General features: G+C 40.6%; 4 protein-coding genes across 7 annotated transcripts in view; all 4 read right to left on the bottom strand.

The window, feature by feature from the left end:
• Nucleotides 1-18,927: 18,927 nt before the first annotated feature.
• LOC109874801 (complement C3) lies at nt 18,928-85,680 on the bottom strand. 2 transcript variants are annotated; one of them, XM_020466801.2, is made up of 40 exons: nt 85,235-85,680; nt 73,595-73,772; nt 71,975-72,137; nt 71,621-71,691; nt 68,038-68,129; nt 66,486-66,571; nt 66,282-66,369; nt 58,526-58,637; nt 57,052-57,175; nt 56,422-56,537; nt 54,141-54,494; nt 53,849-54,046; nt 48,209-48,361; nt 47,998-48,124; nt 47,715-47,789; nt 47,435-47,629; nt 47,174-47,291; nt 46,689-46,777; nt 37,487-37,626; nt 35,055-35,261; nt 34,889-34,949; nt 34,005-34,085; nt 29,698-29,901; nt 29,240-29,318; nt 28,689-28,845; nt 28,379-28,471; nt 27,853-28,015; nt 26,435-26,592; nt 26,112-26,285; nt 25,946-26,005; nt 25,697-25,781; nt 25,488-25,545; nt 25,050-25,137; nt 24,810-24,899; nt 24,172-24,283; nt 23,286-23,375; nt 22,597-22,677; nt 19,999-20,085; nt 19,742-19,883; nt 18,928-19,637 (listed from the first exon to the last, which is right to left on the bottom strand). In XM_020466801.2, the coding sequence occupies exons 1-40, from the start codon at nt 85,303-85,305 to the stop codon at nt 19,532-19,534; spliced, it is 4,926 nt and encodes a 1,641-aa protein (XP_020322390.1). In that variant the 5' UTR covers nt 85,306-85,680; the 3' UTR covers nt 18,928-19,531. The 2 variants fall into 2 exon arrangements, with proteins under 2 accessions (XP_020322390.1, XP_031666506.1); XM_031810646.1 differs by lacking the exon at nt 29,698-29,901 and having other exon boundaries at nt 19,394-19,637.
• Nucleotides 85,681-89,103: 3,423 nt separating this feature from the next.
• Nucleotides 89,104-93,030, bottom strand: LOC116358638 (complement factor B-like). Its single transcript, XM_031810647.1, has 5 exons — nt 92,867-93,030; nt 92,648-92,757; nt 92,406-92,529; nt 89,402-89,543; nt 89,104-89,319 (listed from the first exon to the last, which is right to left on the bottom strand). Exons 1-5 carry the CDS (start codon nt 92,973-92,975, stop codon nt 89,235-89,237), a joined length of 570 nt encoding a protein of 189 aa, XP_031666507.1. The 5' UTR covers nt 92,976-93,030; the 3' UTR covers nt 89,104-89,234.
• Nucleotides 93,031-99,254: 6,224 nt separating this feature from the next.
• The window catches only part of LOC109875216 (complement factor B), a 43,247-nt gene continuing 11,925 nt past the window's right edge, over nt 99,255-130,576 (bottom strand). The window contains exons 9-18 of one of the 2 annotated variants that reach the window (XM_031810648.1): nt 129,403-129,498; nt 109,823-109,960; nt 109,604-109,713; nt 109,362-109,485; nt 106,354-106,495; nt 106,195-106,271; nt 103,062-103,162; nt 101,391-101,514; nt 101,112-101,161; nt 99,255-100,810 (exon numbers count right to left, since the gene is read on the bottom strand). In XM_031810648.1, the coding sequence (XP_031666508.1) occupies nt 100,628-100,810; nt 101,112-101,161; nt 101,391-101,514; nt 103,062-103,162; nt 106,195-106,271; nt 106,354-106,495; nt 109,362-109,485; nt 109,604-109,713; nt 109,823-109,960; nt 129,403-129,498 (1,145 nt within the window). In that variant the 3' untranslated portion in view covers nt 99,255-100,627. The other variant, XM_031810649.1, reaches the window with a different exon arrangement.
• LOC116358639 (complement factor B-like) lies at nt 116,073-123,437 on the bottom strand. 2 transcript variants are annotated; one of them, XM_031810650.1, is made up of 6 exons: nt 123,171-123,416; nt 123,012-123,088; nt 119,882-119,982; nt 118,211-118,334; nt 117,932-117,981; nt 116,073-117,630 (listed from the first exon to the last, which is right to left on the bottom strand). In XM_031810650.1, exons 1-6 carry the CDS (start codon nt 123,308-123,310, stop codon nt 117,448-117,450), a joined length of 675 nt encoding a protein of 224 aa, XP_031666510.1. In that variant the 5' UTR covers nt 123,311-123,416; the 3' UTR covers nt 116,073-117,447. The 2 variants fall into 2 exon arrangements, with proteins under 2 accessions (XP_031666510.1, XP_031666511.1); XM_031810651.1 differs by lacking the exons at nt 116,073-117,630; nt 117,932-117,981 and adding an exon at nt 118,000-118,107 and having other exon boundaries at nt 123,171-123,437.

The raw sequence follows: 130,576 nt of genomic DNA on the forward strand, positions 1-130,576 counted from the left end.
TTCCATGACAATCCGTCAAGCCACTATGAGGTCTACCTGTGTTGATTCTAAGCTTCCTGGAGCAACCGGAAGTGGTTAAAACCACCCTAAAAGTGTTTTTCCATACCCAACCAGCAGTTTGTGATAAATAGTGCATTCAACCCTGTGTAAATCGGTCAGTTATAACGTAAACACTTACAACTCTGATTCTGTAAAAGCATACCCCAATCAGGATATGTGTTTACTTATAGGTTCCTGTGCCAACCGGAAGTGCCTTAAAATGGTGTCATAGGGGCTGTTTCGAAGGGTTAAAAAGGTCAGATCTTTTCAAAACTTCATATGCGTGATTAGGCAACCCTCATGAACTGTAAATCAGTAATTTCTCCCAACAGATGTAAAAGAAAAGCTCTCTCTCTCTCACACACACAGCAAGGATGGAGTGACAAAGTGTGGTGCTTAAAGACACTCAGAGCCTGCAATGGCATTACCATAGTCTCTAGACTGTGCCACGTTCAATGAGATGTCCCGCTTGACCGTAGCTCGCTCGGTCTAAGCACAGCAACCATGTGAAAAAGTAGGCCCAAAATGAAGCCTGGCCCTAAATGTCATTTGCTTTTAGGTGACAGTGAGAGAACCGTTAGGGTGAGAAGCATAATTTGACCTCAGGTACGTTCCTAAGGTCCTCCCGATCTGTGCAAGCCTAACCTTGACCGTGTAGGATTAACCCTTAACAGTTAAAAGGTGTCTACATCAAACAGTTTTCTCTGACTTCTCTCCCCATAGGAATACATTGCCTGCACCCCTAAATTCAACATGAAGCCTATGTGGGTTATGAATGTCTTATGAACCCGTCTTCGATGACAATTCATCAGGCCACTATGAGGTCTACCTGTGTTGATTCTAAGCTTCCTGGAGCAACCGGAAGTGGTTAAATTCACCCAAAAGGCATTTTGATGTACATAACCTGCAAATGTGAAAATGACTGCATCCAACCCTGTGTAGATCAGTCAGTTCTTAACGTAAACACTTAAAACTCAGGATTCTGTAAAAGCATACCCCAATCAGGATATGTGTTTACTTATAGCTTCCTGTGCCAACCGGAAGTGCCATAATTGGTTTCGAAGGGTTAGAAAAGTTAGATCTTTCCAAAACTTCATATGTGCGATTAGGCAACCCTCATGAACTGTAAATCAGTCATGTCTCCCATAAAATGTCTAAGAAAAACTCAATCACACACACACACACACACAGCTTGGACGGAGGGACACAGTGGGGTGCGTAGAGACAGACAGAGCCTGCAATAGTTAACTTTGTTCGAACTATTAAAGAACCGTCAGACCTAGAGTTCTGAAACTTTAGAAACCTGTTCTAGAGCTCAGGTCGATAGTGCTTGGTGAGTTATGTGGCTCTAGAAGGTTCTCGGACAGAGAAACAGCGTCGTACATTTGCAATAACTTCAATTCATTTTTACATCACGAAAATGACGACATTTAGAAATGTCCCAGAGTCGCAAGACTAGGTGCATTGTAACTGCCTCGGCCCATATAGACGGACCCCAACGTTTCTGTCTGATAACCCATTCAAGGACCCCGTAGCAAAAGTGGATTTTCAGCACCAATTAAGGTCTTGCTCGGGCACCAAATGACCTATCGAGCCGAAACTTGGGATTCGGGGTCGCCTTAGCTAGGCCTACACATAATGTCAGAACTGGACCCACAACTAGAACATAACTACGTATTTTACATTTTTATAATGGTTTGAACAGAAGGCGCTGTGAATTTTGGGCCAGCTCTGAAATACAGTGCCTTGCGAAAGTATTCGGCCCCTTGAACTTTGCGACCTTTTGCCACATTTCAGGCTTCAAACATAAAGATATAAAACTGTATTTTTTTGTGAAGAATCAACAACAAATGGGACACAATCATGAAGTGGAACGACATTTATTGGATATTTCTAACTTTTTTTACAAATAAAACTGAAAAATTGGGCATGCAAAATTATTCAGCCCCTTTACTTTCAGTGCAGCAAACTCTCTCCAGAAGTTCAGTGAGGATCTCTGAATGATCCAATGTTGACCTAAATGACTAATGATGATAAATACAATCCACCTGTGTGTAATCAAGTCTCCGTATAAATGCACCTGCACTGTGATAGTCTCAGAGGTCCGTTAAAAGCGCAGAGAGCATCATGAAGAACAAGGAACACACCAGGCAGGTCTGAGATACTGTTGTGAAGAAGTTTAAAGCCGGATTTGGATACAAAAAGATTTCCCAAGCTTTAAACATCCCAAGGAGCACTGTGCAAGCGATAATATTGAAATGGAAGGAGTATCAGACCACTGCAAATCTACCAAGACCTGGCCGTCCCTCTAAACTTTCAGCTCATACAAGGAGAAGACTGATCAGAGACGCAGCCAAGAGGCCCATGATCACTCTGGATGAACTGCAGAGATCTACAGCTGAGGTGGAAGACTCTGTCCATAGGACAACAATCAGTCGTATATTGCACAAATATGGCCTTTATGGAAGAGTGGCAAGAGGAAAGCCATTTCTTAAAGATATCCAAAAAGTGTTGTTTAAAGTTTGCCACAAGCCACCTGGGAGACACACCAAACATGTGGAAGAAGGTGCTCTGGTCAGATGAAACCAAAATTGAACTTTTTGGCAACAATGCAAAACATTATGTTTGGCGTAAAAGCAACACAGCTCAACACCCTGAACACACCATCCCCACTGTCAAACATGGTGGTGGCAGCATCATGGTTTGGGCCTACTTTTCTTCAGCAGGGACAGGGAAGATGGTTAAAATTGATGGGAAGATGGATAGAGCCAAATACAGGACCATTCTGGAAGAAAACCTGATGGAGTCTGCAAAAGACCTGAGACTGGGACGGAGATTTGTCTTCCAACAAGACAATGATCCAAAACATAAAGCAAAATCTACAATGGAATGGTTCAAAAATAAACATATCCAGGTGTTAGAATGGCCAAGTCAAAGTCCGGACCTGAATCCAATCGAGAATCTGTGGAAAGAACTGAAAACTGCTGTTCACAAATGCTCTCCATCCAACCTCACTGAGCTCGAGCTGTTTTGCAAGGAGGAATGGGAAACAATTTCAGTCTCTCGATGTGCAAAACTGATAGAGACATACCCCAAGCGACTTACAGCTGTAATCGCAGCAAAAGGTGGCGCTACAAAGTATTAACTTAAGGGGGCTGAATAATTTTGCACGCCCAATTTCAGTTTTTGATTTGTTAAAAAAGTTTGAAATATCCATATGACAAAAGTATGTTCATACAGTTCTTACACTTGTGTAATTGACCAAAAAATCGAAAGAATTTCGAAAAACGGTCCAGAAAGCACTTTAAGGGGGTGATAAGTTTTGATTTTTTCCAATTTTTTTAAAATGTACTCTTGGGTCTTGACTTGTTACATTTGCAATATGAAAATCCACGGTGGAGCGCACTCGCCACCTGTTGGATCTTTAAAGTGTTACACTTGGCATTTGCCATATGGCATTTGCAATCAACTTTGAATGAAACGACACCGAATTGAGTGGTATTGGACACCGTATATGGTTGTTACAGTGCCAATATGTTCCCATTAATTTTTGTCCATTTCAGGGGGGAGTTCCCTTACATTATTAATCAGATATTGTAAAACAGGGTAGAGTTCAATTAGTTATAGTTCTATTTAAATGTAGATATTGTTTAGTCATTATTCATAAAATTCCTATCAATCAACCCTAAATGACAAAACAATTCATACTAACATTTCAAACACTATATGGAAACATCAATGTTATACAAGAATAAACCAAAACAATACATGCATTTACACTCGATCATCATCAATGACTGTTCTAGTCTACCTCAGAATCATAACTCTTCTTATCAGGATTTTCCGTTACAATCTTCATCAAAAAAACAGTCTATACATTGAAACAAGAAACCATCTAAATTCCCTAAACATCAAATATGGTCTCCTCATGAGTGAAAGGATCTGGATTCATCTACTAGGTCTGGAGCCATGTATTCATCATTCCACTGGTCAGAGCTTAGGATTGGTCCGTATATCACCATCTGTTGTCATCGAATACTCCAGAGTCCTAGAAATGAGAACTTTCACACACGGAACCAAACCACATCCGCACAAAACTAACACAGGCACACAGGTGAAGGTAGCCCATAACACAGTGATTATGACATTTCTTCATTTCTCAAACACACTATCAAAAAGTCATTAGAGCATTATCTACCCCAGAGTCCTCTGCCAGGGCCTTGGTCACTGATCCGTCTGGAGCTCTGTCATCGGGGATCAAATTACCCCCATACACCCCCCACCATTTTCAGCCAGCAATATATCCAAGACTATTCTATTCTGCCAAGCCATTCATTACATCTCTGGTATAATTGATGAAGCACTGTATTATAAAATCTTGGACATGCAGGTTTGGTTAACAAACAGTTTAACATTTGTTCTGATTATATCTTTAACTTCTATGCCTACTTGTTAGCTACATTTTTAAAAATGTGTTTATTATCCAAACGGCCACATCCTATCCTAGACCACAACTTACCCATCCCCCCTTTGATACCTGGCTCTGCCCAGGTAATAACCTTGCCTACTCTAAACAATGACTTAGGTAAGATTAGTTAATTATCCTTATGTCTGACATTATCATGTAGTAGCACCCCTTTCATTCTCCACATGTCCAATTCTCCCTTGGGCGTCCATTCATATCTATCCTGTACCAATTCTCTGTCAAGTGTCTTATCTACTTTAAGAGGTATCTGAGCTGCTTATATATGTTCTTAAATATATATATATATTTACTGATTTAAACAGTAACCCTTTTCTCTCCTATCTTCCAAATATTAACGAAGCGTCTCACTGTTTGGCTTTATCTAAAATCATTGATTTGAGAAAAAACATGTCTATGGTGGCAATCTCTAAAGTCCTTACATAGGTTGATTAAAGTTATCTCGATTCTATCAATAATCCTAAATCATCCCAGATGTCATATATCCCTGTCAACTTTAATACTATTAAAATAAAAATATTCTAATGGTCAAATAAAGCCAAAACAAATGCTAACCATATCAAATCCTTTCTGTACTAATAAGCTCTCTCCTTCAGGGTCACAGTAATTTATCTAACAATATCATGGGTTAACCTTAAAATCAGTCTCATCAATAATTTAATATGTTGCATAGTGTGGGATACCTTATCTACAGTAATTTACCACCCCTAAGAACTGAAACATTTTTCTTTTCATTAATAATTTTAATGCTTATAAAATCACTATTTTTCTATGTATTTTCCTGCCCTATTGGCTTAAAATATCTCCTGTACAAACCTCAATGTACCATATCTTCCCCTATTTATTATCGATGATAAATATGTTTTTTTTCTGTTGTAATACTAAATCAATAATAGCCCATTCAAAACCTTTACAGCAAATGTTTAAAAACAGAATCCTGAACCACCCTCTTCCTCACTAGAGTTTATTCCACCGTTCGTCATAATTTGTCCTGCCTCAATTCCACTTTCTCCTCTGTTGTTCAAACTATAATTATGTCCAAGAGCTATAAACTCCATTATAATTAATTTACCTTAAAACTAGTATCCCAAATGACCACAAATTCATTATCCAAATGGCCCTCCCCTGAGGGTCAAAGGTCAAAGGTTATACCACCCTTTTATAGTCATGTTCCATACCATATTAGACATATTAAAGAACCCTTTATCTAAAAAAATAACTTGTGTAATTAAAACTCAGAAAATAAAAGTCCTAATATTCCATATGTGAGTGTACCCCTTTAAGATTTCCTCAATGTTTCATGTAACTCATTCAGTCTTTCTCCAAATACTTTATAGGAACACCCTGTCATTGGACTCACACAAATATGATAAACGTGCACTGTCCCTTTAAAATAAAACAAACTCAGCCAGCAATAAACTTTGAAGACCTTTCATTGTTCCCCGTAATGAAAACAGATCATGTTTAGAATACATTAACTTCTTGTTCAAATTCACTGGTGTAACCTAAACAATCAAACCAAAAATCAATAACCGGGAACTTATCACAAACTTTTACGATTCAACTATTCAGACCTCCCTCTCTTTTAGACAAATATAGCCCAGTAAACGCCACCAATCAGTGATGGACACCTAGCGATTTTGTTGCTAGTTTTAGCATCTTTTCAGACTACCCTGACGATATACAGCTACTTTTAAAAATGTATTTGGAACTTTTATCAACTTCTGAAAAGTGACTCAAAGCTATAATGCACGCATTTTCCTTCTAAATGACACAAACAATTTTCTCTGAGTGATGTCAGTAACAGGCGCTCAACCCGTCACCAAGCCACTGCGACTTTCATCGAATTGCAAAACATTGTTGGCTGACTGCAGCAGCAGTAGTAGTACGGGTTCGATAAACCAAACCCCAATTTATCACAAATGTTGGACCTTGAATAGAACTTACAACATCAATCAACATCTCTCAATCAAAATTGTACTGCCAGAAGTACAGAAAAGAGTGTTACCTGAACAACGGTCAAAGCAATTTGAGTAACGTTATTGTGTATCCAACGTAATGGCGCAGTTTTACGTTTTCCACAACAAATCTACCTACCTCTAGCAACTTACCCTGAAAATTAGTAGCCAACACAGCAACTAATGTCGTGGAAAATTGGTCCGCGAAACACACACCTTTCAGAGTTTTCTGGCTCTGATTTTATACACATACAAATACATAAGCCCATCCTACATGCAAATGAAGTTACATCCCAATTCGTGCATCCTGCTTGTTCAGCCCAATAACGCTCATACCTGCTTTCCGTCAGATTATAATGATGACAAGACCCTTGCTTTGTTCCTAGGATCAGGATCAGCAGACTATGTGTCTCCTCAGTTTCTAGCGTGTCCAGCTATACTAAAAATACTCTACATTCCTCTATTTTACAGCCCTATGCTTTGGTTCTGCACTTAGCTCAATATGTTCCTTTGTATGTGTATCTTTATCTCAGAGCAACAGACTATGTGTCTCCTCTGTCATTCCTTCTGCATCTCTACGTCCTAAAAATATGCGAACTATGTCTATTGGTCATCAGTTAGTCATTTGACTGACCCCCTCCTTTGTATATCCCTCTGGCCTTGGTATGTCCAGCTATCCTGGCACCTATGTGTCACCTTCCCTTCATGTAGTCTGTTTTTAGTGCTCAGCTATTCTATACATCTTATGCATTTGTCTATGTGTTATATTTGCTCCCACACTAACTCTTTTATTCCTGCCTCTAGGCAAAAATATATCCCCTATTTTCGATTGAGTTTTGCTTTAATTCTATCCTCAAAGTAAATCAAACTTTCCCTACTCCAAAATGTAAAAGTACCATGTACTTCGCTAAATTTATAAGAACATTTCGATGGGCACAAATCTATCGTAATTGTCTCTTCATTATTATTTAGAATTCATTAGATTTAGGTAACTGTCTCTTCTTTGATCCAGCATTTTTAAATACAACTCCATTCCCAATACGTTATTCAAACAGATAATTTAGGCAACAGACACCGTCTTGCATCGAAATTCATTTCGTTATTCTAAACCTTTTTTTTTTAAGTCTCCCAATTTTAACCTAAACAATCTATTAAAAAAGTTCAATTTATATCTTCTACAAACACTAGCGACCATATCTTTCTAGGCAAAACATACAAATAGTTGAATTACAATCAAAAACTCAGATTTTAGTCAAAGCATTTACTGGGAACCGAACCGGGAACCGAACCCTGGTCTCTCGTGTTGCAGGTGAGTATTCTTCCACTGAACCACCAAAGCTACGTGAAGAACTAAAAACTCTCCGCAAATAAACCCACTTTACATTTATCTGTATTCGTAACTCCGGCACCAAGACAACAAAAATAGCCCTAATTTAAAAGCCCAAGCTTTTCCTCAGTGAGTATTCTCATTAATCTCGCTTTCGTTGTTTCTGACTCGCTCTTTTTCTCCCGATTGTCGTGCCTGACCTTCCCCTTAGTTAAATCACAATCTCGTGATTATGTCCTAACCTGTCACAATGTTTGCAGGGAGTTTTACACTCCCGGGCGAGATGTCCTAAATTATTGCAATTGAAACATTTTCTCTTTTTCTTTTGACTTACCCTATCCACTTTTCTCAACTTTCTCTACCTCTAGTATCCCTCCTTTGGCTCCAGCAGGCTCCACATATGTGGGTGGTGGTTGTGCGCGTGTAGCTCCTCCAGCCGTATTCTCACCACCACTATTTAATCAACAGGATTACCTCTGTATGCTTGGTATACTAGAGAAGGATATAGTTTGTTACTCTCAATCCCGCCCAATTGGCTAACTTTTTCAGCTGCAGGAGCGGAGGGCAGCGTATCTTGGCTCTCTTTGTTTTTTCTTTTCTTATCCCCCTCTACTCTTTTCCTGGCTTCCAAAAGCCAGACCCTAGCTGAATACAACCCCTGTTTATTCTGCTTCTTCACATCATTGCCACATTCCTTATGTATCTGTTTTATTAGCAATTCTAGTTTTTCAACATTCAGCCTCCCATCAAATTCATACTTCTTACTCCATTTTGGACAGAAATCTATGTTTCTCTTATATGTCTGTTCCATAAAACACTGGTCTCCCAGGACCTCCTTTGAGGATTTACTACCCATGTTTGATAAATCCTTGCCATTACTAGTTGTTATGGTATCAATCACTTATCTATGTGTATGTATTTTTTGCCTTCTATGTGTGTGTTCCCACTTTCTACCGCTCTCACAATCTAGGTGTATATATTTCTATGATCTATGCATGTGCTGTTTACCGTTAACTAGTTACAATCTATGTGTATGGATTTATATGTTTCTCTTCCCTGGAAACTTTATCTATAGCGTTGCTATCGATCGGACATTAGATCTCACTTGCACATCTATCAGTTATTACCCAGGGGCCATACATCCCTAGTTAACCTCGGGTTGTTTTATCCAATCTCACTCTGCTACATTAAGTTTCCCTCCTACTTTTTTGGATATTATTTATTTCAGTATTGAATAGGTGCAGTTATTCCGTTCGCATATAATTACCTTGCCTTCTCACCAAGCCTCATTTATATCCTCACCTGATTTCCTACTAAAGGTTAGGACTTTATTTAGGTATGTCTTTTGAATGAATGGCGGTCCTATTTGTACAAAACAACCGTCCTATCTAACAACACTTACTATATCCCACCCTTAATAACCCTCACGGCTAGCAAAGCCCGGATCTATTAAGTTATTTTATTTATGGTAGCGCACCTTACCTCAGATCATTTTGGACCTGCCACACACAAACCCTTGTATATTGGTCATACAGGTAACCCACCACATCTGTTTGGAATAGCGAAGCTCCTATTATGGATACATCCTAAACATTTTTATAACATCAAATCAAAGATAACTTACATCATTGCCCCCAAATTCGAAAATAAAGACTATTTCCCGTCGTCTTGCAGACTGGGAAAAGCAATGTTCATGAGATTCCGTCACCGTCTCTGTCGACCTTAGATATATATATATATATATCTAAGGTCGATCTATATATATATCTATATCTATATATATATATATATATCTAAGGTCGACAGAGACGGTGACGGAATCTCATGAACATTGCTTTTCCCAGTCTGCAAGACGACGGGAAATAGTCTTTATTTTCGAATTTGGGGGCAATGATGTAAGTTATCTTTGATTTGATGTTATAAAAATGTTATTTTTGATGTTTGATGTTATAAAAATATATATATATATATATATATATATATATATATATATATATATATATATATATATATATATATATATATATATATATATATATATATATATATATATATATATATATATATATATATATATATATATATTTTTATAACATCAAACATCAAAAATAACATTTAACAGGCCGGTATATATATATATATATATATATATATATATATATATATATATATATATATATATATATATATATATATATATATATATATATATATATATATATATATATATATATATATATATATATATATATATATATATATATATATATATATATATATATATATATATACCGGCCTGTTCTTTGAACCTGTTCTTTGAACCTCAATTCAGGCGCCAGGTCTTTAAATAATGGGTCCAGACCTGCCGGTTTTCGGCGTACTACCTTCGGACGACAGAGGCAGGTTTGGAATTCCGCTCAATGGACCAATTGTCAATGGAATTTCATAATTCCTATATGTGTTCATTAAGTAAAATCATTCTGTCTGTTTCTAAGAATTGGTAAGATTTTATTTGCATAAAATAGACAGGGACCAGTCTTATTAAAATTAGATAATAGTATTTATTCTCAGAGCGCGCTCAGATTGAACCACGAACAACAGTTTATATCCAAAATATGACCTCATTGGTTATAGAATGAATCTCCTCCTCTCGACCAAAACAAAGCAGGTTCAAAAGTTTATTCCAACCCACTAGCCCACTCCTGACACACACAACACATCAAGATTCACTTCTGAAGTCTCACCATTATCTATCACTATTCAGCAGACAGTTCCAGATAACGAAAACCTAGGGAGTCTCTCGCTGTCTTATTTAATTGCCACAGAGTTATTGCTGAGTGGGTTCAGACATAGGTTAGACACAGTTTCCTAGTTCTGACTAGCACGTGAAGCAGAATAACTTGCCTTGCTGGCCCGCCCTTTCGCCATTCATGCAGTTGAACATTCTGAAAAAAGGTTGTGAACTGCACACAGTATATTGATTGACGCCCACAGTGCAAATGTATTAACTGGTGTATGACACATGACTTCTCCTTTTCTAAATGCTAATTAATTTGTAGCCTACTGACCATGTCATAAATTGTGATCAAGTAAAACAAGGACATATGTTTGTTATAATCATGTGATATTTGTTATGAGAATCTTGTTCTCAATGTTCATAAACTGAACTTCAATTAAAATACTCTGTTACTAAGAATTTGTAAGGTTTTTATTAAAATGAAACAGTCAGAGGCCAGTCTACCATAGTCAGCAGTTTATAATTTCCTGTACATTGGTCTATATACCTCACATTTCGTCATAAATGTCCCTCCTCCTTTCAGAAACAATGACAATATAGTTCACAAGTCTTCTCCTACATGGTCTGCCACCTGTTATACAATCTACTACAAGCCCAAGGTCTCTCCCCTCCCTGGGTGTAGAAAGAATGTCCTGTAAGGAACACAGTAGTACAGCTTGTCTGTCAATAGGTCCTCTTATCATTTGTTTCACACTTGCACCCTGCTTGCATACTAAAAGGGCACAAAAAGTCCTATTTCTAATTCTGACTAGAACTACACACATCAGATTTATGATTCTAATCAATTTCATACAATCATACAGTGACAGGGTAGATTTCTGTGAGATATAGTTTTACGTTAAATGTATACATCATTTAGTCATTATTCATAAAATTCATAACAATCCACCCTATGACTAAATATTATACACACAATCACACATCTGTTTTTATTAGAAATATCTATTGTATCCAAAATCAACCACACAAAGACCAATATATGTATTTACAATGACTGTTCTAGGCCTACATCAGAATCATAACTCTTCTTATCAGGATTTTCATTATAATCTTCACCAAAAAACAGTCTAAACATCAACACAAGAAGAAACCTAAACATTAAAACGGTCTCATGTAACATAGGCTAAGTGAAGGAGCCGGGTCCATCTACTAGATCTGGGGTCATGTATTCATCATTCCACTGGTCAGAGCTTGGAATCGGTCCGTATCTCACCATCTGTTGCGTCATCGATTTCTCCAGAGTCCTGGAAATGAGACCTCTCACGCAACATCCGCACAAAACTTACAGTCACACAGGTGAAGGTTGCCCACAACACAGCGATCATGACATTTTTCCATTTTCCAAACATACTGTCAAACCAATTTGTTAGAGCATTATCTACCCCAGGGTTCTCTGCCAGGGCCTTGGTCACTGATCCGTCTGGAGCTGTGTCATTCGGGATGCAGGTACAGCACATTGTTCCAAATATCACGCAGACCCCTCCCTTCTCAGCTAATAACATATCTAATGCTATTCTATTCTGCCATGCCATCTATTGCATCTCTAGTAAAATTGATGAAGCGCTGTTGATTATAATAGATATCATTGATCCAATCCACATTCTTTTTGAGAGTGGACCACCAGAAAATGCTTGACTCTAATCCTGCTAAGATCTGATTTCTTGCTTTAAACTCGTCTGGCACCCCAGATGGGACCCCAATATTATCAATATATACTCTATCGTCAAAAGACCCAGATGGAGAGCTTCTTTTTTCCCATCTTGCCAACATTATGTCATGGTGTTGGATGAGGGTGCATTCCCCCACACAACCATCAGATGTCAGCCCTTGGCCTCTTTATCTTACTGAAATCCCCAGAGCTCAACCAGCCTGTCAGATCTCTCACAGTCTCATCAGTTGTAACATTCTCTGTCTTATTGCATGTACTCACTTCCCCTACGTCTTTCCCATGAGTGTTATGTAGCGAGCCATACAATAATAATGTCCTCCTGTAACTGTGAAAGGGGGAAGTCTGGATGTAATGGGCACATGGGGATACAGATAATGCAGATCAATGCAACTGCATTTGTCCGGCTTCCCTGCCCTCATGAACAGCTTTACCATACAGGCCATTCCCCTGGGTGCATCAATTCCATCAAATGGAAAGGGAATGGTTGTCAACTGAGGTTTTGCTGTGGGCAGGCATAACATTCTTATTTCGCTACTGATCTGGCTGTATACTGAAACCATTCTAATCATAGGTTAGAATCCCCATAATCCGTTTCCGCCTCAATCACTTCCTTAAGATTTCTCGTCTGCACTATCCGCACCGGCCCTTGGCTCTGGACGACTCTGCTGTCAGTATCTGTTTTGTCAGGGGCACTGCTTGAATTCTGTCTGACCATAGAGCTATCACCTGCCCTAACCTCTTCTTCCCAGAATGGCACTAGGGTATCAACCGAAACCTGATCAAACCCAACATACCATAACCCTAGATCCTCCTTCTTTACGTTCTTAATGGTAATTCGTACCTTTATGCAATACTTCTCTCGCTCCGGATTGCAGTCAAAAACCCTCACCTTCACTATACTCCACCTCCTTCCATACTGGGTAAGCGGATTCCTATACCCCTCTCTCTCTCTCTGGGCTATGACCTGCTTCCATGAACTACATGGGGACCTGCACAGATATCTTCCATAATGGCTCATCGTCCTAGACTGCCAAGGAGTCAGAGACCCCATCTGGTCTAAATAGAACTCCACTGAGACATCCTTCCCAATCTCCACACTCACTTCCTGTTAATCCAGATCAAGTGATCTCTTATGCTTGGTTAATACAAAATCCTCATCGTCCAAACTATGGGTCAAGTTACCACCTTCTGCATTCTCGGGATGGGTCATGGTGTATTTAGGAATATTGCTCCCACAATAAGACAGCTCAGACTAATCAGCACTCCTGTAAAGCCCCTTCCCTTTCCCGGAGAACATATCCTCAGCTAGAGGCCAGCCCATACTTTCACTTCTATGAACGCACACAGGGAGGATAGGACGGGGTTAGGGAATCTTCGTTAGAGAGGTAACCCCCGAACCCCATTGGTTTCGGTTCTTCTCCTAACTCTGTGATTCTTAGACAGTGTCTGTGTGTCTTACCCTCCTGCAATGTGTGATATGCCCCAGGTAGCTCTTTCAGCTATTCTCACCGCGAAGGCTGTCACTAGGAATACTTGGTATGGCCCCTCCCAACAGGGCTGTTTCCCGTCTATTCTCCTCAGGGACTGGATTGAGTGAATCAACTTCTCCTGTAATTCACCTGTAGAGCATAAAATCTTGGACATACAGGTTTGGTTAACAAACAGTCTTCTCATTTGTTCTATCTGATTAGCTAGAATGTCATCCATTATTTAAAGAAATAGATCCTAGTAACCCAACTCTAGAGATAATATATTGACCTAATATTTTAGCTTATCTATTACAACATTTTTTAAAATTAGTTTATTATCCAATAGGCCCCAAGTGTCTTATCCTATCCCCCCTTTGATACATGGCTCCACCCCTGTATCACTATTGCCGCATTTCTAAACAATGACTTAAGCAAGATTAGTAAATTATCCTTATGTCTAACATTATCATGTAGGAGCGCCCCTTTCATTCTCTTTATGTCCAATTCTCCCCGAGGCGTTCCGTCATGGCCATCATGTAACCATTCTCTGTCAAGTGCCTTATCTACTTTAAGAGTTATCTGTGCTGCTCTGTATGGTCTTAGATATATGTAAGTGTTTGTCTATGTAAACAGTAACCTTTCCCTCCTTTCTTATTTCACAGGCACTAGTTAATGCTACTATTTTGGCCTGCTGTGCCAAATAATTTCTGGGCAATATTTCTGTGTTTAACACCATAGTTCCTGAAACCAACTAAGCTTTCATTCCCCTTTTGTCTCCAAACAGTAACTGTTATCTACCCATTCTGTGTCACTCCTATCTTGCTCATTTCCTGGCCCCCGTCTCCACCTTCTCCTCTCTACTTTCAAACCTTCAAGGTCTCAGCAGTGCGGGGAGGGCTCCTCTGTCTGCCCTTCCTCCTATCTGTCTTTCGCTCTTTCTCATAACAGTCAGTATCAAATATGGGTTGTTTCCAAATATTAACTAAGTGTCTCACTGTTTGGCATTATCTGAACTCATGGATTTTAGAAAAATAAACATGTCTATGTTGGCAATCTCTAAAGTAATTACATAGGATCGAGATAACCTTTATCAACCTATCAATAATCCTGAATCACCACAGATGTCATATATCCCTGTCCTGTTGGCCTGGATTAGGTTCTAAATACTTAACATAAATCTGCCATTAATCCAAGGCTATGCCAGTTCTATGTCAAAGATCTATAAACTCATTCATAATTATCAATTACTCAATTTACCTTAAAATCAGTATCACAAATTACCTTAAATTCATTATCCAAATGGCCTTCCCATGAGGCTGATCAGACCACAAGAGAAAGCCATGATAGAGGTCAAAGGTTATACCACCCTTCTACAGTCGTGTTCCATACTATATTAGACAAATTGAAGAAAAACCATCAAACATTTTCTACATGTTGTATCCCAGGTTCCCAGTACATTCCCTTTAGGAAACAAGAAATCTCCTCAAGTCCAAAGGCTAAAATGAAACAAAACATTACATTTCCCGGCCTTTTCAATTTGGTAGAAACATGCCTCTAATCTGAATCGCTCCCTTCAAGATTACAGCCCCAGAAAACATTTCCAAAGAGAGAGACAATGAAGCCTCCTTTTCCCAGAAAAAACACTTTGTCATCATTCTAATTCCATTGTACTCCCTCCAATCATTAGTTTTAAATTTCCTCAATGGTTCATTATGCTTAATTGAACGTGTGCTCCAAGCTTGCTTTGTAACATTAAATCCCATTCAGTCTGTCTGCAAAACAGTCTCCCAAAATGCTAATTAATTAATAGGAATATCCTGCCATTAGACACCCACAACTGTGATTAACATGCACCGTACCTTTAAAATAAAATTAACTCAACATGCAATCCACTTTGCGGACCTGTCATGGTTCCATGTAATGGAAACAGATTGTAATGTTAGTATACCTTAACTTCCTGTTCAATTGCACTGGTGTTACCTAAACAATCAAACCAAAAATCAATAACCGGGAACTATCACAAAACCTTTACGATTCAACTATTCAGACCTCCCTCTCTTACAGCCAAATATAGCCTTGTGAGCGCCACCAACCAGTGATGCCCACCTAGCAATTTTGTTGCTAGTTTTAGCATCTTTTCAGACTACCCTGACAAATTTAGCTACTTTAAAAAATGTATTTGGAACTTTTGAAAAGTGACTCAAAGCTATAATGCACGCATTTTCCTTCTAAATGACACAAACAATTTTCTCTATCACACCCTCAGTCACAACATCATTGCCTAGCTGCAAAAGTGCCTTATGAGTGACGTCAGCAGCAGGCGCTCAGCCCGTGCCCAGGCAGCAGCAATTTCAGCAAATTACAAATCATTGTTGGCTGACTGCAGCAGCAGTAGTACGGGTTCGACAAGCCAAACCCAATAAATATAGTTGGTCGCAAATGTTTGATCTTGAACAGAACTTACAACATCAATCAACATCTCTCAATCAAAATTGTACTGCCAGAAGTACAGCAAAGAGTGGGAGTCTGTACCTGAACAACTGTCAAATCATTTTGAGTAACGCTATTGTGTATTCTACGTAATGACTCAGTTTCACGTTATCACGCAATGATATCACAACGTCATTTAGCAATAAATCAACCTGCCTCCAGCAATTTACCCTGAAAATTAGTAGGCAACACTGCAACCAACTCTCTTATTCCTGCCTCTAGGCAGAAATATACCCCCTACTCAAACTGAGTTCTGCTTTAATTCTATCGTAAGAGTAAAATCGAACTTTCCAACTTTCTCTACTCCAAAATTTAAATTGATAACGTATGTCAGTCAATCCATAAGAATAAAAACATTTCAATGGGCACAACTCTATCGTAATTATCTCTCCGTTATTATTTACAATTCATTAGATTTAGTTAACTATGTCTCTTCTATGATTCAGCATTTTAAATACGACTCCATTCCCAATACGTTATTCCAGCGGACCATTTAGGCAAGACAACGTATTCCATTGAGATCGACTCGCAATTATTTAGAATGGATGAGTCTTTCAATTTAACCTAAACGTTCAGTTTATATCTTTAACAAACCCTAACAACCGTATCTCTCCCGGCAAAACATATCCATATTTGAATTATAATCCGAATGAATTTTAGTCTATCGGTGCCTAGGCTGAGATAGGAACCCGAGTCTCTCGCGTTGTAGGCAAGAGTTCCACCCCTCAACCAACATCACTATTGGAATGACGGAGCCTCCCCGCAAACAACCCTATTATTATAATTGTCTGTTGTCACAAACAACAGCACCGAGACAATTCCCAGAAGAGGCCCTAATTTAAAGGTCCAAGCTTTCCCCAGCGAGGATTCTCCTTACTCTCGCTCTCTCGTTCTCTGTATGTCCCCTTATCTTGTAACATTCTCTCACCCTTTCTCTACGCTTGCCTTCTTTTCCGGGATTCAGACAGCCCGGTATTTAACCCACGACCTGCTGTTTCCCTTGACTATCTACACCTTTCTTTTGACTGTCTCCACCCACTTTTCTCAATAAATTTGCTAAATCCTGTCCTAGTTAGGTTAAATCTTTCCTGACTTTCCCTAGGGCAGCTAGCCCTATCCTTTCCTCCTCTTGCTCTACCCCTCCCTCGGCCCCAGGGGGTTCCCCGTATGGGGCTGGTGGGACGGGAAGCACTGGCTGCTGTCTCAGCACCCACACTGTTTCACCATCAGGATTCTCTCTCCATGCCTGGTGGGATATAATTGATCCTTATGAGGGACGTCCAAAGGAGCTGTGGGAGTTATTGCTCTCTGTTGCTGGCAACTTACATCTTCCTGCTTTTTTACTTCCTTTTTCCTTTCTCTCTCTGCGCTCTTCCTTGCCTCGGCTAACCACATACGAGTGGTGTCGAGCCCTTCTGTCCTTGCTTCTCTACCTTGTCCTCACAATCCCTATATATTTATTTAATAATTGATTCAAGTTTTTCTTTATTTAAATGTCCGTCAAATTCATACTTCTTCCTCCACTTTAAACTGAAATAGACGTTTATTTAATCCTTTCGTTGCATATACCGCTCATCTCCTGTTAATTCCGGAACCTCCTTTGAGGATTTACTACCCATTGTTAGTAAACCTTGCAGTTACTATGCTTATGCTCACAATCTAGGTGTATGTATTTCTTTGTATGTGCTGTTTACCGTTATCCAATTACTATAGTTGTGTATCTTTTTAACCTATGTGTATGTGATGTTTGATGTGTGTTTCTCCTTTCTGGAAACTTTATCTATAGAGTTGACTGTCGATCGGACATTAGGTCTCACCTGTACAACTATCTGTTGTGTCATAGGACTTTTAATGTTAATATCTCGTATCTCACTCTGCTATATTAGGCTTCCCTCTCCTCCTTTTTTGGACTTTATTTTAGTATTGAATAGGTTAAGTTATCCTGTTCGCATAGAATTACCTTCCTTTCTCACCAAGCCTAGTTTATATCCACACCTGTTTTAATATATCTATCACTACTTTTCATAGTCTCAGACTACTTCCCATATACAGATAGACTATTTAGGTATTGGGACTTTATTTAGGTATGTCTTTTGAATTGGGTGTATGGCCAATTAACCACAAGTTCTCCTATTTGTACAAAACGACCGCCCTATCTAACAACACTTATTTAATATCGCTTCCTTCCGTTATTTCTATTTGTGGTAGTGCACGTTACCTCAGGTCTTTTCGGACCTGCCTTCCTTACTATCGATTTTGGTTAAACTACAAAGTAGAAACCTAGTGAATCTGTTTAGAATAATTAAGCACCCATTATTGATTAATTCTAAGCCGTTTAGCACATCAAATCACAGATACATTAAATCACTCCCCCCAAATTCGTAAATAAAGATTTACTGACCTGTCTTATAGACTGGGAAAAAGCAATGTAGGTTGGATCCCGTCACCGTCTCTGCCGACCTGTAATGGAACCCCAATGTCAGGGGATAGGTCTTTAATTTACGGGTCAATGACCCGCCCGTGCGCGGTATTTCGGCGTGGTACCTTTGGACAGCAGGGACAGGTATTGGGTTCCGGCTCTCGAAGGACCAATTGTAATGAGAATTTTGTTCTCAATGTTCATAAACTGAACTTCAATTAACATACTCTGTCTGTTGCTAAGAATTTGTCAGGTTCTTATTAAAATGAAACAGTCTACCATAGTCAGCAGGTTTATTTACGAGAGCTCTGCCTATCATTTCCTGTACATTGGTCTATATACCTCACAGTTCGTCATAAATGTCCCTCCTCCTCTCAGAAACAATGACAATATAGTTCATAAGTCTTCTCCTACTCATACATTGTCTGCCACCTGTTATACAATCTACTATAAGCCCAAGATCTCTCCCCTCCCTGGGTGGGGAAAGAATGTCCTGTAAGGAACACAGTAGTACAACTTGTCTGTCGATAGCTCCTCTTATCATTTGTTTCACACTTGCACCCTGCTTACATACTAAAAAGGACACAAAAAGTCCTAGTTCTAATTCTGACTAGAACTACACACATCAGATTTAGATTTATGATTCTAATAAATGTCATACAAGCATACAGTGACAGCGTAGAATTCTGTTAGTTATTGTTCTACGTTAAATGTATACATCATTTAGTCATTATTCATAAAATTCATAGCATATTTCAGTTTAATTTTCATTTATTTTGCAATATAGGATAAACATCATGTCTCAAAGTTAGTTAATTTAACTGTGTGGGTCATCTACATGCACAGATGTGGGATGAACCAGCAAACTGGACCACTGTGTTCAAGTGCTGCAGCCAGACGTCTCAAGCTTATTCAGGAAAGTCGCCTGTTCTCCCCCAGATTCAAATTCTTCCAGCCATGTGTTTCCCGACAGGACATAAGAATAACTTAAAAACAACAGAAATGGTTTAATCAAACAAATCATTAATTAAAAATGAACTGTGGCATGTAATGTAAGAAACAAATCAAACAGATTAATTATGATCCTAACCTGCCATCATCACCCAGTATTATGTCTTTTGGGTTGCCTATGAATAAATACAATTTATCCTTCTTCAAACCAAGAGACGTCTGGCACATGCGGTGGGCATAGAAATCTCTCTCCGTTTTAACATCCACTTTTAAATCATTCCCTGTAAGACAGCATAAGCAATATCCATTACATGATTCCTCTATCACTCTCTCTTTACTTTTTTATTCTCTCGAGGCAACACAAATAATGATTTTGGGAAAAACGGTAGTATTTACCAAGTTTATAGGCCTTTTGAATCTCCACTTTATATTTGATCAGGGTGTTCTCATCCTCTTGTATATGTTTTACTTGAATGTTGTAAACTGCAGACGGAAAACAGAGTGAAAATAAGTGGGTTTACCAAAATATTTTTTGGTAAACATACATCTGTGGATATCCCTATTCTATTGTAGGTATAGTCATGGCCGCGTGGGAAGTGTTCATGATTCTTTATTAACCAAAACCCTTGAACTAAATAACAAAGTGGAAAATCCCGAAACAATTCTGTAAGGTGCAATAAACTACACAGAAAACAACTACCCACCAAACACAGGTGGGAAAAAGGCTGCCTAAGTATGATTCCCAATCAGAGACAACGATAGACAGCTGCCTCTAACTGGGAACCATACTTGGCCAAAAACAAAGAAATAGAAAACATAGAAATAATGAAACTAGAATGCCCACCCTAGTCACACCCTGGCCTAACCAAAATAGAGAATAAAAGCCTCTCTATGGCCTGGGCATGACACTCCCTGTGCTGCTGATGGATATTTAGGTCCACTCATACAAGACTAGTAAAGACCTAGAGCACTACTTCTGTATAAAATATATATATATATATATATATATATATATATATATATATATATATATATACACAGTGGTGCAAAAACCTATTTAGTCAGCCACCAATTGTGCAAGTTCTCCCACTTAAAAAGATGAGAGAGGCCTGTAATTTTCATCATAGGTACACTTCAACTATGACAGACAAAATGAGGAGAAAAAAAAATCAAGAAAATCACATTGTAGGATTTTTTATGAATTTATTTGCAAATTATGGTGGAAAATAAGTATTTGGTCAAAAACAAAAGTTTATCTCAATACTTTGTTATATACCCTTTGTTGGCAATGACAGAGGTCAAATGTTTTCTGTAAGTTTTCACAAGGTTTTCACACACTGTTGCTGGTATTTTGGCCCATTCCTCCATGCAGATCTCCTCTAGAGCAGTGATGTTTTGGGGCTGTTGCTGGGCAACACAGACTTTCAACTCCCTCCAAAGATTTTCTATGGGGTTGAGATCTGGAGACTGGCTAGGCCACTCCAGGACCTTGAAATGCTTCTTACGAAGCCACTCCTTCATTGCAGTGTGTTTGGGATCATTGTCATGCTGAAAGACCCAGCCACGTTTCATCTTCAATGCCCTTGCTGATGGAAGGAGGCTTTCACTCAAAATCTCACGATACATTGCCCCATTCATTCTTTCCTTTACACGGATCAGTCGTCCTGGTCCCTTTGCAGAAAAACAGCCCCAAAGCATGATGTTTCCACCCCCATGCTTCACAGTAGGTATGGTGTTCTTTGGATGCAACTCAGCATCCTTTGTCCTCCAAACACGATGAGTTGAGTTTTTACCCAACATTTATATTTTGGTTTCATCTGACCATATGACATTCTCCCAATCTTCTTCCACCCTGGGGCAGCAGGGTAGCCTAGTGGTTAGAGCATTGGACTAGTAACTGGAAGGTTGCAAGTTCAAATCCCGAGCTGACAAGGTACAAATCTGTCGTTAAATCTGTGGGTTAACTGCCCCTGAACAACCAGTTAACCCACTGTTCCTAGGCCGTCATTGAAAATAAGAATTTGTTCTTAACTGACTTGCCTAGTTAAATAAAGGTTAAATTTAAAAAAAAAATCTGGATCATTCAAATGCTCTCTAGCAAATTTCAGACGGGCCTGGACATGTACTGGCTTAAGCAGGGGGACACGTCTGGCACTGCAGGATTTGAATCCCTGGTGGCGTAGTGTGTTACTTTGGTCCCAGCTCTCTGCAGGTCATTCACTAGGTCCCCCCGTGTGGTTCTGGGATTTTTGCTCACCGTTCTTGTGATCATTTTGACCCCACGGGGTGAGATCTTGCGTGGAGCCCCAGATCGAGGCAGATTATCAGTGGTCTTGTATGTCTTCCATTTCCTAATAATTGCTCCCACAGTTGATTTCTTCAAACCAAGCTGCTTACCTATTGCAGATTCAGTCTTCCCAGCCTGGTGCAGGTCTACAATTTTGTTTCTGGTGTCCTTTGACAGCTCTTTGGTCTTGGCCATAGTAGAGTTTGGAGTGTGACTGTTTGAGGTTGTGGACAGGTGTCTTTTATACTGATAACAAGTTCAAACAGGTGCCATTAATACAGGTAATGAGTGGAGGACAGAGGAGCCTCTTAAAGAAGAAGTTACAGGTCTGTGAGAGCCAGAAATCTTGCTTGTTTGTAGGTGACCAAATACTTATTTTCCACCATAATTTGCAAATAAATTCATAAAAAATCCTACAATGTGATTTTCTGGATTTTTTTCTCTCATTTTGTTAGTCATAGTTGAAGTGCACCTATGATGAAAATTACAGGCCTCTCATCTTTTTAAGTGGGAAAACTTGCACAATTGGTGGCTGACTAAATACTTTTTTGCCCCACTGTATATATTATTGTTTTTCTTCGTATAAATGATTCTGATTGATCAGGGAGTGCTGCAGCACCCTCAGCATTTCTACTTCCCACGACTATGGTTGTAGTATGTGTCAGAAGGGTTTATTGGAAGTCAGAGAAATGTGAGTGCTGTTTTACCAGGGTTAGTCCCAACGCAGGCTTCCTCTTCACGAACAGAAGCTGTAAACAACTGAGCCTTCTTCACGGATGGACAATATTCTGTCAGATAAAATTAAGGTTGGAAACAATCTTGGGGCGACAAAACAATAGAGTTTCCCAATGCTTATGAGAACAGGCAAGCAGGCAACATAAAAGTCAAGCTTAGGCAGAGATGCTAAACATGAAGTGAAAACATAGTACATGTGCATACTACAAAAGCAAAATAATCACCACCGTGGAATTTATGAAACTATAAAAATAATGAATGGCTGCAAAAATTTGTTAGTAGTAATGATTTGGGCTCCCGAGTGGCGCAGCAGTCTAAGGCACTACATCTCAGTGCTAGAGGCGTCACAACAGACCCTGGTTCAATTCCAGGCTGTATTACAACCGGCCATGATTGGGAGTCCCATAGGGCAGCACACAATTGGCCCAGCATCATCTGGTTTAGGATTTGGCCGGGGTAGGCCGTCATTGTAAATAAGAATTTGTTCTTAACTGACTTGCCTACTTAAATAAAGGTTAAATAAAAAAAATGTAAACAATTATGTTGCTAATTTAATTTTGTACAGTTGTATAGCTAAACAATGGCCTCTCAATAGTTATCTTACAGTAGATCCCTGAAATATCCACCAATATACATTGGTGGTATGAAATAAGCATCTTACTGTCAATGCACGCACATCCATTCTTGCTGCAGATAATGTCCTCGTCTGTGCTACTCTTAAAGGGGCTGTAGAATCTGGTGCAGCTTTTTTCTGAAACACAGAGGAATATCATTCCATCAATATTGTTCGGGTTCCATATCTGTTGCTGGGCTGTACAACACATTTTCCAAAAAGTAGTAGCATTAGTCACGTCAACACAGAAATAAACAAATGGCACATTGGATTCCTAATTTAAAAAATAGGTGGTGCTTGAGGAATTTTCTTACCGAGGAGACAAAGTTAAATAAATGACTAAAATATGGAATAAGTGAAAGCGTTTTATTGACGTTACAATATGTAACTTTTTTGGGCGACCCAACCAAATTTGTTTTTTACACCAGCTTAAACAGTTGAAAAAACAATATTTTTGGTTATGGAAAATATATTTCACAGAGGTTTAGATGGTACAATGATACTTCCATACTTCCATATTTTGTCACATAAACAGAAATTAGGCAAACTATTAGAATTTTAGCAACCAGGGAATGGCAGAGCGATTTCTGCACAGTGCACCTTTAATAATTGTACAGTCAAAATTTTACATCCGACTCAAATGTTGACACGATGTTGTAAATAAAGATTTTTTACATAAATTCCAGGGGATTCAAAAGTCCTCTATCAGTGCGGTGGAAAGTAGCCGCACATGCCAGGTTTTTGACTGGTGGGGCGGGCACACAGTCCACTTAGTGTTTTCATTTTTTTTTAAATGGGAATATAAAGATACATAAGTGGTTGGACACAAGAACTTCAAATAGAAATTGATAGAATTTTTTTAAACAGTTGTGTTGAACTTCCAAATCAATGGTGGGCCGAACCAAGGACAACCCGTACATTGAAAGGATCTTACCTGATTGGTAATAGGAATACACCCTAATTGAAGAAGGCTGTAGAAGGCGCACAGTAAATTCTTGATACAGAGTCACTGGTACGCAGTAATCAGAATTAGGACTAGGAGATAGCTGAAGAGAATGGAAAAAAAGGCATACACTCACTGTACAAAACATTAAGAACACCTTCCTAATATTGTCTCAAGGCTTAAAAATCCTTCTTTAACCTGTCTCCTCCCCTTCATCTACACTGATTGAAGTGGATTTAACAAGTGACCAATAAGGGATCATAGCTTTCACCTGGATTCACCTGGTCAGGCTGTCATGGAAAGAGCAGGTGTTCATAATGTTTTGTACACTCAGTGTATAGGCTATGGTTATGACACAAAGTTTTCGACTGATCAGTTCACAAGGTCAGGAAAAACTTGTCTTACCTTAGGGCCCAGTGCTTTTCCTGGTCAAGTAACCTGTACCTTCCAATTTGCAAGCCACTACATCACATTTTTACATCCATAATTCTCTATGGTGCTTTCTTAGTTGTTATAGTTCTAACGCAGGTTGTTTAAAAATAAGGAATAGTTTGTTTTTTTATCTGACTTAGAATGCCCCTTACTCTCTACCTTTGCCAGTGTTCTCAATAGGTTTCAAAATTACTTACATCGTATATGTGAATAATGAGAGATCCTTTATCAGAAAGCTCCTTGTCCAGTTGGTAGAAGTGAATCAACTTGTCCCTGCGAGACATCAACTACAAACACAGAAAAATATGGAATGTTCTGTAGCTCAGAGTTCCATGATCAATTTGTGAAGGAGTATATCCTTTTATTGTGTATAGTGTAGATACTAAACATGAAAATGATACTTTCTACATACTGTTACTTTGTTTTGATGACTGTACCTCATTAAGACTTTTATAGTCAGGCACAAAACCTGAAGGAAGAGATACATCCAGAATGGCCATCTTGTTGGAGGTCCCTTCAAGAGGCCTACATTTAGAGAGAGAGATACATATTTAATATGTTAATTCAGATCTTCCACACCACTAACACTACTGTAAATACATTTACATATAGTACTTCGATACCCATCAGTCACTTCCAAAACTTCTACCACAATACATACTGTAAGCATATGCACAAGGGAACAACAAGGGAAATTCTGAGATCCTCAAATATGTGTGTTCTCAATCTATATGTTGTATATAGCTGCAGATAAATGTGTAATTATGTAGTTTTCCTCTCTACTGTCTGCTCTCCACTGTCTGCTAACATAACAGGATCATATCATCCACATGTACATGCACGTACAGTATACTGTAACTTCCCTTAGTTCTCACCTAACACATATGGTCAGTTTGTAGACACCGACAACACCGTCTGGAGCCTGTGCTTCATCTGCAACAAACAGAGCAGTTACATCCAAAGTGTACTGGCAAAAAAAATGGTTGTAATTAAAATATGGTGTGATCAAATAACAGTGATAACATAAAGACACTTGGACAAAAGGGGTTGAGTAAAGCTATTATTCAGAAAAACAGGAACATACTAATCTTTTCTATTGAATGGCTCATGTTAAATCCTTTGCAAACTGACTGCTCTTTCACAAGCATGGCGTAGTATGTTGTCAGGACCTGAAAAGAGCACAATGATGACAGTATCAGAATTCTTACAGTATGTCATAGATATCATTTTATCATGAGTATGGGAAGAATATTCAAACACATCGAGTATACTACATTAACTGAAATATTTATTGTGCACAAATATCCAAATACAGCTGGAATGATCCACACACCTTTAATTTTGCTCTCCCTGACCCCTTTGCTTCGAAAGTGAAATCTGCCAGCTGTGGTATCTGCAGTAATCAAGTGCATATAAAATAAAGCCACTAGAATGCAAAAGCCACTACACCATATTTGCCTGTGCTGTTCAAATTGGTTTGCTAGTCCAATGTAACTCACCCTTTCAGATCGTGACATAAACCTGGATCTCTGGTCTAAATTCCATTCGATAGAGCTGCTTTGGTCCGTGCGGGCAGGGCTGTTGACAGACAGGCTTACTCTTATGTCATTACCCGGTGGGGCAGGCTTCTGTTTTTGGAACAGAGAAAGGGCCTGGAAAACCACTATGGTGCACTGGAGAGAGAAACACGAAGCAAGTAGAGGGGATAGAAGGGAGTGGGGTGGGGATGAGGGGGAGGGAGACAAGAGCGTAAACCATTGAAATGACAGACTGTGTTTACTTCCATGATTAGTACCAATTTCTGTCAATATTGTGTTGTTACCTGTGTGTTCCCAAATTGGCCATTTGCTTGACTCTTGGCCACCAGCCAGTCACTCACAGCCTCTGATCTTTTAAGCTCACCCAGTGTTACGAGTGCTGAAAGTGCATACCCTGTTGCCTCCACCCCTTTATCATCATTTCCACCCCAATGAGTGCCCTCTGAGGAAAGATGGAAAGAGACAGGTACAGGGTGAAAGTCTGATAGGTACAGAAAAATTACTAACAGAGAGAGATTTAATATCAAAGAAATAAGAATTTGATGTTTAAGGATCCCCATTATTGGGCTCCTGAGTGGCGTAGTGGTCTAAGGCACTGCATCTCAGTGCTAGAGGTGTCACCACAGACACCCTGGTTCAAATCCAGGCTGTATCACAACCGGCCGTGATTGGGAGTCCCATAGGGAGGTGCACAATTGGCCCAGCGTTGTCCGGGTTTGGCCATCATTGTAAATAAGAATTTGTTCTTAACTGACTTGCCTAGGTAAATAAAGGTTAAATAAAAAATAAATAGCTGACGCCAATGGCGACAGCTAGTCTTACCGGGGTCAGACACATAACAGACAAGACTAAAGGACATTACAGACAAGACTAATAAGACTAACAGACAAGACTAATAAGATTAAAAGGCATTACAGACAAGACTAAAAAGACTAACAGGCATTACTAATAAGACTAACAGGCATTACAGACAAGACAAATAAGACTAACAGGCATTACAGACAAGACTAATAAGACTAACAGGCATTTCAGACAAGACGAATAAGACTAATATTCCTAATATTGAGCTGCACCCTGTTTGACCCTCAGAACAGTTTCAATTCAACGTGGCGTGGACGAAAGCATTCCACAGTGATGCGGGCCCATGTTGACTCCAATGCTTCCCACAGTTGTGTCAAGTTGGCTGAATGTACTTTGGGTGATGGACCATTCTTGATACACACAGGAAACTGTTGAGCCTGAAAAATCCAGCAGCGTTGCAATTCTAGACACTCAAACCGTATGCGTGGCACCCACTACCACACCCTGTTCAGGGGCACTTAAATCTTTTGTCATGGTCATTCACTCTCTGAATGGCTCACACACACAATCCATGTCTTAATTGCCTCAAGGCTTACAAATCCTTCTTTAACCTTCATCTACACTGATTGAAATGGATTTAACAAGTGACATCAATAAGGGATCATAGCATTCACCTGGTCAGTCTATGTTATGGAATTATTATTATTATTTATTTTTTACCTTTATTTAACTAGGCAAGTCTGTTAAGAACAAATTCTTATTTACAATGTCGGCCTACACATGTATTCCTAATGTTTTGTAGACTCAGTGTATTTGAGAGAACACAGTAAAATGGCTTTAAGAGATAACTGGGGGAAACAATGGATGAAAGAAACACTAACATTAGCACTGAAAATATTACCTGTGCTTGTTCGATCTAATTCTTTTAAAATTTTCTCTTTCCATTCAGGTTTTTTAGTCAGTGCCAGGGCATAGGAAGATATGGCTACAGAGTAGGGACTGGATTGAGCAGGAAGTGCATTAAATATGTAATCTGAGGCTTTCTTCATGGCTCCATCTAGGTCCTATGAGAAACACACACACACAGAAGAAGAATGACACCGTAATGAGACTAATCATTAATAGCTAATAATTTGTTAATAGTTTGACCTCTTAAATCTGTAACAATAACCGGAATTCCATATTCATCGCAGAATAGAGGTCCACATTACTGAGCAGCACACTAGTCTTCACTGACGCTACCGTATACCCAACTATTACAGCTTAGCACCAATTGTCCACTGCAGAAAAAAAACGGATCAAATTTTTCATCAGACCATCACACAGACTTACAAATGTAGTGATCAATACTAATTTTCACTAAGTCAAAAGTAGGCTACTCAAACCATCAACAATGCATCCCCTTAAAGTTATTTATCCTAGTTTACCGTGTATATATCCTTACAGATCCCGAGGGTCTCTTGCATGGCTATCAGAACAAAAGCAGTTGTTGCCACATCTCCTTCCGTATGTATCCCACCCTGAGTGGAGATGGAAGAACAGATTTTAGTCAAGGAAATTATTGCTTTGAACATAGTACAATATTAGTGCTAAAACTTGTGCTTACATAACCTGAAACATACAAAAGTCTACAGGACAAATAGTACATTTGAAAGGGATTTACCAAACATGTTTGCTTGACATGATTTTATATTTATAATAGTGGACAAAAAGTATAAATGAGATAAACAACTTTACTGTGAGCTTCCAACTATTGATTGGAGCGTCTTCTTGAAAAATTCCTGCAGAGTTCTGTTTTTTTACAAGGAACTCCAAAGGTTTGCACACTCTAATATCCTCCACGTCCCCAAACATATACACCATTGCAAACACCTTGGCAGTGTAAGCTGTCACCCTGGGGACCAAGACACAGTATTGTCTATTCTGGAGCCTGACGAGTCATATCATACAGTAAGTCTGATGTAAGCAGTCCTGTGTGGCTCAGTTTGTAAGAGCTTACATTTGAGAACTAAATTGTATTGTATTAACATTCTTAAAATAACAGAAAAACTTGAAAATCATGTCGTTTTAAAATGTGATTATCCATAGGGTTGATTTTCATAAGTTTAGGAATCAGAACGCTGATGTGTGGCTCTCTGTTTCACAAGAGAAGGCTGATGTGTTTAACAATTGTAACTAACCACCATAATGCAGGTATAGCAATCTACAATCATACACAACCATTCATGCAACTGCATACACCAATGACAATTGAGGCCCAGTGAGACGAAACTGATAAATTCACTTACCATGTGCTTGGGATTCTAAAATTGTTATATGGAGGATACGTGTCATCAGAGTTTTTGTAACTAAGGTGTCTTTGATAGCCTATGGAAATCAACAACATGAGAGAGTGGGGGCGATATTTGGAGAAAGAGAGGAAGAGAAAAGGACGTTTGATTATATGTGATAGAATTAAAAGTGCCTTAATAATAACAAAATAATAATAGAGAATCATAATGCGTACCAGTATGTAATAAGCTATTCATTTATCTGAATGTTGATAATGCGATCTGTGTACTCAATTGATGTCTGTTCTGCGTTCGATTGGTTATACCTAGGAATTCGTATAGGGGAGCACAGGGATTCCCAGCTCACTCATTACAAGCAAATATCCATGGGATCTATATCCTCCTTTCAGGGGTGTAACATGTACACATGTCCACCAAAGAAAGCAGGTGATGCCTCTATGGTACAGTATATTCACCTAGCTTTACATATTTAAGCGCCTCAGCTCTCTTCTCCACTCCCACCTCCTCCCAGGCATTGGCGTGGTCCAGGTAGTGTGTGGCGATGATGGGGGAAGTCATTGAAACCAGGTTCTGCTCTACACAGCCACCCGGCATCTTAATGAGTTTACTCAGCACTGCGCCACCAATGGAGTTGATTACTGTATCTGCCAGGGAGTCCCCTAATCCAAGACAACATTTTAAACTTGTGTTTTCTTGTTTTAGAAAGGCAAATTCCAAATGCTGTAATCTATTTGACACCGTTCATGCTAGCTACAAAATTGTAGTGATCGGGTTTACCCGATATATGCAGCCTATACCGGATGATGCTTATTAGCCCACATGTACATTATTTTGTCATATATACACTGGGCCTGGTAGAACCAGAATGATCGCTGCGGTCACAATGGCGCCGGAGGGGAGGGCTGCCGTCTTATCGGCTCTCAACCAAGCATGCTATTTTTTTTTTTTCCCCTGTTGTTCTAAACTTGTTTTTTACATAATGTTGCTGCTACCGTCTCTTATAACCAAAAAGAGCTTCTGGACATCCGAACTGCGATTGCTCACCTCAAACTGGACAAAGATTGATTTGATTTGGAAGTTATTCTTCAACAAGTCGGATGAGAGGATATACTACTACAGACACCCGACCAGGTCCAGATCCCTGTGATTCGCTGGAGAAGGAAACAGATTTCATGGAAAAAGATCCGGGTGCCTTGTGAGGATCAGGTGACGAGTGGCTAATCTGCCCTTGCCTTCCATTCTGCTAGCTAATGTTCAATCGCTGGAAAATAAATGGGACGAGCTGAAAGCACGTATATACTCCAAACGGGACATTAAAAACTGTAACATCTTGTGTTTCACCGAGTCGTGGCTGAACAACGACGTTAAGAACATACAACTGGCGGGTTATATACTCCATCGGCAGGACAGAACAGCAGCCTCTGGTAAGACAAGGCGCGGGGGGCCTATGCATATATGTAAACAACAGCTGGTGCACGATATCTAAGGTTTCACTTGCCTGAGGTAGTGTGGTCTACTGCTTATCATATACCTAGAGTTTATCCACATTTTTCGTAGCTGTCTACATACCACCACAGACCGATGCTGGCACTAAAACCACGCTCAATGAGCTGTATACTGCCATAAGCAAACAGGAAAACGCTCCTAGTGGCCGGGGACTTTAATGCAGGGAAACTTAAATCAGTTTGAATTAATTTCTATCAGCATGTTAAATGTGCAACCAGAGGGAGAAAAAAATTCTAGACCACATTTACTCCACACACAAATTACAAGCAAAAAATTAAAGCAGGAAGCACCAGTGACTCGGTCAAAGAAGCAGATGCTAAACTACAGGACTGTTTTGCTAGCACAGACTGGAAAATGTTCCAGGATTCTTCCGATGGCATTGAAGAGTACACCACATCAGTCACTGGCTTTATTAATAAGTGCATTAGGACGTTGTCCCCCCAGTGACTGTACGTACATACCCCAACCAGAAGCCATGGATTACAGGCAACATTCATACTGAGCTAAAGGGAAGAGCTGCTGCTTTCAAGGAGAGGGACTCTAACCCGGAAGCTTATAAGAAATCCTGCATTGCCCTCCGGCGAACCATTAAACAGGCAAAGCGTCAATACAGGAGTAAGATCGAACCGTACTACACCGGCTCCGACGCTTCTCGGATGTGGCAGGGCTTGCAAACTATTACAGACTACAAAGGGAAGCACAACCGAGAGCTGCACAGTGACACAAGCCTACCAGTAGAGCTAAATAACTTCTATGCTCGCTTCGAGGCAAGTAACACTGAAACATGCATGAGAGCCGCAGCTGTTCCGGATGACTGCGTGATCACGCTCTCCGCAGCCGATGTGAGTAAGACTTTCAAACAGGTCAACATTCACAAGGCCCCAGGGCCAGACGGATTACCAGGATGTGTACTCCGAGCATGCGTTGACCAACTGGCAAGTATCTTCACTGACATTTTCAACCTCTCCCTGTCCGAGTCTGTAATACCAACATGTTTCAAGCAGACCACCATAGTCCCTGTGCCCAAGAACACTAAGGTAGCCTGCCGACTCATAGCACTCATGTCTGTAACCATGAAATGCTTTGAAAGGCTGGTAATGGCTCACATCAACACCATTATCCCAGAAACCTTAGACCCACTCCAATTTGCATACCGCACCAACAGATCCACAGATGATGCAATCTCTATTGCACTCCACACTGCCCTTTCACACCTGGACAAATGGAACACCTATGTGAGAATGCTATTCATTGACTATAGCTCAGCGTTCAACACCATAGTGCCCTCAAAGCTCATCACTAAGCCAAGGACCCTGGGACTAAACACTTCCCTCTGCAACTGGATCCTGGACTTCCTGACGGGCCGCCCCCAGGTGGTAAGAGTAGGTAACATCACATCCGCCATGCTGATCCTCAACACGGGGTCCCCTCAGGGGTGCGTGCTCAGCCCCCTCCTGTACTCCCTGTTCACTCATGATTGCACGGCCAGGCATGACTCCAACACCATCATTAAGTTTGCTGATGACAACAGTGGTATGCCTGATCATCGACAACGATGAGACAGCCTATAGGGAGGAGGTCAGAGACCTGAACATGTGGTGCAAGGACAACAACCTCTACCTCAACGTGATCAAGACAAAGGAGATGATTGTGGCCTACAGGAAAAGGAGGACCGAGCACGCCCCCATTCTCATCGACGGGGCTGTAGTGGAGCAGATTGAGAGCTTCAAGTTCCTTGGCACCCACATCGACAAACGAACATGGTCCAAGCACACCAAGACAGTCGTTAAGAGGGCACAACAAAACCTATTCCCCCTCAGGAGACTGAAAAGATTTGGCATGGGTTGCATGGGTGGCATTTTCCAGTTGCACCATCGAGAGCATCCTGACGGGTTGCATCACTGCCTGGTATGGCAAATGCTCGGCCTCCGACCGCAAGGCACTACAGAGGGTAGTGAGCACAGCCCAGTACATCACCGGGGCCAGGCTTGCTTCCTGCCATCCAGGACCTGTAATCCAGGCGGTGTCAGAGGAAGGCCCTAAGAATTGTCAAAGTTTCCAGCCACCTTAATCAGACTGTTCTCTCTGCTACCGCATGGCAAGCGGTACCTGAACAGCTAATCAAATGGCTACCCAGACTATTTTCATAGGCCCCCCTCCCCTCCCGGAACGCTGCTACTACTCTCTGTTATTATCTATGCATAACAAGCTTGCTGTCCCCAGTCCACCTGGCCGTGCTGCTGCTCCAGTTTCAACTGTTCTGCCTGTGATTATTATTATTTGACCATGCTGGTCATTTATGAACATCTTGGCCATGTTCTGTTACAATCTCCACCCCCGCACAGCCAGAAGAGGACTGGCCACCCCACATAGCCTGGTTCTTCTCTAGGTTTCTTCCTAGGTTTTGGCCTTTCTAGGGAGTTTTTCCTAGCCACCGTGCTTCTACACCTGCATTTCTTGCTGTTTGGGGTTTTAGGCTGGGTTTCTGTACAGCACTTTGAGATATCAGCTGATGTACGAAGGGCTATATAAATACATTTGATTTGATAGTCTCTTTAATAACTCTACCTACATGTACATATCATCTCAATTACCTCGACACCTGTGCCCCCGCACATTGACTATGACTCTGTACCCCCTGTAGCCCTGCTATTGTTATTTACTGCTGCTCTTTAATTATTTGTTACTCTTATCTCTTACTTTTTGTTGTTGTTGGAATTTTCTTAAAACTGCATTGTTGGTTAAGGGCTTCTAAGTAAGCATTTCACTGTAAGGTCTACTACACCTGTTGTATTAGGCGCATGTGACAAATAAAATTGGATTGGATTTCACCACTCCATTTCTCTTCACATATCAGTCTGGCCTACTTCTGTTTTGAGCCAACGTCTGTAATGAGGGGCATTATTCAAAACAAACTTGTCTGCAATTGGATCACCATCAACCAATCAGAGGACGGCCGAATTCAAAGCACAGTGTTTGGCCACGTGGCATTTTGTCATAAACCCACCCATTGCTTCTGAGAGGATGGTGATTTGATCAGTCATTTGCTAACTTATTCCAAATAGTCTACCCAAGGCTAGACTGATACATGAAGTGAAACAGAATGGTAAACTCAGCGATGAGGCTGGTTCCACCAGGCTACACACTGACAGCAAAACATCAAAAACCATTGGATTGTTTCATTAATGTTTTCTTTTAAATATATAGTAGTCACAACATACTTATTTTAATAAGCTATCTTTTAGGTTGAGGATACCTTCTATAGTGATGTAAGTACTTGACATTGTGTCTGGAAGCTTGTTCTTCAGGTTAATGTCAACTTTTCCTGTCTGCTTCCCTGTTTCATTTGAGAGGGAACAACACAAAAATAACCAATTATATGTTCACACCTACATAATATCAACCAATGTTGTTGATATCATAGATTTAGGCCTCTGTGTAATCTCAGGAGGACATTCTGGCACATTCTCGACAATGGCCTTAATACATTTGAAAGGAGTGGTTCAGGATTTTATAACTTGTAATCCATAGTTCAGTTTTCTTTAAACGGCCACTTCAAACTTGAGTTAAATTTAGTCACCACAAGCTAACAATCAATGGATGTGATGAAGGCATTTGAGCATGTTTTTTTTCTCAGAACAAATCGCCTGAAATCAACTCAAATCAACTCCATATTTGGTTTGATCTTACTTACAGGTGATATGGCCATTTTAATGTAAAAACATACATTAGCCATACTTCCATTGATTGTTAGTTTGTAGTGGCTGAAGTTAGCTGAATTTTGTAGTGGCTGTTTAAAGTAAGCCGAACCATGGATTACAGTTTCTCTCGCCCATACAATACTTTCAAGGTGAGGAACCATCTAACATCAAGTTGTAAAGTTCTGTTTAAAGTAAACCGAACCATGGATTACAGTTTCTCTCGCCCATACAATACTTTCAAGGTGAGGAACCATCTAACATCAAGTTGTAAAGTTCTGTTTAAAGTAAACCGAACCATGGATTACAGTTTCTCTCGCCCATACAATACTTTCAAGGTGAGGAACCATCTAACATCAAGTTGTAAAGTTCTGAACCACTCCTTTAAGCCATGTTATTTTTTAAGATCTAATGGAGGGTAAACAGCTGTTTTGGTCCAAACCGTTCATAAAATCTGGTTGCAACAACCTTTCCTCTAGTTCGGTCATCTCCACTCCTTCTGGCTATGATATGAGCAGAAACGGGGAGAGAGAGAAACATTTTAAAGAAACATTTTATGTGTCCTCAACTAAACTGTGAGCATCACGAGCAGGTGCAGGCAGCCTCACCACAACAAGAAGTTGTTTCTCTATGCCATCTCTATAATACTCGCTCCGGGCCGTTACAGTGATTTGGTGTTTGCCTGGTTTCATGGGAATGACAGTGACGTACAGGACTTTCTGTGACTTTTTGTCCACATGAATTATTTCCCTGTAGGATCCTCTGTAATTCGTTGCTATGCACAGATCCTCACTGGCCTTTAACAAAACTGTGACCTACAAATAGAGATGAGAAGTTATTTAAGTTGTGTCTAAATCAGGGGAGAATGTCCCCTCTCATTGAAGCCACGAAAGTTCAACGCCGACTGCGGGCTGCAGGCCTTGTTTGCAGTAAATAGGATCCCCCATTATAGTGAATGGAAAAATGACAATCTGTGTAAAAATACAAATTGAAGACAATAACGGTACCAATAATGGCTTCTAATACACCAGATGTTTGTCCTTGAACGGATTGTTTTTAAATCACATACAGAAGTTATAAGGATCATTCAGTTGATAATGGCATTCTGCATTACCCCAGTCGGCCTTCAACTTGAGTTACTCAATGAGAGGAGGCAGCACTGAGATGCCCTGCAACATCACTTCCTGGACTAGGTCAAACTGCGTATGTTATGTCACCATCTTAACCTTAACTGAATTCATTTGGCTTCAATGCGCTATTGAGTCTTCACATAGGAATGAATGGTGTCACGTGATCGATGGCTTTGTCCATTCATATATATACACACTGCTCCAAAAAATAAAAGGAACACTTAAACAACACAATGTAACTCCAAGTCAATCACACTTCTGTGAAATCAAACTGTCCACTCAGGAAGCAACACTGAGTGACAATAAATTTCACATGCTGTTGTGCAAATGGAATAGACAACAGGTGGAAATTATAGGCAATTAGCAAGACACCCCCAATAAAGGAGTGGTTCTGCAGGTGGGTACCACAGACCACTTCTCAGTTCCTATGCTTCCTGGCTGATGTTTTGGTCACTTTTGAATGCTGGCGGTGCTTTCACTCTAGTGGTAGCATGAGACGGAGTCTACAACCCACACAAGTGGCTCAGGTAGTGCAGCTCATCCAGGATGGCACATCAATGCGGGCTGTGGCAAGAAGGTTTGCTGTGTCTGTCAGCGTAGTGTCCAGAGCATGGAGGCGCTACCAGGAGACAGGCCAGTACATCAGGAGACGTGGAGGAGGCCGTAGGAGGGCAACAACCCAGCAGCAAGACCGCTACCTCCGCCTTTGTGCAAGGAGGAGCACTGCCAGAGCCCTACAAAATGACCTCCAGCAGACCACAAATGTGCATGTGTCTGCTCAAACGGTCAGAAACAGACTCCATGAGGGTGGTATGAGGGCCCGACGTCCAGAGGTGGGGGTTGTGCTTACAGCCCAACACCATGCAGGACGTTTTTCATTTGCCAGAGAACACCAAGATTGGCAAATTTGCCACTGGCGCCCTGTGCTCTTCACAGATGAAAGCAGGTTCACACTGAGCACATGTGACAGACGTGACAGTCTGGAGACGCCGTGGAGAACGTTCTGCTGCCTGCAACATCCTCCAGCATGACCGGTTTGGCGGTGGGTCAGTCATGGTGTGGGGTGGCATTTCTTTGGGGGCCCGCATAGCCCTCCAACAGGCAGTTAACCCACTGTTCCCAGGCCGTCATTGAAAATAAGAATGTGTTCTTAACTGACTTGCCTGGTTAAATAAAGGTAAAAAATAAATAAAAATGTGCTCGTCAGCGGTAGCCTGACTGCCATTAGGTACCGAGATGAGACCCCCAGACCCCTTGTGAGACCATATGCTGGTGCGGTTGGCCCTGGGTTCCTCGTAATGCAAGTCAATGCTAGACCTCATGTGGCTGGAGTGTGTCAGCAGTTCCTGCAAGAAAAAGGCATTGATGCTATGGACTGGCCCGCCCGTTCCCCAGACCTGAATCCATTTGAGCACATCTGGGACATCATGTCTCGCTCCATCCACCAACGCCACATTGCACCACAGACTATCCAGGAGTTGGCCAGGTCTGGGAGGAGATCCCTCAGGAGACCATCTGCCACCTCATCAGGAGCATGCCCAGACGTTGTAGGGAGGTCATACAGGCACGGGGAGGCCACACACACTACTGAGCCTCATTTTGACTTGTTTTAAGGACATTACATCAAAGTTGGATCAGCCTGTAGTGTGGTTTTCCACTTTAATTTTGAGTGCTACTCCAAATCCAGACCTCCATGGGTTGATAAATTTGATTTCCATTGATTTTTCTGTGATTTTGTTGTCAGCACATTCAACTATTTAAAGAAAAAAGTATTTAATAAGAATATTTCATTCATTCAGATCTAGGATGTGTTATTTTAGTGTTCCCTTAATTTTTTGAGCAGTGTATATATAGTCATCGGCCTAAAGTGACTGCCTTACTGATCAAGCGACTTCAAACAAGACATCTACCTTTTGAGACACTTCATCGTAGTTGTGTATAACTACTTTGATCTGCACTTGTTCTCTGTTTACAACAGAGTATGGTAGGCGCAGGTCCACATAGAAGTTCTTTACAACAGTCATTTCTACAGGTTCTGCTACACATACACCTGCAAACAGAAAAATATTGTTTTAACGACTGTGTTTCAGACTGATCATGTCATGATAAATAACAAGTTGTTAATTGTCATCTGGGGTTGTACAACCTGAGGTACAACCTGTGATATTTTCTGCTGCTCGATGGTCTTTTCAATGAATCCTTTGATTCTTGAAAAATATAACATAAGTCTCCCATGAGCTTATGCAGTATAACTGTCTTACTTCATAATAACTCAAACTCAAACCTATTGGGCAAACATTTACCTATGTTTTTGGTGGTGCAATTAACATCTGAATAAACCATAATTAAAATAGGCCCAAATGCAACCTTAAGGGACAGTTAGCTTTTTTAACCAAATCTCTATTTCTGATGTAAATGGCATGTTATAGAAGTGCCCAGACAACCCACCAGCGAGTAATACTGGCGATACTTTCCGTGAGCGAGCATGCACGTGCTATCTATAAGCACACTCATGCTCGCACAAGGAAAAGTATCGCTCTTTCCAACAAAATGGAATATAACATTGCAGATAAAGTTCAGAAGGACACAATTTCATGTTTACAACACCTACATACCTGCATCACTATACTGAGTGCATTGACGTTTCTAAAAGGATGAAATGTTGTGTTTTTGGAGCCTTTGATCATGTTTTATCTGTGCACTGGCACAGCAGAACAAGCCTGAGGAAGTCTATCGCTGGTGGGCTAAGTTTCTCAAAACCAAGTGAAATTGCACTTGGACACTTATATAACATGCCATTTACATTTTAAAAATGTGAGATTAGGTAAAAAAAAAAAAAAGCTAACTTGTCCTTTAAACCAGCATTGTATGGTTTCAAAATAAAACAAGTGAAACATTGTCATAGTGCAAAATAATTGTGCAAAGTGCAACAAATACTTTTAACCTCATTGTAATCTCACAGTGTGACATAATTTTAAACTTTTGTTCGACAATGTGGATTATAATTTATATACAGTGGTGTTTATTTAACTACGGTGTTGTAAATTGAGTAACACATAAATATTCAGCATGGTTGCTCTGAGTAGATGTTTTTTGTGTCCCTCCAATTCCTATGATATGTTATGTTTGGTATACTTACTTAAGACAGAAACAAAAGGAGGGAAGTTTGTCGGGGAGGATACGTGGTCATATAACCCAAAGACACAATGACACAATGTTTTGCTTCTGAAGCGTAGATGAGAATTTAACTACGACTTGCAGGCAGTGGGTTCAGAACAACAATGACAAAAAATGTAGACAAACAATTTAACATTTTTGTGGAAATTATACCACCACCGAAAAGTGCATTTTGGAGACTGGAATGGCAAAGAGACATGTGCTCTGCCAGTGGTGTAAAGTAGTTAAGTAAAAGTATTTTTAAGTACTACTTAAGTAGTTTTTTTGTGGTATTGTACTTTTTACTCCATACATTTTCCCTTACACCCAAAATAACTTGTTACATTTTGACAGGAAAATGGTCCAATTCACACACTTATCAAGAGAACATCCCTGGTCATCCCTACTGCCTCTGATCTGGCGGATTCACTAAACATAAATGCCTTGTTTATAAATTATGTCTGAGTGTTGGAGCGTGCCGCAGGCTATCTGTCAAAAAATGTTAAAAAGCAATTTGTGCCATCTGGTTTGCTTAATACAGTGGGAAGAACAAGTATTTGATACACTTCCGATTTTGCAGGTTTTCCTACTTACAAAGCATGTAGAGGTCTGTCATTTTTATCATAGGTACACAACTGTGAGAGACGGAATCTAAAAGAAAAATCCAGAAAATCACATTGTATGATTTTTAAGTAATTCATTTGAATTTTATTGCATGATATAAGTATTTGATACATCAGAAAAGCAGAACTTAATATTTGGTACAGAAACCTGTGTTTGTCGCTGGGCAATACAGACTTTCAGCTCCCTCCAAAGATGTTCTATTGGGTTCAGGTCTGGAGACTGGCTAGGCCACTCCAGGACCTTGAGATGCTTCCTACGGAGCCACTCCTTAGTTGCCCTGGCTGTGTGTTTCGGGTCGTTGTCATGTTGGAAGACCCAGCCACGAACCATCTTCAATGCTCTTACTGAGGGAAGGAGGTTGTTGGCCAAGATCTCGCTATACATGGTCCCATCCATCCTCCCCTCAATATGGTGCAATCGTCCTGTCACCTTTTTAGAAAAGCTTCCCCAAAGAATGATGTTTCCACTTCCATGCTTCACGGTTGGGATGGTGTTCTTGGGGTTGTACTCATCCTTCTTCCTCCAAACACGGCGAGTGGAATTTAGACCAAAAATCTCTATTTTTGTCTCATCAGACCACATGACCTTCTCCCATTCCTCCTCTGGGTCATCCAGATGGTCATTGGCAAACTTCAGACGGGCCTGGACATGCGCTGGCTTGAGCAGGGGGACCTTGCGTGCGCTGCAGGATTTTAATACATGACGGCGTAGTGTGTTACTAATGGTTTTCTTTGAGACTGTGGTCCCAGCTCTCTTCAGGTCATTGACCAGGTCCTGCCGTGTAGTTCTGGGCTGATCCCTCACCTTCCTCATGATCATTGATGCCCCACGAGGTGAGATCTTGCATGGAGCCCCAGACCGAGGGTGATTGACCGTTATCTTGAACTTCTTCCATTTTCTAATAATTGCGCCAACAGTTGTTGCCTTCTCACCAAGCTGCTTTCCTATTGTCCTGTAGCCCATCACAGCCTTGTGCAGGTCTACAATTTGATCCCTGATGTCCTTACACAGCTCCCTGGTCTTGGCCATTGTGGAGAGGTTGGAGTCTATTTGATTAAGTGTATGGACAGGTGTCTTTTATACAGGTAACGAGTTCAAACAGGTGCAGTTAATACAGGTAATGAGTGGAGAACAGGAGGGCTTCTTAAAGCAAAACTAACAGGTCTGTGAGAGACGGAATTCTTACTGGTTGGTAGGTGATCAAATACTTATGTCATGCAATAAAATGCAAATTAATTACTTAAAAATCATACAATGTGATTTTCTGGATTTTTGTTTTTGATTCCGTCTCTCACAGTTGAAGTGTACCTATGATAAAAATGAGGAAAACCTGCAAAATCGGCAGTGTATCAAATACTTGTTCTCCCCACTGTAAATGGAATTTGTAATGGTTTATACTTTTACTTAAGTACATTTAGGCAGTTCCATTTACTTTTGATACTTAAGTACATTTAAAACCAAATACTTTTAGTCTTTTACTCAAGTGGTATTTTACTGGTTGGCTTTCACTTTTACTTGAGTTATTTTCTATTAAGGTATCTTTACTTTTACTAAAGTATGACAATTGAGTACTTTTTCCATGCATGTGCCTGCACATAATATTGAGTTTGCAAAAGGCTTTCGTAGCAAGTTAACATTTAATTGAGAAGGTTTTTGGGAAAGCCTTTTCATCTACCAGAAGATGGTTAGGCCTATCATTAGCATCGTTATATTTTTCCTGTTTCTTAGTTGTTTGAAACCTGGACATTTTACTTCATATTATGAGGCATGTCTTCCATTGCTTCAAAGTAGCCTATAGCCAAAATCCCACCATAGAAACATGGAGGAAATTATTTTATAAAGACTTCCTCATATGCGTTCTCCTGTTCTATTGGTTTTCTTTCAACCTTCTTTCATTGTCTAGCAGACAAAGGCATTATCCTAGTCATTTTAGCAACCCATGATAGTTGTTGCATCTTCAGATCTTCTCTCTTTCTAAATTTCAAACTGATATTTCCATTGCTGCTCCTAAAATGTGAATAAATAATAGTTTATCAACATTTTAAGCTCAACATTCTGATCTGTTCCATCAGCCTATTAATTGATACAGTGTTTACATACACTACTTTGATACGCATTGTGGGGATTAAGAAGAGAGTATATATGCTATCACTACTGCAAAATAAGTAGGTATATGGCGTATGCGTATACCCTCTACTACACCACTGTGGTTGCTTCAAGTTGTGTATTTACAGTCTTTTATGTATTGCATTGTCATAAACTCCAATTTCAATGTTAGTCCGTTAGGCCTATAGCCTAATTCGTTAAATAGCCTGACCCATATTTGCTAAATATGTTGAACATGTTTGCATTCAGTATTGTTCTAATTGTATTGCTTCAATAAGGAAATATACAGTGCATTTGGAAAGTATTCAGACCACTTAACTTTTTCCACATTTTGTTACGTTACAGCCTTATTCTAAAATGGATTAAATAAAAATAAATCCTCATCAATCTACACCCCATAATGACCAAGCAAAAACAGTTTTTTTCTGGCAAATGTATTAAAAACAAAAAAAGAAATACCTCATTTAGATGTTTCTACAACTTGATTGGAGTCCACCTGTGGTAAATTCAATTGATTGTACATGATTTGGAAAGGCACACACCTGTCTATACAAGGTCCCACAGTTGACACTGCAAGTCAGAGCAAAACCAAGCCATGAGGTCGAAGGAATGGTCCAATGAGCTCCGAGACAGGATTGTGTCGAGGCACAAATCTGGGGAAGGATACCAAAACATTTCTGAGAATTCAAGGTCCCCAAGAACACAGTGGCCGTCATCATTCTTAAATGGAAGAAGTTTGGAACCACCAAGACTCTTCCTAGAGCTAGCCGCCTGGACAAACTGATCAATCGGGGGAGAAGGGTCTTGGTCAGTTAGGTGACGAAGAACCTGATGGTCACTCTGACAGAGCTCTAGAGTTCCTCTGTGGAGATGGGAGAACCTTCCAGAAGGACAACCATCTCTGCAGGACTCCAACAAATCAGGCCTTTATGGTAGAGTGACCAGACGGAAGCCACTCCTCAGTAAACGCCACATGACAGCCTGCTTGGAGTTTGCCAAAAGACACCTAAAGACTCTCAGACCATGAGAAACAAGATTCTCTGGTCTGATGAAACCAAGAATGAACTCTTTGGCCTGAATGCCAAGCGTCACGTCTGCAAGAATCCTGGCACCATCCGTACAATGAAGCATGGTGGTGGCGGCATCATGCTGTGGGGATGTTTTTCAGTGGCAGGGACTGGGAGACTAGTCAGGGTCGAGGGAAAGATGAATGGAGCAAAGTACAGAGGGATCCTTGATGAAAACCTGCTCCATAGTGCTCAGGACCTCAGACTGGGGCGAAGGTTCACCTTCTGTTACGGATACTTTATTTTATTTTATTTTATTTTACCTTTATTTAACCAGGTAGGCAAGTTGAGAACAAGTTCTCATTTACAATTGCGACCACAGGTATCCTGTGTGTGTATGTATCCTGTGTTCTTTTCTCTCCTTCTCCCCTCACAGGTGAAAATCATCACTCCCCAATCAGTCACCAATCAAGCATCAATCAGAAGACACACCTCCTCCTGTTTCCTACCATATCACCGTTCCTTTCCCTTTGTTTAAAAACCCTGTCAATTGTTTGCTGTGGAGCTCAATCTCTCTGTAAATGCCATGTCTGTAGATCTCTCTGTTTCACTCTCTTTATGTATTGAGCTATCTTTTGTTTGAGCACCTCCATATCACTTTGTCATCACCTGTGAGTATTGTTTTTGGTTATGGTGTTTGTTTGTTTGCTGGTGGGAAAAGGGGGAACCAGGACAAGTCGCCCATGGGCATACACTACCCGTAGGTAAACTTTGTTAAATACACTAGTTAGAACTGGGCGGACCACCCACTGTATTTTTGGTTAGTTAGTTAGCTGTTAAATTAGGCTAGTCTAGCTTAGGGGTGTTTTTGAATACTTATTGTTTCTTTCCTTGGGTCCAGTTCAGCCCCTTTTTCTGCTCCCCCCATTACCGTGTGTTTATTAATAAACCCTGAGTTTGACGGTAGATGATTTCAGTTGTCGTGGTTTGTTCGTTCACACTTTTACTTTGTCACTATTATAAATTGCATGAGTTATGTTACGGGTCTCATTACCATCCCCCCCTAGACTGTCGGGCCAAAAGGGATTCGTAACACCTTCCAACAGGACAATGACCCTGAGCACAGAGCCAAGACAACGCAGGAGTGGCTTCGGGTCAAGTCTCTGAATGTCCTTGAGTGGCCCATCCAGAGCCCGGACTTGAACCCAATCCACCCCGATTTGTTACTTTTTATTTAAATTTTTGACTTATCTATTTTTGACTTCCTTTTCTTAAAACTGTATTGTTGGTTAAGAGCTTGTAAGTAAGCATTTCACTGTAAGGTCTACACCTGTTATTTTCAGTGCATGTGACAAATAACATTTGATTTGATCTGCAGAGAGGAATGGGAGAAACTCCCCAAATACAGGTGTGCCAAGCTTGTAGCGTCATACGCAAGAAGAGTCGAGGCTGTAATCGCTGCCAACGGTGCTTCAACAAAGTACTGAGTAAAGGGTCTGAATACCTTTGTAAATGTTATGTTTCAGTATTTTATTCATAATAAATTAGCAAAAAAAATCTAAAACTGTTTTTGCTTTGTCATTATGGGGTATTGTTTGTAGATTGAGGGGGGAAAATGTCTATAAATACAATAAGGCTGTAACCTAACAAAATGTGGAATGCCACACAGCCTACTGATGAGTAAGCAGCATGATGACAACGTGATCAGCAGAGTGATCTTCTTTGTGAAAAGGGGGAGACGACCATCCCGGAGATGGCGTGCCCATGAGGGTGTTGAGGTCGTGTGTCTTCTCAGAAATTGGGACAAGTCGACCATGAAGATGGGTGTACTGTATCGTGTTTCGAAGAATGGTTACAAAGAGGAGAAAGTAACTGTATGTGGTTCCAGCCTCCATGAACGCTGTTGAAGGGTGTCCATGATGAAGCTGGCCACCAGGGCCAACAGAGAACAGTCTACCTGACAAGACAGAGGTTCTTCTGGCATGGCCTGGATAGGGAGGTTAAAGCATATGTGAAGTGTTGCAGGAGATGCGTCGTGATCGAGACTCCTGATCCGGAAGCAAGATCTCCTCTTGAGAGCATAATAACAACTGAGCCTCTTGAACTAGTGTGCATAGACTTTTGGTCTGCAGAAGATTCTTCAAACAAGTCCCTGGATGTGCTCGTTGTTACTGATCACTTTACCAAATTGGCTCATGCCTTCTTGTGTCCGAACCAGTCTGCTAAGTCTGTAGCTCATCAATTGAGGAACAACTATTTCTGTGTCTACGGGATGCCTCGCCGTATACACTCAGATCAGGGACCCAACTTTGAGAGTGCTTTAATAGACGAACTGTTGAGTGTTGCAGGTGTTCAGAAGTCTCACACCATGCCGTACCATCTGATGGGGAATGGGTCCTGTGAAAGGATGAATAGGACGTTGGGAAACATGATCTGGGCCCTGCCGACGAAAGCAAAGCACAGATGGACTCAGGCGCTGAAGTCCCTCACGTTTGCGTACAATTGTACAATCCATGAGACCACAGGCTTTGCACCTTTCCTGCTAATGTTTGGGAGGAAGCCAAGACTGCCTGTTGACATAGTCTTTGGCTCTGTCATAGAGAACCCAGAAGTTGTCGACTATGACCAGTTTGTTCAGTCCTTGAGGAGAGATCTGAAAGAAGCCATGAATACAGCACAGGCAAAGCAGTTGAAGAGGCTAAGCAGTTGAAGCGAAGCAGTTGAAGAAGCAGTTGAAGAGGCATGCTGACCTCTATGACAGAAGAGTCAGAGGAGCTCCAGTGGAGATTTGTGATCGAGTGTTGCTGGCTAACAAGGGGGAGCGCGGAAAGCGGAACCTCGCTGACCGTTGGGAGGATACTGTCTACCTTGTCACTGGATTGAATGCTGATAGGCACACTTTTAAGATTCAGAACAGCTCCACTGGACAGGAGAAGACGGTACATCGCAACCTGATAATGCCAGTCAACTTTCTTCCTCTTCACCATGCTGCCGTTGATGATGGAACAGACATGTCTGGATTAACAGAGTCTGAGGACATGAATGACGGCCTTGTGGTCTCAGCTGCCATGGACACTGCAGTGGATGATGATGCTGAGTACAGAATAAAAGTGTGGGTGTCAGAGTTGCCTTCTGAAGGAACAGGTGACACAAGCCTGGAGGGTGATGTGCAATCCTTGGATGCTTAGGATATTCCACCTTTGCATTCTGTGGAAGATATACTGCAGCTGGAAGTTCTGCCTCGATCAGAGAGTCTTCAAGAATCTGACCATGACCGTAACAGTGTCGTGAGTGAGCTAATTGACCAGTCTGCTTACAATATCCGTACTGACCTACCAAACTCAGACCATTCCTTATCTGATCAGTTACGCACTGACTGTGTTGACAGACCCACTATTGCAACAATACATAACACTGCTACTCCTTATGCAGTTGAAGGTACTCTGGGTCATATTAGGTCAAGGGCAGGAAGACTATTTAAACCAGTGTCAAGACTGATTGAGATTATGAATCAACAGAAAGTTAGCTCTTGAAGGTTAATATGTGAATAGAGGGTCAATGGTATTGACATCTTTTATTTGTTTTTACATCATTGTGACCATGATTAGAGGTTGCAGGATGGTAATGTGATGGATATGATAGTCTCTTATGATATGATGGTTTATTTTATTACTTGGATGTTTTAAAGTCGCCGAGTGTACTTAACATGTAACAGGCATGTTTACCTATGAGGGCTAAGGGGATTGATCAACCACTTTTCACTCTAATTCTCATGGAGAATAGTAATAATCGAAAATAATAATTGCTGGGTTCTTAATAACTTAGTCCACGTTTGTGTAGTCATGGTGGTTCATATTTCATTTATTTTATGCTGTGACTAAATAACAATTTTAAATCAAAACCTTGAGAGATGATAATTTACTTTATTGTTAGAAATAGGCATACCATTGATTTTTAGGCTAATGAAAGATAAATAAGATAAGTTAAAATGCATGTAAAAATCTAGTGTATTTTCATACATATGTTTTTTACCAAGTACAAAAATGGATATAACCAGATTGACCCTTTAAAGGCAGATATATTGTGGATTTGTTTTGGACATCATCTCGGTTGTCATTCATCAATAATGGATGACTCCCATTGAAAAAACATTGTCTCCATCTGAAATGTTTACCGTACTATCATGCTAGAAATTGAGATGGTACTTGGAGCCACTCACCTTTGGTTTCAGAGGTACTGATACCGAGGATCATCCACTGTGTGATGGAGTCTTGAAGAACCATGTTAGTCTTTTCATGTGTGACAATACTGAATAAGGGAGCGAGAGAGAATGATATACATTTCTATCTGCTGGATGCATTTAACATGTGAGGGATTGCTTTAGCAGAACCAGTGGGAAATTATTATTATATTATCAAAAGTATCTAAACTACTACTTCCTCCACATCATTAGAATACAATGCATCATGCTGTAGTCTAATAGAAAACAGAACATTTGCTTGCAATTGCATTGAACTGGGGCTTCGCTTACATTTGAAAGCCCTTTGAATATCTTATCTTTGGTTGGTCAGATCTTGAGTATGTGAGATACCTACCTGGTTCCCAAATTCTGAAACCCATACCTGATTAAATCCATCAATTTTACATAATCAGTAACACATGAGGAACAATCATGTGTTACTGTCTGTTAAATGTTATCTTTACCCAGCATGCGTTTCTTTATCACTCAGCAGTATGGTGGTCCACATCCAGCTGACATCAAATTTAGAGCGGATAATAATGTCCTCCTCCTCATCGTCATCAAATAAATCTTTATTATCGTCTGAAAAATTCAACAAGATTGAAGAAGAGAAAGAGAGTGAGAGAACTCGATAGACATTTATATTTACACAATCTATCGATTTGCCTATGAAATGTATGTCAGACAAAGACAGACTGAAAAAAAGAAAGAAAAAATGCTTTTACTGCGAGCGAGGATCAGTTCTGGGGTGGTGAAGCGTATCTTATCTTTCTGGATTCCTTGACAGCAGTGTAGAAAGGCCTCCACACACTTCGGCCCTTCTGTGATGTAGTGCGAGCGCTTCTCACATGAGTAGTCCAAGGGAAAGTCCATCATGCCATCATGACAGCACCTCTTCACATTCTCTTCATACTGTCTCGCTTGGGAAGTAGATAACATAACGCAGCTATATCGGTTAATTCACCCTCATTCTATTTATGATCTGTTACATCAGCCCTTACTCACCTAGCTCATATTTGGCTTCCTGTAAAGACTCTGCCCGTCGCCTCCTTTTAGGTACCTCTGTGTCACAACTGAATCCTAAGAGATGATTGAAAAGCAACTGAAGCTGATAAAAGGGTCTAATCTTAACTAACATAATTGAAGAAACCAAGAGAACATCAACTACAGTATTTGTCCAGTAGCTTAGTAATTCAAATGCTGCAGTGATCAGTGCATCTCAACAAGCGTATGCTTATCTGGAATGTAGTAATAGTATATAAAATAATATTATGCAGATTGCTCCTACGTTGTCTAGGTGCTGTTTTTTCTTGATTGGATACAAACAGGAGGCCAGCATCTGAGAAAATTGCCATGTTGTTTCGCCCCCCTCCCCTTGTGCACCCTTTGTCACTCCTCTCTACTTCATCCCAGATCTGAAATAAAGTGAGATAGAAGGGGCGTGTCAAAATGGTTCAAGCAGCAGAATATAAAAATGTAACAAGATTTCAGTGTGTCACCTTGGCCTGCGTGAGATTGCCCTTTTTACTCAGCATGTAAGCAGCCTTGTCAACCACCACCAGCCCAACCTTGGCACCTGGGTCTCCCTCCACGTTCAGAGAGAACTCTTCTCTTGGGCGGAGGTTATTAGATTTCTTTATGGATAGTTTTAGCTAAAAATCAGAACATGGACAGATGCAAAGAACATTAATGAGAACAAAAAAATGTGATGTGACATATTGAATGTACAGTACACTCCAAAAGTATTGGGACAGTGACAATTTTGTTGTTGTTTTGGCTCTGTACTCCAGCACTTTGGATGTGAAATGGTTAATGGCTATGAGGTTAAAGTGCAGATTGTCGGCTATAAATTGAGGTTATTTTTTATAAATTTCGGTTAACTATTTGGAAATTACAGCACTTTTTGTACATAGTCCCCCCATAGAAATGAATGGAAAACAATGTATTGTGTCATTTTGGAGTATAATTATTTACATATAATGTAAATAAGAATATAATATAAATATTTCAAATCACTTCTACATTAATGTGAATGCTACAATGATTATGGATAGTCCTGAATGTTTCATGAATAATGATGAGTGAGAAAGCTAGACGCACAAATATCCTACCCCCAAGACATGCTAACCTCTCACCATTACAATAACAGGTGAGGTTAGCTTTTTGAGGGTGTCATGATGTTGGCCTGGGGGGTTGGTTTATGACAGTCATAAATACCTCTCCCCCCTTTTCCCTCTCTCTACCCTACTAAGGTTACATTTGCAAAACCCTTGTTTAACATAGAGATTCTGGGAACGTCAGAATGTGGGGGGAAATGAACTACAGTGGGGCAAAAAAGTATTTAGTCAGCCACCAATTGTGCAAGTTCTCCCACTTACAAAGATGAGAGAAGCCTGTAATTTTCATCATAGGTACACTTCAACTATGACAAAATGATTTTAAAAAATCCAGAAAATCACATTTTAATGAATTTATTTGCAAATGATGAAAATAAGTATTTGGTCACCTACAAACAAGCAAGATTTCTGGGTCTCACAGACCTGTAACTTCTTCTTTAAGAGGCTCCTCTGTCCTCCACTCGTTACCTGTATTAATGGCACCTGTTTGAACTTGTTATCAGTATAAAAGACACTCCACTATGGCCAAGACCAAAGAGCTGTCAAAGGACACCAGAAACAAAATTGTAGACCTGCACCAAGCTGGGAAGACTGAATCTGCAATAGGTAAGCAGCTTGGTTTGAATTAATTATTAGGAAATGGAAGACATACAAGAACACTGATAATCTCCCTCGATCTGGGGCTCCACGCAAGATCTCACTCCGTGGGGTCAAAACGATCACAAGAACAGTGAGCAAAAATCCCAGAACCACACGGGGGGACCTAGTAAATGACCTGCAGAGAGCTGGGACCAAAGTAACAAAGGCTACTATCAGTAACACACTACGCAGCCAGGAACTCAAATCCTGCAGTGCCAGACGTGTCCCCCTGCTTAAGCCAGTACATGTCCAGGCCCGTCTGAAGTGTGCTAGAGAGCATTTGGATGATCCAGAAGAAGATTGAGAGAATGTCATATGGTCAGATGAAACCAAAATATAACTTTTTGGTAAAAACTCAACTAGTCGTGTTTGGAGGACAAAGAATGCTGAGTTGCATCCAAAGAATACCATACCTACTGTGAAGCATGTGGGTGGAATCATCATGCTTTGGGGCTGTTTTTCTGCAAAGGGACCAGGACGACTTATCCATGTAAAGGAAAGAATGAATGGGGCCATGTATCGTGAAATTTTGAGTGAAAACCTCCTTCCATCAGCAAGGGCATTGAAGATGAACATGGCTGGGTCTTTCAGCATGACAATGATCCCAAACACACCGCCTGGGCAATGGAGTGGCTTCGTAAGAAGCATTTCAAGGTCCTGGAGTGGCCTAGCCAATCTCCAGATATCAACCCCATAGAAAATCTTTGGAGGGAGTTGAAAGTCCGTGTTGCCCAGCAACAGCCCCAAAACATCATTGCTCTAGAGGAGATCTGCATGGAGGAATGGGCCAAAATACCAGCAACAGTGTGTGAAAACCTTGTGAAGACTTACACTGGCTTACTGGGGCTCTCTCATGCCGTCCCTGGAAGGGGTGCGTCACCTGAGTGGGTTGATTCACTGATGTGGTCATCCTGTCTGGGTTGGCGCCCCCCCCTTGGGTTGTGCCATGGCAGATATCTTTTGTGGGCTATACTCAGCCTAAGTTGGTGGTTGAAGATATGCCTCTAGTGGTGTGGGGGCTGTGCTTTGGCAAAGTGGGTGGGGTTATATCCTTCCTGTTTGGCCCTGTCCGGGGGTGTCCTCGAATGGGGCCACAGTGTCTCCTGACCCCTCCTGTCTCAGCCTCCAGTATTTATGCTGCAGTAGTTTCTGTGTCGGGGGGCTAGGGTCAGTTTGTTATATCTGGAGTACTTCTCCTGTCCTATTCGGTGTCCTGTGTGAATTCTCTAATTCTCTCCTTCTCTCTTTCTTTCTCGCTCTCGGAGGACCTGAGCCCTAGGACCATGCCCCAGGACTACCTGACATGATGACGCCTTGCTGTCCCCAGTCCATCTGACCGTGCTGCTGCTCCAGTTTCAATTGTTCTGCCTTATTATTATACGACCATGCTGGTCATTTATGAACATTTGAACATCTTGGCCATGTTCTGTCATAATCTCCACCTGGCACAGCCAGAAGAGGACTGGCCACCCCACATAGCCTGGTTCCTCTCTAGGTTTCTTCCTAGGTTTTGGCCTTTCTATGGAGTTTTTCCTAGCCACCGTGCTTCTACACCTGCATTGCTTGCTGTTTGGGATTTTAGGCTGGGTTTCTGTACAGCACTTTGAGATATCAGCTGATGTACGAAGGGCTATATAAATCAATTTGATTTGTTTTGATTTGATTTGATTTACAGAAAACGTTTGACCTCTGTCATTGCCAACAAAGGGTATATAACAAAGTATTGAGATAACAAAAGTTTATTGACCAAATACTTATTTTCCACCATAATTTGCAAATAAATTCATAAAAAATCCTACAATGTGATTTTCTGGATTTTTTTTCTTCTCATTTTGTCTGTCATAGTTGAAGTGTACCTATGATGAAAATGACAGGCCTCTCTCATCTTTTTAAGTGGGAGAACTTGCACAATTGGTGGCTGACTAAATACTTTTTTGCCCCACTGTATATTCTGGTAATCCGAACAATTGAACATATGGGGTGGTACTTAATGAATATGATGTCAGTTCGGTTGTCATCTGAGTCATTCTCATCAATGGTAAGATGACAAACTCTACAGTGGAAAGTCTACACATCAGAGTTATCGGATTCACATGGAATTGTTGTTCAATTTAAATGTTTGAATATGAAATTATTTGTGATGGGATGAAATGTGATTTTAGCTTCTAAAATGTGACATTTGGTTTTTCATAAGATAGGGCTGCTCAATCAGTGGCCCTCCCCTGTGAAGGGACAAGGGCTATAAAACTTTTCAAACAAACCCTCCTCTCCCTTCCTATATAAGCCCTTGACGACAACATAACTTCCTGTTCCGAGGATATGAGGGCTACGGTCCTATGTCAGAATGGTTCAGATAATAACTACAGAACGAAGCCAACATCAGCATGAGCTTTGGTTGCGAATGGTTTGAACTTTTGAACTCTTATTCACTACAGAAGTGATACCTCCTAGCTGTTGAGTTAGCGACCACAGCTGCAAACGCAGGTTAGGAAGGAACAGACAGAGTATCCCGTCTATCACACACAACGTTACTACAACGTATTCAATTGACAACCAGAGACATTCTTCAAAGGATAGAGGACTGGGTTTGGCAACACGGTCTTCCATCTACCACCAACCTACTGAAAGGGACCAGAGTAAATATTTATTGCATTTTCCTTTTCCAAATGGGCGGTAATTTAGAATGCATAAGATACTGTATTTACGATAGCACAGCTTCACCTTTGTTCCTGTTTTCCCGCTCTTTCACTCAACCCAGCCCCTTTTCCTTTGTGTAACCAGCTGTCATATCTGTTCTGCCCGCCAGGGCCGTTTTCCTTCATGACATAATTTGTAATCAAGTTATGATTAATTGTGTGTATGTGAATTCTGTGTGATTAGTTAGGTATTTAGTAAATAAATAATTAAACCCAATTTTGTATTGCTGATTAAAATTGTTAGCCAGGGTTCTTGCAGATAAAATAATTTACAACTTTCAGATTATGAGACTGAAGTAAGATAAAGATTCATGTTGACTGCTATTGATGTAAAATATTACTAGTTCTTTAAGAGTTTATTATTTTGTGGTGCCCGACTCTAGTTAATTACATTTACATGATTAGCTCAATCAGGTGATATTAATTACGGATAAATTATTTTATAGAATAGCATGTCATATCACTTAATCCGGCATAGCCAAAGACACGACAGGGGGTACGATATTTATTCCTCTTTCTCAATCCTCATTATTCATGATTCCTACAGGATTATCCGTAATCATGGTAGCATCCACATTAATGTAGACGTGTTTAGAAACCTATTCTATTCTTATTTACAATAAAAGTGACTCCAAAATGAAACAATTCATTATCTACCATGAATTTCTATAGGGCACAAAATAATCTGAAACACAACCAAAACATACAGGAAATGCATCCAACACATTTGTAGAGTCAGTCTTGATGTAGTCATTGCTTGCTATGAATATGGAACCAAATACTTAACTTTTTACTACTTTAATACACATGTATATATACACATATATAAATATACAGTTGAAGTCGGACGTTTACATACACTTAGGTTGGAGTCATTAAAACCAGTTTTTCAACCACTCCACAAATTTCTTGTTAGCAAACTACGTTCATCTCTAAGAGACAGAATGCATCTCCTTCCTGAGAGGTATGACGGCTGCGTGGTCCCATGGTGTTTATACTTGCATACTATTGTTTGTACAGATAAACATGGTACCTTCAGGTGTTTGGAAATTGCTCCCAAGGATGAACCAGACTTGTGGAGGTTTACAATTATTTCTGAGGTCTTGGCTGATTTCTTTTGATTTTCCCATGATGTCAAGCAAAGAGGCACTGAGTTTGAAGGTAGGCCTTGAAATACATCCACAGGTACACCTCCAATTGACTAAAATGATGTCAATTAGCCTATCAGAAGCTTCTAATGCCATGACATAATTTTCTGGAATTGTCCAAACTGTTTAAAGGCATAGTCAACTTAGTATATGTAAACTTCTGACCCACTGGAATTGCGATACAGTGAATTTTAAATTAAATAATCTGTCTGTAAACAATTGTTGGAATAATTACTAGTGTCATGCACAAAGTATAGTTTGCTAACAATACATTTGTGGAGTGGTTGAAAAACGAGTTTTAATGACTCCAACCTAAGTGTACGTAAACCTCCGACTAAAATGGAGGGGACTATCTACCAAAAGGTCTGTAATTTCTAAACAGTTAATCTGAAATGGATGGAAATACCCTCAAATTAAAGCTGACAGTTTAACCTCAGTCATTATATCATATCAATTCCAAAACAACAAAAATATGTCACTGTCCCAATACTTTTGGAGCTCACTGTATATTGTTAAAAAAGTTATAGTTTAGAGTTTACCTTTCCCATGCACTGGTCCTCCACGTCCACCCACAGTGAGTCAGCCACCACGTCAAAACCTTGCAATGGCACAATGTAGAAAGCCACCAGGCGGAAGGAAGGGAGCATGTCTGGAGTTACTTTCAAGGTTTCTTTGAGGAGAGCTTTGTCCTTTGAATTCCACTTCCCCATTTCAATGATCCGCCCTTTGCTGACCACCTAATATAACATTTAAACCGGACTGTAATAAAAATCTAAAATATAGAATTGCAAAACGATAAAGAAAAACATAGTTAATTTACAGTTGTTTTACCATGTATGAAATGAAATCATGTTGAAAAACCTGGGCCCCATTTTCTCCAAGGAAGTTGACGGCAACGTAGAGGGACTCATCCTTCTTCACAACAGATTTGTCCACAGAAAGGTGGATGTACTCTTTGACTGTCTTTGTCTCGTATGCTAAAAGTGTGATATCTTTTCGTGCCTGGTGACTAGAATCACGTAAACCAGAGACAGCGGTTGTCACTTGGACATTTTTTGTTTTGTCTGTGCGAACAGTGTTAATGGTGATGACAGCTATTCCATGGCTGTCTGTGAAGTATTTCAGTCCCTCACGCTCTATTTCAATGTCCTTTACAGGAGAGCCAGAAGTGTCAGTCAGGTACACCTGGAGAGAGAGAAAGAGAGAGGATGTGTTTAACAGGGGTTGAGAGGGCATGAGTGTGAGAAAGGTTGCATGACCGTTTGTGTTAATGTGTTTGAGTTACCCTTATGTAAATGAAGTTAATAAAAAAAAATGTATACTGTACTTTAATGTATCATTTTGCTTAAATAAAAATACAGAATACATAACAAATAAGTGTCCTTTCTCTTATTTAGCGATTATCTTGAAAATGCATGTTTTTCCGAATTCCACACACTGTCTAATTTGTAGAATAATTTGGTATACTTCAATAATATACTGAAAGTATACAGTATGTGTTTAAATATAGAAAAACTTTGCTCCAAGTTAACTTTTTCAGAGTGAAGTTTTAGCAACATTAAAGTGCATGAAAACACAATTTTATTGCGAAAGTAATATATTCCTTGATATTTGAAAGATAAATAAACATAGGTAACACATTACTTGACACCCAGTGTAAGTTGTGACACGATCATAACTATGTCATAATATGGTCATAACTGTCACGAATATTACCGAAGGTGACTCCCCTTCTTGTTCGGGTGGCGCTCGGCGGTCGTCGCCGGTCTACTAGCTGCCACCGATCCTTTGTTCTGTGTTCGTTTGGTTTTGTCTAATTGGTTTCACCTGTTCCTTGTTTGGTTGTTAGGGTGGGGTTATATAAATTCGTTCAGCCCGCTTCTGTTTGTGCGGGCTTGTTCGTCTGTATGTGTTAGAGTGGTTAGTGTTTTCATTTGGGTTTCTCGCTGTCCTTTTATTTTTCACGATAGCGTACTTTTGTTCTGTAGTTATACCTGGTTTGGTATACTATTTTTGTTCCTGTGATTAAAGCGTGTTTTTCCTGCATCCTTTGCTCTCTGCGCCTGACTCCACACCTATTCATTCATTGAGCGTTACAATAACACTGTTATGACCCATATATTTACACATGTTGTGACATAGATTGCGTTATTTTATGGCTGGTTATGACACTTACATAAGTCTCAAAACCCATAGTTATTCAAATTTGTTTTTTCCCCTGACAATAAGTTCCCTTTTGTTTGAAAGTTTGTCTTTTTAAATCTTTAGTTTTTGTTGTAATGAATTCATTAGTCACGCTTTTTTCATTGTATTTTAAATAACTTCATGACCCTGTTATGAAGCATTATGACCATCATGTGTCACTTTTACTTGGACTAAGAAAATACACTTTATCTTAATGTCAAGAATCATTATGACCATCATAACCATATAACCCAGATAGGCCTATCACGTACATGCCCTATATCAGTCATCAGTCAGAAAGAGGGTTTGTTGTCCTGCTCCTGAAATCTGCTCCTGCATTCATCCCAGTCATCAGCAGCAGAGCATTGGGGTAGGTGCATGTCTAACATCAATGTTTGCACAATTACAATTATAATTTAACATGGTAAATTTCTAAAAAGTATATATAACAAACATACATACTGTTGATACGTAGGCTATGGTGTAACAGAATGTTTTGACTTGTGTGGTAGGTTTTGTGAGTTTTGACATTCTTATATAGGTGTCATAACCAGCTACAAAATAACTACAGTTGTAGGTTTTGTGGGTTTTTACACTCTTATGTAGGTGTCATAACCAGCCATATAATAATGCAATATATGTCACAACAGGTCTAAATATGTAATGACAGTGTTATGACCATATTATAACAGGTAATTACACAGGTAGGCTGTTATGACATATTATAACATGGTTATGACAGTGTCATAACGTGTTATGACGCTGGGTGTCAAGTAAAGTGTTTGCTAGACATATAATAAGTAAATGTGTTGTTTCTATTTTACATGTTTTAGAGTTAACATACAATATACATTTAAGGACTTGGTAAGGGTATAATTCTGCTTCTTTCTAAAGACAAATGTTTACCCTTGTGACGTATGCAACTTACATGAAGATTAAATGGTAGGCCTGGCTTGAAGAATTTGGAGGATTTGGTAAAATAAATTGAGTAAGGAGATTTAACCACTTTGATGCCTGTGAGTTCTGCTGTTACAATGTCACTGCCTAGGAAAGAGACGGACCAGGAGAAAACAAGGTGTTATATGGGATGTAACAAATATAATCTGTGGATATTAGGGTCAAATACACATTCCAAATGCTCTTATGTATATTTACAGAAAAAAAGATGGGTGTCACTAGTAAAAGTCACTAGTAGAACAGCCCATCACAGGCTGGATTGAAGATGCTCTTTGAATTATGTATCGTCCAAAAACAAAGACACCCAATGCGGCCTTAATAAGTGTTGCCATGTTGTTGTTTTTTATCTATTAAACTGAACATGAAACAGTAATAAAGGGATTATGAACACACAACAATGATTATATAATACTTGAGCTGTGCTTGATTTAGTTTTCCATGGAACCAATCGAGTAGCTCCAAAAATGCACACACAAAGCTAATTCAAGCACACCTCAAATACTTTCAAGAATTTTGAAGTATTTTGCATAAGTATTTGACCTTGGTCTGATGGATATGAATGGATGAATCCATATAGCATTCACAATAGGTATTACCACACCTGAGCTAGTGAAGACAGTAGCTCTTGCATAGAGAGAACATTCAAGGATATCATCAATACTATTAACATCTTTAGAGGCAGCAATGATTTCAGCAACTGTCAGTATGGCTGTGGTTGTCCCTGTCTGAGAGACAAAATCAAAAAGATGGTTAAATGTAGAATATCGACAAATCAGTATTCTAAGGGTACAGTGCCGTGAAGAAGTATTTTCCCCCTTTCTAATTTTCTCTACTTTTGCATATTTTTTATATTAAATTTAATCAGATCTTCAACCAAAACCCAATATTAGATAAAGGGACAATTACAAACTTATTTAATTTATTTAATAAACAAAAAGGTATGTAACACCCAATTCCCCTGTGTGAAAAAGTTAATTGCCCCCCTTACACTCAATTACTGGTTGCGCTACTTTTACCTGCAATGACTGCAACCTAACGCTTCCTGTAGTTGTTGATCAGTCTCATGTGGCTGTGGAGGAATTTTGGCCCACTCTTGCATGCAGAACTGCTGTAACTCAGCGACATTTGTAGGTTTTCAAGCATGAACTGCTCGTTTCAAATCCTGCCACAACATCTAAATTGGGATTAGGTCTGGACTTTGACTAGGCCATTCGAAAACTTTACATTTGTTGCTTTCTAGCTATTTTCATGTAGACTTGATTGTGTGCTTTGGATCATTGTCTTGCTGCATGACCCAGCTGCGCTTCAGCTCACAACCGGATGGCCTGACATTCTCCCAAGGAATTCTCTGATACAGAGCAGAATTCATGGTTCCTTCTATTAAAGCAAGTCGTACAGGTCCTGAGGCAGAAAACCGTCCCCAAACCATGACACTACCACCACCATGCTTGTCCGTTGGTTTGAGGTTCTTACTGTGGAATGCAGTGTTTGGTTTTCACCAAATGTCTACCAACGAGCAGTTCATGCTTGAAAACCCACAAATGTCTCTGAGTTAAAGCATTTCTGCATGAAAGCATTTCTGCATTTCCTCCACAGCGATGTGAGAGACTGATCAACAACTACAGGAAGCGTTAGGTTGGAGTCATTGCAGCTAAAAGTGGCACAACCAGTTATTGAGTGTAAAGGGGCAATTACTTTTTCACACAGGGAAATTGGGTGTTGTATATCTTTGTTAATTAAATAAATAAAATAAGTATACTTTTTTTGTGTTATTGGTAAACTCATGTTCCCTTTACCTAATATTAGGTTTTGGTTGAAGATCTGAAAACATTCAGTATCAAAATATGCAACAATACAGAAAATCAGAAAGGGGGCAATACTTTATCATGGCATTGTAAATCCTGCCCTAAGTCACTGCTTTGAATTTGAGTTTGAATTGCTGAGAGATTGTACAATTACTTGATCAATAATATGCTGCCAAATAATACATAGCATACCTTGTGGAAACATTCCAGTGATCATAATAACTTTGCTGTAAGGGCATCATCAGTATGCACAGTTCAAGAAAAACTTACTTGTAATTTGTGCCTTTGTAGTAAGGTGGATAACTGGATTTTCATGCCATTTTTGCACACATATCCAAACATGACATATGCATGGCCTACAACCTCCGTTCCAGAGAAGTACCTGAGAAACAAGTGTGTAGCAGTGTTATAAATGAAATTGAATCTTCGCTTAATTAAGCTCCGCCGCCCTTAGTTACTGTTGCAACCTCAGACAACATTTCCCCGGGAAACCCAATTCCCCATTCAACCATTGGCGAAATTCCCTCCCCAATGATCTCAAACTGTGTTTCTAATACACAATGAAATTAAACACAGACTACCCCTTGCTAATCAGGAAACTTTTGCTTATGTTGTGGTGGACTGTCATTACAATATATTCACGGGAACCTTGTCAAATTATGTTTGTCGTGTGGCTAGCCACTGAATTGCTCTGAATTCACCTTCAGCGTGCATGCAGTCAAAGCTATAACAACTTAGGAGCTAATTAGTGCTCTCTAATCGTATCCAGATGTTGACAGCAGATGGGAGTTGTATTCATAGCATTGCTAACTTAGCTAACATACATTTTGAGAAAACAAGTTATATTAAGTGCATAGCTAGCTAGTGTTTGAAATGTTTGGAGGTCAATGAGACTGTGAGCTAGCTAGATAACCAGCGGACTTAGCAAGCAATGTAACAAAAGTATAATTTTGGATTCCAAAAATACTCCAACAGACTCTGCATTTCAGGAATCACAGGAGCAAGTACTTCTGGTGCATGTGGGAGCAAAACTCATGCCTATGATTACATTTCCATTATTAGCAGCATCTAGGCTGTCCACTTTGAAGAGCAGAGACAGAATGGCTATATAAGGAATGGAACATATAGGACCAGGACCCAGCTACCATTATAACCTATACAGCTGTCAGATGTGGGCGTTAACAAGCAAGAACTGAGATGAAAAGATAATGGTGGAGAAAGGTCAAGGGAAACTATTTTCATATAGAGGGAGGGGACTCTATACTTTATGCAAAGACAGAATACTATAAAGGCAGGACTCTGTAATATGAGAATGTAATCTTTTCCATGGAAGGGCTCGGCTCTGTTACGTTTGTAATAAAGTCTCAATTGAATTCACAAGTTCCGGTATCTGTGTAAATATTTGGCTCAAGATTTTCCACAACATGTACTGTTCAACTATTTAGTCATTTAAAGATTTAATTTTGAAGGAAACTCCATTCTTGCCATAGCTTTCATGCGATTTAAACATAAGCTTGTCCGAGGTGTCGGACTAGACAAGAGTTGTTATCCATTGGAGCACTGCAATTAGTTTCCCAAAGGTCTGGGGCGGGGCTTAGTGAAGGGTCAATTGAGATTTACTTCTTGAATTAAAATTGAAATAGAGTAAATACTATAGGATGTCAATGTTTTATTTATTATAGAATTTCATTAAAGTCAATACAATTCCAATGCTTTATATAATGTATACTTCAATATTAACAATGTTTATTTCAAGATATTATCAATGGCATATTGTTGTAAAGACTTATTTTGGGTTATGATGGAGAAAGAAATGTGTGCTAAGCTCATGGCAAGTTTATTATTATTTTTTAAATCAATGGGGTAAATATCAAGAATTGAAATGACCGTTGACCAGATTATTTAAATATAAAACGTACAGTGCATTCGTAAAGTATTCAGACCCCTTGACCTTTTCCAAATGTAGTTACGTTAAAGACTTATTCTAAAATAGATTAAATATAAACATTTTCTCAACAATCAACACACAATACTCCATGATGACAAAGATGACAAACAGTTTAAAAATATATGTTGCTAATTTGAGTGGGCAGACTGAAGCCACTTCTCAGTAAAAGGCACGATAGCCCGCATGGAGTTTGCCAAGGCACTTAATATACTCCCAGACCATGAGAAACCAGATTCTCAGGTCTAATTTGTTTATTTGTTTATTTTTTTTTATTTCACCTTTATTTAACCAGGTAGGCTAGTTGAGAACACCTTTATTTAACCAGGTAGGCTAGTTGAGAACACCTTTATTTAACCAGGTAGGCTAGTTGAGAACACCTTTATTTAACCAGGTAGGCTAGTTGAGAACAAGTTCTCATTTGCAACTGCGACCTGGCCAAGATAAAGCATAGCAGTGTGAGCAGACAACAAAGAGTTACACATGGAGTAAACAATTAACAAGTCAATAACACAGTAGAAAACAAAGGGGGAGTCTATATACAATGTGTGCAAAAGGCATGAGGAGGTAGGCAAATAATTACAATTTTGCAGATTAACACTGGAGTGATGAATGATCAGATGGTCATGTACAGGTAGAGATATTGGTGTGCAAAAGAGCAGAAAAGTAAATAAATAAGAACAGTATGGGGATGAGGTAGGTGAAAAGGGTGGGCTATTTACCAATAGACTATGTACAGCTGCAGCGATCGGTTAGCTGCTCAGATAGCTGATGTTTGAAGTTGGTGAGGGAGATAAAAGTCTCCAACTTCAGCGATTTTGCAATTCGTTCCAGTCACAGGCAGCAGAGTACTGGAACGAAAGGCGGCCAAATGAGGTGTTGGCTTTAGGGATGATCAGTGAGATACACCTGCTGGAGCGCGTGCTACGGATGGGTGTTGCCATCGTGACCAGTGAGCTGAGATAAGGCGGAGCTTTACCTAGCATGGACTTGTAGATGACCTGGAGCCAGTGGGTCTGGCGACGAATATGTAGCGAGGGCCAGCCGACTAGAGCATACAAGTCGCAGTGGTGGGTGGTATAAGGTGCTTTAGTGACAAAACGGATGGCACTGTGATAAACTGCATCCAGTTTGCTGAGTAGAGTGTTGGAAGCCATTTTGTAGATAGTCAGTTTTACTAGGGTAAGCTTGGCGGCGTGAGTGAAGGAGGCTTTGTTGCGGAATAGAAAGCCGACTCTTGATTTGATTTTCGATTGGAGATGTTTGATATGAGTCTGGAAGGAGAGTTTGCAGTCTAGCCAGACACCTAGGTACTTATAGACGTCCACATATTCTAGGTCGGAACCATCCAGGGTGGTGATGCTAGTCGGGCATGCGGGTGCAGGCAGCGACCGGTTGAAAAGCATGCATTTGGTTTTACTAGCGTTTAAGAGCAGTTGGAGGCCACGGAAGGAGTGTTGTATGGCATTGAAGCTTGTTTGGAGGTTAGATAGCACAGTGTCCAAAGACGGGCCGAAAGTATATAGAATGGTGTCGTCTGCATAGAGGTGGATCAGGGAATCGCCCGCAGCAAGAGCAACATCATTGATATACACAGAGAAAAGAGTCGTCCCGAGAATTGAACCCTGTGGCACCCCCATAGAGACTGCCAGAGGACCAGACAGCATGCCCTCCGATTTGACGCACTGAACTCTGTCTGCAAAGTAATTGGTGAACCAGGCAAGGCAGTCATCCGAAAAACCGAGGCTCCTGAGTCTGCCGATAAGAATATGGTGATTGACAGAGTCGAAAGCCTTGGCAAGGTCGATGAAGACGGCTGCACAGTACTGTCTTTTATCGATGGCGGTTATGATATCGTTGAGTACCTTGAGTGTGGCTGAGGTGCACCCATGACCGGCTCGGAAACCAGATTGCACAGCGGTGAAGGTACGGTGGGATTCGAGATGGTCAGTGACCTGTTTGTTGACTTGGCTTTCGAAGACCTTAGGCAGGCAGGGCAGGATGGATATAGGTCTGTAACAGTTTGGGTCCAGGGTGTCTCCCCCTTTGAAGAGGGGGATGACTGCGGCAGCTTTCCAATCCTTGGGGATCTCAGACGATATGAAAGAGAGGTTGAACAGGCTGGTAATAGGGGTTGCGACAATGGTGGCAGATAGTTTCAGAAATAGAGGGTCCAGATTGTCAAGCCCAGCTGATTTGTACGGGTCCAGGTTTTGCTGCTCTTTCAGAACATCTGCTATCTGGATTTGGTTAAAGGAGAACCTGGAGAGGCTTGGGCGAGGAGCTGCGGGGGGGGCGGAGCTGTTGGCCGAGGTTGAAGTAGCCAGGCGGAAGGCATGGCCAGCCGTTGAGAAATGCTTATTGAAGTTTTCGATAATCATGGATTTATCAGTGGTGACCGTGTTACCTAGCCTCAGTGCAGTGGGCAGCTGGGAGGAGGTGCTCTTGTTCTCCATGGACTTCACGGTGTCCCAGAACCTTTTGGAGTTGGAGCTACAGGATGCAAACTTCTGCCTGAAGAAGCTGGCCTTAGCTTTCCTGACTGACTGCGTGTATTGGTTCCGGACTTCCCTGAACAGTTGCATATCACGGGGACTATTCGATGCTATTGCAGTCCGCCACAGGATGTTTTTGTGCTGGTCGAGGGCAGTCAGGTCTGGGGTGAACCAAGGGCTGTATCTGTTCTTAGTTCTGCATTTTTTGAACAGAGCATGCTTATCTAAAATGGTGAGGAAGTTACTTTTAAAGAATGACCAGGCATCCTCAACTGACGGGATGAGGTCAATGTCCTTCCAGGATACCCGGGCCAGGTCGATTAGAAAGGCCTGCTCACAGAAGTGTTTTAGGGAGCGTTTGACAGTGATGAGGGGTGGTCGTTTGACTGCGGCTCCGTAGCGGATACAGGCAATGAGGCAGTGATCGCTGAGATCCTGGTTGAAGACAACTTGTTTACAGAGTTAGGGTTGTACCTGGTGGGTTCCTTGATGATTTGTGTGAGATTGAGGGCATCTAGCTTAGATTGTAGGACTGGCGGGGTGTTAAGCATATCCCAGTTTAGGTCACCTAACAGAACAAACTCTGAAGCTAGATGGGGGGCGATCAATTCACAAATGGTGTCCAGGGCACAGCTGGGAGCTGAGGGGGGTCGGTAGCAGGCGGCAACCGTGAGAGACTTATTTCTGGAGAGAGTAATTTTCAAAATTAGTAGTTCGAACTGTTTGGGTATGGACCTGGAAAGTATGACATTACTTTGCAGGCTAACTCCTCCCCCTTTGGCAGTTCTATCTTGACGGAAGATGTTATAGTTGGGTATGGAAATCTCTGAATTTTTGGTGGCCTTCCTGAGCCAGGATTCAGACACAGCAAGGACATCAGGGTTAGCAGAGTGTGCTAAAGCAGTGAGTAAAACAAACTTAGGGAGGAGGCTTCTGATGTTGACATGCATGAAACCAAGGCTTTTTCGATCACAGAAGTCAACAAATGAGGGTGCCTGGGGACATGCAGGGCCTGGGTTTACCTCCACATCACCCGCGGAACAGAGAAGGAGTAGTATGAGGGTGCGGCTAAAGGCTATCAAAACTGGTCGCCTAGAGCGTTGGGGACAGAGAATAAGAGGAGCAGGTTTCTGGGCATGGTAGAATATATTCAGGGCATAATGCGCAGACAGGGGTATGGTGGGGTGCGGGTACAGCGGAGGTAAGCCCAGGCACTGGGTGATGATGAGAGAGGTTGTATCTCTGGACATGCTGGTAGTAATGGGTGAGGTCACCGCATGTGTGGGAGGTGGGACAAAGGAGTTATCAGGGGCATGAAGAGTGGAACTAGGGGCTCCATTGTGAACTAAAACAATGATAACTAACCTGAACAACAGTATACAAGGCATATTGACATTTGAGAGAGACATACAGCGAGGCATACAGTAATCACAGGTGTTGAATTGGGAAAGCTAGCTAAAACAGTAGGTGAGACAACAGCTAATCAGCTAGCACAACAACAGCAGGTAAAATGGCGTAGAGTAGGCAACGGGCCAACAGATAAAACAAACAAGCAGAGTGGAGTACCGTGATTAATGGACAGTCCAGCGTGCATCAGCTATGTAGCCAAGAGATCAGTGTCCAGGGGGCAGCGGTGGATGGGGCAGGGAAGCTGGACTGGCGAGTGTTATCCAGGTTTTAAAAAACTAACAATGACTAAATAGCTTGTAGCTAGTTAGCTGGTTAGCTTCTGGAGGTTCTTGAGTGTGTTCTACATTTTTTTTTAAATAATAGCGATTCTGTATCACATTGGGTGAGGCAGGTTTCCGGAAGGTATAAACAAATTAAAAGTCAAAAGAGATAGAAAGTAAATATGGGTCCGGTGAGCGTTTGGGACGCGGCGATTCAGGCGGTTAGCAGGCCTGTGCTAACAAGCTAACAGTTTGTAGGCCCGGGCTAGACAAGGTAGCAGTTAGCGGACCGGAGCTGGACAAGCTAGCAGTTAGCAGGCCGAATTAGCAAGCAGGGAGATAGTGAGGGCTAGAGAGTTAGCCTTTGGGGGATGTCGCGATGGGGTGAGTCTGTTTATTCCTCTTCATGTGATGACATCGATAGACCGGTCGTGGGCCCGGGTATTGTAGCTCAGGAGTATGCTACGGTGGTAGCACAGGTGCTACGGCCGGGCTAGCTTCAAGCTAAGTGGGTGGAAACGCTAGCCAGGAGTAATCCGGGGTTGCGGTTTAGCTAGATAGCTAGTTGCTGAAAAATCCAGCTGAAAGATGTTCCGTTTGCGGTGGGAATCCGGGGATGAAAAATAAATAGGTCCGTTATGCTCTGGTTAGAGTCGCGTTGTACGAACAGGCGAGAGCTTTCCGAACTACAGGTTAGCTGATGACCGGTTAGCTGAAGACCGCTAGCATACCGCATAGCTGGCTAGCTTCAGTTGAGGGGGTCCGAAGTAAATATAAATACTTTAGAAAAAATAGCTACATTGGGTGAGTCGGGTTGCAGGAGAGTATTTGGAAGCTTAGGGTTTAGCAAAATGTTTTCAAAGAGATATGTGGAGAAAATATGTAAAAAAACGAAAAAGAAACGATAAATACAGGGACACGACAGGACAGGACGACCTACTGCTACGCCATCTTGGGATTGACTTATGCCCCCTGTCATAAACCAAGATTGAACTATTTAGTCTGAATGCCAAGCGTCACGTCTGGAGGAAAGCTGGCACCCTCCCTACGGTGAAGCATGGTGGTGGCAGCATCATCCTGTGAGGATGTTTTTCTGCGGCAGGTACTGGGAGACTAGTCAGGATCGAGAGAAAGATGAACGGAGCAAAGTACAGAGAGATCCTTGATGAAAACTCAGGACCTCAGACTGGGGCGAAGGTACACCTTCCAACAGGACAATGACCCTAAGCACACAACCAAGACAACACAGGAGTGGCTTCGGGACAAGTCTCTAAATGTCCTTGAATGGCCCAGCCAGAACCTAGACTTGAGCCCGAACATCGAACATCTCTGGAGAGATGTGAAAAGAGCTGTGCAACAATGCTCCCCATCCAACCTGACAGAGCTTGAGAGGATCTGCAGAGAAGGATGGGAGAAACTCCCCAAATACAGGTGTGCCAAGCTTGTAGCGTCAAACCCAAGAAAACTTGAGGCTGTAATTGCTGCCAAAGATGCTTCAACAATGTACTGAGTAAAGGGTCTGAATACTTAGGTAAATGTGATATTTCAGTTTTATTAAAAAAACATTTGCAAACATTTCTAAAAACCTGTTTTTACTTTGTCATTATCAGTTATTGTATGTAGATCGATGAGGAAAAAAACTATTTAACACATTTTTAGAATAAGGCTGTAACGTAACAAAATGTGGAAAAATTCAAGGGGTCTGAATACTTTCCAAATGCACTGTATATTAGCCTCTGACATATCTACAGTGTTAGCATAGGTTCAAATCTCATCTACTGCCCTTTGACACAACCTCTCTCTCTCCCCATTATCATCTTCGCTCACTATCTGTTAAATTAAATGTCAAATAAAATACATTTCCCAGAGGGCATCAGATCAAGCACCCCAGGCTGGATATTGTTTTTCAAACTCACATAGCTTCTAAATCCACTTGAAAGTCTTTGTCCAGAACATGTAAATACTGCTTCCTGGTTTTCAATGTGACCTCAAATGTTGGCAATACTATAACAACAACAAAAAATACAATGACATAATGACAGCGGACAGTAAAAAATGAAATAAAAAATCCTGCCGTAAAATGGATAATCTATACTGTTGTGTTTGAATAGATGTCTCACCATGTTTCTTCACATCAAATGAGGTGTTAAAGACCCTGTCAGGTTCACTCTGTAATTTCACCTCGATGGTCCACGTTCCTTCCTCCCTGAAGGGAATAGAATACATGAGATTATTTACACATTGTAAATAATGTTCCACTTCTAATTTCACATTTGCAATGTGGAGTAACAAAATAAATGGAACACTTTTTGGCCACATTCATGGGTGCACAGACACACACACACACTGGTGGAAAATTTACCCAATTGTCATACTTCAGTAAAAGTAAAGATACCCTTAATCATTGGCATACAATGGTCGCGCACGGCGGGAAATTGAATTAACATAATACAAAAAAATCCCCCTAAAAATATGTCTGTTTAAGTGAGAGATATGTTTTTTTTTTTTACATGGGTTGCGTCTCAATCCATCTCATCTGCCAATATTGCCCTTCCACATCTGGGGTGAAAGGTGGCAGAGCTAGAGCGGTGTTTGTCAAAACACAAGACATCCCGAAAATCGTTTTTTCTCACGAACACATCTGTAGCGTACAAACGCTTTTGCCTACAATGACCACTCTATTGAAAGCTGAGACTCTCACGAACACGATGGGGTTCTCCATTTTGCACTAGGACGCCCACAAGCCTAATCTGAAGGTCCAGGTACCAGTTTAAAAATGAATGGAAGTATAAATGGAGATATTTTAGGCACTAAAATAAGGGGATAAATATATTTTGAAAAATATATATATTTTGTTTCCTGATCTTATATCTCTGTGATATAGGAAAGATACTTCAGAACATACTTCCTTTAGATTTTTTTTGGGGGGGGACTATCTGTTTTCCCATGTGGTGACTCTGTTATTCAATGTGTTTCTATTGGCTAATATCAGTAATGCCAAATTCCATGTTGCATACAATCATTTTTTAATGTATTTTTTTTATAACTTGAGGGGTTTTAAAATTGAAAATATAATAGCTAAGTGATCTTTGGTATGACCATCTTAAAATTCCACATGTTAGCTTAATAGCAAATGGCTCAAGTAAAAGTCACCCAGCAAAATAAACTCAGCAAAAAAGGAAACGTCCTCTCACTGTCAACTACGTTTAATTTCAGCAAACTTAACATTGTATGAACATAAGATTCAACAACTGATGGCATAATTTGTATTAAAAAAATTATATATATATATATATATATATATTTACGGATAGCTGCTATGGGCACACTCCAACACTGAGACATAATTTACAAACAAATCATTTGTTGTTTAGTGTGTCCGCCAGATCAGAGGCAGTAGGGATGACCAGGGGTGTTCCCTTGAAAAGGTGCGAATTGAACCATTTTCCTGTTCTGCTAAGCATTCGAAAAGTAACAAGTAATTTTGGGCGTCAGGGAAATTTTTTGTAAAACATACATTATCTTCTTTAGGAATGTAGTGGAGTAAAAGTAAAAGTTGTCAAAAATATATATAGTATAGATACCCCAAAAAACTACTTAAGGAGTACTTTCAAGTATATTTACTTAAGTACTTTATAACCCTGCGCACACACAAAAGGTGATTAATCTTACTTGATGATATCTGGGAGCAAAAATTGGTCGGCAAAAAGTCCATTGACACTCAGACTCATTTTGGTCTGCGAGATTGTAGTGCCATCAACACTCTGTTGAAAAGCAGAAAATAAAATAATGAACATTATAAAAATATTTTAAGGAGCACCTTGAAATTATTCTTACACCAGCTGATCCGGTAAACAATATACAGTGGGGAGAACAAGTATTTGATAACCTGCAAAATCGGCAGTGTTTCCTACTTACAAAGCATGTAGAGGTCTGTAATTTTTTTCATAGGTACACTTCAACTGTGAGAGACGGAATCTAAAACAAAAATCCAGAAAATTACATTGTATGATTTAAGTAATTAATTTGTATTTTATTGCATGACATAAGTATTTGATACATCAGAAAAGCAGAACTTAATATTTGGTACAGAAACCTTTGTTTGCAATTACAGAGATCATACGTTTCCTGTAGTTCTTGACCAGGTTTGCACACACTGCAGCATGGATTTTGGCCCACTCCTCCATACAGACCTTCTCCAGATCCTTCAGGTTTCGGGGCTGTCGCTGGGCAATACGGACTTTCAGCTCCCTCCAAAGATTTTCTATTGGGTTCAGGCCACTCCAGGACCTTGAGATGCTTCTTACGGAGCCACTCCTTAGTTGCCCTGGCTGTGTGTTTCGGATAGTTGTCATGCTGGAAGACCCAGCCACGAACAATCTTCAATGCTCTTACTGAGGGAAGGGGGTTGTTGGCCAAGACCTCGCGATACATGGCCCCATCTATCCTCCCCTCAATACAGTACAGTCGTCCTGTCCCCTTTGCAGAAAAGCATCCCCAAAGAATGATGTTTCCACCTCCATGCTTCACGGTTGGTATGGTGTTCTTGGGGTTGTACTCATCCTTCTTCTTCCTACAAACACGGCGAGTGGAGTTTAGACCAAAAAGCTCTATTGTTGTCTCATCAGACCACATGACCTTCTCCCATTCCTCCTCTGGATCATCCAGATGATCATTGGCAAACTTCAGACGGGCCTGGACATGCACTGGCCTGAGCAGGGGGACCTTGCGTGCGCTGCAGGATTTTAATCCATGACGGCGTAGTGTGTTACTACTGGTTTTCTTTGAGACTGTGGTCCCAGCTCTCTTCAGGTCATTGACCAGGTCCTGCCGTGTAGTTCTGGGCTGATCCCTCACCTTCCTCATGATCATTGATGCCCCACGAGGTGAGATCTTGTATGGAGCCACAGACCGAGGATGATTGACCGTAATCTTGAACTTCTTCCATTTTCTAATAATTGCGCCAACAGTTGTTGCCTTCTCACCAAGCTGCTTGCCTATTGTCCTGTAGCCCATCACAGCCTTGTGCAGGTCTACAATTTTATCCCTGATGTCCTTACACCCTCTCTGGTCTTGGCCATTGTGGAGAGGTTGGAGTCTGTTTGATTGAGTGTGTGGACAGGTGTCTTTTATACAGGTAACGAGTTCAAACAGGTGCAGTTAATACAGGTAATGAGTGGAGAACAGGAGGGCTTCTTAAAGAAAAACTAACAGGTCTGTGAGAGCCGGAATTCTTACTGGTTGGTAGGTGATCAAATACTTATGTCATGCAATAAAATGAAAATGAATTACTTAAAAATCATACAATGTGATTTTCTGGATTTTTGTTTTAGATTCCGTCTCTCACAGTTGAAGTGTACCTATGATAAAAATGACAGACCTCTACATGCTTTGTAAGTAGGAAAACCTGCAAAATCGGCAGTGTATCAAATACTTGTTCTCCCCACTGTATATGTAGGCCGACAGTTACAATTAGCTCAGAACTGTTCAGAGATCAGAACAATTGTAACACTGAACAAACTCAACATGTAAGGTGCTGGTACCATTTTCCATACGCACAAAACGCGTATTTTGTGCAATTGGCATGCTGACTGCAGGGATGTCCACCAGAGAATGTAATGCTTCTGAACACTTCTACATTAACGTGGATTCTACCATAATTACGGATAATTCCTGAATCAATCTTGAATAGTGATGAGTGAGAAAGCTACTTCCGGCATAAATATCATATCCCCAAAAATGTTTTGCTTGTTATGGTGAGAGGTTAGCATAACTGGGGGGTCTGATATTTGTGGGTCTGTAACTTTCTCACTTATAATTTTTCACGATTCATTCAGGACTTTCTATAATCATGGTAGCATCCACATTAATGTAGAAGTGTTGAGAAACATTCTATTCTTATTTACAATAAAAGTTACTCAAAACTGACACATGACATTATTTACCATTAATTTCTGTTGGGCACAAAATAATCTGAAACAACCAAAGCAAACAGCAAATGCATCCAACAAGTTTGTAGAGTCACAAGCTTGATGTAATCATTGCATGCTATGAATATGGGACCACATACTAAACTTTTGACTACTATAATAGACATAAGTGAATTTGTCCCAATACTTTTGGTCCCCTAAAATGGGGGGACTAAACGGTTCACACGATATGAGTGAAAATACCCTCATATTAAAGCTGACAGTCTGCACTTTAACTTCATAGTCAATGTATAATTTCAAATCCAAAGTGCTGGAGTACAGAGCCAAAACAACCAAAAATGTGTCACTGTCCAAATACTTTTAGAGCTCACTGTAAATCAGATTAAGCCCAATCTGAGCAATGTAGTAGGGAGTTGTAGTTTCCAACAGGCTAATAGTATCCATAGTTTAGTTCAAAAAATGTGGTAATTAACTACAAAGACCAAAATCCATTGCGCTTCTTCTTGTCCTGTCTGTGTGGGACAGACACAGAGAGGAGACAGAAGAAAGCTTAAATCAAGACGGATAGAGAGCAGTTGCTTCGTGAGGTATCTCTACCTGAAAATACATGATCTAAGTGATTGATATTCATTTAGCAGTCAAGTATGCCTTATTTACTTTGAGGAACTTCTAAAATAGTGATTTTTCAGACAGCATAGGCAGCAGCTCAACAGAGATAAAATGACTTGGAATTAAATAAAGTCATAAAAAAAGTTGTAATATACACAACTGAAATATTTGATTAAAGTACAGTAGAATAATGTGAATAAATGGTTAATAAGTGATTAGCAGTAATGGGCAGTCACTACCATCATGGGACTTTTATTAATTATTTATTTCAACGCACATAATGATAGTGCGTTTAATTTAAAAAATACTAATCTAAACCGAAACTGAAAACCAAGATCTTTTTATTGAATTGAACCTAAACCATACTGACTTGAAAAAGCATTTATCGCTCAGCACTACCATCTAGTCAATACCCTGTTACAGTCATGAATTAACTGCCCTACTTCCTTTTCTCTTGCAACAATTAAACAAACATCTGACCAATCAGATTAGAGCTAAGTAGTTGCTAGGTAGATAATCAATTGTTATTCTAATTCCAAACAACTGATTCAACATATTTTAGAAGTAACAACAGTGACTTACAAAATCGCTCTCATAAAATAATCCTACATTCATCTGATTTTTTTCAAAAATTGTTCTGTGTTGATCTATATTTCACTGTGCTTTTCAAAATATGTGATACCTGTAAAGTAGGCTATTGCATAATTTTATCTTACCTTTAAACCAACACCAACAATACCTTTTGCTGCCTTTGCTTCAAGGTTTGTGACAAATAGCCTGTACTTAACTGAAAAGGGGAAACCACATTTTTATTATGCACAAATGGGAGGATTATTCAAGTAAAGTCTAAAATTAAACCTAATGTGAAGCTCTCTGGATATGAATTACCTTTGTAGGCTTCATAACTGCCTATGATTATTTTTTGTATGCATTGCACCTTAATAATATGGTGATGTATGTGTTAAGACATTCTGCCATTGTTGACTGAATACACTAAGAAACAAATTTTGTATATGCAAAATGATGGAGCACTTTGAATGAGGCACGGGATAGGTTTGCTGCATACTTACCGTCCTCTCCAGGGTTATAGATAGGTTTATCTGTCTGGAGGAAGACATAACCTGCCTGGAAGGACACCAAAACAACTGTCTCCAATTGTCTGCCTCTGAATGTTGCTGTCATGTGCACATACTGATTGCCTCTAACATTGCTTTTGAAGTCTTTTTGATCAAGCTTCCAAGAGAGAGAGAGCGAGGGAGAGAGAATGGATGTTAGTGAAGCTTGTTCAAAGGCATGATAATTATTAATAGCTAACAAAACATTTTTCCCAAATGCACAATGGTAACAGTAGCACTACACATAAGGTACCCTGTTAGGAAAATTATGATTAAATGACTGAACAAATCATTTTAAATGGAACTGTAACTAAGTAAACTTATACTCTGTTTTATTATATCTGATTAACAATATGAGTTCATAAGAAGGGATTGTGTGACACGGACAAAGAGTAATTAAAGTTAATGAACAGCATTCCAACTAGGAAGAAAGAAATGGGTTGTGGATTAAGTAAACAGATAAGGTAGTTAACCTATGGTTGAACTGACGAAACTTAGCTCTGGGGTGTTTTAGATAAGACGGTGAGTGCATTCCTAGGTTCTCTGTTAATTAGAACTGTCAGCTAAGTGGTGATCGATAATGTTGAGGGGTCAAAAGTTAATTCAGTTATGTTGGGTGACCTGTGAGTGTGTTAGTGAGTTAGAATGAACTTTTAACCTCACTTGATTCTATGTCGGGAGGAGGGGATTCATTCTAGAAGCAATGAAATGACGTCATGTTATTGTATATAAATTGTTGCTCGTGGTAACGTGGCAGCGCGCTCTGAGAATAAATTCTGTTATCTATTATTGAAAAGACTGGTCTCCGTCTATTTTATGCAAACAAGAATCTTACAAATTCTCATAAAATAGATGAAGGGAATTCTATTAATGAATACATATTGGTATAATTAAATTACAGTAACATACCCTTTATTATGTTTTATCTCCCTATTTCAAAAGGACCAAAATGACAAGCACACATTTGTTAATAACCTTAACAATATGTAATAAGGCAGTGTTTCTCCAACCTCGGTTCTGGGGACACCAAAGGGCTACCACTACACAGCTGATTCATATAATCAACTCATCACAATTTGATTATCTGAATTAGCTGTGTAGTGCTATGGCAAAACCCCAAAATGGGCACCCATTGGGGAGTTTGCTAATCACTGTAATAAGGCTTTATAACTGATTTATAAACTATAAATGAGAATAGTGAACAATCTATTAACCACTTTTAAATCTTGTATGAAGCCTTTATAGGGTGCCTTACTGTAAAGCCTTACAGGGACAATTAAAGGGATGGTTTGAGATTTTTACCCCAATCTAAATTGTATTCTTACCTTGAGAGAAGGGAAGTGTTAAAAAATATATATATATACTGTAAACAATGCATGGAATTTAAAATATAAGGTATACATCATGTAAGTACATAATGTAAGAACGCAGCCATACAAAATGTTTTCCCTGCATACTTGCGCCACAAAAATATGCAAAGTGTGCAGCAGCACAAATGTTAACTTGCGTAAGGTATACATTTGGCTTAGGTCTGTGTTGTGAGCATGTGAAATTCATCCAAATCAAATATCTTACCTTTAGCTGATGCAGAGCCTGGTTGTTGTCTCCAAGGATCTGTTTTTTTTCATAAAGCTTAGATCTTTTCAAAGGAAAGTCCATCACAATAAGGTTCACCTCACCACCCACTGAGCTCTCCAAGTATATGTTCTCCTCACTGCCAACCCGAAGGATGTTTGGGGCCACCATTATGTACCTGCAACAAATGGACACATTACCAAAATAGTACTCATAGTTTATAATGTAGGTGGGCTTGAAATAAAATATTAAAACAGCTAAATATTTGCGACATTTTTACAGATGTTGTCAATTCATTTTTTTTTTTGCAAACCATTGATCAGTTCAGCATTGCTTTATGGTGAACAATGTAGGCATTGGTTGAAGCTCAGTGCTCAAATCTCCCTACCATCATATCTAAACCAATATGACACCAATCTCGATGACAATTCACAAATCAACTTGATTAGAGATACACAACACACTCCTCACCTCTCCTCATGAACCTTCTGTCCTTTACCGTGAACCAAATACCGGATTTTTAAACAGAGTCCTTAGCATTAAGGTTGTCAGACAATGTTTTGCCCAGAATGAGCTCAATATCTAGCCTTGGATAAGAATGAGACTACACTGAGGTAAAGCCAGACGGATATTCGCACTTTCAAACCACTTGAGCCACAGACTCCAAATAAGTGTCATGATGTTGGAAAAATTGCACAGGTCATATTTTCACGATTTGCAAAGCTAATAAACATGCGGAAATGTGAGCAGCATTTTGTATTCCTAGTTTAATTAGTTAGGGAGCTTAAACAAAGTACAAACTTTTTTTACATTTGAATTTCAATAGCTCCTTGGTCATGTGACCTACTGACTTCAAACAAGGTTCAGAATGTACACTCAGTGGGCCTACACATTGCACACCCTTTAGTTTGTCCATTTTCAACTCACACAATCTTACATACATTTTTCAAAATAAAAAAATTCAATAGCTCCTTGCTCATGTGACCTAATGACCTCAAACAAGGTTCAGAATGTCCACTGATTACCCTTCTATATTGAACACCCTTTAGTTTGTCATTTTCATCTCACACGTTTTTACATACATTTGTCAAACTTTTGAATTTCAATAGCTTCTTGGTCATGTGACCTACTGGACTCAAACAAGGTTCAGAATGTACAACCAGTGGGCCTACACATTGCACACCCTTCAGTTTGTCCATTTTCATCTCACATGATTTTACATTAATTTGCCTGCTTTGCCCCCCTGAAGGACAGTGTCACTCACACACCTATTCACTTGGCCCTTCTCCCTGGGGCCTTCCTGACCTCCAGGCAGGCCCCCATTGACCGAAACAGGCTCTGTGCTCCTGGTGACCCGCCTGCATTTTTCTGATCACAGTCTAAGTCCCCACTCCAACCTCCATGGCCTGAGTGCTGTCCCCAGCCCCCGAGTCCGGCTGCCCTTGCTTGGACTCTAAGTGCCCCCCGCCTTGATGGAGGCCTCCTTGTGCACCTGGTAACCTGAAACAAGCTCTGTGCATCCGGTAACCTGAAACAAGCTCTGTGCACCTGGTGACCTTTCCGCTTTTATCCGCTCAGAGCATAAGTCCCCAACCCAACCTCCACAACCTGAGTGCTGCCCCCAGCCCGAGTAACACCCGGTGGTATCATCAGAGGCTTTTCTGTCTTACAAACTGGACATCAGTTGCCGCTACTAACCTTCAGCAGACATTAAACTGGGTTTTTACACCCAATCGACATCAAGTGCCAGCACAATACTTATAAGCTTGAGAACCAAATACCCCTATCAGTATCTAGCGGCACCATCAACCGGGTGTCGGAAGAAGCAACAGAAAATAATCATCCCCTTTCAATCATCTGCTTGCCCAGTCAGGCTTTTTACATTTTTTAAAATAACATTATTTCACCTTTATTTAACCAGGTAGGCAGGTTGAGAACAAGTTCTCATTTACAACTGCGACCTGGCCAAGATAAAGCAAAGCCGTGCGACACAAACAACAACACAGAGTTACACATGGAATAACAAAACATACAGTCGAGGTAAGATAAGGGAGGTAAGGCAATAAATAGGCCACAGTGGCGAAATTATTACAATTTAGCAATTAAACACTGGAGTGATAGAGACTGGAGTGAAAGATGTGCAGGAGATGAATGTGTAAGTAGAGATACTGGGGTGCAAAGGAGCAAATAAATAAATAACAGTATTTGGATGAGGTTGCTGGATGGGCTATTTACAGATGGGCTATGTACAGGTGCAGTGATCTGTGAGCTGCTCTGACAGCTGGTGCTTAAAGCTAGTGAGGGAGATAGAGAGTCTCCAGCTTCAGTGATTTTTGCAATTCATTCCAGGCATTGGCAGCAGAGAACTGGAAGGAAAGGCGGCCAAACGAGGAATTTTGTAAATGACATCGCCGAAGTCAAGGATCGGTAGAATAGTCAGTTTTACGAGGGTATGTTTGGCAGCATGAGTGAAGGATGCTTTGTTGCGAAATAGGAAGCCGATTGTAGATTTTTTTTTAATGTGAGTCTGGAAGGAGAGTTTACAGTCTAACCAGACACCTAGGTATTTGTAGATGTCCACATATTCTAAGTCAGAACCGTCCAGAGTAGTGATGCTGGACGGGCGGGCAGGTGCTGGTAGCGATCGGTTGAAAAGCATGCACTTAGCACAGGACCATAGGAACCACCTTTACCAGCACTTCATCGATATTCCTCACTTTGGAGGGGGGAGGGGGGGGGTTCAGCAGCAAATCAATGGGCGTGGATGGTACTACCCACATCAGATGTAGGCCTCCCTTCCCAGACACGCTGGTGATGCCTCTCCCCACGTTGTAGGGCATGAGCCTGATCCATGCAATGCCTTATCACTTTGGGCGCAATGGGTTTAGTCTCCGCCTTAAGTCTAGTGAGCTTAGAGGATACCTTCCCCCCTTACATTGTGTGGGGTCGGCGAGCGCCATAGCTGGGGAGATCCGCGATAAGGGCCTGGCGTGCGTTCAGAGTTGCCGCCGCCAACCCCCCACCGGTCCGCCTTCGGCCCGCCGACAGACACCACCTCGATGAACCCCCGCATGCAGCCCCTTGCGAGACCACACACGAGAGACCGCGAGAGGGGCTGCACAACAAACTTCCAATGGTGGTGAGAGGAGGGTGACGGAGCGACTGCTCCCCTAACCCTAACTTATGCTGCTCTGTCTGTATGCTACGTCTTGCTTGTCCTATGTTGCTCTGTCTGTATGCTATGTCTTGCTTGTTCTATGTTGCTATTGTCTATATTGTAATTGTTTTTAATAACCTGCCCAGGGACTGCGGTTGAAAATTAGCCGGTTGGCTAAAACCGGCACTTTTACTGAAATGTTGATTAATGTGCACTGTCCCTGTAAAAATAAAAATAAACTCAAACTCAAACTCAAACCGCGGCACGGTCCCAGCCCCGCTTCGCACACCAGCCCAAACGACCCAGCCCTTAGACAATCCTTATCCTGAAGTTCTGGATCTTTTTTTGCCAACTTCCCTTACCTACATTGTTATTACATGCCAGAGGCTGTTCACCTTGGAGACCTGTTGCGGATATGGGTACGGCACTGCATGAGATTTAAACCATCTCCCCCGGATTTTCAAGGGCCAGGGAGAGCTCATCGGATGCCGCCGAAACCGCAATGCTTTCCAGGGCTTGGGACCCTCTCTCGGGGCGAACCCATTCCAGGGCGCCCTGCCCTTCACAAAGAAAAGAGAACTCTCCCCGGGGCTCCCGACAGATTCTCCGGGATTGGTCACATTACCGCACTGGATGCCTCGTGAGCCCGTGACCGCCACTCCATGGACATTCTGAAAGTTGTTTGAGGTAGGTAGGTCACATTACCAAGGAGCAATTGAAATTCGAAAGTTTGTAAAATTGCATGAGAAGAAAATGGACAAACAATGTGTAGGCCCACTGATTGTACATTCTGAACCTTGTTTGAAGTTAGTAGGTCAAATGACCAAGGAGCTATTGAAATTCAAACATTTAAATAAATGATTTTAAATAGTGCGAGGTGTAAATCAACAACAAAAAAAGTGCGTGCAATGTGTGTCTATGCCATCGGGTTTGCTAGAGATAATGACATTTGAAAAATTTGATTTGTCACTGTTGACGGTCCCTAACTGCTGTTGGAGGGCGTAAGGAAAACTACAGGCGAATAACCAACCTGAATCTGTCTTTACCTCGGTGGAGACGACAGCATCCATAAAGTGACCATTAGACTTGCCAGCTTTAGGACTGAATATGTTTGTAGTTTTGATTACATTTATAATTTCTCTCTCATTTTTGTCTGTTAAGAACCAAGAATGTGTTACCTTTATGTAGCATTTCTGATAATACTGTAACGACCCTGGGTTTATAAGTTTCATTACAATACCAACATATTTTCAGCCGAATGTCAGAGTTCGAACACCGGGTAGGTTGCTTGGCAACAACAGAGCTGCTTGCACCATGCCGCCAGTCTTAAGAATTGTTTGCGAACAAACCTAGGCTATTGTATATAGCTAGCTATATGGTGGTATTCAAGCTTAATTTAATAAATGCAAGCATATATTTTAATTAGCTAGGTAGCTAACTAGCGAACGTTAGCTTGCTAGTAGAAAGTACAGCAGCTAGCCTCTGTAGCTACCAGTCACCTAGTCACCTGAAAGCTAGCTACTAGCGAACAGGTAAATAAGCCAATGAATGTGCTTTCGTTTAGATTATTTAGCTACGTAGCTGGCTAGCAAACGTAACATTATACCAGTCAGATGAGATCTAATGTTGGCTAGGTAGCTAACCAACGAACAAGGAAAGCTAGCTAGCTATATTGCAGAGTTCTGTCCTACTATCCAGGTCTGTACCCAAACAATTTAAACTTCTACTTTTAAAAATACACCTCTCTAAAAACAAGTCTCACACCTTTGCCGCCTGCTATAGACCACCATCTGCCCCCAGCTGTGCTCTGGACACCCTTTGTGAACTGATTGCCCCCCATCTACAGTGCCTTGCGAAAGTATTCGGCCCCCTTGAACTTTGCGACCTTTTGCCACATTTCAGGCTTCAAACATAAAGATATAAAACTGTATTTTTTTGTGAAGAATCAACAACAAGTGGGACACAATCATGAAGTGGAACGACATTTATTGGATATTTCAAACTTTTTTAACAAATCAAAAACTGAAAAATTGGGCGTGCAAAATTATTCAGCCCCCTTAAGTTAATACTTTGTAGCGCCACCTTTTGCTGCGATTACAGCTGTAAGTCGCTTGGGGTATGTCTCTATCAGTTTTGCACATCGAGAGACTGAAATTTTTTCCCATTCCTCCTTGCAAAACAGCTCGAGCTCAGTGAGGTTGGATGGAGAGCATTTGTGAACAGCAGTTTTCAGTTCTTTCCACAGATTCTTGATTGGATTCAGGTCTGGACTTTGACTTGGCCATTCTAACACCTGGATATGTTTATTTTTGAACCATTCCATTGTAGATTTTGCTTTATGTTTTGGATCATTGTCTTGTTGGAAGACAAATCTCCGTCCCAGTCTCAGGTCTTTTGCAGACTCCATCAGGTTTTCTTCCAGAATGGTCCTGTATTTGGCTCCATCCATCTTCCCATCAATTTTAACCATCTTCCCTGTCCCTGCTGAAGAAAAGCAGGCCCAAACCATGATGCTGCCACCACCATGTTTGACAGTGGGGATGGTGTGTTCAGGGTGATGAGCTGTGTTGCTTTTATGCCAAACATAACGTTTTGCATTGTTGCCAAAAAGTTCAATTTTGGTTTCATCTGACCAAAGCACCTTCTTCCACATGTTTGGTGTGTCTCCAAGGTGGCTTGTGGCAAACTTTAAACAACACTTTTTATGGATATCTTTAAGAAATGACTTTCTTCTTGCCACTCTTCCATAAAGGCCAGATTTGTGCAATATACGACTGATTGTTGTCCTATGGACAGAGTCTCCCACCTCAGCTGTAGATCTCTGCAGTTCATCCAGAGTGATCATGGGCCTCTTGGCTGCATCTCTGATCAGTCTTCTCCTTGTATGAGCTGAAAGTTTAGAGGGACGGCCAGGTCTTGGTAGATTTGCAGTGGTCTGATACTCCTTCCATTTCAATATTATCGCTTGCACAGTGCTCCTTGGGATGTTTAAAGCTTGGGAAATCTTTTTGTATCCAAATCTGGCTTTAAACTTCTTCACAACAGTATCTCGGACCTGCCTGGTGTGTTCCTTGTTCTTCATGATGCTCTCTGCGCTTTTAACGGACCTCTGAGACTATCACAGTGCAGGTGCATTTATACGGAGACTTGATTACACACAGGTGGATTGTATTTATCATCATTAGTCATTTAGGTCAACATTGGATCATTCAGAGATCCTCACTGAACTTCTGGAGAGAGTTTGCTGCACTGAAAGTAAAGGGGCTGAATCATTTTGCACGCCCAATTTTTCAGTTTTTGATTTGTTAAAAAAGTTTGAAATATCCAATAAATGTCGTTCCACTTCATGATTGTGTCCCACTTGTTGATTCTTCACAAAAAAATACAGTTTTATATCTTTATGTTTGAAGCCTGAAATGTGGCAAAAGTTCGCAAAGTTCAAGGGGGCCGAATACTTTCGCAAGGCACTGTATCTTCAGAGCTCGTGCTGCTAGGCGACCTAAACTGGAACATGCTTAACACCCCAGCCATCCTACAATCTAAGCTTGATCCCCACAATCTCACACAAATTATCAATGAACCTACCAGGTACCACCCCAAAGCCGTAAACACGGGCACCCTCATAAATATCATCCTAACCAACTTGCCCTCTAAATATACCTCTGCTGTTTTCAACCAAGATCTCAGCGATCACTGCCTCATTGCCTGCATCCGTAATGGGTCAGCTGTCAAACGACCCCCACTCATCACTGTCAAACGCTCCCCTGAAACACTTCAGCGAGCAGGTCTTTCTAATCGACCTGGCCCAGGGTATCCTGGAAGGATATTGATCTCATCCCGTCAGTAGAGGATGCCTGGTTATTTTTTTAAAATGCCTTCCTCACCATAAGCATGCCCCATTCAAGAAATTTAGAACCAGGAATAGATATAGCCCTTGGTTCTCTCCAGACCTGACCGCCCTTAACCAACACAAAAACATCCTATGGCGTTCTGCATTAGCCCCCGCGATATGCAACTTTTCAGGGAAGCTAGAAACCAATATACACAGGCAGTTAGAAAAGCCAAGGCTAGCTTTTTCAAACAGAAATTTGCTTCCTGCAACACAAACTCAAAAAAGTTCTGGGACACTGTAAAGTTCATGGAGAATAAGAACACTTCCTCCCAGCTCCCCAATGCACTGAGGATAGGAAACACTGTCACCACCGATAAATCCACTATAATTGAGAATTTCAATATGCATTTTTCTATGGCTGGCCATGCTTTCCACCTGGCTACCCCTACTCCAGTTAATAGCACTGCACCCCCCCACAGCAACTCGCCCAAGCCTTCCCCATTTCTCCTTCTCCCAAATACAGTCAGCTGATGTTCTGAAAGAGCTGCAAAATCTGGACCCCTACAAATCAGCCGGACTAGACAATCTGGACCCTTTCTTTCTAAAATTATCTGCCGAAATTGTTGCAATCCCTATTACTAGCCTGTTCAACCTCTCTTTTGTGTCGTCTGAGATTCCCAAAGATTGGAAAGCAGCTGCGGTCATCCCCCTCTTCAAAGGGGGGGGACACTCTTGACCCAAACTGCTACAGACCTACAACTATCCTACCCTGCCTTTCTAAGGTCTTCGAAAGCCAAGTCAACAAACCGATTACTGACCATTTCGAATCCCACCATACCTTCTCCGCTATGCAATCTGGTTTCAGAGCCGGTCATGGGTGCACCTCAGCCACGCTCAAGGTCCTAAACGATATCTTAACCGCCATCGATAAGAAACAATACTGTGCAGCCGTATTCATTGACCTGGCCAAGGCTTTCGACTCCGTCAATCACCACATCCTCATCGGCAGACTCGATAGCCTTGGTTTCTCAAATGATTGCCTCGCCTGGTTCACCAACTACTTCTCTGATAGAGTTCAGTGTGTCTGTTGTCCGGGCCTCTGGCAGTCTCTATGGGAGTGCCACAGGGTTCAATTCTTGGATGGACTCTCTTCTCTGTATACACCAATGATGTCGCTCTTGCTGCTGGTGAGTCTCTGATCCACCTCTACGCAGACGACACCATTCTGTATACTTCTGGCCCTTCTTTGGACACTGTGTTAACAACCCTCCAGACGAGCTTCAATGCCATTACAACTCTCCTTCCGTGGCCTCCAATTGCTCTTAAATACAAGTAAAACTAAATGCATGCTCTTCAACCGATCGTTGCCTGCACCTGCCCGCCCGTCCAACATCACTACTCTGGACGGTTCTGACTTAGAATATGTGGACAACTACAAATACCTAGGTGTCTGGTTAGACTGTAAACTCTCCTTTCCGACTCACATCAAACATCTCCAATCTAAAGTTAAATCTCGAATTGGCTTCCTATTTCACAAGAAAGCATCCTTCACTCATGCTGCCAAGCATATCCTTGTAAAACTGACCATCCTACCGATCCTCGACTTCGGCGATGTCATTTATAAAATAGCCTTCAATACCCTACTCAATAAATTGGATGCAGTCTATCACAGTGCCATCCGTTTTGTTACCAAAGCCCCATATACTACCCATCACTGCGACCTGTACGCTCTCGTTGGCTGGCCCTCGCTTCATACTCGTCGCCAAACCCACTGGCTCCAGGTCATCTACAAGACCCTGCTAGGTAAAGTCCCCCCTTATCTCATCTCGCCGGTCACCATAGCAGCACCCACATGCGGCACGCAACTCAAGCAGGTATATCTCTCTGGTCACCCCCAAAACCAATTCTTCCTTTGGCTGCCTCTCCTTCCAGTTCTCTGCTGCCAATGACTGGAACGAACTACAAAAATCTCTGAAACTGGAAACACTTATCTCCTTCACTAGCTTTAAGCACCAGCTGTCAGAGCAGCTCACAGATTACTGCACCTGTACATAGCCCATCTATAATTTAGCCCAAACAACTACCTCCTGTCGTGGTAATTTCCTGTATTACTAAACATTGAGAGAGCAAAACACACACAAGTCAGAGTTATACACTGCTCAAAAAAATAAAGGGAACACTTAAACCACACTATGTAACTCCAAGTCAATCACACTTCTGTGAAATCAGACTGTCCACTTAGGAAGCAACACTGATTGACAATAAATTTCATACGCTGTTGTGCAAATGGAATAGACAACAGGTGGAAATTATAGGCAATTAGCAAGACACCCCAAATAAAGGAGTGGTTCTGCAGGTGGTACCACAGACCACTTCACAGTTCCTATGCTTCCTGGCTGATGTTTTGGTCACTTTTGAATGCTGGCGGTGCTTTCACTCTAGTGGTAGCATGAGACGGAGTCTACAATCCACACAAGTTTGCTCTTCTAAAACGAAGTTCTTATCTCGTTCTTGGTACAACATAGTACAAATTCATTACCTCATCCAATGGCATATATCAATTGTCAATTCTAGATACTCCCATCTCAAATACACCCCCTCCTGGACAAGATCAGAAAAGACAGTGAGCCTCTTAGGTCATATACTAGGTCAACATCAGAGGGGACATACAATGGTTCCAGACACTGCTATACTCTTCCCCCAAATGGGAAAAGTAGGGAGTGACTAGCACACAGACATTGTGGAGCCAAGAGATAATTGGTTCCCCCTCAATCATCTCTTCACATGGTTTAAAAGATACGTTCACATATGAAGAAAAGGCTGACCTCTCCCCTCTCTGGGGCCCAAGTAACTTTTCCCACATAAGCATACTTATGAAAATTGATAAAACATCTTATTTATCAATGTTACCTAACTAATTCTTATTCTGCCACGACCTCCCCCCCCCCCCCCCCTACTGTATTTATTTACTTATTTTGCTCCTTTGCACCCCATTATTTCTCTCTCTACATTGCACATTCTTCCACTGCAAATCTACCATTCCAGTGTTGAACTTTTTTTGCCTTTACCTCCCTTATCTCACCTCATTTGCTCACATTGTATATAGACTTATTCTTTCTACTGTATTATTGACTGTATGTTTGTTTTACTCCATATGTAACTCTGTGTTGTTGTATGTGTCGAACTGCTTTGCTTTATCTTGGCCAGGTCACAATTGTAAGTGAGAACTTGTTCTCAACTTGCCTACCTGGTTAAATAAAGGTGAAATAAATTCAATTAAAATAAATAAAAAATCTCATATGCATATACAGTACTCTATACCATCTACTGCATCTTGCCTATGCCGTTCGGCCATCACTCATTCATATATTTTTATCTACATATTCTTATTCATTCCTTTACACTTGTGTGTATAAGCTAGTTGTTGTGAAATTGTTAGGTTAGATTACTTGTTAGATATTACTGCATGGTCGGAACTAGAAACACAAGCATTTCGCTACACTCGCATTAACATCTGCTAACCATGTGTATGTGACAAACAAAATTTGATTTGAAGCAATGTCAGTACAATAACTATTAGTCGGGAGCTTCATGAAATAGATTTCCATGGACGGGCAGCTGCACACAAGCATAAGATCACCATGCTCAACGCCAAGCATCGGCTGGAGGGGTGTAAAGCTCGCCGCTATTGGACTCCGGGACAGTGGACACGCGTTCTCTGGAGTGATGAATCACGCTTCACCATCTGGCAGTCCGATGGACAAATCTGTGTTTGGCGGATGCCAGGAGAACGCCACGTGTCCGAATGCATAGTGCTAATTGTAAAGTTTGGTGGAGGAGGAATAATGGTTTGGACTAGGCCCCTTAGTTCCAGTGAAGGTAAATCTTAATGCTACAGCATGACATTCTAGACGATTCTGTGCTTCCAACTTTGTGGCAGCAGTTTGAGGAAGGCCCTTTCCGGTTTCAGCATGGCAATGTCCCCGTCCATACAGAAATGTTTTTTAGAGATCGGTTTGGAAGAACTTGACTGGCCTGCACATATCCCTGACCTCAACCCCATTGAACACCTTTGGGATGATTTGGAATGGTGACTGTGAGCCAGGCCTAATCGTCCAACATCAGTGCCGGACCTCACTAATGCTCCTGTGGCTGAATGGAAGCAAGTTCCCACAGCAATGTTCCAACATCAAAAGGGGGACCATTAATGCCCATGATTTTGGAATGAAATGTTCGATGAGCAGGTGTCCACACACACTTTTGGTCATGTAGTGTGTACATATACACACACACACACACACACACACACCGGTATACATAATTTTAATAGCACGACACTGTAAAGTCCATTATCAATCTTTAGAGTATGAATTAGGCTGTTTGAGAAGGTTTGAATCCTCATCAACATGCTTACACATAGCTTGAAATACAATACCAACATAGCTACTGTAATAGGTCAAAGCTGTGTGCTGGAAAACTTTGGTAGGCATTGTGGTGCTCGTGTTAAATTGATTTCTTTTTCGGCTTCAGACCAATGCCTATTCTCACTTAAAACATTGTTTTTTTAATATATTATAGAAATGTATAAGATCATAACTAAGTCATCATGTAACCAGTTACCCGAGAGACAAAACAAGGTTTAGAGACTTACGTTTGACCCAGAGATGAACGGCATAGGGAGAGGATGAGAAGGAAAGCTGCAAAGAGCTTTGAATACCCCATGTTGTCAGCAATGAAACCACTGTCCTGATGAAGTGCCTAGTCCCCTCTAATGTACTCAGTCAGTGTTAATTTTTAACTTGGAGTGAGGACCTAAACTACAACTGTTTACCATAGCAAAGGAACAATGACCTGGACCAGACAGACAGACAGAAACACGCACCCCCAATTTTGCAAAAAAATATCTCACGTGTTCAAAAATGAAATCTGATGGATTCATTCTATCAACCGCATATTGCAAAAATCACTTTTGATTGTCAAAAAGTATAATCCCAAATCCAAATCCCCCAAATGATGCAGCAGCTCTCTCTCTCTCACTAACACACACACACTGAAAAGTTAGTTTTGTATGCTGGTAAACAGTTTATTTGACAACATAATTATATTTACAGTATAAGGCCTATTTGTAACTGGTTGCAATGTGGGTTTCACTAAGTTGAGTACAGTGTCATGATGTACAATGACACAGAAGTATTTATCCAATTTCCACAGTAGTATACATAATAAGATGCTTGTAAAACACAAAAGATCATTTTCACAACTGTCATTCATCCTGGCAAAATCCCTAATTATTTCTCGCAATACTTACTTGGGATAATGATTACAAGGACATGCCTCTTACCGTAAAACTATATTTTGGTTCTTGACCGAAGCAAAGTCCAAAGGCAATCGTTGTGTTTTGACACATAATCAACTAGGTCAAAGATGCCAGATTTCAATGAGATATTTGACTGAGCTGTCAACAAAACAAATCCTAATGTTGATTTGTAGTAAAAAATTGAAACTGTTGCAGAAATTTGCTTCATATTCCTACAATACACATACAAACAAAATCACAAACTGAAAATAATTCACAACTTTTCACAAATTCTGCATTGGCTAAATAATATTTGAAGGAAGGAATTCCTCTGGGCAAAGAAAGATCAACTACCATTAGATAGCATACTACCGTAAATGCACATTGAATATTAATAACGATAGCTAAACAACCGTACTTTCTGAGCATGTGCTGCTTTATGGACACAATTTTATACGTAGCTGCTGATCCCTCCACTGCTGCTTCCCCCTCTTTACTGTTCCCCTCACCTCCCATGGCAATGATATCTTTGTCTGCTGTAAAAACTTTGACATGTTGTACAAACTTCTTAGTCTGTTCTAACTATAAACAACCTTTGTTGATAAGAAACAACATGATTGACATGTTGCACAGAGGTGGAACAGTAGGCTACTCTGGCGAAATTCAATGATGTGCTGTCCATCAAATAGTGCAGTGTTGCTTGGTCACTGAGAAGCGAACTAACAATTGTATGTTATTTATTGTTAAATCGCAGATTGTTCTGCCCCAATGCAATTTGCAGACAGGGCTGGGCTACATGTAGGCATTGTTGGGGAGTAATGTAATCTGTTTACAAAAAAACCTGTAACTGTAATTGTTACGTTACCAGCAAATTACAGATACTTTTGAAAAAGTATATGATTACTTCTAGGATTACTTTTAAATTCAGAAAGGATTTTTGCGGGAAAAAAATACATTATGCAACCTTTGTTTTCTCAATTAAATTAAATTCAGTGTTAAAATAAAAAGGTGCACTTGTAAGTTTGTTCCACCTGAAACCACTATGATGACACAGCAAATGCGTTTGATGAATCCTTTTTGTGTTCTTCTAATGCCTCTTTAGGGGAAAGTAATCCAAAAGTAACTGAAATTAATCAGATTACATTACTAGTTTGGGTAATCCAAAAGATACTGATTAGAATTGTGTCAGGTAACTAGTAACTGTAACGGATTACATTAGAAAGTACAAACCCTGCATGTAGGCTAGTTTAGGTTGTTATGTAAGCAAAATGCATAGCAACAAGGCACACAACCCAAAGAAGGATTAAGGAGCCCCCAACACCGAGGAGATGACAGGGCTATAGCCAGCCTTGTCTCAGGGTGGTAAGTTGGTGGTTGACGATATCCCTTTAGTGGTGCGGGGGCTGTGCTTTGGCAAAGTGGGTGGGGTTATATCCTGCCTGTTTGGCCCTGTCCGGGGTTATCGTCGGACAGGGCCACAGTGTCTCCCGACCCCTCCTGTCTCCTCCATTATTTATGCTGCAGTAGTTGATGTGTCGGGGGGATAGGGTCAGTCTGTTATATCTGGAGTATTTCACCTATCTTATCCGGTGTCCCGTGTGAATTTAAGTATGCTCTCTCTAATTCTCTCTCTTTCTCCCTCTTTCTTTCTTTCTCTCTCTCGGAGGACCTGAGCCCTAGGACCATGCCTCAGGACTACCTGGCCTGATGACTCCTTGCTGTCCCCAGTCCACCTGGCCATGCTGCTGCTCCAGTTTCAACTGTTCTGCCTGCGGCTATGGTACCCTGAACTGTTCACCAGACGTGCTACCTGTCCCAGACCTGCTGTTTTCAACTCTCTAGAGACAGCAGGAGTGGTAGAGATACTCTGAATGATTGGCTATGAAAAGCCAACTGACATTTACTCTTGAGGTGATGACCTGTTGCACCCTCGACAACCACTGTGATTATTATTATTTGACCCTGCCGGTCATCTATGAACATTTGAACATCTTGGCCATGTTCTGTTATAATCTCCACACAGCACAGCCAGAAGAGGACTGGCCACCCCTCATAGCCTGATTCCTCTCTAGGTTTCTTCCTAGGTTATGGCCTTTCTAGGGAGTTTTTCCTAGCCACCGTGCTTCTACACCTGCATTGCTTGCGGTTTGGGGTTTTAGGCTGGGTTTCTGTACAGCACTTTGTGACATCAGCTGATGTAAGAAGGGCTTCATAAATACATTTGATTGCTTGATTGATTGTCCTAAAGCCACTCCTGCGTTGTCTTGGCTGTGTGCTCAGGGCTGTTGTCCTTTTGGGAGGTGAACCTTAACCCCAGTCTAAAGTCTGAGCGCTCCATTCACATTTCCCTCGATCCTGACTAGTCTCCCAGTCCCTGCCGCTGAAAAACATCCCCACAGCATGATGCTGCTACCACCATGCTTCACCATAGGGATGGTGCCAGGTTTCCTCCAGACGTGACACTTGGAATTCAGGCCAAAGATTTCAGAGAATCTCCAATCAATGTTACTATTAATGTTGGATCGAGGAATTTGGATAGGATGGAAGAAATTATATAGTAAAACCGGCAAGAGGTAACGTAAACCAGGGAAAAAACGCAATATCGTCCCATGTGCCCAATAAAAAACATCACACAACCCTTCCCAAAGTAAAAACAAAAGTTAGACAATCCTCCCCTATTTTGGACCACCCCTGCCCCAAGTAAATTTCGATCCGTCTGGATATGTGAGCCTGCTTTTGCATGCCAATGCTGATGACTGTTCATTGGTCAACAATCAAGACCCCCAAGAATTTAAAGATGATAGGAAGGGTTAAAAACAGTGCGAGTAAAATGAAAAACAAGAAGTGAGGAGGAGGGTGAGCACGAGCTATGTAAAGAAATGTGTGCATAAAGAAACACATGAGCAGAATGTTATACTATGGTTGTTTGTCTATGGGAAAGAGGCGTACTAAAGATCTATGGTGGACAATAATATGCATTGTGAACAATAAGATTTGGAAGACAAAAATACTTTTTGTCCCCTCAAACATTGTTTAAACAACTATAAACGGAATTAAAAAGAAGCTGGCCAACAAGTTGTCCATTGACACTATTAAATAAGTAAATCATGTTAAGTAGTCTAATAATGAACCCCATGTATTGACGTGAAAACAGATTTGTATTTATACGAATGAATCTATTTATATAAAAAACAAAAAAGGAAAGAGGTGTCCTGTGGGGGTTGGACGGGACAGTTCAAAATGGTTGCGTAGCCTCTGCTTATTGATAATTGGCGCTATAAATAGTTTCTGCTCATATTTTGTGTGCTTATGTTTGGGTAGTTATGACACACTTACATTCATTAGATAAATTCTGTCACTCACCTTGCGCCTTACAGGTTGTTGATGTATGGAGACCTGACGCACGGATGGAGGATATAGTACAAGGAATACAGATGGGCCTGCAAAATACAGCTACATTTCTCATTGTCCTCTGTCCTCATAAACCATGCCATATTTTGGGTTTGCCATGTCCTGACTTACCTGATATATTTAGACCTTTGGACATCACTACTCAACTTCAAGAGTGCCAAATCGTAGTCATAAAACTCTGAAACCCCTTTGTCCTTCTTCTTAAAGACATCATAATCTGGATGAATTATAGGTTTCTGCTCCAACGTCATATCTGAATCAACAGACAAATATGATCTTATTAGTCAGGTGTTTGCCTCACAAATGACCATGTGCTGAAATCAAGGCATCAGAGAATAAGCTACAATTGAATAGAAATGCATTACAATGAATTATCAAATCAAATCAAATTTTATTTGTCACATGCGCAGAATACAACAACCTTACCGTGAAATGCTTACTTACAAGCCCTTAACCAACAATGCAGTTCAAGGAATAGAGTTATAAAATATTTTTTACAAAGCTATTCAATCAAAAACACAAGAAATGTACATAACAATAACGAGGCTATATACAGGGGGTACCGGTACCGAGTCAATATGTGGGGGTACAGGTTAGTCGAGGTAATTTGTAAAGTGACTATGCATAGATAATAAACAGAGACTAGCAGCAGTGTAAAAACAAATTGAGGAGGGGGGGGGGGGGATCAATGTAAATAGCCCGAGTGGCCATTTAATTAGTTGATCAGCAGTCTTCTGGCTTGGGGGTAAAAGCTGTTAAGGAGCCTTTTGGTCCTAGACTTGGCGCTCTGGTACCGCTTGCCGGGGCCTTCCTCTGACACCGCCTAGTACATACGTCCTGAATGTCAGGAAACTTGGCCCAGTAATGTACTGGGTCATACTACCCTCTGTTACGCCTTACGGTCAGATGCCGAGCAGTTGCCATACCTGGCGGTGATGCAACTGGTCAGGATGCTCTAATGGTGCAGCTGTAGGACGTTTTGAGGGTCTGGGGACCTATGCCAAATCTTTTCAGTCTTCTGAGGGGGAAAAGGTGTTGTTGTGCCCTCTTTACAACTGTCTTGGTGTGTTTGGACCATGATAGTTTGTTGGTGATGTGGACACCAAGTACCTTGAAACTCTTGAGCCGCTCCACTATAGCCCGTCGATTATGGGGGCCTGTTCGGCCCCTCCTTTGCCTGTAGTCCACAATCAGCTCCTTTCTCTTGCTCACATTGAGAGACAGGTTGTTGTCCTGGCACCAGGTCTCTGACCTCCTCCCAATAAAGACTGTCTCGTTGTTGTCGGTGATCAGGCCTACCACTGTTGTGTCGTCAGCAAACTTAATGATGGTGTTGAAGTCGTGCTTGGCCACGCAGTCGTGGGTGATCAGGGAGTACAGGAGGGGACTAAGCACGCACCACTGAGGGGCCCCATCTGCCAGGATCAGCCTGGCAGATGTGTTGTTGCCTACCCTTACCCCCTGGGGAGGCCTGTCAGGAAGTCTAGGATCCAGTTGCAGAGGGAGGTGTTTAGTCCCAGGGTCCTTAGATTAGTGATAAGCTTTGAGGGCACTATGGTGTTGAACTGCGAGCTGTAGTCAATGAAAATAATTCTCACATAGGCGTTCCTTTTGTCCAGGTGGGAAAGGGCAGTGTGGAGTGTGATTGAGACTGTCATCTGTGGATCTGTTGGTGCCATATGCGACTTGGAGTGGGTCTAGCGTTTCTGGCATGATGGTGTTGATGTGAGCCATGACCAGCCATTCAAAGCACTACAGACGTGAGTGCTTCACGGGCGGTAATAATTTAGACAGGTTACCTTCGCTTTCTTGGGCACAGGGACGATGGTCTGTTTAAAACATGTAGGTATTACAGACGCTGCCAGGGAGAGGTTGAAAATATCAGTTTAGACACTTGCCAGTTGGTCCACGCATACTTTGAGTACAGGTCCAGGTAATCCGTCTGGCACCACAGTTTTGTGAATGTTGACTTGTTTATGGGGTCTTGCTCACATCGGCAACGGAGAGCGTGATCACACAGTCGTCCAGAACAGCTGGTGCTCTCATGCATGCTTCAGTGTTGCTTGCCTCAAAGCGAGCATAAAAGGCATTTAGCTCATCTGGTAGGCTTGCGTCACTGGGCAGCTCGTGGCTGGGTTTTCCTTTGTAGTCCGTAATAGTTCTCAAGCCCTGCCACATCCGACGAGCGTCAAAGCCATTCAATCTCAGTCCTGTTCTGACGCTTGGCCTGTTTGACGGTTCACCTGACGGCATAGCAGGATTTCTTGTAAGCGTCCGGAAGCGGCAGCTCTAGCCTTTAGCTCAGTGCGGATGTTGCCTGTAATCCATGGCTTCTGGTTGGGAAATGTACGTATGATCACTGTGGGGACAACGTCAACAGCTACAAATAATATAATATAATATAAACTCTCTTGGTAGATAGTGTGGTCTACAGCTTATCATGAGGTATTCTACCTCAGGTAAGCAATACCTCAAGACGTCTTTAATATTAGACATCGCGCACCAGCAGTTATTGACCAACAGAAACTTACACTCCCGCCCCCATTGTCTTACCAAACGTAGCTGCTCTGTCCTGCCGAAACACAGAGAAGGCAGCCAGCTCCATATTATCCGCATCGTCGTTCAGCCAAGTATCAGTGAAACATAAGATATTACAGTTTTTAATGTCCCGTTGGTAGGATAGTCAATGGTAGATCGTCCAGTTGGTTTTCCAATGATTGCACGTTGGCCAATAAATTTAGAGGGTAGTGGTGGTTTACCTACTCGCCTGCAAATTCTTACAAGGCCCGCGCTCCTCCCCCTTTTCTCTGTGTTTTCTTCACGCTGATGATGCGGATTTGGTCCTTGTCTCGACAAAGCAGTATATGCTCCGCGTCCGACTCATTAAAGAAAAAGTATTTGTCCAGTTTGAGGAGAGTAACCGCTGTACTGATGTCCAGAAGCTCTTTTCGGTCATGAGAGATGGCAGCAACAACATTATGAACAAAATGAGTTTACAGCAATGCGGGAAAAAAACATAGCAGTTGGTTAGGAGCCTGTAAAACGGCAGCCCTCCCCTCCGGCACCATTATTGAATTGTACACATTGCCCAGAGATGTTCAGAGAAGCACAGTACCTTCCTGGTCGTAGACCTTCACTTTAATCATATCTATCTGCTTATCCCTGAAACAGTGAGCAGCTGTAAGGACAAATCTAGGCGTAACAAGGGTACCCATGCAAGATCTTTGCTCCTTTCCGACCTGAATGGAAGAAGGAGAAATAGATAAATACTGTAGCATGCCTACACAGTAGCCGTATAGTAGTTCCTCTTTCATGTAAAATGTTTCTCTAAGATCTATTTGTTGTTAATTGACTCACCAAGACAGAGATTGTGACTACCCAAGGGTATTCTTGCCGTTTGGATGTGGTGGAATCATCACCATCACGGTCCCAGGATAGACCACACAGGTCTACACTGTTACTCTCATCTATAGAGAAGCAGAGAGAGAAAAAAAACACACCTATGATCCTGTACACCAAGGTGCACTAATTAAATCTGTACACACTACATATACACCCATGCAATCCTACACTGACCTATAATCATCTTGAACAAGGATGTCAGTTTGGTGTCATCTCTTAGTTTGTAGAAATGCCTTTCTGAACTCTTCTTCGACACCAACTTGTTGATTTCCTCCTCGTTCATTGCTGCCCCCACACCGAAAACATAAATATCTGAAAGACAAGTGACAGACAGCTTATGATATCTATGACACGTGTCCTTCACCTCTTATTTCCTGTGGGTTGATCTTTTTTTTTTTTTTTTCTCGTTGAGTTTAAGTATTCACATTGGTTGAGTTCCTGCCCGACTACATTGCACCCAGCAAACAGGGGATGTCCTAAGGACATTTGGCCATGTTCCCATGAGGTCCGTGGGGTGACGCACAATTGGCCTAGCGTCGTCCGGGTTAGGGAGGGTTTGGCCGGTAGGAATATCCTTGTCTCATCGCGCACCAGCAACTCCTGTGGCGGGCCGGGCGCAGTGCACGCTAACCAAGGTCGCCAGGTACACAGTGTTTCCTCCGACACATTGGTGCGGCTAGCTTCCGGGTTGGATGCGCGCTGTGTTAAGAAGCAGTGCGGTTTGGTTGGGTTGTGTTGTGTTGTGTTTCGGAGGACGCATGGCTTTCGACCTTCGTCTCTCCCGAGCCCGTACGGGAGTTGTAGCGATGAGACAAGATAGTAATTACTAACAATTGGATACCACGAAATTGGGGAGAAAGGGGTAAAAATAAAAAATAAAAATAAAAAGTTTAAAAAAAAGAATGTTACAATAATAATTAGCTAACATAATGTGCCATTGGAACAAAGGAGTGATGGTTGCTGATAATGGGCATTTGTTCGCCTATGTAGATATTCCATAAAAAATAGCTGTTTCCAGCTACAATAGTCATTTATAGTCTTCTGGTGTTTTTCAGAGTCAGTAGAAAGGCCTCTTTGGTGTACTAAGTTTTCATAACTGTGACTTTAATTGCCTACCGTGCAGAGGGGTCAAATACTTATTTCCCTCATTAAAATTCAAATAAATTTATAACATTTTTGACATGCGTTGTTCTGGATTTTGTTGTTGTTATTCTGTTTCTCACTGTTCAAATAAACCTACAATTAAAATTAGACTGGTCATTTCTTTGTCAGTGGGCAAACGTACAAAATCAGCAGGGGATCAAATACTTTTTTCCCCTCACTGTAAATTAAATTGACTAAGGCCCTTCTCCCCCGATTGCTCAGTTTGGCCAGGCGGCCAGATCTAGGAAGTATCTTGGTGGTTCCAAACGTCTTCCATTTAAGAATGACTGAGGCCACTGTGTACTTGGTAACATTTTTCGGTACCCTTCCGCAGATCTGTGCCTCGACGCAGTCCTGTCTCGGAGCTCTACGGACAATTCCTTCGAACTCATGGCTTGGTTTTTGCTCTGACATGCACTGTCAACTAACTGTGGTACCTTATCAGTGGTGTAAAGTACTTAACCTCTCTGCGCACGGAACCCGCTTGCGGGCTGAAATTCCACAACATACGGTGATCGCTACATAAATAGTCATATCAAACATTCATGAAAATACAAGTGTCTCACATGTATCGAAAACCTAGAATCTTGCTAATCCAACTGCGTTGTCAGATTTAAAAAAGGATTTACTGCGAAAGAATACGATGCGATTATCTGAGCATAGAGCCCCATAAAAAAAAAACCCGCACAGGCGTAACATATTCACAAACTGCATTAAAATAAATTGTTTACCTTTGACGGTCTTTGTTTGCAATTCCAATACTCATTGTTACACAATGAATGATCTTTTGTTTGATAAAATCTGTTTTTATAGCCTAACACGAAACATTTTGTGAACCGCTTGAGTTGTGAATTCCGTCTCATTCCATTTTCGACGACACATTCCAGGTAAATAACCCACACAGAACGTGACTTTTCCAGTCATATTGGGTTTCACTGCAATCAACTGGTTTGTTTGTAACACAATCAAACATGGGCCATTTCCCGGGATGTATTGACTGAAAGAAACCGATTTGAAGACAACAAGTCATGACATCATTGCGCACCAATGATTTGACCACTGTTTCGTTGATTGACTGTCTTTTAACCCAATGACCACTGATCGTCTTGAAATCTAGCTGGGTAGATAGCCAATGAGCTGAGGTAAACGGCAATAGGTCATGTTTATGTGTTGCAAGACCAACCCATGTAGTAAGCTCCAGCGTAAAGAGAGTCATTTGCTATTGAAGTTTCATACCGGAAGGAGAAACACATATTACACACTGCATTGTTTGGTAAACGCGCAGATTCAGCTGTTTATATATCAATCAGTATGGCGACTAAGTCAGGGAAAGCTAAATCTAAGTCTAGATATACAGATGTACACACAATTTTAGAATAAATTGATTGGGAAAGTGAGACAGAGAATGTTGTAGAACGATTCATTTAGCGATTGTGGAGGAATATTTTTTGAACGGGAGAGGACATCATTTTGGACTGGTAAGTTATTATGCTAATGCCCTTGTTTGAAATTAATAATATAAAATATTATTTGTGATTTTTTTTACATTTTAGAAGCAATATATAAACATGTAATGTCATGAAATGTGAGATGCGTGTGTCTGCCGCCCCACCCCAACCCACATGAAATAGCCTATTTGAGGCTGTTGAGGGGAGGGCAGGCCCACAACAATGGCCAAAGTGAAATGGAGACAGTAGATACAGCTGGTCTGTTGTAATAAAATAAAGACAGTAGATCTAGCTGAAATGTCATAATATAAAAGAGACCTAGCAGGTCATAATAATATATTCAACCTTATGTTCCCTGTACTCTATATACATACATATATGTATGTATATACACACATATATATATACACACATATATATATATATATATTATACCTCCACCCGGCACAGCCAACAGAGGACTGGCCACCCCTCGTAGCCTGGTTCCTCTCTAGGTTTCTTCCTAGGTTTTTGCCTTTCTAGTGAGTTGTTCCTAGCCACCGTGCTTCTACACCTGCATTGCTTGCTGTTTGGGGTTTTAGGCTGGGGCTATATAAATTGATTTGATTTGATAGAGGACTGAGGGTCTTCCAAATATTGAAAGTGTGTAAATAGTTACCCATGTTATTTTGTAAATGTATATATATATATTTTTTCATATATTTTTGAATGAATATTTTATTTTTCATTTTTTTTCCATTTTTTCTGGGGGGGGGTGTGTGTTAGAATACCATTTTGGTATTTAGTATATAGTTATTTGTTTCAAAATGTATACCTTCACCAATTTGGCCACTTGGGCTACTTGTGTGGGACACCTGGGTGATTTCATGATAAATGTCATGTAGCACACATTTTGGAAGTTCTCATTCTGACACTTTGCACAAGTACTGCTGCCCTCTTATATTATTCACTGAAATTGTCCCCATCATCCTATCTGAATGTTTGTTTTATCTTGTTCATTTTAAAGATGATGATACAAAAATAAAAAAACGTATGTTTTTTTTCATTGTTTTATCTAAACCAGATCTATTGTGTTATATTCTCCTACATATTCAATTCACATTTACACAAACTTCAGAGTGTTTTCTTTCAAATGGTACCAAGAATATGCATATCCTTGGTTCTGTGCCTGAGCTACAGGCTGTTAGATTTGGGTATGTCTTCAGGCAGAAATTGCATAAAGTAGGGGGGTAGCTGTAAGAGGTTTTAAGTAAAATACTTTAAAGTACTACTTAAGTAGTTTTTTGGGGGGGTATCTGTATTTTACTTTACTATTTATATTTCTGACAACTTTCACATTTACTCCACTACATTACTAAAGAAAATAATGTACTTTTTACTCCATACATCTTCCCTGACACACAAAAGTACACATTACATTTTGAATGCTTAGGTGAACAGGAAAATGGTCTCATAACCTCATGAGAAAATCCATGGTCAACCCTACTGCCTCTGATCTAGCAGACACACTAAACACAAATGTTTAGTTTGTAAATCATGTCCGAGTGTTGGTGTGCCCCTGATTATCTGTAAATGTAAAAAAAACAAGAAAACGTGCTGTCTGGTTTGCTTAATATAAGTTATTTGAAATTATTTAGATACTTAAGTATATTTTAGCAATTACATTTACTTTTGATACTTAAGCATATATATATTTTTTATACTTAACTTTTACTCAAGTAGTATTTTACTGGGTGACTTTCACTTATACTTGAGTCATTTTCTAAGGGGGCTGAATAATTTTGCACGCCCAATTTTTCAGTTTTTGATTTGTTAAAAAAGTTTGAAATATCCAATAAATGTCGTTCCACTTCATGATTGTGTCCCACTTGTTGTTGATTCTTCACAAAAAAATACAGTTTTATATCTTTATGTTTGAAGCCTGAAATGTGGCAAAAGGTCGCAAAGTTCAAGGGGGCCGAATACTTTCGCATGGCACTGTATCTTCAACCTTTGATCCTTGTGTAACAGTATAACTTAAGACCGTCCCCTCGCCCATACCTGGGCGCGAACCAGGGACCCTCTGCACACATCAACAACAGTCACCCATGAAGCATCGTTACCCATCGCTCCACAAAAGCCGTGGCCCTTGCAGAGCAAGGGGAACCACTACTTCAAGGTCTCAGAGCAAGTGACGTCACCGATTGAAACGCTATTTAGCGCGCACCACCGCTAACTAGCTAGCTATTTCACATCCGTTACACTTGGCCACATAGAGAACAAAGACTTTCCTCACCGATTGAGTGTAACATTCCTAATAGTCAAATATCTCCAGGTCTCTTCTTATCTTTCATTCCATTTCCTACTTCTTCATTAGCATTATTAAATGTTGATTGAATAAAAAATAAAGTGTTTGTTTTGTTATTTTGGTAAAGAACACCAAATAATTCATACCATCAGATTAATCCATTTCTTACTATTATTATACATTTTAGTCTTATAGAGGTATTATTAAAATAACTCACAAGTCAGGTCCTCTTAGAACACCATTTTGTCCAGGGCAATGCACAGACCGTTTGAGGGGCATGTGCTCAAACAAAAAAAAGTTAATTGGAACTGTAACTGCGGTCACAAACTAGTTGAGCAATTATTACAAGAGGGGAAAGCTGCACAATCTGATGAGTAAAGTATTTAACAAAACTATTTTTGAACTGGAATAAATGCTGCACTTACCAACACAATTCCAAATCGCAATGACCAACACAATTCCAGTCAAAATAGATTGTAAGAAATACTGGTAGCTACATCTGTAGCTACCATATAGACTTTCTGACCATACAAACTTTTTGACCTGAAACCTTCAAAAAGGAGTGGTACAGAACTTGCTACCCCCGCGCATGCATGTGCAAGTGTGCACACACGTGCACGCACAAATCACCGTGCAAATGTAGCCTGTCATTACAGCCATAAACTGAGACTTTATAAAGGCAAGATATACTAGATAAATAAACTGTGTTTTACAACTGCAACTGCAACTTATTTATGTTAGCAGTCACTATCAACTAGGGATATATCATGTCACTTTTCTGGTGTCCAGAGCAAGCAAAATCATATAACCTACTTGTAGCAGAGGTTGCAGGATCTGATGGAAAGCATGTTGTCTGCACCGCACCATCACTTTTGAGGGCAGCCTGGCTGAACAGTGCTCATTGCCAGCTGGGTAGCTCTGTTCTTACACACAAATATATTAATCAACTTGCCATGTTACATCTTCATCCCATAATATTGAAGGCAGTGCAATTGTAGCTAACTGCTTATCTTTAGACATATTGTCACTTGCCAGTACACTCTTAGAGAAAAAGGTGCCATCTAGAACCTTTAAGGGTTCTTCGGCTGTCCCTGTACTGTAGCAACCCTGTGTTTACAAACGTGGCTTTACAAGTAGGCCATCATTGTAAATAAGAATTTGTTCTTAACTGACATGCGTAGTTAAATTAAGGTTAAATAAAACATTAAATTAAATAGCCAACAGCTTGCAGGTACAGTGCGGTATACTGTACATGAGATTATTATGGACAAAAGTGCAAGATTATTTTTATTTGTCAAACAGCAGCCAAGCATCAATCCTCATGGTACCAGAATAAGACCCTTGATATTTATTGAAAGGAGCATCCAGTTCATCACTGTGCACTTTCACCACCCTGTGAAGTTCATCCTAAATTGTTTAATCTGTAGCCCAATAAATCGCATGCTTTCATATCATGTCGTGACATTTTGATATGTTAGATGTAAATCTAACGTGTCGTTGGAGTTACTAAATTTACCGCAGATTTGTCATTGGTGTTCCCATCATTGGTGTTACTAATCTTGCTGGTGACACAATGTTCTCATAATGGTAGAAATGACTTAGAGTAATTCACCTGCCATATTAGTTGATTTATAACAGGGATGGGCAACTGGCGGCCTATCCCTTTTGTAGACCCGTGGACCAATTTGACACATTTAATTTTATTCAATAATAATAGAATACACAAGGTGCAATTTCGAAATTCGGTTGTGCATCAGCAGTCACTCATTTAGCCCATGTCAGCAAAACATTTTTAGATTGGTAAATTAGTCTTGCGGCCAGCTATCTAAACTTGTAGTAAGCATGGCAGAATTACCGACAGGGGTGGGACCCATTGATAATCAGTTATCATATTAAAAACTGCAAACATTTGCCTCCAACCTATGGCAAAATGTGTAGAATTGCAGGAAATTAGCTGTAAAACTACACATTTAACTCTCCACCGCATGGCAAAATGTGTAGAATTGCAGAAAACTTGCTTTAAAATGGAAAAACTCTCTATGCCCCATGGCCAAGTGTGCAGAGTTGGAAATTAACTTTAAAACGGAAAATGTTTCTCATCCCTGTCATTAACCAAGAACGCAAGGTAACTGAACTAAATGACAAACTGAAATGGTCCACCCACACAGACAGGAGGCTGAAGAAATTTGACTTGTCACCTAAAACCCTCAAACTTTTACAGATGAACAATTGAGAGCATCCTGTTGTGCTGCATCGCTTCCTGGTACGGCAACTGCACTGCCCACAACTGCAGGGCCTCCAAATAACATCTACTAAACACGTGAATGTGACCAATAAAATTTGATTTGATTTGATTGGAGGGGCTGCTAAAATGTTTTTTTTTCACAAGGTGGAGGGGGGGGGGGGTATGGATGTGGGTATGCAAACCCACGAACCACTGTGGCTCCTCATGATGAGTGCCGGATATGTGGCCCCCACCCCCATCAAAGTTGCCCATCCCTGATTTAGAATAAGAAGATGTACACACATAGATTGAAATAAAAAAGGAATTGGATTTTTTAAAAATGCCTTGCCCAAAAGCCACTGTAATCTAACAATGACACACAAAACATCAGTCACAACTGTCATCTCCACTGGCAAAATTCAAAATAATTTCTCGGAACTGGGTTGAAAATTAACCAGGACATGCCCCTTACCGTAAAACTATCTTTTGGGTCTTGACCAAAGTAAAGTCCAAAGACAATCATTGTGTTTTGATGCATAACCAACTACACAACAGGTCAAAGACGGCAGATTTTCATTAGATATTTGACTGAACTGTCAACAAACACACATTTGAACTAAACCAAATCATGTTCATTTGTAGTAAAAATCTAAACCGTTGCAGACATTAATTTCATATTCCTACAATAAACATACAAACAAAATCACATTGACTGAAAATAACGAACTACTCTTCACAACTTCTGCATGGGCACAACTTCTACATTTTATTTGAATTGTTGATATAGGCCTACTGTATTTAGCAAGTATGTATGCAAGTTACACATATGATTATCAGTCAACAAATTTTAAAGGCTCATAATTAGTTTCAATTTTTTTTTCTCCCAGGTGCTCCTTGAGGAACTTCTGCATTCGGAATAGGTTAATGTGGTAATCTCTAGTAGTTGCAGTTGAAAGAGGCTTTGGGATATTACCCATACACAGGTCGTCCTTAACTCCCCAGCTGATTACACCCACCTAAGACAAAAATAAGTTGATTACTTTAATTATATACAGACATTGTTATTTTAACGTGGCCAAGTTTAACTCCCAAAAACACATTCAAAGGAATAGTAGTACATCACAAATTGAGAGTTTGAACTAAAAAGGCCTTAAAACATCTAGAGAGGTCCAACATTTCAAGAGAAACCTAATTCTGCACATTCCCGAGAATGTCACCGGTGCAATTTCCTGTTTATCTTGATACAACCAGCACCATGCTGATAAAAGAAACATAGTATTTAAACGTGGAAGTATAGGTTATATAATGTACACTCACCTGAATCCGACGTTTTTGATTTTTCAGATACAGGGCGCCACCAGAGTCACCTTTAAATGCACACATACTGTACATGTAATACAATGTCATATAGCCTACCTGTATTTTCACACTGCCAGGTGAGACACCATACATGTAAATGACCATTCATAAAGGTTACACAGCTATGGGATGTGCTAGAAAATATAAAAATGACTGTATAAAAATGCAGAATTTTCCTGTAATACTGTGTTTACTTTCCATAGTGATACATTTCCTTGATACATTGATTTAATATACCTTTGCAGGCAATGTCCTCAACTTTGTCTTCTGTCCCTCCTGTACACAGGAAGTTCTTAGTCACAGCCTCCTTGTAGTTTGTAATGCCCTCAGCTTCCTCTGCATCCTTAATACAGCTCTCCCTCTGTGAAAAAGGAACCGAGACTGTCAGAGTTCAGAGAACCCATCATTGTGGTATTCACTCTGTAACTCTTATAGCCCATGGACGAATCAGATTGTGGAATTGTTTAACCTCTCTAGGGTAGAGGGCAGCATTCGGAATTTTGGATGAAAAGCATGCCCAAATTAAATGGCCTGCTACTCGGGCCCAGAAGATATAATATGCATGTAACTGGTAGATTTGGATAGAAAACACTAACATTTACAAAACTGTTAAAATAGTGTCTGTGAGTATAACATAACTGATTTAGCAGGTGAAAACCTGAGAAAATCCATTCAGGAAGTCGTTTTTTGGGGGTTTTGTAGTTTTCTATTCAATGCCATTACAGTATCCATTGACTTCGGTCTCCATTTGCAGTTCCTATGGCTTCCACTAGATGTCAACAGTCTTTAGAAATCGTTTCAGGCTTGTATTCTTATAAATGAGGGAGTAAGACCAGTCTGAACGAGTGGACCCTAACGTGACGCATGTGCATTTCTTGTTTACCTTTGGAGCGGGGCGGCAGCGTAGCCTAGTGGTTAGAGCGTTGGACTAGTAACCGGAAGGTTGCAAGTTCAAACCCCCGAGCTGATAAGGTACAAATCTGTCGTTCTGCCCCTGAACTTGCAGTTAACCCACTGTTCCTAGGCTGTCATTGAAAATAAGAATTTGTTCTTAACTGACTTGCCTAGTAAAATAAAGGTAAATATTGATGACGTTATTGTCCGGTTGAAATATCATTTAGGCTAAAAAAAACAACCTGAGGATAGAATATAAACATCGTTTGACATGTTTCGATGAACTTTACGGATACAATTTGGATTTTTTGTCTGATTGTTTTGACTGAGTGTGAGACTGTGGATTACTGAAGAAACTGCGCTAACAAAACGGAGGTTTTTGGATATAAAGAGACTTCATCGAACAAAAGGAACATTTATTGAGTAAATTAATGTCTTCTGATTACCACCATATGAAGATCAAAGGTAAGGGATTCATTTTCTCTCTATTTCTGAGTTTTGTAACACTTCTGCTTGGCTGGTTACTGTTTGTAATAATTTGTCAACTGGGCTATGTTCTGGGCTAGGTATGTTCTGGGCTAGGTATGCTTTCACCGAAAAGCATTTTATAAATATGACACTGTGGTTGGTTTAACAAGAAGTTAATCTTTAAACCTATGTAAAATATGTTTTGTTTTCTGAATTTAAACAATGAGCATTTATGTAATTGAATTTGGTGCTCTGCAACCTCACTGGATATTGGCCAGATGGGACGCTAGCGTCCCACAAACCCTAGAGAGGTTAAAGTACTTTCCAGACTTACTACTACTTGTATTAGCAAGTAGACCATCCTCACAGGCAGATGCTTACAGATTTATGAATAAAAAGTAACGACATGTATTTGGGTGAAAGTGTGTAAGCCTAGACACTGCATAAACATTGCTATGGCATGTTTGATTGAGTTCCTGCCTGCTCATGGCCATCTTAAAGCATGATTCTCTGCTGGCGAGAAGGTTTTCACACAAACATTCTCACCTTTTCTTTCAATTTGATTTGAACATCCTTCTCGTACATCTGACCCTTCCACTCAGACATGAATCTGGCAGGTACAGAATTCTGATTCAATAGGAATTCCTCTGGGCAAAGAAAGATCAACTACCATTAGATAGCATACTACCGTAAATGCACATTGAATATTAATAACGATAGCTAAACAACCGTACTTTCTGAGCATGTGCTGCTTTATGGACACAATTTTATACGTAGCTGCTGATCCCTCCACTGCTGCTTCCCCCTCTTTACTGTTCCCCTCACCTCCCATGGCAATGATATCTTTGTCTGCTGTAAAAACTTTGACATGTTGTACAAACTTCTTAGTCTGTTCTAACTATAAACAACCTTTGTTGATAAGAAACAACATGATTGACATGTTGCACAGAGGTGGAACAGTAGGCTACTCTGGCGAAATTCAATGATGTGCTGTCCATCAAATAGTGCAGTGTTGCTTGGTCACTGAGAAGCGAACTAACAATTGTATGTTATTTATTGTTAAATCGCAGATTGTTCTGCCCCAATGCAATTTGCAGACAGGGCTGGGCTACATGTAGGCATTGTTGGGGAGTAATGTAATCTGTTTACAAAAAAACCTGTAACTGTAATTGTTACGTTACCAGCAAATTACAGATACTTTTGAAAAAGTATATGATTACTTCTAGGATTACTTTTAAATTCAGAAAGGATTTTTGCGGGAAAAAAATACATTATGCAACCTTTGTTTTCTCAATTAAATTAAATTCAGTGTTAAAATAAAAAGGTGCACTTGTAAGTTTGTTCCACCTGAAACCACTATGATGACACAGCAAATGCGTTTGATGAATCCTTTTTGTGTTCTTCTAATGCCTCTTTAGGGGAAAGTAATCCAAAAGTAACTGAAATTAATCAGATTACATTACTAGTTTGGGTAATCCAAAAGATACTGATTAGAATTGTGTCAGGTAACTAGTAACTGTAACGGATTACATTAGAAAGTACAAACCCTGCATGTAGGCTAGTTTAGGTTGTTATGTAAGCAAAATGCATAGCAACAAGGCACACAACCCAAAGAAGGATTAAGGAGCCCCCAACACCGAGGAGATGACAGGGCTATAGCCAGCCTTGTCTCAGGGTGGTAAGTTGGTGGTTGACGATATCCCTTTAGTGGTGCGGGGGCTGTGCTTTGGCAAAGTGGGTGGGGTTATATCCTGCCTGTTTGGCCCTGTCCGGGGTTATCGTCGGACAGGGCCACAGTGTCTCCCGACCCCTCCTGTCTCCTCCATTATTTATGCTGCAGTAGTTGATGTGTCGGGGGGATAGGGTCAGTCTGTTATATCTGGAGTATTTCACCTATCTTATCCGGTGTCCCGTGTGAATTTAAGTATGCTCTCTCTAATTCTCTCTCTTTCTCCCTCTTTCTTTCTTTCTCTCTCTCGGAGGACCTGAGCCCTAGGACCATGCCTCAGGACTACCTGGCCTGATGACTCCTTGCTGTCCCCAGTCCACCTGGCCATGCTGCTGCTCCAGTTTCAACTGTTCTGCCTGCGGCTATGGTACCCTGAACTGTTCACCAGACGTGCTACCTGTCCCAGACCTGCTGTTTTCAACTCTCTAGAGACAGCAGGAGTGGTAGAGATACTCTGAATGATTGGCTATGAAAAGCCAACTGACATTTACTCTTGAGGTGATGACCTGTTGCACCCTCGACAACCACTGTGATTATTATTATTTGACCCTGCCGGTCATCTATGAACATTTGAACATCTTGGCCATGTTCTGTTATAATCTCCACACAGCACAGCCAGAAGAGGACTGGCCACCCCTCATAGCCTGATTCCTCTCTAGGTTTCTTCCTAGGTTATGGCCTTTCTAGGGAGTTTTTCCTAGCCACCGTGCTTCTACACCTGCATTGCTTGCGGTTTGGGGTTTTAGGCTGGGTTTCTGTACAGCACTTTGTGACATCAGCTGATGTAAGAAGGGCTTCATAAATACATTTGATTGCTTGATTGATTGTCCTAAAGCCACTCCTGCGTTGTCTTGGCTGTGTGCTCAGGGCTGTTGTCCTTTTGGGAGGTGAACCTTAACCCCAGTCTAAAGTCTGAGCGCTCCATTCACATTTCCCTCGATCCTGACTAGTCTCCCAGTCCCTGCCGCTGAAAAACATCCCCACAGCATGATGCTGCTACCACCATGCTTCACCATAGGGATGGTGCCAGGTTTCCTCCAGACGTGACACTTGGAATTCAGGCCAAAGATTTCAGAGAATCTCCAATCAATGTTACTATTAATGTTGGATCGAGGAATTTGGATAGGATGGAAGAAATTATATAGTAAAACCGGCAAGAGGTAACGTAAACCAGGGAAAAAACGCAATATCGTCCCATGTGCCCAATAAAAAACATCACACAACCCTTCCCAAAGTAAAAACAAAAGTTAGACAATCCTCCCCTATTTTGGACCACCCCTGCCCCAAGTAAATTTCGATCCGTCTGGATATGTGAGCCTGCTTTTGCATGCCAATGCTGATGACTGTTCATTGGTCAACAATCAAGACCCCCAAGAATTTAAAGATGATAGGAAGGGTTAAAAACAGTGCGAGTAAAATGAAAAACAAGAAGTGAGGAGGAGGGTGAGCACGAGCTATGTAAAGAAATGTGTGCATAAAGAAACACATGAGCAGAATGTTATACTATGGTTGTTTGTCTATGGGAAAGAGGCGTACTAAAGATCTATGGTGGACAATAATATGCATTGTGAACAATAAGATTTGGAAGACAAAAATACTTTTTGTCCCCTCAAACATTGTTTAAACAACTATAAACGGAATTAAAAAGAAGCTGGCCAACAAGTTGTCCATTGACACTATTAAATAAGTAAATCATGTTAAGTAGTCTAATAATGAACCCCATGTATTGACGTGAAAACAGATTTGTATTTATACGAATGAATCTATTTATATAAAAAACAAAAAAGGAAAGAGGTGTCCTGTGGGGGTTGGACGGGACAGTTCAAAATGGTTGCGTAGCCTCTGCTTATTGATAATTGGCGCTATAAATAGTTTCTGCTCATATTTTGTGTGCTTATGTTTGGGTAGTTATGACACACTTACATTCATTAGATAAATTCTGTCACTCACCTTGCGCCTTACAGGTTGTTGATGTATGGAGACCTGACGCACGGATGGAGGATATAGTACAAGGAATACAGATGGGCCTGCAAAATACAGCTACATTTCTCATTGTCCTCTGTCCTCATAAACCATGCCATATTTTGGGTTTGCCATGTCCTGACTTACCTGATATATTTAGACCTTTGGACATCACTACTCAACTTCAAGAGTGCCAAATCGTAGTCATAAAACTCTGAAACCCCTTTGTCCTTCTTCTTAAAGACATCATAATCTGGATGAATTATAGGTTTCTGCTCCAACGTCATATCTGAATCAACAGACAAATATGATCTTATTAGTCAGGTGTTTGCCTCACAAATGACCATGTGCTGAAATCAAGGCATCAGAGAATAAGCTACAATTGAATAGAAATGCATTACAATGAATTATCAAATCAAATCAAATTTTATTTGTCACATGCGCAGAATACAACAACCTTACCGTGAAATGCTTACTTACAAGCCCTTAACCAACAATGCAGTTCAAGGAATAGAGTTATAAAATATTTTTTACAAAGCTATTCAATCAAAAACACAAGAAATGTACATAACAATAACGAGGCTATATACAGGGGGTACCGGTACCGAGTCAATATGTGGGGGTACAGGTTAGTCGAGGTAATTTGTAAAGTGACTATGCATAGATAATAAACAGAGACTAGCAGCAGTGTAAAAACAAATTGAGGAGGGGGGGGGGGGGGATCAATGTAAATAGCCCGAGTGGCCATTTAATTAGTTGATCAGCAGTCTTCTGGCTTGGGGGTAAAAGCTGTTAAGGAGCCTTTTGGTCCTAGACTTGGCGCTCTGGTACCGCTTGCCGGGGCCTTCCTCTGACACCGCCTAGTACATACGTCCTGAATGTCAGGAAACTTGGCCCAGTAATGTACTGGGTCATACTACCCTCTGTTACGCCTTACGGTCAGATGCCGAGCAGTTGCCATACCTGGCGGTGATGCAACTGGTCAGGATGCTCTAATGGTGCAGCTGTAGGACGTTTTGAGGGTCTGGGGACCTATGCCAAATCTTTTCAGTCTTCTGAGGGGGAAAAGGTGTTGTTGTGCCCTCTTTACAACTGTCTTGGTGTGTTTGGACCATGATAGTTTGTTGGTGATGTGGACACCAAGTACCTTGAAACTCTTGAGCCGCTCCACTATAGCCCGTCGATTATGGGGGCCTGTTCGGCCCCTCCTTTGCCTGTAGTCCACAATCAGCTCCTTTCTCTTGCTCACATTGAGAGACAGGTTGTTGTCCTGGCACCAGGTCTCTGACCTCCTCCCAATAAAGACTGTCTCGTTGTTGTCGGTGATCAGGCCTACCACTGTTGTGTCGTCAGCAAACTTAATGATGGTGTTGAAGTCGTGCTTGGCCACGCAGTCGTGGGTGATCAGGGAGTACAGGAGGGGACTAAGCACGCACCACTGAGGGGCCCCATCTGCCAGGATCAGCCTGGCAGATGTGTTGTTGCCTACCCTTACCCCCTGGGGAGGCCTGTCAGGAAGTCTAGGATCCAGTTGCAGAGGGAGGTGTTTAGTCCCAGGGTCCTTAGATTAGTGATAAGCTTTGAGGGCACTATGGTGTTGAACTGCGAGCTGTAGTCAATGAAAATAATTCTCACATAGGCGTTCCTTTTGTCCAGGTGGGAAAGGGCAGTGTGGAGTGTGATTGAGACTCTGTCATCTGTGGATCTGTTGGTGCCATATGCGACTTGGAGTGGGTCTAGCGTTTCTGGCATGATGGTGTTGATGTGAGCCATGACCAGCCATTCAAAGCACTACAGACGTGAGTGCTTCACGGGCGGTAATAATTTAGACAGGTTACCTTCGCTTTCTTGGGCACAGGGACGATGGTCTGTTTAAAACATGTAGGTATTACAGACGCTGCCAGGGAGAGGTTGAAAATATCAGTTTAGACACTTGCCAGTTGGTCCACGCATACTTTGAGTACAGGTCCAGGTAATCCGTCTGGCACCACAGTTTTGTGAATGTTGACTTGTTTATGGGGTCTTGCTCACATCGGCAACGGAGAGCGTGATCACACAGTCGTCCAGAACAGCTGGTGCTCTCATGCATGCTTCAGTGTTGCTTGCCTCAAAGCGAGCATAAAAGGCATTTAGCTCATCTGGTAGGCTTGCGTCACTGGGCAGCTCGTGGCTGGGTTTTCCTTTGTAGTCCGTAATAGTTCTCAAGCCCTGCCACATCCGACGAGCGTCAAAGCCATTCAATCTCAGTCCTGTTCTGACGCTTGGCCTGTTTGACGGTTCACCTGACGGCATAGCAGGATTTCTTGTAAGCGTCCGGAAGCGGCAGCTCTAGCCTTTAGCTCAGTGCGGATGTTGCCTGTAATCCATGGCTTCTGGTTGGGAAATGTACGTATGATCCCTGTGGGGACAACGTCAACAGCTACAAATAATATAATATAATATAAACTCTCTTGGTAGATAGTGTGGTCTACAGCTTATCATGAGGTATTCTACCTCAGGTAAGCAATACCTCAAGACGTCTTTAATATTAGACATCGCGCACCAGCAGTTATTGACCAACAGAAACTTACACTCCCGCCCCCATTGTCTTACCAAACGTAGCTGCTCTGTCCTGCCGAAACACAGAGAAGGCAGCCAGCTCCATATTATCCGCATCGTCGTTCAGCCAAGTATCAGTGAAACATAAGATATTACAGTTTTTAATGTCCCGTTGGTAGGATAGTCAATGGTAGATCGTCCAGTTGGTTTTCCAATGATTGCACGTTGGCCAATAAATTTAGAGGGTAGTGGTGGTTTACCTACTCGCCTGCAAATTCTTACAAGGCCCGCGCTCCTCCCCCTTTTCTCTGTGTTTTCTTCACGCTGATGATGCGGATTTGGTCCTTGTCTCGACAAAGCAGTATATGCTCCGCGTCCGACTCATTAAAGAAAAAGTATTTGTCCAGTTCGAGGAGAGTAACCGCTGTACTGATGTCCAGAAGCTCTTTTCGGTCATGAGAGATGGCAGCAACAACATTATGAACAAAATGAGTTTACAGCAATGCGGGGAAAAAAACATAGCAGTTGGTTAGGAGCCTGTAAAACGGCAGCCCTCCCCTCCGGCACCATTATTGAATTGTACACATTGCCCAGAGATGTTCAGAGAAGCACAGTACCTTCCTGGTCGGAGACCTTCACTTTAATCATATCTATCTGCTTATCCCTGAAACAGTGAGCAGCTGTAAGGACAAATCTAGGCGTAACAAGGGTACCCATGCAAGAGCTATGCTCATTTCCGACCTGAATGGAAGAAGGAGAAATAGATAAATACTGTAGCATGCCTACACAGTAGCCGTATAGTAGTTCCTCTTTCATGTAAAATGTTTCTCTAAGATCTATTTGTTGTTAATTGACTCACCAAGACAGAGATTGTGACTACCCAAGGGTATTCTTGCCGTTTGGATGTGGTGGAATCATCACCATCACGGTCCCAGGATAGACCACACAGGTCTACACTGTTACTCTCATCTATAGAGAAGCAGAGAGAGAAAAAAAACACACCTATGATCCTGTACACCAAGGTGCACTAATTAAATCTGTAGACACTACATATACACCCATGCAATCCTACACTGACCTATAATCATCTTGAACAAGGATGTCAGTTTGGTGTCATCTCTTAGTTTGTAGAAATGCCTTTCTGAACTCTTCTTCGACACCAACTTGTTGATTTCCTCCTCGTTCATTGCTGCCCCCACACCGAAAACATAAATATCTGAAAGACAAGTGACAGACAGCTTATGATATCTATGACACGTGTCCTTCACCTCTTATTTCCTGTGGGTTGATCTTTTTTTTTAAATTTCTCCTTGAGTTTAAGTATTCACATTGGTTGAGTTCCTGCCCGACTACATTGCACCCAGCAAACAGGGGATGTCCTAAGGACATTTGGCCATGTTCCCATGAGGTCCGTGGGGTGACGCACAATTGGCCTAGCGTCGTCCGGGTTAGGGAGGGTTTGGCCGGTAGGAATATCCTTGTCTCATCGCGCACCAGCAACTCCTGTGGCGGGCCGGGCGCAGTGCACGCTAACCAAGGTCGCCAGGTACACAGTGTTTCCTCCGACACATTGGTGCGGCTAGCTTCCGGGTTGGATGCGCGCTGTGTTAAGAAGCAGTGCGGTTTGGTTGGGTTGTGTTGTGTTGTGTTTCGGAGGACGCATGGCTTTCGACCTTCGTCTCTCCCGAGCCCGTACGGGAGTTGTAGCGATGAGACAAGATAGTAATTACTAACAATTGGATACCACGAAATTGGGGAGAAAGGGGTAAAAATAAAAATAAATAAAAAAAAGTTTAAAAAAAGAATGTTACAATAATAATTAGCTAACATAATGTGCCATTGGAACAAAGGAGTGATGGTTGTGGATAATGGGCATTTGTTCGCCTATGTAGATATTCCATTAAAAAAATAGCTGTTTCCAGCTACAATAGTCATTTATAGTCTTCTGGTGTTTTTCAGAGTCAGTAGAAAGGCCTCTTTGGTGTACTAAGTTTTCATAACTGTGACTTTAATTGCCTACCGTGCAGAGGGGTCAAATACTTATTTCCCTCATTAAAATTCAAATAAATTTATAACATTTTTGACATGCGTTGTTCTGGATTTTGTTGTTGTTATTCTGTTTCTCACTGTTCAAATAAACCTACAATTAAAATTAGACTGGTCATTTCTTTGTCAGTGGGCAAATGTACAAAATCAGCAGGGGATCAAATACTTTTTTCCCCTCACTGTAAATTAAATTGACTAAGGCCCTTCTCCCCCGATTGCTCAGTTTGGCCAGGCGGCCAGATCTAGGAAGTATCTTGGTGGTTCCAAACGTCTTCCATTTAAGAATGACTGAGGCCACTGTGTACTTGGTAACATTTTTCGGTACCCTTCCGCAGATCTGTGCCTCGACGCAGTCCTGTCTCGGAGCTCTACGGACAATTCCTTCGAACTCATGGCTTGGTTTTTGCTCTGACATGCACTGTCAACTAACTGTGGTACCTTATCAGTGGTGTAAAGTACTTAACCTCTCTGCGCACGGAACCCGCTTGCGGGCTGAAATTCCACAACATACGGTGATCGCTACATAAATAGTCATATCAAACATTCATGAAAATACAAGTGTCTCACATGTATCGAAAACCTAGAATCTTGCTAATCCAACTGCGTTGTCAGATTTAAAAAAGGATTTACTGCGAAAGAATACGATGCGATTATCTGAGCATAGAGCCCCATAAAATAAAAAAAATTCAACCCGCACAGGCGTAACATATACAAACTGCATTAAAATAAATTGTTTACCTTTGACGGTCTTTGTTTGCAATTCCAATACTCATTGTTACACAATGAATGATCTTTTGTTTGATAAAATCTGTTTTTATAGCCTAACACGAAACATTTTGTGAACCGCTTGAGTTGTGAATTCCGTCTCATTCCATTTTCGACGACACATTCCAGGTAAATAACCCACACAGAACGTGACTTTTCCAGTCATGTTGGGTTTCACTGCAATCAACTGGTTTGTTTGTAACACAATCAAACATGGGCCATTTCCCGGGATGTATTGACTGAAAGAAACCGATTTGAAGACAACAAGTCATGACATCATTGCGCACCAATGATTTGACCACTGTTTCGTTGATTGACTGTCTTTTAACCCAATGACCACTGATCGTCTTGAAATCTAGCTGGGTAGATAGCCAATGAGCTGAGGTAAACGGCAATAGGTCATGTTTATGTGTTGCAAGACCAACCCATGTAGTAAGCTCCAGCGTAAAGAGAGTCATTTGCTATTGAAGTTTCATACCGGAAGGAGAAACACATATTACACACTGCATTGTTTGGTAAACGCGCAGATTCAGCTGTTTATATATCAATCAGTATGGCGACTAAGTCAGGGAAAGCTAAATCTAAGTCTAGATATACAGATGTACACACAATTTTAGAATAAATTGATTGGGAAAGTGAGACAGAGAATGTTGTAGAACGATTCATTTAGCGATTGTGGAGGAATATTTTTTGAACGGGAGAGGACATCGTTTTGGACTGGTAAGTTATTATGCTAATGCCCTTGTTTGAAATTAATAATATAAAATATTATTTGTGATTTTTTTTACATTTTAGAAGCAATATATAAACATGTAATGTCATGAAATGTGAGATGCGTGTGTCTGCCGCCCCACCCCAACCCACATGAAATAGCCTATTTGAGGCTGTTGAGGGGAGGGCAGGCCCACAACAATGGCCAAAGTGAAATGGAGACAGTAGATACAGCTGGTCTGTTGTAATAAAATAAAGACAGTAGATCTTATGTTCCCTGTACCCTGTACTCTATATACATACATATATGTATGTATATACACACATATATATATACACACATATATATATATGGTTCCTCTCTAGGTTTCTTCCTAGGTTTTTGCCTTTCTAGGGAGTTGTTCCTAGCCACCGTGCTTCTACACCTGCATTGCTTGCTGTTTGGGGTTTTAGGCTGGGGCTATATAAATTGATTTGATTTGATAGAGGACTGAGGGTCTTCCAAATATTGAAAGTGTGTAAATAGTTACCCATGTTATTTTGTAAATGTATATATATATTTTTTTCCATCATTTTTTCTGGGGGGGGGGGGGGGTGTTAGAATACCATTTTGGTATTTAGTATATAGTTATTTGTTTCAAAATGTATACCTTCACCAATTTGGCCACTTGGGCTACTTGTGTGGGACACCTGGGTGATTTCATGATAAATGTCATGTAGCACACATTTTGGAAGTTATCATTCTGACACTTTGCACAAGTACTGCTGCCCTCTTATATTATTCACTGAAATTGTCCCCATCATCCTATCTGAATGTTTGTTTTATCTTGTTCATTTTAAAGATGATGATACAAAAATAAAAAACGTATGTTTTTTTTCATTGTTTTATCTAAACCAGATCTATTGTGTTATATTCTCCTACATATTCAATTCACATTTACACAAACTTCAGAGTGTTTTCTTTCAAATGGTACCAAGAATATGCATATCCTTGGTTCTGTGCCTGAGCTACAGGCTGTTAGATTTGGGTATGTCTTCAGGCGGAAATTGCATAAAGTAGGGGGGTAGCTGTAAGAGGTTTTAAGTAAAATACTTTAAAGTACTACTTAAGTAGTTTTTGGGGGGGGTATCTGTATTTTACTTTACTATTTATATTTCTGACAACTTTCACATTTACTCCACTACATTACTAAAGAAAATAATATACTTTTTACTCCATACATCTTTCCTGACACACAAAAGTACACATTACATTTTGAATGCTTAGGTGAACAGGAAAATGGTCTCATAACCTCATGAGAAAATCCATGGTCAACCCTACTGCCTCTGATCTAGCAGACACACTAAACACAAATGTTTAGTTTGTAAATCATGTCCGAGTGTTGGTGTGCCCCTGATTATCTGTAAATGTAAAAAAAACAAGAAAACGTGCTGTCTGGTTTGCTTAATATAAGTTATTTGAAATTATTTAGATACTTAAGTATATTTTAGCAATTACATTTACTTTTGATACTTAAGCATATATATATTTTTTATACTTAACTTTTACTCAAGTAGTATTTTACTGGGTGACTTTCACTTATACTTGAGTCATTTTCTAAGGGGGCTGAATAATTTTGCACGCCCAATTTTTCAGTTTTTGATTTGTTAAAAAAGTTTGAAATATCCAATAAATGTCGTTCCACTTCATGATTGTGTCCCACTTGTTGTTGATTCTTCACAAAAAAATACAGTTTTATATCTTTATGTTTGAAGCCTGAAATGTGGCAAAAGGTCGCAAAGTTCAAGGGGGCCGAATACTTTCGCATGGCACTGTATCTTCAACCTTTGATCCTTGTGTAACAGTATAACTTAAGACCGTCCCCTCGCCCATACCTGGGCGCGAACCAGGGACCCTCTGCACACATCAACAACAGTCACCCATGAAGCATCGTTACCCATCGCTCCACAAAAGCCGTGGCCCTTGCAGAGCAAGGGGAACCACTACTTCAAGGTCTCAGAGCAAGTGACGTCACCGATTGAAACGCTATTTAGCGCGCACCACCGCTAACTAGCTAGCTATTTCACATCCGTTACACTTGGCCACATAGAGAACAAAGACTTTCCTCACCGATTGAGTGTAACATTCCTAATAGTCAAATATCTCCAGGTCTCTTCTTATCTTTCATTCCATTTCCTACTTCTTCATTAGCATTATTAAATGTTGATTGAATAAAAAATAAAGTGTTTGTTTTGTTATTTTGGTAAAGAACACCAAATAATTCATACCATCAGATTAATCCATTTCTTACTATTATTATACATTTTAGTCTTATAGAGGTATTATTAAAATAACTCACAAGTCAGGTCCTCTTAGAACACCATTTTGTCCAGGGCAATGCACAGACCGTTTGAGGGGCATGTGCTCAAACAAAAAAAAGTTAATTGGAACTGTAACTGCGGTCACAAACTAGTTGAGCAATTATTACAAGAGGGGAAAGCTGCACAATCTGATGAGTAAAGTATTTAACAAAACTATTTTTGAACTGGAATAAATGCTGCACTTACCAACACAATTCCAAATCGCAATGACCAACACAATTCCAGTCAAAATAGATTGTAAGAAATACTGGTAGCTACATCTGTAGCTACCATATAGACTTTCTGACCATACAAACTTTTTGACCTGAAACCTTCAAAAAGGAGTGGTACAGAACTTGCTACCCCCGCGCATGCATGTGCAAGTGTGCACACACGTGCACGCACAAATCACCGTGCAAATGTAGCCTGTCATTACAGCCATAAACTGAGACTTTATAAAGGCAAGATATACTAGATAAATAAACTGTGTTTTACAACTGCAACTGCAACTTATTTATGTTAGCAGTCACTATCAACTAGGGATATATCATGTCACTTTTCTGGTGTCCAGAGCAAGCAAAATCATATAACCTACTTGTAGCAGAGGTTGCAGGATCTGATGGAAAGCATGTTGTCTGCACCGCACCATCACTTTTGAGGGCAGCCTGGCTGAACAGTGCTCATTGCCAGCTGGGTAGCTCTGTTCTTACACACAAATATATTAATCAACTTGCCATGTTACATCTTCATCCCATAATATTGAAGGCAGTGCAATTGTAGCTAACTGCTTATCTTTAGACATATTGTCACTTGCCAGTACACTCTTAGAGAAAAAGGTGCCATCTAGAACCTTTAAGGGTTCTTCGGCTGTCCCTGTACTGTAGCAACCCTGTGTTTACAAACGTGGCTTTACAAGTAGGCCATCATTGTAAATAAGAATTTGTTCTTAACTGACATGCGTAGTTAAATTAAGGTTAAATAAAACATTAAATTAAATAGCCAACAGCTTGCAGGTACAGTGCGGTATACTGTACATGAGATTATTATGGACAAAAGTGCAAGATTATTTTTATTTGTCAAACAGCAGCCAAGCATCAATCCTCATGGTACCAGAATAAGACCCTTGATATTTATTGAAAGGAGCATCCAGTTCATCACTGTGCACTTTCACCACCCTGTGAAGTTCATCCTAAATTGTTTAATCTGTAGCCCAATAAATCGCATGCTTTCATATCATGTCGTGACATTTTGATATGTTAGATGTAAATCTAACGTGTCGTTGGAGTTACTAAATTTACCGCAGATTTGTCATTGGTGTTCCCATCATTGGTGTTACTAATCTTGCTGGTGACACAATGTTCTCATAATGGTAGAAATGACTTAGAGTAATTCACCTGCCATATTAGTTGATTTATAACAGGGATGGGCAACTGGCGGCCTATCCCTTTTGTAGACCCGTGGACCAATTTGACACATTTAATTTTATTCAATAATAATAGAATACACAAGGTGCAATTTCGAAATTCGGTTGTGCATCAGCAGTCACTCATTTAGCCCATGTCAGCAAAACATTTTTAGATTGGTAAATTAGTCTTGCGGCCAGCTATCTAAACTTGTAGTAAGCATGGCAGAATTACCGACAGGGGTGGGACCCATTGATAATCAGTTATCATATTAAAAACTGCAAACATTTGCCTCCAACCTATGGCAAAATGTGTAGAATTGCAGGAAATTAGCTGTAAAACTACACATTTAACTCTCCACCGCATGGCAAAATGTGTAGAATTGCAGAAAACTTGCTTTAAAATGGAAAAACTCTCTATGCCCCATGGCCAAGTGTGCAGAGTTGGAAATTAACTTTAAAACGGAAAATGTTTCTCATCCCTGTCATTAACCAAGAACGCAAGGTAACTGAACTAAATGACAAACTGAAATGGTCCACCCACACAGACAGGAGGCTGAAGAAATTTGACTTGTCACCTAAAACCCTCAAACTTTTACAGATGAACAATTGAGAGCATCCTGTTGTGCTGCATCGCTTCCTGGTACGGCAACTGCACTGCCCACAACTGCAGGGCCTCCAAATAACATCTACTAAACACGTGAATGTGACCAATAAAATTTGATTTGATTTGATTGGAGGGGCTGCTAAAATGTTTTTTTTTCACAAGGTGGAGGGGGGGGGGGGGGTATGGATGTGGGTATGCAAACCCACGAACCACTGTGGCTCCTCATGATGAGTGCCGGATATGTGGCCCCCACCCCCATCAAAGTTGCCCATCCCTGATTTAGAATAAGAAGATGTACACACATAGATTGAAATAAAAAAGGGATTGGATTTTTTAAAAATGCCTTGCCCAAAAGCCACTGTAATCTAACAATGACACACAAAACATCAGTCACAACTGTCATCTCCACTGGCAAAATTCAAAATAATTTCTCGGAACTGGGTTGAAAATTAACCAGGACATGCCCCTTACCGTAAAACTATCTTTTGGGTCTTGACCAAAGTAAAGTCCAAAGACAATCATTGTGTTTTGATGCATAACCAACTACACAACAGGTCAAAGACGGCAGATTTTCATTAGATATTTGACTGAACTGTCAACAAACACACATTTGAACTAAACCAAATCATGTTCATTTGTAGTAAAAATCTAAACCGTTGCAGACATTAATTTCATATTCCTACAATAAACATACAAACAAAATCACATTGACTGAAAATAACGAACTACTCTTCACAACTTCTGCATGGGCACAACTTCTACATTTTATTTGAATTGTTGATATAGGCCTACTGTATTTAGCAAGTATGTATGCAAGTTACACATATGATTATCAGTCAACAAATTTTAAAGGCTCATAATTAGTTTCAATTTTTTTTTCTCCCAGGTGCTCCTTGAGGAACTTCTGCATTCGGAATAGGTTAATGTGGTAATCTCTAGTAGTTGCAGTTGAAAGAGGCTTTGGGATATTACCCATACACAGGTCGTCCTTAACTCCCCAGCTGATTACACCCACCTAAGACAAAAATAAGTTGATTACTTTAATTATATACAGACATTGTTATTTTAACGTGGCCAAGTTTAACTCCCAAAAACACATTCAAAGGAATAGTAGTACATCACAAATTGAGAGTTTGAACTAAAAAGGCCTTAAAACATCTAGAGAGGTCCAACATTTCAAGAGAAACCTAATTCTGCACATTCCCGAGAATGTCACCGGTGCAATTTCCTGTTTATCTTGATACAACCAGCACCATGCTGATAAAAGAAACATAGTATTTAAACGTGGAAGTATAGGTTATATAATGTACACTCACCTGAATCCGACGTTTTTGATTTTTCAGATACAGGGCGCCACCAGAGTCACCTTTAAATGCACACATACTGTACATGTAATACAATGTCATATAGCCTACCTGTATTTTCACACTGCCAGGTGAGACACCATACATGTAAATGACCATTCATAAAGGTTACACAGCTATGGGATGTGCTAGAAAATATAAAAATGACTGTATAAAAATGCAGAATTTTCCTGTAATACTGTGTTTACTTTCCATAGTGATACATTTCCTTGATACATTGATTTAATATACCTTTGCAGGCAATGTCCTCAACTTTGTCTTCTGTCCCTCCTGTACACAGGAAGTTCTTAGTCACAGCCTCCTTGTAGTTTGTAATGCCCTCAGCTTCCTCTGCATCCTTAATACAGCTCTCCCTCTGTGAAAAAGGAACCGAGACTGTCAGAGTTCAGAGAACCCATCATTGTGGTATTCACTCTGTAACTCTTATAGCCCATGGACGAATCAGATTGTGGAATTGTTTAACCTCTCTAGGGTAGAGGGCAGCATTCGGAATTTTGGATGAAAAGCATGCCCAAATTAAATGGCCTGCTACTCGGGCCCAGAAGATATAATATGCATGTAACTGGTAGATTTGGATAGAAAACACTAACATTTACAAAACTGTTAAAATAGTGTCTGTGAGTATAACATAACTGATTTAGCAGGTGAAAACCTGAGAAAATCCATTCAGGAAGTCGTTTTTTGGGGGTTTTGTAGTTTTCTATTCAATGCCATTACAGTATCCATTGACTTCGGTCTCCATTTGCAGTTCCTATGGCTTCCACTAGATGTCAACAGTCTTTAGAAATCGTTTCAGGCTTGTATTCTTATAAATGAGGGAGTAAGACCAGTCTGAACGAGTGGACCCTAACGTGACGCATGTGCATTTCTTGTTTACCTTTGGAGCGGGGCGGCAGCGTAGCCTAGTGGTTAGAGCGTTGGACTAGTAACCGGAAGGTTGCAAGTTCAAACCCCCGAGCTGATAAGGTACAAATCTGTCGTTCTGCCCCTGAACTTGCAGTTAACCCACTGTTCCTAGGCTGTCATTGAAAATAAGAATTTGTTCTTAACTGACTTGCCTAGTAAAATAAAGGTAAATATTGATGACGTTATTGTCCGGTTGAAATATCATTTAGGCAAAAAAAAACAACCTGAGGATAGAATATAAACATCGTTTGACATGTTTCGATGAACTTTACGGATACAATTTGGATTTTTTGTCTGATTGTTTTGACTGAGTGTGAGACTGTGGATTACTGAAGAAACTGCGCTAACAAAACGGAGGTTTTTGGATATAAAGAGACTTCATCGAACAAAAGGAACATTTATTGAGTAAATTAATGTCTTCTGATTACCACCATATGAAGATCAAAGGTAAGGGATTCATTTTCTCTCTATTTCTGAGTTTTGTAACACTTCTGCTTGGCTGGTTACTGTTTGTAATAATTTGTCAACTGGGCTATGTTCTGGGCTAGGTATGTTCTGGGCTAGGTATGCTTTCACCGAAAAGCATTTTATAAATATGACACTGTGGTTGGTTTAACAAGAAGTTAATCTTTAAACCTATGTAAAATATGTTTTGTTTTCTGAATTTAAACAATGAGCATTTATGTAATTGAATTTGGTGCTCTGCAACCTCACTGGATATTGGCCAGATGGGACGCTAGCGTCCCACAAACCCTAGAGAGGTTAAAGTACTTTCCAGACTTACTACTACTTGTATTAGCAAGTAGACCATCCTCACAGGCAGATGCTTACAGATTTATGAATAAAAAGTAACGACATGTATTTGGGTGAAAGTGTGTAAGCCTAGACACTGCATAAACATTGCTATGGCATGTTTGATTGAGTTCCTGCCTGCTCATGGCCATCTTAAAGCATGATTCTCTGCTGGCGAGAAGGTTTTCACACAAACATTCTCACCTTTTCTTTCAATTTGATTTGAACATCCTTCTCGTACATCTGACCCTTCCACTCAGACATGAATCTGGCAGGTACAGAATTCTGATTCAATAGGAATTCCTCTGGGCAAAGAAAGATCAACTACCATTAGATAGCATACTACCGTAAATGCACATTGAATATTAATAACGATAGCTAAACAACCGTACTTTCTGAGCATGTGCTGCTTTATGGACACAATTTTATACGTAGCTGCTGATCCCTCCACTGCTGCTTCCCCCTCTTTACTGTTCCCCTCACCTCCCATGGCAATGATATCTTTGTCTGCTGTAAAAACTTTGACATGTTGTACAAACTTCTTAGTCTGTTCTAACTATAAACAACCTTTGTTGATAAGAAACAACATGATTGACATGTTGCACAGAGGTGGAACAGTAGGCTACTCTGGCGAAATTCAATGATGTGCTGTCCATCAAATAGTGCAGTGTTGCTTGGTCACTGAGAAGCGAACTAACAATTGTATGTTATTTATTGTTAAATCGCAGATTGTTCTGCCCCAATGCAATTTGCAGACAGGGCTGGGCTACATGTAGGCATTGTTGGGGAGTAATGTAATCTGTTTACAAAAAAACCTGTAACTGTAATTGTTACGTTACCAGCAAATTACAGATACTTTTGAAAAAGTATATGATTACTTCTAGGATTACTTTTAAATTCAGAAAGGATTTTTGCGGGAAAAAAATACATTATGCAACCTTTGTTTTCTCAATTAAATTAAATTCAGTGTTAAAATAAAAAGGTGCACTTGTAAGTTTGTTCCACCTGAAACCACTATGATGACACAGCAAATGCGTTTGATGAATCCTTTTTGTGTTCTTCTAATGCCTCTTTAGGGGAAAGTAATCCAAAAGTAACTGAAATTAATCAGATTACATTACTAGTTTGGGTAATCCAAAAGATACTGATTAGAATTGTGTCAGGTAACTAGTAACTGTAACGGATTACATTAGAAAGTACAAACCCTGCATGTAGGCTAGTTTAGGTTGTTATGTAAGCAAAATGCATAGCAACAAGGCACACAACCCAAAGAAGGATTAAGGAGCCCCCAACACCGAGGAGATGACAGGGCTATAGCCAGCCTTGTCTCAGGGTGGTAAGTTGGTGGTTGACGATATCCCTTTAGTGGTGCGGGGGCTGTGCTTTGGCAAAGTGGGTGGGGTTATATCCTGCCTGTTTGGCCCTGTCCGGGGTTATCGTCGGACAGGGCCACAGTGTCTCCCGACCCCTCCTGTCTCCTCCATTATTTATGCTGCAGTAGTTGATGTGTCGGGGGGATAGGGTCAGTCTGTTATATCTGGAGTATTTCACCTATCTTATCCGGTGTCCCGTGTGAATTTAAGTATGCTCTCTCTAATTCTCTCTCTTTCTCCCTCTTTCTTTCTTTCTCTCTCTCGGAGGACCTGAGCCCTAGGACCATGCCTCAGGACTACCTGGCCTGATGACTCCTTGCTGTCCCCAGTCCACCTGGCCATGCTGCTGCTCCAGTTTCAACTGTTCTGCCTGCGGCTATGGTACCCTGAACTGTTCACCAGACGTGCTACCTGTCCCAGACCTGCTGTTTTCAACTCTCTAGAGACAGCAGGAGTGGTAGAGATACTCTGAATGATTGGCTATGAAAAGCCAACTGACATTTACTCTTGAGGTGATGACCTGTTGCACCCTCGACAACCACTGTGATTATTATTATTTGACCCTGCCGGTCATCTATGAACATTTGAACATCTTGGCCATGTTCTGTTATAATCTCCACACAGCACAGCCAGAAGAGGACTGGCCACCCCTCATAGCCTGATTCCTCTCTAGGTTTCTTCCTAGGTTATGGCCTTTCTAGGGAGTTTTTCCTAGCCACCGTGCTTCTACACCTGCATTGCTTGCGGTTTGGGGTTTTAGGCTGGGTTTCTGTACAGCACTTTGTGACATCAGCTGATGTAAGAAGGGCTTCATAAATACATTTGATTGCTTGATTGATTGTCCTAAAGCCACTCCTGCGTTGTCTTGGCTGTGTGCTCAGGGCTGTTGTCCTTTTGGGAGGTGAACCTTAACCCCAGTCTAAAGTCTGAGCGCTCCATTCACATTTCCCTCGATCCTGACTAGTCTCCCAGTCCCTGCCGCTGAAAAACATCCCCACAGCATGATGCTGCTACCACCATGCTTCACCATAGGGATGGTGCCAGGTTTCCTCCAGACGTGACACTTGGAATTCAGGCCAAAGATTTCAGAGAATCTCCAATCAATGTTACTATTAATGTTGGATCGAGGAATTTGGATAGGATGGAAGAAATTATATAGTAAAACCGGCAAGAGGTAACGTAAACCAGGGAAAAAAACGCAATATCGTCCCATGTGCCCAATAAAAAACATCACACAACCCTTCCCAAAGTAAAAACAAAAGTTAGACAATCCTCCCCTATTTGGACCACCCCTGCCCCAAGTAAATTTCGATCCGTCTGGATATGTGAGCCTGCTTTTGCATGCCAATGCTGATGACTGTTCATTGGTCAACAATCAAGACCCCCAAGAATTTAAAGATGATAGAAGGGTTAAAACAGTGCGAGTAAAATGAAAAACAAGAAGTGAGGAGGAGGGTGAGCACGAGCTATGTAAAGAAATGTGTGCATAAAGAAACACATGAGCAGAATGTTATACTATGGTTGTTTGTCTATGGGAAAGAGGCGTACTAAAGATCTATGGTGGACAATAATATGCATTGTGAACAATAAGATTTGGAAGACAAAAATACTTTTTGTCCCCTCAAACATTGTTTAACAACTATAAACGGAATTAAAAAGAAGCTGGCCAACAAGTTGTCCATTGACACTATTAAATAAGTAAATCATGTTAAGTAGTCTATAATGAACCCCATGTATTGACGTGAAAACAGATTTGTATTTATACGAATGAATCTATTTATATAAAAAACAAAAAAGGAAAGAGGTGTCCTGTGGGGGGTTGGACGGGACAGTTCAAAATGGTTGCGTAGCCTCTGCTTATTGATAATTGGCGCTATAAATAGTTTCTGCTCATATTTTGTGTGCTTATGTTTGGGTAGTTATGACACACTTACATTCATTAGATAAATTCTGTCACTCACCTTGCGCCTTACAGGTTGTTGATGTATGGAGACCTGACGCACGGATGGAGGATATAGTACAAGGAATACAGATGGGCCTGCAAAATACAGCTACATTTCTCATTGTCCTCTGTCCTCATAAACCATGCCATATTTTGGGTTTGCCATGTCCTGACTTACCTGATATATTTAGACCTTTGGACATCACTACTCAACTTCAAGAGTGCCAAATCGTAGTCATAAAACTCTGAAACCCCTTTGTCCTTCTTCTTAAAGACATCATAATCTGGATGAATTATAGGTTTCTGCTCCAACGTCATATCTGAATCAACAGACAAATATGATCTTATTAGTCAGGTGTTTGCCTCACAAATGACCATGTGCTGAAATCAAGGCATCAGAGAATAAGCTACAATTGAATAGAAATGCATTACAATGAATTATCAAATCAAATCAAATTTTATTTGTCACATGCGCAGAATACAACAACCTTACCGTGAAATGCTTACTTACAAGCCCTTAACCAACAATGCAGTTCAAGGAATAGAGTTATAAAATATTTTTTACAAAGCTATTCAATCAAAGAATGACTGAGGCTACTGTGTACTTGGTAACATTTTTCGGTACCCTTCCGCAGATCTGTGCCTCGACGCAGTCCTGTCTCGGAGCTCTACGGACAATTCCTTCGAACTCATGGCTTGGTTTTTGCTCTGACATGCACTGTCAACTAACTGTGGTACCTTATCAGTGGTGTAAAGTACTTAACCTCTCTGCGCACGGAACCCGCTTGCGGGCTGAAATTCCACAACATACGGTGATCGCTACATAAATAGTCATATCAAACATTCATGAAAATACAAGTGTCTCACATGTATCGAAAACCTAGAATCTTGCTAATCCAACTGCGTTGTCAGATTTAAAAAAGGATTTACTGCGAAAGAATACGATGCGATTATCTGAGCATAGAGCCCCATAAAAAAAAAACGCACAGGCGTAACATATTCACAAACTGCATTAAAATAAATTGTTTACCTTTGACGGTCTTTGTTTGCAATTCCAATACTCATTGTTACACAATGAATGATCTTTTGTTTGATAAAATCTGTTTTTATAGCCTAACACGAAACATTTTGTGAACCGCTTGAGTTGTGAATTCCGTCTCATTCCATTTTCGACGACACATTCCAGGTAAATAACCCACACAGAACGTGACTTTTCCAGTCATGTTGGGTTTCACTGCAATCAACTGGTTTGTTTGTAACACAATCAAACATGGGCCATTTCCCGGGATGTATTGACTGAAAGAAACCGATTTGAAGACAACAAGTCATGACATCATTGCGCACCAATGATTTGACCACTGTTTCGTTGATTGACTGTCTTTTAACCCAATGACCACTGATCGTCTTGAAATCTAGCTGGGTAGATAGCCAATGAGCTGAGGTAAACGGCAATAGGTCATGTTTATGTGTTGCAAGACCAACCCATGTAGTAAGCTCCAGCGTAAAGAGAGTCATTTGCTATTGAAGTTTCATACCGGAAGGAGAAACACATATTACACACTGCATTGTTTGGTAAACGCGCAGATTCAGCTGTTTATATATCAATCAGTATGGCGACTAAGTCAGGGAAAGCTAAATCTAAGTCTAGATATACAGATGTACACACAATTTTAGAATAAATTGATTGGGAAAGTGAGACAGAGAATGTTGTAGAACGATTCATTTAGCGATTGTGGAGGAATATTTTTTGAACGGGAGAGGACATCGTTTTGGACTGGTAAGTTATTATGCTAATGCCCTTGTTTGAAATTAATAATATAAAATATTATTTGTGATTTTTTTTACATTTTAGAAGCAATATATAAACATGTAATGTCATGAAATGTGAGATGCGTGTGTCTGCCGCCCCACCCCAACCCACATGAAATAGCCTATTTGAGGCTGTTGAGGGGAGGGCAGGCCCACAACAATGGCCAAAGTGAAATGGAGACAGTAGATACAGCTGGTCTGTTGTAATAAAATAAAGACAGTAGATCTAGCTGAAATGTCATAATATAAAAGAGACCTAGCAGGTCATAATAATATATTCAACCTTATGTTCCCTGTACTCTATATACATACATATATGTATGTATATACACACATATATATATATATATTTATTATACCTCTACCCGGCACAGCCAACAGAGGACTGGCCACCCCTCATAGCCTGGTTCCTCTCTAGGTTTCTTCCTAGGTTTTTGCCTTTCTAGGGAGTTGTTCCTAGCCACCGTGCTTCTACACCTGCATTGCTTGCTGTTTGGGGTTTTAGGCTGGGGCTATATAAATTGATTTGATTTGATAGAGGACTGAGGGTCTTCCAAATATTGAAAGTGTGTAAATAGTTACCCATGTTATTTTGTAAATGTATATATATATTTATTTTCATATATTTTTGAATGAATATTTTTTTAATCTTTTTTTTTTCATTTTTTCTGGGGGGGGGGTGTGTGTTAGAATACCATTTTGGTATTTAGTATATAGTTATTTGTTTCAAAATGTATACCTTCACCAATTTGGCCACTTGGGCTACTTGTGTGGGACACCTGGGTGATTTCATGATAAATGTCATGTAGCACACATTTTGGAAGTTCTCATTCTGACACTTTGCACAAGTACTGCTGCCCTCTTATATTATTCACTGAAATTGTCCCCATCATCCTATCTGAATGTTTGTTTTATCTTGTTCATTTTAAAGATGATGATACAAAAATAAAAAAACGTATGTTTTTTTTCATTGTTTTATCTAAACCAGATCTATTGTGTTATATTCTCCTACATATTCAATTCACATTTACACAAACTTCAGAGTGTTTTCTTTCAAATGGTACCAAGAATATGCATATCCTTGGTTCTGTGCCTGAGCTACAGGCTGTTAGATTTGGGTATGTCTTCAGGCGGAAATTGCATAAAGTAGGGGGGTAGCTGTAAGAGGTTTTAAGTAAAATACTTTAAAGTACTACTTAAGTAGTTTTTTGGGGGGGTATCTGTATTTTACTTTACTATTTATATTTCTGACAACTTTCACATTTACTCCACTACATTACTAAAGAAAATAATGTACTTTTTACTCCATACATCTTCCCTGACACACAAAAGTACACATTACATTTTGAATGCTTAGGTGAACAGGAAAATGGTCTCATAACCTCATGAGAAAATCCATGGTCAACCCTACTGCCTCTGATCTAGCAGACACACTAAACACAAATGTTTAGTTTGTAAATCATGTCCGAGTGTTGGTGTGCCCCTGATTATCTGTAAATGTAAAAAAAACAAGAAAACGTGCTGTCTGGTTTGCTTAATATAAGTTATTTGAAATTATTTAGATACTTAAGTATATTTTAGCAATTACATTTACTTTTGATACTTAAGCATATATTTTTTTTTTATACTTAACTTTTACTCAAGTAGTATTTTACTGGGTGACTTTCACTTATACTTGAGTCATTTTCTATTAAAAAGGTATCTTTACTTTTACTCAAGTATGACAATCGGGTTGTTTTTCCACCACTGGACCTCTCTTCCGGCGCCGAGAGAGATGGCCGCCTCGCTTCGCGTTCCTAGGAAACTATGCAGTTTTTAGTTTTTTTATGTGTTATTTCTTACATTGGTACCCCAGGTCATCTTAGGTTTCATTACATACAGTCGGGAAGAACTACTGAATATAAGAGCAACGTCAACTCACCATCAGTACGATCAAGAATATGACTTACGCGAAGCGGATCCTGTGTTCTGCCTTTCATCCAGAACAACGGAATGGATCCCAGCTGGGGATTTTAACAAGGCTAAATCCGAAAACAAGACTCCCTAAATTGTATCAGCATATCGATTGCGCAACCAGGGCTGGTAAAACCTTGGATCATTGCTATTCTAACTTCCGCGACGCATATAAGGCCCTCCCCCGCCCTCCTTTCGGAAAAGCTGACCACGACTCCATTTTGTTGCTCCCTGCCTACAGACAGAAGCTAAAACAAGAAGCTCCCGCGCTGAGGATTTGTTCAGGTCTGTTCAACGCTGGTCCGACCAATCTGATTCCACGCTCCAAGACTTCCACGCTCCAAGACTGCTTCCATCACATGGACTGGGATATGTTTCGTATTGCGTCAAACAACAACATTGACGAATATGCTGATTCGGTGAGCAAGTTCATTAGAACGTGCGTTGAAGATGTCGTTCCCATAGCAACGATTAAAACATTCCCAAACCAGAAACCGTGGATTGATGGCAGCATTCGCGTGAAACTGAAAGCGCGAACCACTGCTTTTAATCAGGGCAAGGTGACCGGAAACATGACCGAATACAAACAGTGTAGCTATTCCCTCCGCAAGGCAATCAAACAAGCTAAGCGTCAGTATAGAGACAAAGTAGAATCGCAATTCAACGGCTCAGACACAAGAGGTATGTGGCAGGGTCTACAGTCAATCACGGATTACAAAAAGAAAACCAGCCCAGTCACGGACCAGGATGTCAATGATGATCAGTCAATGATGATCAATGGAAACAGGATGCACCGGAGCTTAATTTTGAGTCTCATAGCAAAGGGTCTGAATACTTATGTAAAGGTATTTATTTAATTTTTTTTAATACATTTTCCAAAAAAATCTAAAAACTTTTTTCACTTTGTCATTATGGGGTATTGTAGACTGCTGAAAAAAATAATTTAATTTAAGAATAAGGCTGTATCAAAATATGGAAAAAATCAAGGTGTCTGAATACTTTCCGAAGGCACTGTACTTCCATTCAACTTGTACCAGGGGACTTTAAGACAAGCCTTGTGAGGCCTGTGGGTGTCTTAGAGCAAAACAACCGACACGTTCGTGAGAGTCTCAACTTTGCTCACATTACAATACAGACAGAAGTTAGCAAATCGGCAGTACCGACTTCAGACGAGTAGCTTGTGGTGGTCGTAGGCGAACATCATCGTGTTCGTGAAAGTCCCATCGTTCAAGAGAGGGGTCACGATACAGATTTTGTGAGAACACAGATTTTTGGGATAACTCAGTCTGACAAACACCCTCTTTCTCTGTCACCTTTCACAGCAGACACGGAAGTGTGACATAGGTGGATGCGGTGGATTGAGACGCATGCAATGCAGATAACTATCTTAAACTGACAGATTTATGGGGATTTTTTTATTGTGCTAATTAGATTTCTGCGGGGGCGCGGACATCGACCTTAAATGAATAACTTCACCGTGCTTTAACTTTGGATGATGTATAAATACACCCAGTCACTACAAAGACAAAAGGTGTCCTTCCTAATTCAGTTGCTGGAGAGGCAGGAAATTGCTTAGGGATTTCGCCATGGGAGTTAGAGAGTTTAATGGCTGTGATAGGAGAAAATTGAGGATGGATTAACAACATTGTAGTTACTCCACAACACTAATCTAACTGAGAGTGAAAAGGAAGCCTGTGCAGGTTAAAAAATATTCCAAAACATGCATCCTGTTTGCAACAAGGCATTAAAGTAATAGTGCAAATAATGTGGCAAAGCAATTAACTTTCTGTCCTGAAAGCAAAGTGTTATGTTTAGGGAAAATCCAATACAACACATTACTGAGTACCACTCTCCATATTTTCAAGCATAGTGGTGGCTGCATCATGTGATGGGTATGCTTGTAATCATTAAGGACTGAGGTGTTTTTCAGGATAAAAATATATATATATATATGGTGCTAAACGCTGGAAAAATTCTAGAGGAAAATCGGGTTCCGTCTGCTTTCCAGCAGACACTGGGAGATGAATTCAGCTTTCAGCAGGCCAATAGCCTAAAGCCCAAGCCCACATCTACACTGGAGTTGCTTACCAAGAAGACAGTGAATGTTTGAGTTCGTTTTGGTCGAGTTACAGTTTTGACTTAAATCGGTTTGAAAATCTATGGCAAGACCTGAAAATAGTTGTCTAGCAATGAACAACAACCAATTTGACAGAGCTTGAAGAATTTTGAAAAGAATAATGGGTTAATTTTGCACGATCCAGGTGTGGAAAGATTGACCCAGAAAGTCTCACAGCTGTAATTGCTGCCAAAGGTGATTCTAATATGTATTGAGTCAGGGTGTTGTATACTTATCTAATCAAAATACACTCTTATTATTTTTCATGACAAGAGTATTTTGAGTAGATTGTTGACCAAAAAAATGACAATTCAATCTATAGATAATCCAACTTTGTAACAACAACAACAAAATGTGGAAAAAGTCAAGCGGTGTGAATAATTTCTGAAGGCACCGTAACAATGGTTTTGCTTGTTTGGCTTTGCTTGTTTGAAAGACAAAATCGTTCGATCAAGAACTGGGTCAAGTGTGCGGGCCTACATAAGGTGAATAGAGCACATTTATAACAAGAGTGTTCAGCAGTTAATCTTACCCAGATATTTCTGCCAGTCTTCACCATGTATTTCTTCCATCAGGTTCCTAATCCTGATAACAGTGGGCTCTGCACTTCCCCCCATGTTAGTCTTTCCTGCAGGAATGGCGAGGATTAAATACATTAAATCTACCTTGAATTGTATTATACATTCACACATGCAGTACCAGTCAAAAAAGTGGACACACCTACTCATTCAAGGGTTTTTCTTTATTTTTACCCTTTTCTACATTGTAAATTAATAGTGAAGACATCAAAACTATAAAACACATATGGAATTATGCAGAAATCAGTGTTAAATCAAAATATATTTTACATTTGAGATTCTTCAAAGCAGCCACCATTTGCCTTGAAAGCAGCTTTGCACACTCTTGGCATACTCTCAACCAGCTTCACCTGGAATACTTTTCCAACAGTCTTGAAGGAGTTCCCACATATGCTGAGAACTTGGTTTATTTTCCTTCACTCTGCGGTCTAAGTCATCCCAAACAATCTCAATTGGGTTGAGGTCGGGTGATTGGAGGCCAAGTCATCTGATATAGCACTCTATCACTCTTCTTCTTGGTCAAATACCCCTTGCAGCAATTACACCTGGAGGTGTGTTGGGTCATTGTTGAAAAAACAAATGATAAGTCTCTTCTTAATGGTGTCCTTTAGTAGTGGTTTTTTTGCAGCAATTCGAGCATGGAGGCCTGATTCACACAGTCTCCTCTGAACAGTTGATGTTGAGATGTGTCTGTTACTTGAACTCTGAGGTATTTATTTGGGCTGCAATTTCTGAGGCTGGAAACCCTAATGAACTTATCCTCCGCAGCAGAAGTAACTCTGGGTCTTCTTTTCCTGTGGCGGTCCTCATGAGAGCCAGTTTCATCATAGCGTTTGACGGTTTTTGCGACTGCACTTGAAGAAACGTTCAAAGTTCTTGAAATGTTCCGTATTGACTGACCATGTCTTAAAGTAATGATGGACTCTTGTTTCTCTTGCTTATTTGAGCTGTTCTTGCCATAATATGGACTTGGTATTTTACCAAATAGGGCTATCTTCTGTATACCACCCTTACCTTCTCACAACACAACTGATTGGATCAAACACATTAACAAGGAAATAACTTCCACAAATTAACTTTTAACAAGGCACACCTGTTAATAAAAATGCATTCCAGGTGACTACATCA

This window comes from Oncorhynchus kisutch, linkage group LG30 (genome assembly GCF_002021735.2).
Source record: "Oncorhynchus kisutch isolate 150728-3 linkage group LG30, Okis_V2, whole genome shotgun sequence".
NCBI classification, from domain to species: Eukaryota; Metazoa; Chordata; class Actinopteri; order Salmoniformes; family Salmonidae; genus Oncorhynchus; species Oncorhynchus kisutch.

What these genes read in the sequence shown, in the direction of transcription:
- LOC116358639 (XM_031810650.1), bottom strand. Translation starts at nt 123,310, where the DNA reads ATGACGTTGGAGCAGAAACCTATAATTCATCCAGATTATGATGTCTTT. An exon ending in AACAACCTGTAAGGCGCAAG is followed by an intron (nt 119,983 to 123,011) that starts GTGAGTGACAGA and finishes TTCTTTGCCCAG; the next exon opens with AGGAATTCCTATTGAATCAG. An exon ending in AAATCAAATTGAAAGAAAAG is followed by an intron (nt 118,335 to 119,881) that starts GTGAGAATGTTT and finishes CCTTTTTCACAG; the next exon opens with AGGGAGAGCTGTATTAAGGA.
- LOC109874801 (XM_020466801.2), bottom strand. Translation starts at nt 85,305, where the DNA reads ATGGGGTATTCAAAGCTCTTTGCAGCTTTCCTTCTCATCCTCTCCCTA. An exon ending in TTGCTCCCAGATATCATCAA is followed by an intron (nt 66,572 to 68,037) that starts GTAAGATTAATC and finishes TATTCCCTTCAG; the next exon opens with GGAGGAAGGAACGTGGACCA. An exon ending in AGAAACAACTTCTTGTTGTG is followed by an intron (nt 34,950 to 35,054) that starts GTGAGGCTGCCT and finishes CTCATATCATAG; the next exon opens with CCAGAAGGAGTGGAGATGAC.
- LOC116358638 (XM_031810647.1), bottom strand. Translation starts at nt 92,975, where the DNA reads ATGAACGAGGAGGAAATCAACAAGTTGGTGTCGAAGAAGAGTTCAGAA. An exon ending in CTTGTTCAAGATGATTATAG is followed by an intron (nt 92,758 to 92,866) that starts GTCAGTGTAGGA and finishes GCTTCTCTATAG; the next exon opens with ATGAGAGTAACAGTGTAGAC. An exon ending in TAGTCACAATCTCTGTCTTG is followed by an intron (nt 92,530 to 92,647) that starts GTGAGTCAATTA and finishes TCTTCCATTCAG; the next exon opens with GTCGGAAAGGAGCAAAGATC.